Genomic DNA, 144,179 nt, shown 5'->3' with positions numbered 1-144,179 from the left:
GCTCCTAAATTTCTCTTCCGTCTCAGTCCATTTTTCATTGGGAGATTCATCAACGCCATCTATGATGATGTTGTTTTGTCTTGATTGATTCTCAATATAATCCATTGTGGTAGATATATTAAGAGCAGTCTCCTGCAGTGAAGTGAGGTCAGCCTTTAAGCAATGAAGATGTTCAGATGTTCGGACCTGTGCTTGTTTAAGCCCATCCACCTCATTCTATGTAAACTGTAGGCTTGTTTTTAAATCCTGCACTTCTCTTGTCAAACCATCCAGTCGCTTGTTTGACGAGTCCAGAATCATCTGGACAAAGTCTTTGAAGCGATTTTCTTGATGGCTAATCAAATCTTTGTAGAATGTCTTTTGTTGTTCCAAGAGTTCATGCACCACCGTAAGTGATACATTGTCTTCATCTGGTTGTTTTTTCGGAGGCATCCCCGTTCCCCAGATAGTTTAGCTCAGTGCTCGGTGTGTTACTGTTGCAGTGGTTCACTGTCAGCAAGAGAATAAAGTCCACTCAGCTCCAACTTGATGGGTAGTTTTGTTAAATACAACAAGTAATTTCCAAATCCTGGACCGATGAAACCGCCTCTTTGTGGGTTTAATGTGGTTAGTCTCCTGCTTAGCGTGGAAGTCCTCCGTCCCAGACAGACAGCAGGCTCGTATTGGCTTTACTGTGTCTAGCTGTACACTCAAAATGCTGCTGTTGATCTGTATGGAAATTGGTGTGCATGTTCCACATAAAGGTTGGAACATGAATGCCAAGTTTCATTGTGATTGGTGAAATTGTTTGAGTTATAAGCCAAAAAGTCATAGGCCAGGCCCACTTTCACTAATGACGACCAAACTTCAGATTTTGACTAGGACATGGTCCTAGAGCATGTGTAGCGAATTTCATGCAGTTTCACCTATTGGATTAGGAGATACAGTTTTCTGGCCTTTGTGGCGCCCCCTATTGGTCAATATTTGAATGGCTTTGCACACATGTTCATTATATGTGCAAATGTTGCAGTGTGCAAATGTTGCACATATAACACATCCAAGTTTCATGATGATTGGACCATGTATCACAAAGTTATAACAATTTAGCTTATAGGCCACGCCTCCTTTACAACTTTAAGAGTTAATATCTTCAAAACTACAGTAGATATCAACAATCTATGAACAAAACTTAAAGAGCGTAGGACCATAGATGCTACTGCCCGATTTTGGTGGCAATAGGAGTAGCCTACACAAACAGTGTAGGAGGAGATGTTAAAAATGTGTTTTTCAAAGAATTCAAAATATCTCAAACATTTTCCAGGCAAACCTTGAGGGTCCTTATGGCACATTTGTAGAGTACGGTTAGGTGGACATGTATACAACGTTTCATGTAAATCGGACAAACGGTGTGGGAGATACAGCCCTTTAAACGTTTTATTTTTGACCTTTAATTATAGCGCCACCATCAGGCTGATGGGGGTCATATTTCTTGTGGGTCTAATTGAAGCCATACTAGACCATGGTGCAAAGTTTCATGTCTCTAGCATGTACGATCTCACGGGAAATTGAGCCCAAAGAGAAAAACAATAATAATAAAAAAAAGTAACAGTACAAAAATTAATTGATTAATTTATTAATAATAATAATCACAGAAAGTGCAAATTTCATACAAATCTCCTGAACAATTCTCTTGACAAATTACAATACAATATAATGCACCGTTGGTGAGATATGGGTCCAAATAGTATGGAGATTAATTTAATCAGTTAATTAATAATAGTTATTATAATCATAAACACATCAAAATCAATTGAGTTCTTCCTCTAGGGGTCATCAATGTCCATACCAAATTTGAAAAGATTCTTATAAAAACTGGTCAAGTTATCGCGTTCACACGAAGGATCTGCGGCGGACGACACGGCGGACGCGGCAGCGGGTGGGGTCCATAATCCATAATCCATAATATCCCCGAAACTCATTTCGGGGATATAATAATGATATAGTAGAGACCGAGTATAATTTTTTCGGATTGGTAATTTGGATGTTTTTCTCGAAAAGAATGCAATTGAAATTGAAGGAATATGTGGTCCTCTAAGGGTTGAGCAAAATCACACACACACACACACACACACACACACACACACACACACACACACAGTCAAGCTATTAGTCTTCAAAAAGTTAAATTTCTCAACACTGGTGTTTATACAGGGGGGGTATTTTAATGTTTCACAGACTTTTTATTCCTTAATTTCGGGGCTTGATAAAAAAAAAGATCTCACAGTATGAGAAAAGACAGTACATCAGATAGAAAATTTACATTTCTATACATTGTATGGTTTAATAAAATATTGCTTGATAAATTACCATTGTATTTGCTTCCACTATATCTAATTTCAGTCATTTGGACTTCTGTAACTCACAAAGGTTCGCTCAGTATCATTTTTGTAAGAAATAATAGCCTAACGAAGTGTTTTTTTCAAAGCAGTTGAGCGGTTGATATTGTTTATTTACCGGAGAGCTTTCCCTACCTGTAGCTGCCGGGCTGTGGTGTCTCTTGTTTCACTCTTGAAACGTTTCTTTTTGGAATGCGCTTTTACGCACACACTAATCTCATAGCCTACCTAACAGTGTTATATAGTTTAAAATAATAGGAAATAACCAGTATTCATAACATTTTCTAAATGTCAAATATTTATACATATATAATGAGCTCTGTCCATTAAATCTGTTTGGGAAAGTGCTTTTCGCACGTCTTGTCTCTCTCCTCTCCTCTTATTCCTCCGACCCACAGTCAACACACTCACAGGATTTCACTGAATTGGTTCCTTGGAAGGGTTTGTCTGAAAAATGTGTTTCTGATGAGTAGCTGTCAATATACATGTTTGAATATTCCATGTAAATACAGAAGCTGGAGTTTTGATGGCAATCACTTGCTGGAAATGCTACACATGTCTCATCCTTCCATGACTATCCATATATTTGGGCTTTAAAGACCTGCGTTTTCAGAATTCTAAAAACGAGGATAGACAGGTGTGAAAGTCTTTCCCTCTCCTCCTTTTTTCCATTGACCAAGTCAGCGCAATCAAACCTCCATGTAAAATAATTTCACACATTAATCACATAGAACAACAGTGTGATGAGATCTTGGACATGAGCTCCTGGACATGAAATAGTCTACCGAACTCACCACCTGAAAATTCAGGTATTGACAACCGAATTTGAATGCAGATTCGTTTAGTCCGAGTAGTGTGTACCAGAACCGGACTGGACAACTGGTTGTTACGTGACGTAAGGCGCAACACTCGTTACGTTACATAACATTATGACCGTTATTTTGAAAGAAACGGAGGTAAGTATCGTGAGACATTCTCAAATTTTCCATCCAGTCTGTTTCCTCAACATTGTGGTCGTTCCTACCTGTGGTCGTTCTGCAGTCTTGGGTCCAAATGTTGCGGTTAAAAGTATCAAGTCTATGTGGTGGAAAAAGAGAATATGGCGCTGCTGTCAGTGGCGGTTTATTAACATCTTATGGATAAATTCATGCCTCTGGTTACTGGTGTTACTGGTGTCAAGTAAACTGAAAACACAGGCAATGGTAGCCACCATATTGGTCTGAAGTAAACGTTACTATGGTTACAGACATTCGTAACAACCATCGCGAGATCGAAGGAGTGGAGTGACTCCTGTTACCCGTACATGTACAGTCTGGTAATTTTACTTCGCTCTGCTCTAGTGTGTACCATACATATGCAAATTCACTCTCATGCATAAATTCGGTTGTCGCTACGGAATTCTGGCAGTGTGTACGTAGCCTATGCCTCCAAGGGATAGCCTGTCTGTACATAAACTGAAAGATTCATTACTATGGCTTTAGATAAAAACATTAACAGTTCACATCATTGCTTACAGTCCTGAAGAACACCCATACTAACACTAGTAGTTGGTGACCAACCAACATCTGTTACTGCCCCCCACCGGGCCAGGCTCAAGGTCCTTATAGATTGTACTTGGCGAATAAAAGTTTCTGATTCTGATTCTGATGTATCTGCCTGAGAGCGGAGCTCGCCGACAAGTTACCGCTGTGTGCTAGACAGCTAGCAAACATTAGCAGTTGGCTAGCTGTCTCCTTGAAGCCCCTCTCCACCGGTCAAGTGAGAGCAGCCCGGTCTCTCATAGCCTCCAGGTTGTTACCAGTCACTTAGCTACAATGCATCTATTGACCGGCTAGCAAAGAGCGGAGCTTGTCGAATAGTTGTTACCCTATGGTCATTGAAGATATGTTTGCAAATTGCTTCCCATATGAACGAAATATGAGAGCAACTCAAAGGACAATTGTGGTACGGTTGGTGTCTCTCTCTCTCTCTCCCGCTGTCTCTCTCTCTCTCTCTCTCTCTCTCTCCCTCACCTGATGGCCCTCATGAGCTACACCTGCTGTCAGAGGAGGGGATGGACTTAAGACCAGTGAGCGAAACTGGTGCAGCCAGATGGAGAACGAGAGGGACGACTGCAGCAATCCCCCAAGTTGCAGCTGGAGTGGAGGCCAAGCTGCGGATACGGAAAACGTTGGTTGCCACCACAGCCGGATCGCTGGGACCAGGGTTGGAGCAGATAAAAGTTCAACGCTCGCTAAACTCCTAACAAAGGGATGGGTGATATCCGCTCCCTCATTGCCTTTTAGAGCCATACCAGCACGTTTCTTTGATTGCTTACACTGCCCTTCGTTTGGTTTCTCCCATCTAGCCTGCTGCAGCGCATGTCGTGAGGAGGGCCCCTGGCGGCATCTACACGGACCTTCGGCCAGGACTGGTCTCCATTACAGCAGTTCCCGGGACTTAAGGACAGAGTGGCCGAAAGTAACATACATGAGCAAGTGACATTTTTATGTATTTTCTTCTTCTTTTTTTTGTCTCGGTCGGCTGGACTCCGACTGAGACCGATGACATTTCTTTCCCCTTTCCCCTTTCTTGTTGTTTGTATTATCGTCTGTTGGAATAGGAATCCGTGGGTGGGGTTGCCAGTGCGGGAAGTTAGACTGGGACTATTACTGATCGAAAGAGGGTTAGACCCTCATGAGACTCTTATCCTGTACCAGGCTCGTTTGGGTGTGCTGGGGAATTGCATGTAGAAGAGGGGGGGTTACTTTGCATTGTGGTTTGCATGTTATATGCCCTTGTGGGGATGCGGTGTTACTGCCATTCTATATGAAATGTGTGAACTGTGTTGAGCTTTATATCTGTCTGACCAGGAGGGGATTATGAGAAGTCTGACCCACTGTTAGTAGTATCAGCCTCTGTCTGTCATATATGCCCCCGAGGAACTTTTCTGGTAGTATTTCATTTCTTTGTTAAATAAAGGCTGTTTTTTTTGTGGAAAACTGGTGTTGTGCTGTGTGTTCGGGGACCTGTTGGAAGCGAGGTGTCACTGTGTGGAAAGAAAGTTGCTCTTTTTGGCATTTCTTGCATTTGTATAGTCACCACCGGTCAGGCTTGTTTCTTGGTCATGTTCCTCAAACACGAACTCTGGCATTCTTCTTCTCGTCAGTTTCCGGTAGCCAGAGTTCTTGCCAAAATATGCAAATTAGATGTAAATCATGCCCCTCCCCTCCCCTTCCCTCAACCCCAAAAGAGTGACAAGGAAACTGTCATTGGAAGAAAAAAACTTTGAGCCAAAAAAAAAAACGAACAAAAAAAAAACTGAACGAAAAAAAATAGATTGTGAGTGCAGGGTAAAAAAAATGAGCAAGTGTGTAGCATTACAATCCGTTCTCATTCCCAACTCGTCCTATGTTGACTCAAATCCCTTGGCGTCGCTATAACGACGCAAAAGGTACCCTTTCGCATCTGTATAGGATGCACCGGGTGTTCCATAGACTCCATGGTAAAACCTCTCACGGCAGTATTGGACGCCTACAACTTTCTCTCTTAGACCACAGAACACATAGTCTAGCCTACATTTTCTGCCCAAATAAGGGATTCCGGTTGCTGCATTTCTTTGTTAGAGATCTTTGGTACTAATATTGATTTTTTTTTTTATTGTCTCAAAGGGTCTCAGAAACTACGCCTAAAAGGGGCTGGAGCCGGACAGAGGTGAAAACTAAACTTTGCTGTAGGACAAAATTAAAGACATTTTTGGAAAGGCCTTGACCTGGAGAGTAACATATGTCAATATGAAGAACATGGGTGGTTCCTGCACTGCAATATTGCCCTTTGAACCCTGACCCTGGGCCACTTTTGAAGGCTAATTATGCAGGGCTAGAGACATGGGGTCATCTTTTTGAAATTCTCCTGCTTCCCATTAAGATGTCTCAAATCTGACAAAAGATTTGTTTTACTCCACCCTCAAATACCCCAGTAGCAATGTCAATTCCATGTTTACAACGTCAACTATGGGAGAAACAACAACAAAACTACAAAACCCACGCAGCAGGGCTTTTATTGTGTAGTGCTCGTAGGAAGTGCCAATCAGTGCAAACTGTAGTTTTTCCCGGGTGCAAGGTTACGGTTGTGAAAAGACAACTGCTCAATATTACAAAGATGCAATACAATCTGAACCAATAGGTTGATGTTATAAGAGGATATAATTCCGTAATAAAAAATTACAAAACTATGCTTTTGTTGGTGCTATTTTGCCGCGATTTCATCAGCTATGTTTCACGGGCAGAAAGAGATATGTTCAATGACGAAACAGATTATTTAATGTTTAGAAACAGAACTCCCGGCTCCGTTCTTCTATTTAAATTGTGCTTATTGTAAAGTAGAGGTAACAATACAGTCATTGTGAAGTGCTATCTTTGATGGAGTTGAAATGCCGCTGAAATAACTTGTTATATAGGTTATGAGCCAAATTTATTTATTTATCTAGCAGGTGACATCAAATGCTAAAATGCAAGCAATGTTTTATTTATTTTTTTCCATTTTTTTCCAGTCTTATATTGTCATTAGTGCTAGGCTATTTAAGTTCCCTTGCCTGTTTTGTCAGTGCTTCAGTGTTGGATATGCTTTGACCTATGTCAGTTTGTTACTACACTAGCTTCCAGGCATTTGTTCAGTTGAACGCTTGTCTTGAGTTTTTTGTACTTTGTACTATGCCTGAAGATCTCCAGTAAACCTCACTTGAGTTGTTCTGCCACTCCTGCCTCCTGTGTGTTTTCTGCGCTTGGGTCCTCTCTTCCTGCCCGTCATCACAGTACACTGAAGCCAGCCATGGACCCAGCAGAAGCAGATCATCTACGTATAGCCATCTCCCATCAAGGAGAGGAAATCAGACCATGACCATGAGCACATGCTACGAGATGTTATGTATCCAGAACCTAACTGCCGCAATCCAGTCAGCGTCTGGTCCTACCACCAGTTCATCTGGATCTCCGTCTCCTGCCTCCGCAGTCCCACCTCCTTCCAACTTGTCCATTGCCAGAGAACCCCACTTACCTCCACCTGAACGTTATCACGGTGATCTAGGCTCCTGTCGCGCCTTCCTCACCCAGTGTTCCCTGGTCTTCGAGCTCCAGCCATCAACCTTCCCGGCTGATCGTTCCCGCATCGCATACCTGATAACCCTCTCTCAGGGAAGGCTAAAGACTGGGCAGCAGCGGTCTGGGAACAACAGTCTGAGATATGCTCCAGTTACTCTCTGTTCACCCAAGAGATGAAGAAGGTCTTTGATCACCCTATTTCTGGGAAGGAGGCAGCCAAGAGACTTCTGAACCTTCGCCAGGGCTCTCGCAGTGTGGCTGACTTTGCCCGAGAGTTCCGGACACTTGCAGCTGAGAGTGGCTGGAATGATGAGGCTCTCATCTCCACTTTCCAACATGGGCTGACAGAGGCCATTAAAGATGAATTGGCCTCCCAGGAACTCATGGATGATCTCAACTCTCTCATCTCTTTGGCCATTCGGGTGGACAATCGCCTCCGTGGACGGAGGAGGGAGAAGGGATCCTTCCTTCCGAGGTCCAGTGTGGCAGCCCGCATTCCCCAGGCTCCGGGTCATCGTCTCCTCTCCTTACCATCTCCAGTGGGGCCTTCCAATAGCCAGAGTCCAGTCCTGTGGAACCTATGCAACTTGGTAACACCAGATTGACCCCTGCTGAGCGAGAGAGGAGAATGAAAGAGAGGCGCTGTATCTACTGTGGCCAGTCCGGACACTTCAGATCAACCTGTCCTGAACTTGCAGCAAAAGACGGGGCTAATCTGTAAGCAAAGGGGTACGGGTGAGCCATATCAATTCCCTTAATTCCTCTTCTCTTCGCACTCCGTTAACTGTTTGTTTGTCCTGGAACAGTCTCACTCTCTTCTAGCCCTCATTGATTCTAGTGCAGATGAATGTTTTATAGACTCTTCCCTGGTTCATCGCCTAGACATATCTGTGCTACCCCTTGGAATTCCCCTGGAGGCCAATGCTCTGGATGGACGTCTCATCAGCACGGTCAGTCACATCTCTGTTCCTCTGAGTCTGCGAGTATCCGGAAATCACCTGGAGATGATCCAGCTCCATGTTATTGAGTCTCCTATGGCCCCTATGGTCCTTGGTCATCCCTGGCTGGTAAAACATAATCCTCATGTGGATTGGTCAACCGGGTCCATTGTTGGTTGAAGCCAATTTTGCCATTCTCACTGCCTTAAGTCTGCTCTGTGTTCCCCCAGTTCAATTTCTGAGAGCCCCAGGGAATTTCCTGACTTATCCAATGTTCCTGCTGCCTATGCAGATTTGAAGGAGGCTTTCAGTAAGCGACGAGCAACTACCCTTCCTCCTCATCGGCCTTATGACTGCGCCATTGACCTCCTGCCGGGCACGTCTCCTCCTCAGGGCTGACTGTATTCACTCACTGGACAAGAGACAACTGCCATGGAGAAATACATCACAGAGTCTCTAGCCGCTGGTTTCATCTGTCCCTCAACATATTCCAGCTGGAGCCGTGTTCTTCTTTGTGGATAAGAAGGATGCAATGCTTAGGCCCTGCATCGACTTCGGGGGGTTAAACAAAATTACAGTGAAGAACCACCACCCACTACTACTGATGTCATCAGTTTTCGAGCTTCTGTAGGGGGCCACCATCTTTTCTAAACTCGACTTGCGCAACGCCTACCACCTGGTGCGCATTTGATAAAGTGATGAGTGGAAGACCGCTTTCAACACTCCTAGTGGTTACTATGAGTACCGGGTAATTCCTTTTGGTCTCACTAACGCTCCTGCTGTCTTCCAGGCTCTGGTGAATAATGTGCTGAGAGACATGTTGAACCGTTTTGTCTTTGTATATCTCGACGACATTCTCATCTTCTCCAGATCTCCTCAAGAAAACATCCACCATGTCCGCCAGGTGCTTCAATGACTGCTGGAGAATCAGCTGTATGTCAAAGCAGAGAAGTGCAAATTCCACATGTCCACCATCTTCTTCCTGGGGTATGTTCAGATGGATCCAGCCAAGTGACAGAATGGCCTCAACCGACTTCAGTCAAATACCTCCAGCGTTTCCTGGGTTTTGCCAACTTTTATCGCCGTTTCATCCATGATTTCAGTTCAGTGGCTGCTCCTCTAACCACCCTCACCTCCCGCACATCAGTGTTTTCCTGGACCCCTGACGCTGACCGGGCCTTCCGGGAGTTAAAGCAGCATTTTACTTCTGCTCCTGTCCTGGTGCATCCTGACCCCTCGCTTCCTCTTGTCGTGGAGGTCAATGCCTCAGATGTTGGTGTTGGAGCTGTCTTATCTCAGCGCTCTCCCAAGGACCGGAAGCTCCATCCCTGTGCCTTCTTCTCCCACCAACTTAAGGCAGCTGAGCGCAGTTATGATATTGGTAACAGAGAACTGCTCGCTGTGAAGTTGGCTCTGGAGAAGTGGAGGCATTGGCTGGAGGGAGCTGAGCACCCCTTCTTGGTTTGGACAGACCATAAAAACCTGGCATACATCCAGAGTCCAAGCGACTGAACTCGAGGCAAGCCAGGTGGGCCCTGTTTTTTAACCGTTTTGACTTTACCTTGTCTTATCGCTCTGGGTCTAAGAATGGTAAACCAGACGCTCTCTCCCACCAGTTCAGCCCAGCAGAGGAGAACCGTGATCCTGAGCCTGTCCTTCTTCCATCCCGTATTGTCGCTGCTGTCTCCTGGGAGATTGAGTCCATTGTGAGGCGGGCCCAGCTTCAAGAACCGGGTCCTGGCAATGGTCCTATTAACTGTCTGTTTGTTCCCAGTTCTGTCAGGTCTAAGGTGCTCCAGTGGGGGCACTCCTCCAACCTGACTTGCCATCCCGGAATAAGTCGCACCCTTGCCTTCCTGTGTAGACGCTTCTGGTGGCCAACCATGGAGAAGGACACACGTTCCTTTGTCACCGCTTGCTCTACCTGTCCCCAGAGTAAGACCCCCAGACATAGTCCATCGGGTCTTCTTCATCCACTGCCTGTTCCACATCGTCCTTGGTCTCATCTTTCAGTGGACTTTGTAACCGGCCTGCCTCCTTCTGATGGTAACACCGCCATTTTAACAGTTGTTGATTGGTTTTCCAAATCTGCTCATTTCATTGCTCTGCCTAAATTGCCTTCTGCCAAGGAGACTGCTGAACTTCTCATCCAGGATGTCTTCCGTATCCATGGACTTCCCCAGGACATTGTTTCTGACCATGGGCCCCAGTTCTCCTCACGATTCTGGAAGGCCTTCTGCTCCCTCCTGGGTTCCTTAGCCAGCCTCTCCTCTGGTTTCCACCCCCAGACCAACGGTCAGACCAGGGTTAACCAGGATTTGGAGACCACCCTGCGTTACCTTGCCTCCTCCAAACCCTCCACCTGGAGTCGGCAGTTGGTCTGGGTCGAGTATGCACATAATTCTCTTCCTTGTTCTGCCACAGGTCTTTCCCCGTTTGAGTGTACTCTGGGTTATCAACATCTGCTCTTCCCAGACCAGGAGGAGGAGGTTAGTGTTCCATCTGCCCAGGAGTTCCTGCTCCACGCTACCAACCTGGGCAGAGAGTTTGGCTGTCCACGAGAGATCTTCCGCTCCGAGTGGAATCTCACAAGTTGGCTCCCAAGTTCATTGGTCCGTTCAAGATCATCAGGATCATCAACCCTTCTTCGGTTCGCCTGCAGCTTCCACGCTCTGGAGTCCCCCCCTCTCGCCTATGGGCTAAATGCCACATTCAGTCTCATACACTGATAATGTCATATTGGATCTCACACAGAGCCACACTCTTCGCCATCAATTTACAGACATATACATCTTCTTCTGTCTGCAAACCTTAACGGTAGGTCATGTTATTACCTATGGTATGTGATGTTGGTGGAATAGACAATTTAACCAATAAACGTGTTAGCCGAGCATTGCTCCCGTCATCAGCATCGGGCTTTAGCCAGGAATGTTTTTTGACTAGCCCCGAGTCTCTTGACAGAGGAAACAAATCTAGGCTATATGGGGTCATTGGGCTGGAAAGCACCTGTACGCCGTTCAGGGAGTAAATTTGACAACGTAATGCACGTTCTGGTTCTGGTTCTGAAAAAATAAATACAGAGCAGTATCGGTGGTTGTACCTGTGTTAGGAGCTTAAACTACTGGCTCGGTTCGTTTTATGACCAAAGTTTTCCAGCTGGGCGGTGTTTGGACCTTCGGGGCAATCACAGTGCTTAAAACCGGAACACTCCACTCAACCGGGATGTCGCGCCACATTAAACAAACGCACAATCAAATGACAAGCACAGACAGTTTAATCTGAGCCATGGAGCTGACAGGTTGTGTTGTGAAAATGTTGAGAAAGAAGAAACTAGACATTCTTTCCTATTTTCAACCCAATGTGAGTGATAAAACAATGTGTTCAAGTGAATTTAACTTGTTTTATATGAAGTAGCCTCTCCCACCATGTTGACATTCCAAAACAGCCCAATGGACAGAAATCTATCCGTCAATAATTCTGTCCCTTTTCCGACGGATCAGTGTGGCTGCAGCTAGTGGAATTCAACACATGCGCCGTGGGCTTGTACAGGATCTGTACTTGTTTTCAATGCCAAGATAGTTTTTTTTCAATTCCAATAAATATTATTTTCAACATTTTTCAATGCAAATGTTTTTTTTTTTGTCAGTTCACGTTTTGTTTTCAATGAAAATGTCCTGTTTTTCAATTCCAAATACAATGCCAACTAATTTTTTTTCAATGCCAAATACTAAAGTCACTATTCTGGCGCCAAACGATTCCCGGCAGAGACACTTCCACAAAATTCAATGTCGCGGGGCTGTTAGACTCTTAGTCTTGTTTTCATATTGTATAATGTATTAAGTGATTATGTACTTGTGGTTCCTATCTATACCTTTATTTAGGTTACATTATCATTTTATTTAACTGTATTTGCCTGATATACAAACAGCTACATAAGAGCTACAGCTAGCTGTACATTTGACAAAATACAACCATGTTGTGGTTTAAGCAGACTGTCTGCGACTTGACTAAGACCTATGAGACTTGGCTGAGATTTGTTCCTCAAACATTTTTGACTTGAGTCATACTTGTCACTCAAAAACTTGGAATGGGGGAGTGGAAGTTGAAATGGGAAGGAGAGGAAAAGTTGATGAGTAGGAGGGCCTAGGAAAGAGGACAAGGAGAAGGGAGGGCAACAGAGAGCGTGATGTAAATGAAGACAAGAACGAGATAAATACACCGTCCTCTGAAGAAGTTAGTCAGAGGGCTGCCAGACCTCAACAGCTCTCCTTTTTGCTCTCTAGCTCACTTCCTTTGATGGTGATGGAGACACAGGAAGTAGCTGAGCTCTGCTTCCCTCTCAACACCTCCTGCAGGCCGATGCCTCTGACCTCCAAGGCTGCGCTCATCAACACGCTGCTGTCCGCCATCGCTCTGCTCACTGTGACTCTCAACTTGCAGGTTATCATCTCCATCTCCCACTTCAGGTACCAGTTCATTTATTCAAATATATTAAATAATAGTGTCAGGTTTTTTTTATTTATTCTGCTTTCTTTGGCCTCTGTTTTAAATGACCAATTTTAACTCTCAGTCCGCCCTCCATTCTAGCTCTTTGAATGTGTTTTTAAATATACTGGTAAGAGCTTCTCATGGGTTTCTCTTGTAAACCTCATTCTCAGTGAGGTTTTCCTGTATAAAGTGTCACATATTGTAATAATCATCATAATCTTCCACTTCACATCCCCACTAACCTTTCCCTTCTTGTGTCATTGCACATCTTAATTAGTTAAAAAATAGTGTTGAGCTGAAACATAGTGTGGAGCTATATTTGTGATATAGGCTACAGTTTATTGTTAATATTTCCATTTCTTTATAGTTATAATTATTTATACAGTTATAATTTCACTGTCCTGTATTCTCACAATATTTGCTGTGATCTAAACTCATTTACAGTGTGACATGGATTTCTCATCAGGAGCTGAATACGCAGCACAAGAACAAATTATCAATAATCACCGTAATCATAATCTCCCACTCCAGGCAGCTCCACACCCCCACCAATGTCGTCCTCCTCTCTCTGGCTGTATCGGACTTGCTTGTGGGCCTCCTGGTGATGCCAGTGGTAATCTCCTCCCTGCATTCCTGCTGGTATCTGGGTAACCTCATATGTGCTCTTTTTCAGTTTGTGAGCTTCATCCTCACCTCTGCCTCTGTTGGGAACATGGTACTCATATCAGTCGACCGCTACGCGGCTATTTGTTACCCTCTGCGTTATTCGTCCATGATAACAAACAGCAGAGTTAAAATCTGCGTGAGCTTGTGTTGGATGTGTTTTGTTTTCTTCAACTGTATAATTCTGAAAGATCACTTGTCACAGCCAGATGTGTTTCACTCCTGCTACGAAGAATGTGTGGTTTTCATGACCTATGTTTCAGCTACTGTTGACCTCATTTTAACCTTTATTGGCCCTGTTACTGTAATCGTATTTCTCTATATGAGAGTATTTGTGGTTGCTGTGTCGCAGGCACGCGTCATGCGGTCTCAAATTGCTGCTGTCAAACCTAGTACTGTGACTGGAATTGTTAAGAAATCGGAGATAAGGGCAGCTAGAACTCTTGGTATTGTCCTGCTTGTGTTTTTACTGTGTCTCCTTCCATATTACTGTCCCTCTATCACAGGACAGGACACCTCAACCGCCGCATCATCTGTTGCAATCTGGCTGTTCTATTTCAACTCCTGTGTGAATCCTCTGATCTATGCCTTTTTCTACCCCTGGTTTAGAAAAGCTATTAAACTCATTATCAACCTTCAGATACTGCAGCCAGGCTCCTGTGAGGCCAGGCTGATGTAGAGCAATGCGCTATATGAAATGCGACTTGTCTGTGCAGGACTGTAAAGGACTGCATATCAATGCAATATCATTTTCAAAATTCTAGTTTAAGAAGTTGCTCATGTGTGTACAAGCACTTTTTTATGAATTGAGATGCTGTGTGCCCCATGCAGAACACTCATTGTGTGACAGTTGTATGTCACATCTTCAATGGTAATAGCACATTGATCATTAAATCCTTCTATAGGACAGACAGGATTCTCTTGTGCAATATGTAGTGCTGCTGTTATACATGTAGTGACAGCTTTTGCAGTCTAACAGTCTCCAGACAAACAGCCTGGTTTTGTGTGAAAGAATAAACAGAGAACAGCATGGTGTCATTCAGATCTGATTGATTTAGTGTGATTAATCAGTGTGAAGCCCTTGAAATGAAACCCCTGCTGTATTCTCAGTGATCATAGTAAAGATGTTGCTTTATAGATTATTATTGGTGCTGTAATATAATGCTGTAAAATTGGTGCTGTAATGTCACGAATATGAAAGGAACAGTAAAAGTACATGCAAATAACACTAAGTAATGAAGACTTGTATGCAGTATTGAATTGTATGCAAATGTGTATGCCGAGCTAACTGCATCAGAATTGCTTCTGAATTCATTACAAAATGATAAACTAGAGAGCGAGTATAATTTTTTCGGGTTGGTAATTTTGATGTTTTACTCAAAAAGAATACAATTGAAATTGAAGGAATACGTGGTCCGCAAAATCACACACACACGCACACACACACACACACACACACACACACACACACACACACAGTCGAGCTATTAGTCTTCAAAAAGGTACATTTCTCAACACTGGTGTTTATACAGGGGGGGTATTTTAATGTTTCACAGACTTTTTATTCCTTAATTTCTGGGCCTGATAAAAAAAAAGATCTCTGTTAATTTTTTCACAATATGAGAAAAGACATAGTACATCAGATAGAAAATACACTGTATGGTTTAATAAAATATTGCTTGATAAATTACCAATGTATTTGCTTCCACTATATCTACTTTTAGTTTACTCTGTGCACATGATTTGATACAACAATCAGCTGGAGAATCTAAGATGCTCAGAAAATCTTATTTTTGCCCCTCTCAAAAACAGAACCACTTTCCATAAATACAATTTCAGCAATACTTTCTTAGAGAGCTATAACGCCACATGCTGCTATTTCACCAACCACAATTATGAGAATGAATATAAGCTATTGCTAAAAGTAACTCAAAGATTTGTAAGCATTCCAATCTATAGGTACTCCTCAGGTTTCATCTTAATTTATTTTGCATCATGTAAGAGATACCCCAAACATAAGAATTTTGTCTTTCAAGTCCACTGAAAAAATTATAGCATTGTAGTAGCTATATCATTTTTTTGACAAGGACACTTTTTTTCCTAAAGTTTTTGAACCAGCAACAACTCTCTGTTACGGACCCCTATTGAGTGAAGAAGATGAGATTATTGTCACTGGTTGCTCTCCTCAGTCCATTGTCTATTTAGGTGGATGGAGGGGGGGGGGCATTTCACAGGCAGCTGGTGGTTCTGCACACTGGCTTGGAGACGTTGCTTTGGTTTATGGGGTTTTGGGCGGAGAGGAAGACACAGTAGCTGGTGCAGGTCTTGAGCTCACACTCTGTGTAAAACTCTTCGTCCGTGGTTTTCATCATAGTGTGCCGCATGGCCTGTTCCTCTTTAATGATGATTGTGTACTGGGTTGCGTCCATCACTGGTCTCCACTCCAAATGCAGACAAACTCCTGTTACTGTTATGTTCAATCCCTGTGGAACACTTAGCTCTGAAAGAGAGAGAGAGGGAGAGAGAGATTGGGGAGAAATGAGCTGTTGTTGAAAGCAATTCTCATAGTCTAATCAGCTGAAAAGCCAGCATATTATTTTCCTCTAAAGACAATAAAGATAAAAAGAAGAAGATAAAAATAATGGATAAGATCTGGGTCTTGAATCAGCAAGTTTAGGGCACCATTTAGAGCCTCTGTTCACTTAAATTAGACTATGAGAACTGCACAGGTTTTTTCCTTGGCTGCACCTGTTCCTCGCCGTGAACTTGACTGCACTAAAGTGGGTGGAGAGGCTAGTAGGGTGTGTGTCATCTGCTTAGACCAGGCAGACGGTGTATGGTGCAAAGTGCAGTCTGTGCTATTTTCTTGGCTTTAGTTGGTGGAGGTGCACCCACATAGTATTGGATCCTATGGTGGATAGCTGAATAGTTTAAAGGTACATTGTGTCCTATCAATAATCATGCTGTAGTACCACTGGCAAAAAAAACAATAATTCCCAGCTTTTCATTTAAATTTTTTTTCGAAAAAATCGAGTCGTTCCCTAACTGCACATCACCAGCCGCTAATAAGAAGCGGCGAATCTGAAACCAACTTCAGCGTCGTCGGGAACGATACGCTCCCGCATGGCGTGTTCACACCTGTCAAAACTTAGCAAGAAGGTCCTAAAGTCCAGACCAAATGAAAGCCACCTTAGTAATTAAGGGAGTAATAAAGGAATACATACAGTATATGCTGACAGTTTGCTGTGTCACAGTAAATTTCAGTTTTACTTGTAACGTTACAGGAGCAACATCCACACCACAACAGTCTTTTTCAGGCGTCCCTCTTTTTATCTTTTTGGTTGTCATATATTTAGACATTATTAAGGCATAGCCAAATTTCCAATGGACTTCCATGATGGTTCCAGATGTGGCTGCTAGCAGATTTGTGATGCAACTGCAATGCCCCTATTGACCAAAGGGAGTGATCATTTCTATACCACGCCATCTTAAATCTTCAGTTGATATCCAAATTTGAGAGAATAAAATGAAACCAATGAAATGAGAAATGAAAACATACAGTATTCACACTTTGGTCATGTGGGGAAACACACAAAACTAGCCTGTAACCTATTTTGGATTCAAACCCATGGTTTACAACATTGTACAACAATAGGGATGATGTAGATAATGGAATAATACACTTACTCTTCTGTGCACTGGCAATCATTTCACTGCCCCGCATATCTCTTTTTCTGCGATTCCTCACTGGGCCTGAGGGAGATGAAAATAATCATTATGGATTCCAGTAACTGGATTTCCAAAAGAGTGAAGTAGAGAAATAATTGTTTGATTAAATTGAATTCAACAGCCCATTGTTTCTGAGAGGGCCAATGAAATTTTGATGCCATGATTAGCTGACCCCTCAGAGGACAGAACTGTGAGACTGAAATAGTCTACATTCCACTCCAGCTCTGTCCACAGTGACTCTCTTCCTAAATCTAACCTGTGATATCGCTGTTAGGGAGGCTCTCTCCCACAGCGCTGCTGGCCGTCACTTTGACGCCAGCGGGCTCAAAGTTGCTCAGCTCGCAGGAGAGCTCCGTGGTGCTGCACAGCTCGACGCGGCCCTCCCCTGATCCGTTGTAGACGGTGTACCTCGTGGCGAACACCGACGCCTCCCAGGACACTACGGCAGACTGGCTGTCACCGGTGTATGTCACGTTCTGTGGAGGGCAGGGGGCTGGGAACGAAACAGTGCAAACGCTATTAACGGCAAGGCTGGGGAGTGACGTTGGAAGCACGTCAGAAGCGCTTCTGATGATATCTATGTATGTAACGTGTTTGTGAATGTTAGTAAATAAAATGCACTATCATTATACATTGTCATTCATTCACTCAATCTCTAGAGCCTATCCCAGCATGTCCACATTGGGCAGAAGGCACCCTGGACAGATTGACAGTCTATCACAGCGCTAAGACAGATAGAGACACTCACATCCACACTATGGGCAGTTTGTCTCCAGTCAACCTGGTTTGCATGTCTTTGGACTATAGGAGGAAACCCAGGCGAACATGGGGAGGACATGCAAACTCCCTTGTAGGAAGTATATCAAAATGTTTTTTTTTGTGAATAAACAGCATACAGGCTTTTATATTTAAATGTAGGTTTTTGGTTGCATATGTACAATGGACCAATCAGCTCACAACCAGATCACTCACTTTCACTCAGCAACCACTCTGTCTGTGTATAATCTGCGGTATGGGCTACATGGCTACAATGTGGAGCGTGTGTACGGTGTGTTCTGCCGCTCCTGCATACCCTCTCTCCTCCTCTGTATGTAGGGTTTTTTATGCAGAAGCATAAATCAAACTTTAAAGTTACCTGTGGCCCCACTAACAACACGGGAAGGCTTGCTGGCCCCAGCTGAGTTCCTGGAGCGTATAGTAAAGCTGAAGGATGTGCTGCAAGGTATCGGGAACTCAAAGTATGGCCTTTCCCACCAATAAGAAGTGATATCAATCATGGCCTGTGCACTGCCTTCGATCTGACCGGTCATCTCCACCAGGTATTTTTCAGCACAGTCGACACGATCCCATGACAGCATGACCCACTGTCCCGCATCCTCTATCGGCTGTATCCGGACATTGATAGTGTCTGGAGGACATGGAACTGAGGAGGAAGGAGATGCCATTTTTAACTGCTATTTGTGGACAGTGCTTGTTGAAAGCCATTAGACTATTCTGCAGAGGTTAACTGTGTGTTTACATCTACAGATGAAAGTGTAGTGTACTAATATACTCATGAATGGAGTCAGTTAGCAATATAATTCATAAGTTAAAAATAGTATCCTCGTGAGCCTCTGTACTTCCTTGGATACTGATTCATCTTTTGAGCCCTAATAATTACCTGCTCCCGTCAGCAGAGGCGCACTTAACGAACTGTTGCAGATGCCGTTGGAGGCTTCGACGGAGAAGTTGTACATGTCACCGCATTCCAGGCCGTGGATGGTGCAGGAGGCGCCGGCGCTCTCGCAGTAGAGCATGTCTCCGTCCCCGGATTTTGCACAGCCAAAGTACTCCACGGTGCCCTCGCTGGCATCCCAGGACACGACGGCAGAGTTGCTCTCACACTGAAAATCTACCGCTAGGCCGGAGGGCTCACATGGCACTGGGAGGGAAAAGTGAGGAGGAGCCCAGGTCAGAGATGCAAGTCTACTATTCGCATTACCTCAGGATAAAGGGTCGCTCAACAGAACAGAAAGAGAAAATGTCTCGTTATTCTCTCTACCTGTTCTGAAGGACACGTTCCTGGGCGGGCTGGTGCAGTTGTCTGCGCCGGCGGTGACGCTGAAGGTGTACAGCTGGCCGCAGTGCAGATCGGCCAGGGTGCAGTTGCTCAGTGAGGTGTTGCAGGTCTTAACATCCCCATCCCTCCCTGTGGCTGTCAGCATGTAGGACGTGGCCACGATGGAGCGGGCCCAGGACACCACAGCCCCGTTGTCCTCGCACGATGCAACCGCCTTCACATCCACTGGGAGACAGGGCGCTGACATGGGAGATGGGTGAGAATGATGAGAACGCTGAAGGCCTACCGCCAAAGAGCTAATGCACATTTTCCATTTAATGACCATGTATTTTCAAATAAACAAAGGGTTGTTAATGGATTTCATGAGACCTAGGGGTACACAGTGAGTGCTTAGCATGATAAATGACTGAATTCCGATACAAATACGAAATACTTTCAAATTTTCACAAGTTTCACGGTTTTCGTTACCGTACATGTGGGAAAAGTGTGTACATATACAAGTAAATATATACATTTACCATTCGCAACTGACTTGTTGGAGAGAGAGTAGTAAAATTTCTCTGTGAACGTGTCCCTGTTGTTCATCTTTATCTGTGGAGTATTCAGATAACTAGCTAGACAAGCTAGCTAACTTTACTGTACCATGTTGTGGTGTTACATGAATGAATCTCCCGCGTTTACTACAGAAGCCAATCCTAAGAGGCAATTTGGTCATACTTACAACAAAATGTAGTGACGGGACTGTGAGAGAGCCTTATGCTACTGTGACTACTGTTTTCCAGTCACTTGCCAATCTCTGTACGGAGATATTGTCCAGTGTCAGTTACGCCACTGGATGAGCACTATACCGAGGCGACCAGAAGTCTACCTGTGTGAATCTTCTTCGGTGGGCTTCGGAGGCTGCTGCACTTGTCGGAGGAGGCTGACACAATGATGGAATACTGCATGCCACAGCGGGCGCCCTTGAGCGCACAGGAATCGGAGGAGCTGTTACAGGAAATGAGGCTCTGGTCCTGGCCCTCGGCAGTCACCAAGTAGAGGGGCGAGTCCTCCGTCATCTCCCAACCGACCAGGATTGTTTCGCTGTGGCATTCTGTCACTGCGGTGATGGATGTCAGGGCACAGGGACCTATAGGACAGGACACATGCATTCAAAAGCTCTGCGCTGGAAACCTCACCAACAAGTTGAAATGTTTCAAAAATGCCTTTCAAGAGAGTTCCCTGTTCTCCAGGGTAAAGTAGGAGCGTCGACTGATTTCTGACTTTAACAGAGAGAGCTTTGTGTCCCTGCTCTGATTCCTCTTCTACTCAACCTTTCAGACAGGTTGCCTTGCTATAGGGCTTCACAGATGGGCTATGGCATTGGTTCGACTTTCTAAACTTTTCCCAACCCAAAACCTAGATGAGAATTTATGATACAGCAGTAGTAGCCAGGCACTTCACAGACATGGTAACTAGAGTACAGGGAAACTTTTTGAATACCTGTCTCGAGCTGGAAGGTGGTGCTGGGAGGACTCCGGCAGTGTGTGTTGAAAGCAGTGATGTGGAAGGTGTAGAGTGTCCCGCACTTCAGATCTGGGACGTTGCAGGAGGTGGAGGTGGAAGAGCAGGTGGCGTTGTGACCGCCAACTCCTTGGGCCCACACCGTGTAGCTGAGGGCTCCATCTGAGCTGTCCCAGGACACCCAGGCTGAGTTTGTAACGCAGTCTAGACTGCCCTCAGGGTTCCTGGGCACGCATGGAGCTAGACAGTGAAATGCAAAAGAGTGAGCAGTGAGCGTGCAGCCTGAGACATGAGCATCAAGCATTTCAAAACTTTTCACATCATCCATATTTCCAAATTTGTTGTCAAGTATAAGCATGAATCGTATTTAAAGAGCTAAGGCAAGAAACATAGAAGTCTAATATTTTCCTGTTGGCAGTATAATATATCTAAGGGTCATGCAATTGTCTGAATTATGAGCAGATACATTTGTTTTCCTTTACTGTACACTAACATTTTATGTAAAAGTTAAAGTCGACAAGGGGAAGACATTTTGTAATTTGGCTACCAAGGGAATGCAATCCCCTGCAAAAAAAAAAAAACGAAGCAAAAACTTGCACCCTGTGTATGACCAATGATTGACATGTAAATTTTACATTTGGCTGATCGTAGTGTACCTGAAGAAGCCTCTACAGTGGCGCTCGGCTCGCTCCTGCAGCCATCTCTTATCGACACAACGGTGATGTTGTAGCTCTGTCCGCACGGTAGATCGTCTATGGAGCAGCGAGTGCTGCTGGAGTCGCAGGAGAGGTACGCCCCCCGGCTGCTAATTGCTTCCACATGGAAGGACTCGGCATCGGGGTTTGCGGCCCAGGACACGACCATGGCGCCCGCGTCACACTGCACATCCACAGCCACGTCCTGGGGCGTACAGGGGCCTGGGGGGAGAGAGAGAGTGTCGGGGGGCATAAGCTTGAAATCCCATTGTAAGAATTAATTATTTTGAAGCCTTGAGACCTCTCAAACCCATGTGATCCTTAAAAACTGATGCTGAGACCAAACTGCGATGCACAAGACTCTTTACGGACGCTTAATAATTGCCTCTCCCTACATACCTGACTGCACAAAGGCCGTGTTGCTCTCCACGCTGTTACAGGACTCGTCATGGCTGAACGTGGTCACGTTGTAGGTCTGTCCACAGACCAGGCTGCTCAGATCACAGTGGGTCACAGTGTTGTTACATTCAGTCTGGTGGCTCCCATCCGCTGTGACGCCCACCGCATGGTAGGAGTGCGCTCCACTGGCACGCTCCCATGTCACCGCAGCAGAGTTGGAGCGGCACTGTAGAGAAGCCCTGGTGTTGGTAGGGCCGCAAGGCACTGGGAGAGAAGACGAGGGAGAGACAGACAGCGAGATGACAGAGTGTTCATATTGCTTGATGATGTACGTGTACTGGCGATGGGTCAATTCACGTAACGATCATTCATTTCAACGATACCTTAAAGTGAGCAAGTTGAATCGATTCAGAAATGTAACTGAATCAAAATGTCAAACGGGGCAGTGTCTGTGGTTGGACTACACTCCTTAAGAGTTCTACCTCAGAACAAACCATTCAGCTGCATAGGCAGTGCCACCTTGTGGTCAAAAAGCACAGTACGAAATGTTCGTTCAATGACTTCACCAATTCTGTTTTGCGGCCAGTGAACGTTTAATCCCATTCTGGCTTTTACACGACACAACCAGAGAGACCAATGCCCAGACACTGTATTTTGGACTACTTCTATTCTGCCAGCGTGTTTTTTACAGCTGTAAATTAGCCAAATCCATGGCAGTAGACATGAAACAATGCACACACTCACTCACCTCGTGGAAAAACAATACACTCATCATATTGAAAAAGTTATATTGTTTATTTTTACCTGACTGCAGGGTGAGGTAGGCGTTGCTGTTATCACAGAGCCCATCCTGGGCTGTCACTGTCAGGTTGTAGCTCTGGCCGCAATGCATGCTGTGTAGCTGGCAACTGGTGGCGGTGCTGTTACACTGGGTCCTGTGACCATCGGGGCCAACAGCACGCACCAGGTAGGAAGCCACGCCCTCTCCTTGTTCCCATGACACCAGACCCGTGTCGTCGCTGCACATCATCTTTGCGTCCACCCCCTGGGGCACACAGGGTACTGCAGACAAACACAGACGGGTAAGAATTAAAATGCAAGAAACACTAATATAAAGTGGCCCTTATAGCTGCACTTGGCAATTTTGTACGTTAGCGGACCCAAATGGCATTGATGTGGTGGTGAATACAGTCTTAATATGGTATTTACATCTTGACTGTACCTGAGTTAAGATGCACAGTGCTGCTCCCAGCACTGGTACACTGATCATCTGAAGCATTAACAGTAATGGAGTAGGAGAGGCCGCACAGCAAGTCGCTGAACAGGCACGATGTCTCGCTGCTGTTACATGTTGATGCATAGCCACCGTTGCCCTGGGCGACTGTGGTGTAGGAGTTTGCCCCTTTGCTGGGTTCCCAAGTGACGGCCACGGCACCAGACTCACAGTCCACATTGGCCTGCACAAAGTTCGGTACACAGGGCGCTGAGACAGACAGAGAGAGGCTAATTAATCTCACATAATGATTTAGGATTCGTATTAGTCCAGTATTCAGTCATACATACTGCATCTCTATTATCATCTTAATGTCCCTTTGACCAGCCTTACCCGCGTTCAGCTGTGTGACGGCGCTCTCGGACATGTTGCACACGCTGTTAACGGCGATCACGCTGATGTTGTAGGTGAAGCCGCACATGAGGTCCGGGACGACGCAGGAGAGCGAGTCCGTCTCGCAGCCAGATAGGTCCGCTTCTACGCCGAAGGCTTGGACAATATACGAGTCTGCCCCGTTGCTGCCTAGCCACTCCACATGGGCCGTGTTGGAAGAGCAGTCCAGTGTAGTCATCACACCCTCAGGGGAACAGGGCACTGGGAGAGAGGGAGAGAGAGTGTGTCCTTTTTCTGTACAATACTTTATGTCAAACAGTGTGTTAAAGGCATGACAAGTAGGATTTTTATGCCCCATAGCACAAAATGGTCATAATATATCTTAGGAGGTTTGATAGAGTTGTTGATCAGTACCAGCGACTCAACAATTACTTGGCCTGGTACTTTCAAAACTCACTTTCAGCCCATACTCTGTTTTGAAAACAAAAACCCATTGGCATTTGCTGCAATTCCTACTGATCGCCAGTAGAGGTCATAAATTACTTGAGGCCCCTTTAAAAGCCCTCTGCAAATAAACTTGGCTTGACGTGGCTTTAAATGCCCAAAGCATAATGTATTCTTTGAACTGAAATGTACTATTCTGTGTGTGTGTGTGTGTGTGTGTGCGTGTGTGTGTGTGTGTGTGTGTGTGTGTGTGTGAGTGTGTGTGCGCATATGCCTGCGTGGATGTCAATAGGTTGTTGGTCCATTTGTAGTGGAGATGATAGGTTTTGCTCTGTGTTTTATTGTTTCTGTTCACCTGCCCAGGGACTACAGATGGAAATTAGCTAGCAGCTAAATCTGGTACAAAGCATCTTCTCTCTTTGTTTGAGTCCCTGATATAAATAAACTCAAGAAACTAAACTAAACTAAACCAAAAGTCCCACTTGGAGGAAAGGTGCTTCTTATTGAGTGCTTACCCGATGTCACCTGCACACTGGCGCTGCGAGGGCTGTCGCAGTGGCTGTCCGAGGCCACCAAAGTCACAGTATAGGTCTGGCCACACTGCAGCTCCAGCAGCTCGCAGTTGGTGAAGTTGGTGGTGCAGGTGGAAACGTGCCCGCTAGCAGATAGGGCTGTGGCAGTGTAGGACAAGGCCCCCTCGGCGTAGAACCAGTCCAACAGGGCTGAGTTGGTGTAGCAGTCCAGAACCACCGCCCCAATGTTAGGTGTGCAGGGAACTGGGGGAGAGAGGGGAGAAATGGAGGGCGTAACACTGAGTAACACTCATACAAGTTGGTGAAGGCAAATAATGGATATGTGGGGATTATGATCAAGAAAATTCACAGACGTAACATCTAGTGCTATTTCATAAGTCACAATAGTATTTTGATGGTGTCTTGCTTCTGTAATTCGACGTATTTGCAGTTGAAATAGAAATTTGGGGCAGGACATAATATGGAGATCTGTTCAAAAGTGGGCAGGTTGGATCATAACAAATATGGAAAATGGCTCAGAAGAACTGGATACTAGCCTGCATTCCTCCTCCAACACCTCCATAAACCCCCTGTAAAATCTTAGTTTTCCTACCTGTGTGGAACTGTGTAGCTTGGCTGGGCAAACTCGAGCAAATGTCATCTATTGCCACCACCTGGACCTGCAAGGACTGTCCGCAGGTCAGGTTTGTCAGGGTGCACCCAGGCTCTGTACTCTCACAGGAAGACACGGGTACTCCTTGTGAGCTCTCAGCAACCACTTTGTAGGACAGCGCCCCCTGGCTGGCGTTCCAGGACACAGCAGCCGCGTTGTCGTTGCAGTTCACCGTCACCTCCACGTCAGTAGGAACGCAAGGCACTGGAGAGAGGCAGGGGGAAAGCAAATTGTGGCGCTCTTTTAGTATTAGCTCACGCCGTAGCGACAGGTCAGTCTACCTGGGGTCCACAGAATACATAAATCACAACATTGTCTGTTGAATTCTCACCTGACTGCAGGGTGTCCACCTCACTGGGGTCGGAGCTGCACTGCTGGTCGGAGGCGGTGACAGTGACTGTGTAGTTGAGTCCACAGCGGAGGTTGGGCATGCCGCACTGCTCATTGGCCGACATGCAGCTCTGTGAGAGGCCGTTTTCATTCATCACCGTGGCGGTGTAGAACTCCGCCCCCGCCGAGTTGGTCCACGTTACCACGGCGATGTTGGTGAGGCAGTCCATGGAGCTGGAGACGCCGGTGGGAGGGCAAGGCACTGCGGGCGAGGACGGAGAAAACAGACTTTATGAAAAAAAAAAAAAGATTGTGATAGCATGTCTTAAAGTATATCGATTTGTTTTTCTGGGAAACGGATCCAGTCCATTCTCAGTGTTTTGAGGTATCTACCTGCCGTGAGCTGCTCTGGCTGGCTGGAGCCGCTTCTGCACACAGAGTCTATCGCCACAACAGACAGGAAGTACTCCTGGCCACACCAGAAGTCAGAAATAAGGGCCACGGTGTCGTTGGTGCTGAGCTCCAACTTGTGGCCACTGTTGGTCTCTGCTGTCACAAGGTAGGACTCTGCCGTTTCACTGGCGTCCCAGGTCAGCGTTCCAACCTTAGGAAGAGAATAGAATAGAATAGATTGTTTTTTCGATTTTTTTCAGGGGGAACTTCTGGAGAATCAAATGGAATAGTTTGAGAAAATTGATACAGAGAGCAAAAAATACCTCAGTCTTTTTCAAAAATGATACTAGAAAATGTAATCAGTAGACATATACCTTTGTGCTACAGTCCAGAGATGATTCCAAGTTCTGGGGCACACAGGGTGCTGAAAAAAGCAGACAAAATAGTCAGTCATGATGCTAATGCTTTTCACATGGTACCATTTCAGAGCAACGTTAACACCTGACTTTGGAGAGAACCCCTTCTCTAACCTCATGATTTTCCAAGACAAGCAAAAGTTTCCATGTCATTCTAAGGTAATGTCATTTCTCAAGGTGTACGGTAAAAAAAAAGGTGTGATCTGCGCACCCATTCGCGTCGGCGTGCTGTCGCTCTGCCCGCTGCTGCACTGGAAATCGTTGGCGGTGACGTGGATGAGGTACCTCTCGCCGCAGTGCAGGTCGTCCCAGCTGCACTTGGTGGTGTTGCTGGTGCATACGTGGGTGTGGCCATCCTGTCCCACCGCGACGGCCGTGTAGGAGTCTGCCCCGTCGCTCTGGGCCCAGCTGACTGCGCCCAGGTTGTTCTCGCAGTGTGTGTAACTCTCTACATGCTGGGGCACGCAGGGGGCTAAGGAGAGAGAGAGAAACCCAGACAGTTGTTGGCATCAATATACAACTCGTACACACCATGTAAGGCAAAAACACAAATGAGACACGTACCGGTCCTGAATTCTGCGGGCTGGCTGACGGGGCTGTTGCAGCGAGCGCTCTGGGCCATCACAGTGATGGTGAATGTCTGTCCGCAGAGCAGCAGCGCCTCTAACGACGTCTCGTCGGTCTGGAAAGCCGTGATGTATCCCAGGTCTCCCGTGGCTGAGACCACGTAGACGGATGCCCCCCTGGCCTCCGACCAATCCAACACCACCGTCTCATTGTCACATGACCCGCTAACGGTCAGGTTGTCCGGCTGGCAGGGTTCTGAGGAATGTCAGACACTGTCCTTGGCAAAATCTTCGACACTATGTACAGATGTACAGATCATTTGGAAAAGCATGTGTAGAACCCTACCCCAAATCTATGCAGTAATAATACATCTATCCTGCATTAGTACTGCACAGATTTGGGGAAGAGTGGGATGAAGGAGAGTGGCTTAAAAAGCAAAATGGGAAAGACCACAATGGAAATACAAGAACAATAAATAATGATGTAAATTGAGAATTTTAGGCACCAGCTAGGTGACATTATTTGTCTTTTATCTCAATACCATCCCCATTAGACCTCACCCAAATCAGCCTACCCACCAACTAACCACTCAATCAATCACCTATCCAGTCAATAAATCAATGACAATGCATCCTACCTGTCTGCATCTCCACAGTGCTGCTGACTTCGCTCTGGCACACGGTGCTGTGTGCGGTGACAGAGAACTGGTAGGTTTCCCCACACCGCAGGCTGGAGAACTGGCAGCTGAAGCCGGTGGAGTTGCAGTGCAGCGTCTCTCCCGTGCTGTCGGTGGCAGTAGTCGTGTAGAGCTCCACTCCTTCACTCTGCTCCCAGTACAGGTCGGCCGTGCTGGTTCCACACTTCAAGTCCACTTCCAAATTCAGAGGTGTACAGGGGCCTGGACAATATGTTTAGTTTAGTTCAGATATCAAGCCTAAAACACATTCCAGCGTACCTTGATTTAACTTTCACTCGACTCTAATTTAGGAGGTGACTTTGCTTGACTCACGTGTTCTAAAGCTGACGCCGGTGTTCGACACGGTCTGGCAGAAGTCGTTGATGGCCGTGAGGCTGATGTTGTACGTCTGACCGCACAGCAGCTCCACCAAGCTGCAGTGTTTCTCCACGGTCTCGCAGGAAGCCCGGTGGCCGTCGCTTCCCGTGGCAGTCACCTGGTAGGAATCGGCTCCGTTGGTATAGTTCCAGGAGACCCGGGCCGTGTCTTGGTCGCAGTTCAAATCCTCCACAACCGCTTCCGCCGCACAGGGAGCTAGAGACAGAAGACGGGGCGGGGAGGGAGGGAGAGACAGACAGATAGGAGATGGTGTGAGAGGTCTGTGTTTGGGAAATCTGAACTTTAACACCCAGAAGTCATGTAACGTTGGTGAGTCCAGCTTTCTCTGGACGGAGCGCTCACTCACTGACTGTTGAGCAGACACTTTGGATTTCACTCTTAAGTAAATTTTAATATACTGAAGCCGACGTTCGGACGTAAATACCTCCAATGAGCAGAACAGAGTTGGAGTCGCTGCTGTTGAGCGTCTCTCCCATGGCGATGACCCTGGTGTAGTAGATGGTTCCACAGTGGACCCCCTCTACAGTGCAGGAGGACTGCGTGCTCTGGCAGTACAGGGAGTGGCCGTCGCGCCCATCCAGGTGGGCCACGTACCTCACTGCGCCGAAACTCATCTCCCACGACACGGTGCCCACGGCGCTCTCACAGTGCAAGGAGGTCTCCACGTGGTTGGGCGGGCAAGGCTCTGAGGGCAGAGTAAGACGCGAAACAGGTTGAATGATGCAGAGTGGATGCCATAATTATTGTTTCATCTATGACGCATGAAACTAAAAAACACAGATATACAACAGACAATATTCCATATATACGTTGAAGCATAGAATTTACATCAAGAGATATTGACAACATGGCACAATTCACACATAAGGCCTAAGTGATATACTGTGTATTCATATTGTATGTGTATCAGTTAAAATTAGTTTTCACAGCTGTTGACATGTAGGCCTACTGTGATGAGATGAAATATGGTAAGTGGGATTCTGAAGGCAAACATATGAAATTGAAAAAAGTATGAAATCTTCATTATTTTTTACATGTTGTAAAGTGCCATTTCTTTTCAAGTTGTGCCTGCACACTCAACATAGTTTTACAGATTGAATCGGATGTAACGTTTGCACATTTTCTCTCTCTCAACATCAGCTGAGCGGTTGCCGAGGTAACCACTGTACACACTGCAGACACCGGGGGCTTGAACCACTGAACCACTCTGTGTTTACTCACCTGTCTGAATGTCGACTGACTCGGAGGCCACGCCGTGGCACACCTGGTTGTGTGCGGTGACGGTGACACTGTACAGTTTGCCGCACTCCATGTTGCGCAGGGGACAGTTGGTGTCCCTGGTGGAACAGGACACCGCGTCGCCCTCGCTAGTCACCGCCATAGCCGTGTAGGATTCAGCGCCGGTACTCATGTCCCACTGCACCTGGCCGATGGTCAGGCTGTACTGGGTGGTGATGTGTGTGGGGATGCACGGCTCTGGGAGAGAAGACGGAAAAACCGAAGTGTGTTAGAATGAAAATTAGACCTCTTGCTACCACATACCTATAAGATTTGTAAAAGTGTCTGGGTGGAAAATGGAAAATGTGGTCTTACTCAAATGCAAATAAATTATGCATTTGCATTTAAGATGAATACCTTTAAATGCGTACTATTCTTAAACTTAGCTAGAAATATGCTCTAGGAAGGAAAAAAATAAGCTGTTGATTTGTAATTTAGATTCTAGGAAGAAGGGAAAGTCTTCAAATACAATAAAATACAATATGTAGTGTAGAAGGACAGGATGAAATAGCAAGTCATTGTAGGATATTATTTTGTGGAGACTGCCATACTCTTGTATGAACTATAGGTCTGGACTACGAGCTATAGGAACTATAGGTATGCATGTTTTTTGTATCACTTTCTGTATGACCTCTAATCATACATTCAAGCATGTAAGCAGCTTTGTACTGAGCTCACCGGTGAGCAGCTCTCCTGTCATGTGAGCCATGCTGTTGCAGGACTCTCCCAGGGCCTTGACGTAGATGGAGTAGCTCTGGCCACACGCCAGTCCTCCCAGCTCACAGTGGGTGCTGTTGGTCGCGCAGGTGACGGCGTGGCCCGACGCGGTGGAGGCTGTGGCCGTGTACGACACAGCTCCCGCACCTGTGTACCAGGACACCACGGCGGAGCGCACCTCGCAGTCCATCGTTGCCCTGATGACGCTCGGTTCACAGGGGGCTAAGGTGCAAAGAGAAGGAGAAAAGTATGGCAGTTAGGATAGCCGTAACTTTGGCATAATGATAATATATTTCTGGCTTGTTCTGATGTCTAGAAGTGCAGTAAGACAGAAAGACACGGAAAGGGCGGGAAGCCTGTGAATGAGGACAAATGTATTTGTTGTTTATCCTAATGCATACTCTACAGGAACAACAAGGAAAGTAACATAAGTGACAATAAAAACATATATAAATGGCAACACTTTCTTTGATGAGGGTCGAAGATGAATATCATCACTGTCTGCATATCTCCAAAATGTCAACTTTTCAGGAACTAAGAAAAATAGCCTTGTTTTTAGTCAATTTCTGACACTATCCAATCAGTTTTGAAAGCCCAAGTGGTTATATAATTTTCTCAAACCTTAGAGGAACATGTAATCCTTCAAATGAAGTGAAAACACGAATGTCATCACGTTTGTGTTTGAAAGCTCTTGCTTGTGCCTGTGTGCGGCATCGCTGGGCCCATTTACTACTCATCCACCGCCACCAAAATCTGTTTCTACGTGATTTTCTCCCCTACCCGAATGTGTGTCCACCACGTCGGTGGGTGGGCTGTCGCAGTATCCGTCAGAGGAGACGACAGAGACGTGGTAGATCTGTCCACAGTTGAGTCCCGTCACGCTGCAGGTGCCCTCGGTCATGGACTGGCATGTCGTGGACTGGCCGTGGCTGTCCCGCACCGTGGCTGTGTAGAGGTCGGCTCCGGAGCTCTCGGACCAGGAAACAGTCAGGTGATTGGCCTCACAGTCCACCAGGGAGGAAACATTCGCTGGGATGCACGGCACTGCAAAAGAGACAGAGAGACTTGAGTGTAGTGTTTGATGTTTTTTGCTGTCTTAAATTGTGCATAATCAGTACTTAATTTGAATGAAATTGACCCCAGAGAGTGTGTCTGTTACCAAGCTAAAGTAAAAATTTCTTGTATGTTATGAACGCGGCAGACCCCTCAGGTCTTCAGGTGCTGGTTTGCTTACTGTTCCCAGGGTCAGAACAAAGCATGGAAAAGCAGCTTTTAGTTTTTATGCTCCTCATGCCTGGAACAAACTTCCAGAACATCTGAGGTCTGCCTCCACTTTAGAATCTTTTAAATCAGTGCTTAAAACTTTTCTGTTCACCAGGGCTTTTTAAGAAATTTAGGGCAACACTCATCTGCACTGGAATATCTATTCTTTTATCTTTTATATTTTCTTTTTAAATGTGATTTTAATACACCTTTGCTTTTCTTTATCTTTTTAATCTTCTTGCACTGTCTTTTTATCTATGTCTTTATTTTTATTTTATTTATGTAAAGCACTTTGAATTGCCGTTGTGTATGAAATGTGCTATATAAATACACTTGCCTTGCCTTGCCATCACTGATTGCTCTAACACAATAGTGATTCAACCTATAGCCAGTTCATAAAATCGCTAACATTTTCTGTCATAAAACTGTCAAAAAATTCTTCTCGCTTTAGGGCTTTTTCAGGGCATTTGTAGCATTCACATTTGAACATACTGTATGTCTAAAGGTTTGAAAATGGTTCGACTTAACTCTTAACTTCCTTCATAGAAACCTGTACATAAAACATGAACCGGTCGGGAACGTGCAAACATATGTGGGCTCGGTGTGCGCATACCAGTCCTGATGTCCACGCTGTCGCTCTGCCCGCTGGTGCAGTCGCTGTGCTCTGCCACCACGGTGGCTGTGTAGTGCTGCCCGCAGTGGAGGTCCGTCAGCTCGCAGGTGTTCTGATGGGAGCTGCACTGATGCATGTGGCCGTCGGCGCCCACGGCCTCCACCCGGTACTGCTGGCCTCCGAGGCTGAAATTCCACGACATAGATGCCACGTTGTTGCCACAGCTCAGACTGGCCTGGAGGTTCTGGGGAATGCATGGCTCTGTGGAGGAGAGGTTGCTTTAGAATATGTTTGTCTGCATTTCCTACATTCGTATTGCGTTTACTGTGTGTGTGTGTTTTGCTTATGTTCCATTTTGCTATCATTTTATCATATCATTTAATCTTTGTCCACTTTTGGACAGGATATCCCTCACTGCGAGGGACTTCCCAAGGTTTCTTCCATTTTATTTTTGCACTAATGAGGTTTTTGTGGGACTCTTTCCTTGTTTTCATTAAGGGTCTATGGTTGGGGGGGGGGGGGGGGGGGCGTTTCATTCATTCATTGTTTTCATTTATTGTTTCAAATTGTGGGGCATTGTGAAGAATTGTGTGCCCTTCGAGAATTGTAATTAAGGGCTATACAAATAAACTTGACATATAAACTAATAGAGAAATTACTGGATATGTGTATTGGAAAGATTTGTAATTTAAATTGTTAACCGTGTTTCTGAATGATGTGTGTTTGTATGTTTAATTACGCAAGCCTACATGGAGGTGTGTGGAAGGATGGACGTGTGTGTGTGTGTGTTTGAGCATGTGTGTGTGAATGTGTGTGTGCTTGCATGCGTAATACAGTATGTAGCCTTCTATATGTTTGCCTACATGTGTGTAACCGGTCTGACAAAAGCTCCCATGATCTGGCAGCTGTGGCGGGTTTGGCCCTCAGGAAAGTTTTTTTTTACATATGCGTGTATGTGTGCGTGTGTGTGTGACATGCATGTTCCATACCTGTCCTGACTATGGCCCCTGCTCCCTGGGAGCTGTTGCAGGTCCGGCCCTCTGCGGTGACCAGCAGGACGTACATTTCTCCGCACGGCAGGTCGGTGATGTCGCAGCTGGTGTCGGTGCTGGTGCAGCAGGCGGTCTCCCCGTCCGTGCGCTCCAGCATGGCCGTGTACAGCACCGCACCGTCGCTCGGCGACCAGGACACGCTCACCGTGCGGTTGTCACAGCCCGCTATCGTTTGTACGTTCTGCGGAGGACAGGGAGCTGGGGAAGGAGGTGCGGCGTTAGAGACAATTCACAGTGAGCTTCCTGAATATCGCCCTCATCCTGCAAAAAAAACCTTGAATCTCAAATGATTTCCTATTGGTTTTTTTTAGAAAGGCAAAATTGTTGCTACCTCACCTTACAGCCAGGTGTATGAACTAGAAAAAGGTAGAAAAAGGGCAAATTAAGCTACTCTTGGTGATGGATGTTCTAAAAAAAGAACCCAGCAAAGCAAAAACCATTGATAATGCTTAGTGGAAACTGACAATATAAATCTACAGGATATTGACAATATAAGCAAACAAAAACAAACAAAAAAAAAGATTGTGAGCTTAAACTGTGGGTTTATTTATGTAGTAGGGGAGAGCGGGGTAAGATGAGACAGTGGGTAAGTTGAGCCACCCCCTGTATCCTAGCAATGGCAAGCACTCAGCATCCTGAAATATGGGTGGAAGCATTTATTTTAGTTCCGTCTCATTTTTCCTTGCCAAGATAACATTTTGAGTAACAACTGGCTCATCTCTCGCTCATCTCCCGCTCTCCCCTAATTGTGTGCTTTTGACTTTGTAAAATATGTTTTTTTATTTGTATTGTATCTTTGTGTAATATTCACACACCTGTCTCGGTCACGATAGCGTTGCTGGGCGCACTGGAGCACTGCTGGTCGCGGGCCATGAGGGTGAAGGTCATGTTCTGACTGCATCTCATGTGCGGCACGGCACACGTGCCGTCTTGGGTGGAGTTACAAGCAAAATTGTGGACCACACCCTGACTGCTGGTCACCATGACGACGTAGTCTTCGGCTCCGGCAGAGTCCTCCCACGTCACCCAGGCTGAATCTGACAGGCAGTCCATCTCCACTTCGGTCAGGCGAGGCATGCAGGGAGCTGGAGGCAACCAGGGAAATGTTAGAAAAGTAGTGTTTGTGTTTCTATCTGTGGGTGTTAGCACTAAAATTCCCTCCATAAATCAACGACATGACAGAATATCAAGTCGTTTCTTGGCCAAACGAAATGTTTAAACTTAAATATTTGAGAAGGGAGTGTTTCGTTACATTCTCCAACCATTTGCAAAAGAAAGGTGCTCATTGGAGGTAAGAGAATGCTTGTAAAAGGAAGGAAGGCACACTTCGTCTTCTTCATTTTTATCGTTTGCACACAAAGAAGACTGCCTCGGCTTCCTTCCTTTTTTTTTTTCAGTAAAACGTAAATATTATTGACCCTCACCTGTCTTGACCAGCTGTAGGGGGCTGCTTCTGCCCACGCACCCGTCCCTGGACGGTGTGACGGTGATGACGTACCCCATCCCGCACTCCAGCGTGCTGAGGTCACAGCCACCGCCCGTCTCGCTGCAGCTGTGCCGGCCGCCGCTGATGTCGACCGCCGAGACCGTGTACAGGACCCCCGGCACGCTGTGGTCCCAGGTTAACGACACGATGTTGGTGGCACAGTCCACGGCCGGGACGAAGGTGTCCGGAGGGCAAGGAGCTGAGAGGGAGAAGGAGAAGGAGAAGAAAAAGATTTTAAAAAAAGAGTTTAAAAAAAAATAAAACCTACTGCACCAAAAAGTCTCTCATGTAAAACATGGATGGGATATTCTTCTCGAAAGACCATTTCAGGTAAAACAAAAACAACAAAAACTTCAAAACAACATTTAAACCAAATACCATTTACATTTTTTCTAACATCAATGCATACTCCTGGCCCATATATATTTTAAGTAATTACAATTGATACATAAATATATTGCTGCTGTCATGTGAAAATCTCCTAATTCAACTTTTGGTGATTTTCATGTTTTAACTTCAACTGAAGGATTGCATGGTTCTCTGTGGGTTGAGACATTGGGTTTATAAAACCCTTTCAAACCCCATTGGATCAAAGCTAAAACCACACTGTTCTTCTTAGTCCTGGAAACGCTGACATGATGGAGATACGTTTTCACACGACAGCAGCGATACCACCGCCATACCTTGATCATGTGATTCCAATTAGATGTAATCTGCTGTCCCTACCTGTAGTGACCTGCTGCGCGGGGCTCCTGGAGCCGTTGCAGGCCTCGTCGTGCGCCTCCACCTCAACGTCGTAGTTCAGCCCGCACCGCAAGCCGGGCACCACGCAGTGAGTCACGTTCGATTCGCACATGATCACCTGACCCTCGCCGCTCACCACCGTGGCGTGGTAGTGCTCGGCGTGACCGCTCTGTTGCCAGGTGATGTTCAGGTCGCCGGACAGGCAGTCCAGGTGGTTCTGTACGTCGTGCGGCACACAAGGAGCTGGGGGGAGGAGGCGAGGTAGAGTAGTGGTTAGAGAGGCCGTCCTGTCACTGCGGGGTCACAGGTTCGTTCACTGTTCACTTACTGTAAATTACTCTGGATTAGATGAGGGGAAACTTAAATACACACAAATAGAATATTAAAAATAAGCAATAAAACCAGTGAAAAATATTAATAAAGCAATACAAACATTGTAAACAATGATATAAATGTATGCCGGTGTCAATTTAAACATATTATGTAGACTGTATTGGTTCGAAATATAGTGTAGTATGAATTACTAACATGTGTGGATTGAGTTACAGTAGTTACTGTGTGCTTCAGTTACACACATATAGATGTCTCCAGCAGTCACAAACGGTTATTTAAATATGGGTTACTAAATTAGAAATATGTGCTATACGTATTAATGTAAGCATGTAGAAACGTAATGTAATATAAAAATGAGGGAGACCTGGCGAGGTGTGAATAAGATGAGAATATCAGCAAAATCTTTAAGTATTCATTCATTTCATTTGCTTTCACAGTGAAATACAGTTTAAAGTGACCGTAACACCGACCTGTATGAATCACACGAATGGGACTCTTGGCCCCAGTGCATTCATCATCGATGCCGGCGGCGTAGACCTGGTACTCCTCCCCGCACTGCAGACCGGATATCTGGCAGTCGGTGCCGTCGGTGGCGCAGGACAGCCGGTGGCCCTGCTCACTCTCAGCCACGGCCGTGTAGCGAAGCGAGCCTTGCGAGGCCCCCCACGCCACCGAGATGTCGTTGGAGTCACAGGACGACTCGACCTGCAGCCCGGTGGGGGGGCAGGGCGCTGGCGGAGAAACACAGAGGACGGTCGGATCGTTCAACACATACATGCTAAAATGAGATAGTCGCCATTTAAAAAACGTGAGGCCAGTTCTTACAAAATGATGGCTGGCATGAAAGTTCTATACATGATTCTATGGGTAATTAGCGATGATGTTTCTACTCTACTGCTGTCATTTTATACACAATGAGTTTACTGTATGCATATTTTAATTCATATATTTGACTTGACTTGATTTAGACTTGACTTGATGCATGAAGATTTGACACTTGACTTGTACTTTGATGACTTGAAAAGGTTTCTAAAGTCTTGACTTGAGATCTTGTGTTTGTGTAAATGACTTAGATTGAAAGTGATGAGATTTGTTCCAGCAGACGACTGAATTTAAATTCTGTTTTCTGAATTTGTATGGAATGATGAATTTATTGAAGTTGAAACTGATTATAGAAATCAAACTCATGATGCTCTTACCAAGTTTTTATCCTATTAAAACCATATTGCATGCAAGTCCTAGATATTTAGTTTTCTTTAAGATATTAAAGATTTATTTTTTAGGCTTTTATTGACAGAGAAATAGGAAGGTATGGTAGAGAGAGAGGGGAGAACATGCAGCAAATGACCGCAGGCCGGATTACCAGGGTCGCTGCGGGAAGGACTGAGCCTTATATGGTACGCGCTCTATCTGGTGAGCCCCAGTTTTCTTTAAGATATTAAATTGATACTGGACTCTTGATTTGTTCTGACTTGACTTTGTTCCTTTGTTTTTCTTTGATGTATCCTATTATCTGCTGCTGCAACGACACAATTTCCCCGCAGGGATCATTAAAGTTTAATCTAATGTAATCTAATGTAATCTAACCTAACCTAATGTAATGTAATGTAATCTTTCTATTACTAGCTTTTACTCTTATTAGCTATCTTAAGGCCTTAAGTGGTAAAGTTACTCTGGGTGCCACCCAAACTGTAGTTCTTTCTGTTACCTGTCACAATTATGACCCAGTTGACGGCAGGACTGGGGCAGGTCTGTCCCTCTCCTCTGACGCTCACCCTGTACCTCTCCCCACAGGGCAGAGAGCTGATATTGCAGGCAGGGCCGCTGGTGGAGCAGGTGAGGCGGTGTGTGCCGACTGTGGCCTCGGCCGTGGCGTTGTAGCGCAGGATGCCGCTGCCGGGCGTCCAGGACACGAGAGCCGTGTTGGTGCTGCAGTCCAGAAAGGCGTCCAGGTCAGTGTGGGGACAAGGGCCTGGGGAGAGAGAGAGGTGGAGAGGGAAAGAGACAGGTAGAAGACCAATTGAAAAACAGGGGGTCATGTCAGTATACTTTGTGTAGTTTACTGTAGTTGTGCAGTATATCGTGACTCTGTACTGTTACTGTTACCTGCGGTGACGATAATGGGATCGCTGGCCAAGCCATCACAGCTGTTGTGGTGTGCCACCACTGTAATGGTGTAGTCCTGCCCACATTCCAGATCAGAGAAAGCACAGGTGGTGTCAATGTTGGTGCAGGTGCCGTTGTGCCCGCGACTGCCCACCGCGTGGACAGTATAGTCTGCGGCGCCAAGCGCTGGGTCCCATTTAATCACGGTGATGCCGGATTGGCAGTCCACGTTCGCTTCCAGGTGGGTGGGAACACAGGGAGCTGATGGGGGGGGGGGGAGGTATGTGGCAAGGTCAGTTCACTTGGGTTCATTCTATTGTAAGTCTTGAATCACCCTGTCGGGGTTTATTTTGTGATATTGACCGCCTCGCTGTCTGTTATCCGTTACATATTCATTAGTACCTGTGAGGAGGCTGTTGGGGATGGAGCTGGGCTCGCTGCTGCAGCGCTCCGTGTAGCCGACCACACTCACACTATATTCCTCCCCGCAGCTCAGCTGGCTGAAGGTGCATTGGGAGGTGGTGGAGTTACAGGTGGTGGTCGCTCCACGGTTGATCACTGCCGACACCACGTGACCCTGGTCTGGGCCCGCGTTGTCCCAGCTCACCACCGCCATGTTACTGCTGCACTCCAAATTCACCCTCGGGCTCTCCGGTTTGCAGGGGGCTGATGATGGACAGGTGGATAAATAAGTGAAAAGTATGGAAGATTCATTACAGGTTGTGGTGCCTGATAAGAAAAGAGGTTTTATGTGGCTCAAATGTGGAACTTTTGATACCTGACTGCAGCTGGTAGTCGGAGCCGTCGATGGTGCCGCAGCCGACCGACGCAGTCGTGACGGCGATGCTGTAGGTGAGGCCGCAGCGCAGGTCCTGGATGGTGCAGCTGGTGGTCGAGGTATCGCAGGTGGCGCGGCTGCCGTCGCTGCCGATGGCGATGGCCGTGTAGGCGCTGACGTCCCCTTCGCTCTCGCTCCAGGTCACCGCAAAGGTGTTGTCCACGCAGTCCAGGTCCGCTACCACATTGTCAGGCAGACAGGGAGCTGTGGCAGGGGACAGGAGGGGAGGATGATGCATTGGATGATTGATTGATGGACCGACAGTTTGTTTGTTTGATTGATCGATTGATTGATTCGAAACAGAAATGTACAATTAAGTACAAACCAGAGGATAGCAGGAGATAGGGATGTACCATGATAGACTGATTGCAAATGAATGAAAACATATATCAAATATGTTTGGTTTATTGATTTCAGACATTTTAAACATTCATTAATTCATTCATCCATCCATCCACCAATTCATCATCCATTCATTTACCCATCCATCACAGTTTTTGTGATGCTCTCTTGATTCCCCAAAGGAGAAATTCAGGCTCAGCTACAGAACAGTGACCCTGGAGCTGCTAGGGATTCACTGTCTTGCCATCTATCAGAGAGATTCTATCCATCCACCATCCATCCAACCACCCACCCGTCCACTTTCCCATCATTTACCTGAGGCGAACTCTATTCTGTCTCCGATGATGCTGTTGCACTTCCCATTGGAAGCCACCACAAACGCCGAGTACTGGTGTCCGCAGTCCAGCTTCACGAAGCAGGAAGTCGCGTTGGAGGAACAGGAAGCGGTGTGGCCGTGGGTGCCGGTCACTGTGGCCGTGTAGTTGATGGCGCCGGCGCTCCGCCTCCAGCTCAGCGTGCCTCTGTTGGTGCCGCAGTCAGCCTTGGCGGTCAGGTTGGTGGGCGGGCATGGAGCTGGGAGGGAAAGAGAGTTACACTAAATCCACTTCATGCACACACCAAGCTGGGAGTGGAGCTAAATTTTGAGTCCGCTTTCGTAAATTTTGACAAGCTGAGACAGAAATAAGAACTTCATTTTCTTGCTATTATGTGGACATGGAGCTGAGAATTTATATATATTTAAAGTATAACTAAACCCCAAAACCAAATTTGTGGTGAAGCCTGACACCTAGTGGTGAAAAGTAGGGTACTACTGAACTGGTCATCTGCTATTGGCTGATCTTTGTGCCAGGTGATGTCACCACCTGTTGTACTCTATAGAGGGTGACATCACCTGGCACAAAGACCAGCCAATAGCAGATGAGCAGTGCAGCACCCTACTTTTCACCATTAGGTGTCAGTCTAATGCATAATGCCACGTATATGCATAAATACAGATGATACAAATGATTAAAATAAGTGTTCCTATACTGTATATCGCAGTACATTTACCACTTTTCCACTTTCACTGTAAAATATATACAGTATTGGTTGATAATTGACCAAAGTAGAACGAAAGGCCCAGAATAGATGAGAAGAAACTAAAAGTGGGTGTGGTATAGCCTAGATAATCACCTGTGTCTATCAGTATGGCGTCGCTGAGGGCGCTGGTGCACCCGGCGTCGTGGGCAGCAGACTTGATGGCGAACGTCTCTCCGCACTGCATCCCCGAGATCACGTAGGACGTGTCGTCTGTGGAGAAGGTGACTGGGTCCCCGCGCTCTTTCTGGGAGTGCAGGACGTAGGTGGCGCCGCTCTCCACGCTCGGGTCCCAGCTCACGGTGATGTCATTGGTTGGGCAAGTGGTCACTGCGCTCAAGCCGCTGGGCGGGCAGACGGCTGAGAGAGAGAGAGAGAGAGAGAGAGAGAGATAGACCGGAGAGAGAGGCTCATTATGGACGTTTTTTAAATTTTGTAAATAAAAATGCCCAAAAAGACTTACTTTATAATAACTGATCACTAATAATAATAATGGTGAATTCATCAGTATTTAATAGTTATTACTTAATATTGAATGGTTAAGCAACATTTAATCATTAATTAATGACATGTTGATACATCAGTTCTAAACATGTTGTAACACTGTAAACATCATTTACATGATGTATAATTGAAATTAAATCAATGATTTTTCATTACCTTAGTGAATAATTTGTTAGTCATTTGTTATTATCCAGATTAAACACTTGTTTCGAAATGATTAGTGGTTTGAAGTGGTTTGGAAAACAGAGATAAACATTACAGTTTTTAACTATGAGTCACAATGCACAGGTGATGTTTCCTGGCTCTCACCTGACTTGAGGAGGACAGGGGCGCTGGGATCACTCCGGCAGCCCCTCTCTACGGTGACCACCGTGACGGCGTTGGTCTCGTCGCAGTGCAGGTCTGTGAAGGTGCAGCCCGTGCCGCTGGAGCTGCAGGTGTGGCTGTGGGTGGCATCGAAGGCGGCCGTGGCCACGTAGAGATCTGCTGCCAGGGCGGGCACCCAGGACACAATGCCCAGATTACCGTCACACATCAGGGACGCCTGTACGTCGGTGGGAGGGCAGGGGCCTGGGAGAGAGAGGAGAGCAAGAGGAGGAAGAATAGAGAGGGTGAGCAATCAGAGGAGGTTTCAGTCAGACTCAATACTGCCTATCAGCCCCATAACAGGCTAAAGACATGGAAACAACATACTTGGAATTGGTGAATAAGCTGAGTACTGAGTATTAGTAGCTATTCAATGATGGGGAAATTATTTTAATCTGTAGTATATATTTATACAGGTGGATGCCATTTGATTAGATTTATATTTACAATGTCTATAAAAAAAAAAAAGAAATTTCATTGGAAATCGAAGGAAAAAGACTTCCTAATAAAAAATACTATGTTTCTCACGCTTAAGTAAGTAATCGATAATGAATAGTCTGTTTATCTGTCGCTGCTTAAATGTATACCTTCTAATTAAATATATTTACAATGAACAGATCTACTTTCAGAGATATGACAGTATCAAAACAGACTGAAAAATATTGAGGACAAAACTCCAACTCATATCAAAATCAACCCATTTTTCCACCCTCTGTCCTCCTCACCTGCGATGAAGGTTAAGGTGGTGCTGTGGAAGCCCCTGCAGGAGTCAGAGTAGGGGGTGATGGTGATCTCGTAGGTCTGGGCGCAGTGCAGGTGGGGTAGGTGACAGCTGGTGGTGGTTGTGGTGCAGCTCTTGATGTCGCTGTCCCTGCCCTGTGCCACCACGGTGTAGTTGACCGCGCCGGGACTGGCCAGCCAGCTCACCGCCGCCGTGTTGTTGTCGCACACCAGAGAGGCGCTGACGTTCTGCGGGGCACAGGGGGCTGATGGGAAAACAAAGGGAGCGGTATTTGTCAGGGGCAAAAAAAAGATAAAGGCTCATATTTTGAAGGTTTGATGAAGTTCTGTGTTTTTGTATGTTTGTTAGCCATGTGAGTTTCAGAGTGTATGCTACCTCTTATTCATTTGGACTGGATGAGAAAAAAATGCATGTACAAATAAATCATAATGGTAACAACCAGTTGGAGTCAATTCATTTTTAACTGAAGAAAAAAAAGGTTTTTCTTTCTTTCTGTTTTTTCAAAGGTAATCATAGACACTATGTATGCTCACTGGTTAGTAACCCTTCATCAGGGTTGCAGTGGTCGGTAAACCCACTTCTTCTTTGGGCTTCCTTTATGATAGGCTATTAATTCTAGTGTAGACTGTAACAAGTAGTATTAGTAAGTAAAAGTAAGTTATATGAAGATAGGGTCTTTTAAGGGAAAAAGGCATAAATTCATGTTTTATATTGGAGCTTGTTTGCCTTGATGATCACAGTTTACCTATCTTGTTTATTCCCCACTGCTCTTTAACTCTTGATTCAACCCTCCTCCACTCACACTAACACACGCCTCCCCTCCCCCTCACCTGTCTGTATTTGCATCGTAGCGGGCCGGCTGCTGTTGCAGTGTACCGCCACGGCGTCCACGCTCACATCGTACAGGCTGCCGCAGAGCAGCGAGGTGAGGGAGCAGTGCGTCTCGGTGGTGTCGCACGTGTCCGTGTGCTCTCCCGACTGAACCTGGATGTGGAAGCTGTCCCTGCCCAGGGTCTCGTCCCAGCTCAGCAAGGCGATGCTGGTTCCACAGGTGTATGTGGATATCACGTTGGTGGGGGTACAGGGGGCTGAGGGAGAGAGGAAGCGCACGCACACACACACGCACATACGTTTGTATTACTGAACTTTTGAGGACCTTCACTGACTACGCTCATTCCTGAACCCCTAACCTTCCTTTATCCTCTCCACTATATGCCTAACCATAACACAAACACATAAACAATGCATGCAGGCATGGACACAAACACACAGACACAGACACACACACACACACACACACACACACACACATGCATCCACCTATGTATATACACATTTTAATTATGTTTTTACTGTATGTCAACATCAATGCAAGAATACAGGTGCAAAATCATCAAGATACCTTCAGATAATTTGCAGCATCTTATCGCATGAACACACACACACACACACACACACACACACACACACACACACACTAAAAACAAAAGTAACACTACCAACTATACCTCATACAGAAAAAGATGAAATAATTACAGTACCACACTATAACATTAACAGTGGCAAAAAACCCTTCTCTTTTGGACAAAACAACCTCAACATAACGTAGTCTTATGCCATACTTGCGACAATCTGGAAGGTGCTGCTGGGCGCGCTGAAACACTGGTCTCCCCGCGCAACAGCCTGGGCGGTGTAGGTCTCTCCACAATGCAGATCATCAATGACACAGCTGCTGTTGGCGGTGGCGCGGCAGGAGACGGAGTGTCCCATGGTGGAGCTGGCGTTGACAGTGACGACCACAGCGTCCTCATCCTCTGTCCAGGAGACCAAGGCGTGGTTGGAGGAACAGTCCACAGAGTGGCTCTGGATCACCGGAGTGCAGGGGGCTGGGGGGGCGAGATGGTCTCACGTTGTACAGTTGTCTTTTGATTGTTTACGTAATACGTAATGTGGTACATAACATATACGCAGCACACAAGCTATTCCCCCCAACCCCCCAAAACCTCCCTGAATTTAACTAAGTGCCCCCCCCACCCCACTGTATCTTTACCTGTCTTTATAGTGGTTCTGGCGAACATGGTGCTGTTGCAGGTCCCATCCCCTGCCAGTACGGTCACATTGTACAACTCCCCACAGTGCAGCTGGGTCAGCTCACAGGAAGTGCCAGCGGACGTACAGGAGGTGACGTGGTTCCGCTGAGTGAGTCCATGGGCCTGAGCCAGGACGGTGTAACCTACAGCTCCGGCGCTGGCCTGCCAGCCCACCGTCACCACGCCAGAGTCGCAGTTCAGGGCAGCAGTCACATCTGCAGGGTCACAGGGTGCTGGAGCGCAGAGGGGAAAATGACAAAAATATATGGAAAATGACCAATGAGAAAATGAGAAAAAAACTAAGGAACATAAAGTGAGCATCTATCAAAGTACAGAATGCAAGGAGCCCAAAGTGAAATTATTGAGAAATTCATTTTGTAGAATGAGCTTCCTAACACTAATGTTGTGTAAAAAAACCCTCACACCACTAGTAATTGAAAAAAATATTGATTTACCGGTCACCACAGAGAACGCAGTGCTCACAGAACTGTTGCACTGGCCGTTGACGGCCACCACATCGAACGTATAGTCCTGAGCGCACTGCAGGCTGGGGAAGGAGCACTCGTTAACGTCTGAGGAGCACCATGTGAAGAAGCCTCCCGCTCCGCTCAGCACGGAGGTGTAGGACTGCGCTCCGGCCGCGCCGTCCCAGGACGCCTGCAGCGTGTTAGAGGAACACTCCACCACCCCCCGGGGATTTGTGGGAACGCAAGGAGCTGGAAGAGATGGTGGGAAGGAAAGAGAGGAAAAACTGTGAAGTGAGGTCATGTCCTGTGAAGGCAAAACCTTTGGCTAATTGGACATATCTAGCATCCTGACAAACCTACCTGTGAGAACAGCATGTGGGGTGCTGCTGGGTCCTTCGCACGTGCTGCTGACCGCTTTGACCATCACCGTGAACTGAAGCCCACACTGTGAACTAGCCATCACACAACTGGAACCCTCAGTGTTGCAGAAGAGTTCAGTGCCATCCCTGGTAAAGGCAGTGGCGCTGTAGTTTGCTGGGATGGATCCAGGCGCCCAGCTGACGGTCAGTGTGTTGGTCGTACAGTCCATGGTGTTGACCACATTCTGAGGGGCGCAGGGGGCTGGCAGGAAGGCAAAGGATTAGACTCAATGGAACTCAATGGAAAAGCATTGTAATGATCGCTGATCTTGAACGTTTTTTGTCCCGTTATTAGGAAGATGACAAAGAGTGGGGAGAAAAGGTTGAAGAAGGGAGAAAGGATGAGGAAGAGGCATATGAAGCAAAAGTCCTACTCCGTCTCACCTGTGGTAAGGGTGAACCCCGGGCTCTCAGGGGTGCCACAGATGCCGTCTGAGGCCGACACGGTGAAGACGTACTCCTGGCCACAGCGTAGACCGTCCAGCTGGCAGCCCAGGCCACCTGTATCACAGCTCTCACTGTGCCCATCGGCGCCCACTGCCTTGGCAGAGTAGGTCACTGCATTGGGGCTGGCGTCCCAGGTTAGCGAGGCGGAGTTGCTGGTACAGTCCAATTCGGCGATCAGCTGAGAGGGAGGGCAGGGCGCTGTAGGGGAAGGAGGACACAGCAGAGGTAGTTGCCATGATTTGGGCTTTTTTTCAGAGGTATAAAATACTTCAATACTACTTCTCGAATTCCCGCCCCATCCTTACCTGTCTGTAGCGTCACCGCAGCGCTCTTCATACTGGAGCAGTTGTCGTCCACAGCAGCCACGGTGACACTGTATACCTGGCCGCACATTAGCCCGTCCAGCCTGCACGCCGTCTGATCAGATGAGCAGTCCAAGCGACGGCCGTCGTTACCCACGGCAACCGCGGTGTAGTTTCTGGCGCCACGGCTGGCTTGCCACATCACTTCCACAAAGCTCTCACCACAGATTCTGTTTGCTTGTACATTGGTGGGCACGCACGGCACTGAGGGAGGACAAACCCCCAGATTAGGTCAGTGTAGTTTATACTGAATTAGAATTATCCAAAATATTCCAAAATATCTAGTTGTCACTTTCCCATGACTTGACACACACATAGCTTATATTGATAGCATCACTAGCAAATGTGAAGATATTGTAGCCCAGCCCTGTCTTCTGAATGGGACTGTGCACAAACAGATGACCAGTATGAATAGTGTTTAGAATTAGAGCCAATTCTGACCAAACACACACTTAACACCAATGACCATAACGCCACCCTGTTAGCAAAAGTCAGTTCCTTGAGCCTTCTGGAATGTGAAATAAATGCTGTGATCATCATCTTTTGTCTGTCATGCTGACCAATATAAAAGCTTAAAGTATCAAACCCAAGTAAATCAATTGTACATTCACAATTTCCAATAATTCCCCACATCTAAGCTAACAGCATCACGCAAATGACAAAAATCAAGAAGACCCAAGGCAACCTGCTTAGGCCGTTCCATGATTTTAGTCACAGGGGAGATAGTGCCATCTTCTGACCAGTAGAGGTAATTGCCACAGATAAGTGAATGAAACTGAATGAGCGTCTAAAATGAATGGAAGTCAATAAACATTGTCCCCCAAAAATGTCCTCCTCCTTACAGACAAACCAACATATGGAAGCGATTGGCACTGGGAAGAGCTGTTTTAGAATGCCTAGAACCCCAATTCTCCATTTTGAGATCAATTTCATACTGGTCACCTGCATGTTTCGTAAAGGAACAAACCAACACAACATATCAAATTGGTAGCAGCGCTCTCTCACCCTCCCTGATGGTTATGGTCTTGCTGGGGAGACTGCGGCAGGTTCCGTTGGTGGACAGCACCACCACCTTATACTCCTCTCCACATTCCAGTGTGCTGACGCTAAGCCGGGTCTCTGTGGTGTTAATGTTCAGGCTGTGACCATCGTTGTTTGAGATGATGGTGGTGTACTTCTCAGCGAGCCTGGACGCGTTCCAGCCGATGGTCAGTCCGCCCGATGCGCAGTCCACGTTAGTCTGCACGTTGGCTGGCCCGCATGGAACTGGATACAGAGAAGAAGGACGGGTGATAAAAGGTTGGTGTCACAGAAATGGATTGAGTCTGGTTCTCTATACCTGCTGGTTGGTCCACACCATGCTTAGGGAAAAGGAAAGGTGGAGATGAGGAATAGAAGGCCAGGGGGTGATTTACAGACATGGATTAAATCTATTAAAATGAAAAAAAAAACTTTCATCGGTAAGATCTATTCATAGTTAAGATTTATAGTTTGGTGCTGGATTAAGCTTAATGTACCCCCCTAAGTGTTTTATAAGGAGCTCCATATTCTATGGATGAACTATTGACACTGTTTGCAGGCCTCTATGAATTCCCTGATATACAGAGGAGATAAAGAGTGTAAGAGAAGGTTAAAAGAATCCTTCAACATGTTATACTGTGGTCTTTTATTGCACTTTACAAGGCTCTTGTGGCAGAACATATCCCTACCAGACTCCATGTAGATGGCCCTGGAGGGCATGCTGAGGCACATGCCATCATGGTAGAAGACGGACACGGTGTAGAGCTGGCTGCATTCCAGGCCGGGGATGTTGCAGTTGTGTTGAGTGGTGCTGCAGTTGAGGCGGCGGTCCTCTGCATCCTCAACGGTGGCAGTGAAGGTGGTCATGTGGGGCTCGCCCTGCCACGAAATCAGAGCCTGGTTGGCTGCACAGTCCAGCGAGGCAACGACTAGACCCGGAGGGCAGGCAGCTGAGGGGAGACAAAGGGACGGTCAACAGGCAGCAGGTAAAGAAACTGTTGCTTATTATACCAATACTACTACTACTACTGCTACTACTGCTACCACTACTGCTATTATTACTAACTTGCTAACTTAGCCTGAATCTGACTCATGATCAATACCATATGTCCATCCTCCTGCTGTCAGTCCCAAATAATCTCCAAGTGGCATTAAAGTAATCCAGAAAAGGAATAGCAGCGAGCAACCTCACAGTACCTGTCTCTACGATGACCCTCTCACTGTCAGAGCTGTTGCACATGAGGTTGGTGGCGATGACAAACGCCGTGTAGCTGGAGCTGCAACGCAGGCCTCCGATCGAACAGGCCAGACTCATGCTGTTACAGGTGTGAACGTTGCCATTGTTGTCTATTGCCGTGACGATGTAGAAGAGCGCGCCGGGGGTGATCTTCCAGTGCACCGTGACGGAGTCGGCACCACAGTCCATGTTCGCGGACACATTCTGGGGAATGCATGGGACTGCAGGAGAGGAGAGAGGACAAATCACATTAAGAATAACTTATATTCAGCAAACACATATAGTTGTAGTAACTATTGTGGAAGCCAGCCACCCTCCACCTTGCCTCTATCCTGTATTTATTCATCATTTTACAATTAATTCCTTTTGGGGGTGTATTTTGCCAGTATTTAATATCTAAATTTTATTCACTGTCTGGCCCAGAATTTTATTCTTAATTCTTTAATGGCAGGGAAGCTCTGGGATAGATTACTACCTTTAAAGGCACTCACTTAACAGCCAGTACCAGCAAAGCATTCCCTCACCTGTCTCAGCCACCTGCCCCAGCTTCCTCACGCTGGAACACTCATCGTCGAAAGCCGTGATGTAGATGCTCAGGTGCTCTCCGCAGTGGACGCCTTCCATGGCGCAGCTGTTGGTGAGCGAGCTGCAGTTGTAGCAGCTGTGGTTGCCCTTGTTGCCGCAGGCCTCCACGGTGTAGCGCAGCGCCCCCTCGGCCAGGTCCCACGTGCTGGTTAGGACGTCTGAGCGGCAGTCGGCCGAGGTCCGCACGTTCTGCGGTATACAGGGCGCTGGAAACAAGCAAGTGTTTTGTTTTTTAATTCTCAACATGTGAAAGTCAATAATTGAAATATGCAAGCCAAAAAGAGCTAAAATAATAGTGAGGGGGGGAAAGCAGAAATGATTAATTAATTAGTTTGGAATGGCAATACGGTAGTTTGTTGGAGATTATTATTCATCATACTGTAATAAGACATCCTTGTCCTTGTCATTTTTTATATAGAGCAGTTTGATCACATTTTACAGTTTGATTATATTTTAGCTTCATAGGCAGATGCTGCATAATTGGACGATGAAAAAAGTCCTCAGTCAAGATATTCATAAATTAACCACTAGAGGGGGGGTGTTTCACAACTCCATAACATCACTCATAACTCATATTACATAACTCATATTCCCTGCAGGCCCCTCTTTATGGGCGGATGGGAATAGATAGATAGACATAGAAATAGGTGTGTATATATATATCTATATATATGTATATGTATATAGATATAGATATAGATATAGATGCGGATAAAGATGTAGATATAGATATATAAATATAGATCTGGATATAGATGTAGATAATGATATGGATATAGATATAGATGTGATAGAGATGTAGACATACAGTAGATATAGATATAGTAACAGATGAGGATATAGATGTAGATATCTATACTGTAGGTGTAGATATGCTGTATATATAGAGAGAGATATAGGTATAGATACAAATACAAATAGTGCTAAAGATATAGATGTAGATATAGGTACAGATATATAGATATAGGTATAGATATAGTATATAGCTATAGATAAAGATGTAGAGACAGTATGTGGTCGTACCTGTGTGGGTGGAAACAGGTGGGCTAACCTGGCTCTCACACTCCCCGCTGACAGAGTAGACTGTGAAGGTGTAGTAGCGTCCACACACTGTGTGTGTGAAGAAGCAGGAGTTGTCGGTGGTTATGCAGTCCTTGACCACTCCCTGGGGACAGACACAGACGGACGGACCAGCTTGTATCTCTTCAGAACATGTGAACGTGTGACATGAAATTTGTGAAAAATGAAAATGCAGATACCTTGGAGTCCACTGCCCTGGCCATGTAGTGGCTGGTGAAGTTGGTGTGCTCCCAGGAGAAGACGATGACATTGCTGGCGCATTCGCGGAACAACTGCAGCTTCTTGGGAGGACAGGGGACTTGGAGGGATAAAGAAATAGACTGATTTAAAATGTATGAGTCAAGTCTCTACATTTGTAATTCACTGTCAATCCCATGTGCATCATCCTTACTGTGCTCAAAGAGGGACTTACGATAGATAGATAGATAGATAGATAGATAGATAGATAGATAGATAGATAGATAGATAGATAGATAGATAGATGGAGAAGGAAAATTAAATCGGGGTCAAACACCAACATCAAAGGCGAGCGTCACAAATCCCTTTTCAGGTTAGAATGCCCTGATATTGAAGATTACACCTTTTCACTGAAACCTGTATGAGGTTTCAGGTGTTACACAAACACAGGCTCATTCTTAGCAGGCTGAACACAACACAATATGATATAGACAGTGGAGCTCAATAGGAGACCCAGTTTTCAAAGAGACACCTAGAGATACACTCAAACGAACGTGTGAACTCAGATGTCAAACAAAACTAGAAAAAAAAGGGTTGTAAACAGCTATCCCCAGATGGCTAATGATGGTTATGACCTCAGGAATCTTTAACTTAATGAAAAACAAAAAGATTTAAGGTGGTTTATTGGAGCATGTGAGCTTGACAAAAGTTTGATTAACAGCTATTCCCATCTGGTTAGTAATGGTTCTAACCTCGGGCGTTTTTAACCTGACAAAAGCACTTAAAGATGTTTGTCTTCCTTTATATTGTATCTTAATGTCAGTAGTGTGTGATTCCCATGCCTTAGTTTCTGTGAATCAAATCCTGTATGAAACAAGCCTTTAGAAAATAGTTCTGAGCTGGAGCCCACAAAGCCCATTCAGAGCCCATCGTATTATCTCAAAACTTTATCAAAAGCAATCTGAAAATAAGGCTGTTTCTCCTCATTTCTTTTTTGGGCTTTTTGGAGAAACTAGGGTTTCATCTCCCTGCGGTGAGTTGTTCCAGGTTTTCCCTCAAGCCTTGAATGGCTTTAACCTTAACTAAGTCACAGCAGCTTAGCGGTGCGACACAATGTGGCCCCAGGGGGATGGAGAGAGAATCTCCACCAAGCTCACTGGCAGATTGCAGCGATACGTGAGATGAAAGGATTAACAGGTTGGAGAAGCAGGAGACAAACAAGATTACAGGGTTGGAGCGATAAAATTGCTGTTCAGCCAAAGTTTTAAGGGACCCGATGCCACTCTGTTGTCTGGTGTGGGCTCAAAGGTTATATTGGTCTTTGTCTTTGTGTCTTACTTCTTTACATCTGTTTTTCTGGATTGCAGGGAAGCAATTTTCAGCATGTGTTGCCCCATTGGGAATCAAAAAACTTAGCCAATGATGTAGGATGATTTTAAATGAAAATCAGTTTCGATATGGTCCGCATGGCACAAGAAAGTTCCCATTCACATGTGTTACAGCGTCTCACCAGTCTGGAAGGTGGTAGCGATGGTGCTGGCCGTGTCCTCACAGCTGTCTGACATGGCCGTGACGTACACCATGTAGCTCTGGCCGCAGTTCATCCCGGTGATGTGACACTCGGTGCCGTGGCTGGTGCAGGACAGCACCGTGCCGTTCTTGTCGTCCGCCATGGCCCGATAGGAGTCCGCCCCCGCCACGGCCAACCAGGACACCACGGCAGAGTGCATGGTGCAGCTGTAGTGCACCGACACGTTGGAGACGGGGCTCAGCGCTGCAGGGGAACAGGAGTTGAGAGAAGTTTCATTTAAAGGGCTAATGATAATATTTCACAAGCTACACTCACAGAAATGTAAAAGTGTAATATCTGCCACTGTTGTGCACTTCTGTCATAAAGAAACGACTGTAGATTCTAGATAGATTCCTTCCCTATTATCAGCATCTTCCCACCTGATTGCCTCAGAACAGTTGCTCGCACAACACATTTTCCAGTGTTAATACGTGTTGATTTTTTAGTGACAATTATGTTGTTGATTGGAGAGTTGTTTGTCCACTCATAGAGCCGATATGGCTCTGGGGCAGGTGTTCAAAACTATAAAAAGTGTTAAATTAACACCGATGGTGTGGGTAGTGTTGATTTTTACTCTATCACCTCAACACAGAGGATCAAGCGCACTCAAGAAGGCTTGAAGATGGGTAATAAAAATGAACATCCTTTATGCCCAGTATGAGCTGAAAGTTACTCCTACGTCAAAGCTGTACACAGTACGGAATCTGGTTTAGCTGTGAGGGCCAAAAAAATCGCCCTCTATTTATGCTTTTCTCAGATTTATGTTTCTGCCACAGCCCTGACTGCAAGTAGGTTGTCGGGGCATCCGAATCCTTTCCCCCTGGGGATTATATTCTGCATGTCTGAAAGGAACGCCCGAGACTGAATAGCTGACCTAGATCCTAATCACCAAGTTATTGATATTGGCCCGGCCCTGCCGACTCACGGTTGGTGGTGTACGTGTAGTCTGTGCTCTCGCCAGGCTCCAGGAAGGTGTTGATGGACGACACTGACACCAGATAGGTGGAACACGGCAGGATGTCCCGAATATCCAGCTGGGTGCTTGTGACGTTGGCCTCGAACGGCTCGCTGTTCGGTTCGTCGGCATCCCTGACGGTGACTCTGTACAGCAGGACCTTGTCCACCGGCGTCCAGCTCACCCTCGCCATTCGCTGGCCCGTCTGCTCCACCGTGATGTTCTCTGGTGGCTGCACCACTGCAGGCAGACATAGGGGTTTGGTTAGAGGGGAATAACATTCAGTTTAACAATTCACATGGCCGCATCATACAGTTTGATCAGAGGAGGCTAAAGGGACTTCGGTTAAAGAAGTCAATCAGTATTTGTGAACATGAATAACTTTCTTAAGTAAGAAACCAGGGACTCAAGACAAACTGGGATTTGTGTTAGGACCACTAATAAGGTCAAGGAACATACAGTTTCAGTCACAGTAAAACAGTTATGTCCATTTTAGGATGTTCTAACAGTGATGAAGAAGACCGGCCCCTGGAGACTATGAATCCATACTACACAATGTATACACCATGTTCCTTAGAGTCTACAGTTTGACAACCTCATTTTGAAAATCCAAAAAGTATTTATCGCACTTTCAGTTCACTATTTCAATGGGGATTCCGTGTCAAACAGTGAAGTATATTTTAGGTGTAGGCATTGACCTAGACAATAAACCAATATGAAACATAATGACCTGCCCTTCCTTGACTTGGTTACATTTTGGGTAGGATTATCTACCCAGAGTGCATTAGTCACCAATGGTAGTCTTCCTTTAGTTTCATTAATTGGTTAACATGAAACATTAGTCTTCCCTACCATGAAAATGAAGTTTCAAATACAAGTCTGGCTTCAACGCTGACATATAACATGAGCAGCAATTAGGAAGGGCAAGGTATACATGTGGAATTTGGAAGCCATATCTAAAAGCCAATGTTCCTTCTAAGCTGTGTGCGTTTGGTGAGCTTCTCAGTCATCAATTAGTCAATATAAGCGGGTTTTGGAGGTTTTGCTGTCAAATGCTATTTAGCTGCAGGACTTTGCATACCTTTAGGGTTTAGTCAACTGATTCCGATGTATAATACCTCCCCCCCTCCCTGCCAGCCTCAACAGTTTTTTGAGGTCCAAACGGAGAGAAACAGATCACTCACAGGTAGCGACGGTCCTCACTCTGCTGACCCTTCCCACGCCGGCCTGGTTCGCCGAGTAGATGCTGCAGTTATAGGTGGTGGTGGGCTGCAGGTTTTCCACCACGGTACTGTGTTCGGTGAAGGTCATATTGCGCTTTTCCCCGGTCTCCTTGGACTCCACTATCACGTAGTAGTGTTGCGCGGAGGCCACCGGAGCCCATTCCAGCATGATGGAAGTACTCGACAGAGCCCTGAAGCGGGTTATCTGAGATGCAGCGGGCACTGGGGAGGGAAGAGCAGGAAAGAAAGCGTCTTTAAGGATGCTGCAATGGCTGCCCTGTCTTGTCAAGAGCTTAGCGTGGCCGTGCGTAAAGGCGCATTTGTGTCAATTCCGTGCGTAAAGGAATCTCGATTGATAGGCTAAATCTAAGATCATGACTATTTAATTAACTTTAGTTTGTTGTTCAGTTAACTCTTTGTTTTGTTTTTTTAGCTTTTGGTAGAGATGCTTTTTGGCCCTACCAGGCTATTTCCCAGGCTTACAGTATATTATTCATAAACGTAAAATGTGACCATTCGGCACCTAAGGGCGATAATCTCAAGCAGCTCTGATGTCGATTTCACCGTATTTAATGCTCCCCACACGAAAAACAACCATAGTATTCCTATAATTAGGCTTAGTCACTATAGGAAAATTATAGGAATATTATAGTGACACCATAGGAAATAAAAGAAATACCATGAACTATGAGAAACTCGCTATTGAGTAGGCAACAGAAACACCATATTACTGGACATTACTGTGATTTTTCGTTAGGGTCGTGTTTACTGCCTTCTTTCTTTACCTGTGCGGGCCATTTTTTTATCCTCACACACCGAATAGTAGAAGTGGAAGACTTTGAGTGTCACTTCATACTTGATTCCCGGTCTCAGACCCTTGACCACTTTCTCTGTGCTGTATGCCGGCAAGGTCACCACAACAGGCGCAATGCGTGTCGAGTTTACCACCCGAAGGTCCAACAAATAGTTTGTTGCCCCTGGATATGTGTTCCATTTTACGAGAAGTGACTCGGGGCCCACTGGCGTTATTGACTGGATACTGCACTCTGAAAGAGATGGAGAACGTTGGATTAAAGACATGACATTGAAAATCGGGATTTGATGTGAAAAAACAAGTAAACAACATCAAAAATACACAAAAACATCATTTTTTATAGCCCATTTATGACTACATTTTCATCTGAACTACACAAAATATCTCACATCCAATGTAGCTGCCAAAGTTCCAGTTCACTATTCTGGTGCATTAATATTTATTTTATTTTATGTATTTAGATAAATGATTTGCCACAATTACATCTGACTCTTCACCACACATATGGGCTGTCATTCAAACTACTGGTTGACTTACCTTGTGCTTTAGTGTATGGTATCTGTAAATAAGGAAATAAAATAAAGAAAACAGTTTAATTATATGCTGTAAATGTTATAGACCATTGAATTATACCCTCCATCAGCTTTGCAGTGTTTTGCCTGGAAAAAAAAAACTTAATATTTACCTGAGTTAGAGATACCAATGCTAAAGAAAACCCTATTGCTCCCCACAATCCCATCTTTGACATTGACTGCGGGATTACAATTAGTTTAGTATACAAGGGAGTCAAATACAAAAGGTGTTCTGGATTCTTTTGAGCTATGGCGCAGGTACTCCTGTGGTGTGGGAACCAATCAGTAGGTCCCAAATGGGGACAGGCTCTCCCACCAACAGCCCCAGGCACTCAGAGCTGCCTGAGACCATAGCAGAGGGAGGGAAGAGGGGAGGGATAGAGGAGACACTTTGGTGGATTTACCTGAAATCATGGCTGGTAAGCTGAGTCTCTCTCTCTCTCTCTCTCTCTCTCTCTCTCTCTCTCTCTCTCTCTCTCTGTCTTTCTCACGCCATCCATGTCAGTTTGCATAACCTCCATTAACTAAATTTTGCTTCATCACTGCAGTATTAACATTGCAACTATAGCACCCTCGCACCCTCTGCACTTTAGCATGCTGTTAGTCCCTATGCCATTTTGAATGCAACTTTTCCCTGAAAAGGCCAGAAAGTTGTTCAATTATGGTGCCAGACTACATACACTGTATGTTTTTTTCTTTGTATTCATATTCTATATTCTTAGTATTCATAAAGTTATGATAACACTCAATGTCAAGCAGCACCAGTATTTTACTGTTACTCTTTACTCCTCAAAATGTTAACTTGGACACATTTTGTCTGTGTAGAAAGCTGTTTGAACACAGTTCCAGACTGAATATACAGCATGGTGTTCTGTTAAAACTCTTTATCATATATTTTCCTGTTTTATATGAGATTGCCGAAGGTCTTCCCATCACTCACCCTTCTCTGGTTTAATGTGTGCTTGTTTAATCACCAAAGGCGACTTGCATGTATTACCTTGATGAAGACTGAACCCATGAAAACAATTCAAGAGTGCGAGACTGGATTTTTAGGCATTATTCTGAATGGAATCCACCAGCTGTCAGCACCTCGCTGGGTGTGCATTCCCACATCTAACGATTGCTAAAGGTCTTACCAACAAGATATCATCTGATCCATCCATCTGATATCATGATGGATGTGATTTATTTAAGCGAAAAGGTGAGGTAGCCTTGTTAAGGTCCTTCATAACAGAACCTGGATGGGGTGTTGAGTGGTGAAGCAAGGCACCGACACTGCCAGGTTTCAGGCTTCCGTGCCTTATGTGGCTCAGTGGGTAGAGCAAGGCACTAACACTGCCTGTTAGGGGTTCAAGTCACTGTGTAGGTCAATGGGGAGTAAATGGCAGCAATATTTCCAGGGTCAGCAGTGTGATTCCTACTGTATTTATACATACAACTCTGTTAGGGTGCCTGAGATAAGTCAAGTCAAGTTCATTTGTATAGCTCTTAATCACAGTTACAGTCTCATCGGACTTCACATCGGCCACATTATGAAACAATGAATAAAAATGCTGAATGAAAATGAAAACCTTAGACCCTCAATGAGAACAAGGGAAATCTCCCACTTTACCAAATGACATATTTATGGCAACACATACAATTCCATTCGCCTCGATGAGCTTGACTGCTCAATTAATGTAAAACCACTAATGCTTTGGACACAAGGACCCAAGGGAAAATATCAGATGATCCACTTGAGGCATCAATGCTTCAGTTTAAACGTCCGCTGTCTGACCAACATTGATCTTATCACAGCAGTGCCATAATGTCTTTCACACTTGTGTATCCAGGGCTCACATTTTACATAAAGCCTGTACTCTCCTGACCTATAAACACAATCCATCCATCAGATATAGACTTTACATTAGACTTACAGTTGACCTAACCCAGAATCCAACATGCTGTGTAAAACTGTGAAGACATTATCGCACCTATTGCTCTCTCTCTCTCACTCTCTCTCTCTCTCTCTCTCTCTCTCTGCTCCCCTCCCCCCATCCTAGTTATAGGCTCCCACATATCAAAATGAGAAGGTATGCTATAAATTCACACTTGGCCCTGTTTCTGTGTTCGCCACTTTTTCCCCCTCTCAGTAACAATACATGGGAACACAGAGAATGACCTGAACCAAAGAGATAAAGGCGAGGGAGGGGCCGCCCGAGCAAAGGAGACAGGTGCCGCTGAAACCCAAGGCAAGTATGCAAACTTGGGAATGGGGACTCCATTTAAACAAGACATACTGACAATCTATGTCATACTTGGAACTGCTACGAAGTTGGGTCTCTCTTAGACCGCTAGCCTCTGTTACCATGTGAGTTTGAGCGCTTTTGAAAATGGGTGTTGATGCAAAGTATGAGTTAATTTCCTCTTAGAACACTGTAATCCCTCAGCTGGTTTTATGTAGGCTACATGCTGGGCTGAAAGGGATCTTTTATCACAGGAGAATAAAGGGCTATCACCTCCTAGTTCCTCACCGTGCATCAGAAAGAAGGAAGTCAACATGAAAGTGGATACGTCCCACAAACCCAGCCAGGAAACCTAAGCTGCCCCGCTTTAACAATAGGGCAATTTTGAAGCACGGTGAATAAGGACAAGTGATGTGAACGCCTTGATATTTCATTGTATTTTTATGCGGCTGTGATATTGTCCTGCCATAGACACTGTTACAGGTCACAGTTATTGAGCATCTTATGATGCAACATCTCATTGATTTTCCAAGTCATTGCTGTTATAAAGAGTCAAAAGGATAAATATTAGGACAATAAGATTAAGTTGGGGTTTTTTGTTGTTGACTCATCTGCAGTGTAATGTGGAATAGACACTAATGGTGTCTGGTTATAGCTTAAACAATTCAAGCTGATGCGTACGGAGACATGTACACTGCAGAAAAATACCCATCTTAGCAAGTCATTTAATCTTGTATTGAGAATTAAAATCGCATGAGAGGAAAAAATCTGCCAAGGGGGGTGACTTTATTTCACGTGTTTCGAATGCAAATTGGAAATTGATACTAATGGAGTGATGTGCCATATTCTGCCTTATTTCAAGACATTTGTCTCTAGAAAACACGTGTAACAAATGAAACTGCATTGGAAACAAGTGGAATCATCTTGATTTAAGAAATTGGAGATTGTAAGACTGAATATGAGACTAAATAACGTGTTAAGATGGACATTTTTGTCAGTTTACACAACAGTTACATCCAAGTAGCCTAATAGTTCGAAAGTTTAGTTTGTATTACTGAACACCAGGGCCGGACTAACCAGCCATGCGGCCCCTGGGCACACGTCCTATTGGGCCCCCCTCCCCCTGGTACGCACAATTGTACGCAAAATTGTTAAGTGTTAAAATGTGTTGAAAAGGTTTGATTATGTTTTGCACATAGACCCCCCTGCCCCACCAGTATATAATTACTGCTCTGTATCCTAGCTAATCCAACAAGTGCGTCACATTGCCAGAAACAAGAGAGGAGTTGTCTCATTTCCTAATCTGTGACATGCTGACCTATACCTCCACAGAGGTTTCATTGGGAAAGGTAGTAAAGGTCATTATGAATGCATCCAGTAGGATATTTTCTGGTCCACAATTGAGAACACTGCTATGGAGTACAGCTTATTGGAGCCTAAAAACTCCAACAAGCTACAAAGTCTGTATAGACTGTCCTGGACCATGGGGATAAGAAATTAATTGTTAAAGGTAATGTTTAAGATTTTGAATGGCCACTAACCAGGCACCCTTTCAGGCAAAAATAGAACTTAAAATACACCTTTGTCATCTTTAAAATTAATCTTTTCATTTCACAGTATACATCACACTAAGTAGAAATAAATGTAAGTCGGTGCTTTTCTGAAATTGCTTTGCAAATTATTGATTGTCGATGCAATGCAATTTCTGAGCAGTGCTGGGCCATTTCAAGCCAGAGGGTCAATATCACTATAGCCTATTGTTGCTGTGTTATCTAACATATGTGAGGATATGGTCTTTTACAGTTTTTTCTGATTGCTTAGGCACTATCTTTGAAACTATAGGCTATTTTTGCAAAACTCTACACACTAACCACAAAACCTTACACCAAACCAGCAAAACATTAGTATAACAACAGTATAAATGAAAAACACTTGTGGCTTTTGCTTTTTCTGTGTGCAGGGCATAGCAGTTTGCAATACTGTAAAGTTTTGTCATACATGTAGTGCCATAAACACACATACACACAGGTATCTAAATGTGTAAAGTATGGATGTGTATTCCGAACATAACACACTATTAATACAAATAAGGGGAAAAAGTTGTTTTTTTTTTTCTTACTGTAAGAAAAAAAAACCCAACTTTTTCCCCTTATTTGTGTATGTGTATGTGTGTTTACGGTACTACATGTATGACAAAACTTTACAGTATTGCAAACTGCTATGCCCTGCACACAGAAAAAACAAAAGCCACAAGTGTTTTTCATTTATACTATCAGTGCGTAGTTGGTGCTTTGTGTGCTTATTCAAATGATGGTTTGTGTGTACTGTATTGACGCAAAAACACAATTTTTTAAAAGAGTTTGAAGAGTTTTGCAAGAAATGTTTGCTTTTGCAAGAGATGTATAATGTTTTGCTGGTTTGGTGTAAGGTTTTGTGGTTAGTGTGTAGAGTTTTGCAAAAATAGCCTATAGTTTCAAAGATAATGCCTAAGCAATCAGAAAAAACTGTAATGGAAATCTGCTGGATCAGTATGGCGGGGTTAGGGGGTGCCAGAATTGACTCCTGAGACCTCTGGGCTCAGTTCAATCAAATATCTGCAATGGGAGGTCCCATCTGACAAACCCACTATCATCCATCCCCCTTCCCTGTAACACCCAAGCCCTGCCTCGAGCCATGATCCACTTGAACATGTAAGAAACAAAACTCCAAAACTTCAACTGCCTTTAAAGTCATTTAGATCACATGTAGAGAGAGGCCTATATCAACATTTTCACACCACTTATACTTTGAAGGAGAGGCATAAAATAAAATGCGAGACGCATCCGCTCGGATTACTCGTTATCCTGTGACAAAGCATCTTTATACAGCTCACCATGATGGGATGAGATCAGATCAGATGAGATACACTTGATAAACCCTCAGGGGAGATTCATTTGTTAACAGCAGGTAAAAAATGGGGCACTCTGTGGATCGGCGGACTAAGGCGCCGAGACCGCGTGCTCTCAACTTTGTTTCGGGCAGAGTTGTGTCATTCCCCTGTCCGATACCATTCTCTCTTTCTCCTGCATTTTCAGTCACTCTTTAATGTATAGTGTCTGGCGAAGAAGAAGCGGCCCGTAATAAAAAGGAAAAACAAAAAAGGATAAAGGTGTGGCACCTGTCTGGGTACCTGTCTGTGTGCATGTCACGTCAGGGAACTATATGAAATGACGGCAGCTGGTGGAGGATTTCAGAAATGTTATGTAAACAATCTCACATCACTGGGCGGGACGTTACATAAGCTCCTAACGGACATCCACATTTGGGTGGGGAGGTTTGTCAGATCTCTCTGTCACAAAGAAATACCACTTCGGTCGCGGTCATGTTCCATGTTATGGCATCCATTCCCAGTGGAGAATCACCACAGTATCATTATTATATTATTATTATAACATATACTGTTAACAGTGCATTTGGGGATAATACCAGAACCGTCCCTTTTGTATGAGGAGGGAATTTAGCCAACTGAAACTTGTGCTGTGAAAAAGGGGCAGGGCTGCACATGTTTCTGGCATGGGTGCCCCGTGTAGTTGATTGTGTGTGTTGGATGGATGCTTTTTTTTTAAAGGACAAATGCACTCTAAAAAAATGCACTCATATTTTCGTTGCCGGTAGAGCAATTACCCCATGGTAGAGGCCAGTGATTTGGTGTTGTCACACTGGTGGTTCACCTCAGTGGCAATTGTTGAGGGAAGCATTAGGGGGCGATCACACTGAGAAGCGTCACTACAGGTGCGGCTGCTTCAAAAACCTTGCGCATAAAAGTTGGAAATACTTTAACTTTTTATGCACGCCTAAAAACCGCCAGAAAAATGTGACATGTGTCCCAAGAGAGGAACGCACGCCAGGCGCGCCGCACCATAGGAGAACAATGGTTTTGCTGGTGACACGTTTCTAGCGACGCTTCTCGGTGTGATTGCCCCCTTACTCTTTCATCTTCCTCAGACTCCGTCGGTTTTTCCCCAGAAAAAACACATCATGGTTTATTTCTATAGCCCTTCATCAATGAAGCATGTCTCAAAGGACTTTACAAAGACAAGCCTGGCCTAGATCAAACTAATTAACAATCAATCACAGAGCAAAATAATGCAATACAGTGTACAAACAAAATAAAACACAGACACAAGACACAAGATAGCATATTGGAAGACATAACAGGCCGACCTAACCTACCTAGCCTAGCTTTGTCTACCCGGCACCACCAACCTTAGACCCTCAATGAAGACAAGGAAAAACTCCCAAGAAAACTTTATAAGGAACAAATGGAAGAAACCTTGGCCGGGTCTATTCATAAAAGAAACCCCCACCAGGATGGCTGAGCATGTACAAGGTGCCAGGACAAAACAATAAAATGGACAATTATGATGAGATAACAAAACAAGACAGAGAGAAACACGATGAGGCAGGAACATGGGAGTTTGGCAGCTAGGGCAGTGCTGGCATCCACAAAAGTTAAGCCGGCACCATGTCCACTGCCAAGTAGAATCACTGGAAGATGGAACTTCAGTCTGCTATGGGACAGCACTCCTGTCCACTGCGGTGGTGGAATCACTGTGTGAAGTACCTAAAAGAGGGGAAAGTCAAAAAGACAGCCGTACACACACACGCTCGAAGGAGACATATTCAGCTTCATACACATTCATAAAGACAGTCAGTAAAATGATGCAGACAGACCAAGAGGCAACTCTAGACTGGGTTCCCAACAGCCTGTTGCTATGTTGATGCTACCGTAACTAAGGTAAGAGAAGAGACGGTGTTGGTCCTGAGCTAGATAGGCTACTGTTGGTCGAATGAAATTCAGAATAGGCAGCTTTTGAGTCTCAATTTGAAGATTTTCAGAGAATTAGCTTCCCTGATCGCAAGAAGAAGTTGAATCCAAAGATGGGGAGCTTGGTAGGAAAACGCTCTGCTGCCTGACGATTTTATCTTGAGTTTTGGGACGGTAGGAAAACCAGTGTCCTGTGATCGGAGGCCACATACAGGTACATAAGGGACGGTGAGGTCTCATAAATATGACGGCGCAAGCCTGTGTAACAACTGATATGTTAGGAGAATGACTTTATAGTCAACTCTGGCTTGAATTGGGAGCCAATGAAGAGAAGTCAGAATGGGATGAAATTTTCTAGTTTGAGTTAATATTCTAGCAGAGTTTTTAATACTGGAGTTTGGTAGGCCAGAAAACAGGACATTACTGTAATCGAGTCCTGACGAGACAAATGCATGAATGAGGGATTCAGCATCGGTAATATTTAACCTCCTCAGACCCCTACTATTATTTTGTGTGCAATTTTATTTTCTCCTTGCTATTTGGAACTAGTAGCACCTGATAACTATGGATTCTAAGCAACATCTTTGAAGAGTAAATATTTTTTTTTTAAAAAATGATGTCCTCATATGAGAACAATGGGTTTACATTGTAACATTAAATGTAACATTTTAACATTACCTTCTATTGCAAAGTACAAGAAAGTCATCAGTATTTATCAAATTCTTTATTTCAATGCAATAAGCTTGCAATCTACAATGTAGATTAATTTTATCGTATGCAAAACTGCTGTTCTATCTATATTTACAAACAAAACACTTGCAAAGTGTTATTTTCGGCCCAGACTTCTTCTCATGGGAATGTAGTTCCACTGTCCTCACACGAGTAGGCTACTGCGTGATTAACGGTGTCCTGGCTCAAAACTATCACTAAAAAATGCCAAATTAGGATGCCACACCAAACTACAGATTCTATTAATTGTAAATAAACAAATTTCAACATCAAAATGTTTGCAGTGTTTTTTATCTTGTCTACTTTTGGTTGCGCTGCGCCAGTAAAATGAATTTCCAGTGATCGACGGCATTTTGTTTACAACCTCTTCTACAGATGGTGCCATTAATACCACTAGATGGCAGCAAAAACTGTCCTCATTTGAGTACAACAGGTCTCAGTCAACAGAAATGATGTAGGCTATAGGGCACAGCAAAGCCAAAATCTAATGTCCTCATATGAGGACGCGGGGTCTCAGGAGGGAAAGGACACATTTTTGCAATATTGCGATGGTGGAGTAATGCTATCTTATTGACAGCGATGTGTGAGCTGAACGAGAGAGTTGGATCAAATGTCACACCAAGATTTTTAACTGTGGGACTGGGTAATTAGACAGTCCCCAAAATTTAAAGTGACATCTGCGACATGAGGCCTTTGTGCTTATGGGCCAACAACTAATAGCCTATGTCTGTTTTGTTGGCATTTTGAAGCAAGATATTTAATGACATCCATTTTTGACTGGGTAAGCACACTTCTAGTTGTGCAAGTTGTGATTAAGCCTTTAGGCTTAATCGGTATGTAGATTTGAGTATCGTCGGCATAGCAGTGAAAATGTACGTCATAATTACGGATCATTTTGCCAAGAGGTAGCATGTAAACAGAGAATAGCACTGGGCCTAGCAATGACAGCAACCTTGAGGCACGCCAACGTTAATTTTGGAGCGTTTAGAGATGATGTTGTGAGAAACACTCTGCTGTATCAGACAGATGAGATAAACAATGAGAGTGCAGGCAGGAGCGATGAATGCCAACTGGATGAACATGGATGAACTGCCATTGTGTATGAAATATGCTATATAAATAAACTTGCCTTGCCTTGCCAATGTAGTTTGGACAGTGTTTTAGAAGTATATTGTGGACGATTGTATTACAGTTTTTTCTGATTGCTTAGGCACTATCTTTGAAACTATAGGCTATTTTTGCAAAACTCTACACACTAACCACAAAACCTTACACCAAACCAGCAAAACATTATACATCTCTTGCAAAAGCAAACAATTCTTGCAAAACTCTTCAAACTCTTTTAAAAAATTGTGTTTTTGCGTCAATACAGTACACACAAACCATCATTTGAATAAGCACACGAAGCACCAACTACGCACTGATAGTATAAATGAAAAACACTTGTGGCTTTTGCTTTTTCTGTGTGCAGGGCATAGCAGTTTGCAATACTGTAAAGTTTTGTCATACATGTAGTACCGTAAACACACATACACATACACAAATAAGGGGAAAAAGTTGTTTTTTTTTTCTTACAGTAAGAAAAAAAACAAAAAACTTTTTCCCCTTATTTGTATTAATAGTGTGTTATGTTCGGAATACACATCCATACTTTACACATTTAGATACCTGTGTGTATGTGTGTTTATGGTACTACATGTATGACAAAACTTTACAGTATTGCAAACTGCTATGCCCTGCACACAGAAAAAGCAAAAGCCACAAGTGTTTTTCATTTATACTATCGAAGCACCAACTATCGCGTAGTTGGTGCTTCGTGTGCTTATTCAAATGATGGTTTGTGTGTACTGTATTGACGCAAAAACACAATTTTTTAAAAGAGTTTGAAGAGTTTTGCAAGAATTGTTTGCTTTTGCAAGAGATGTATAATGTTTTGCTGGTTTGGTGTAAGGTTTTGTGGTTAGTGTGTAGAGTTTTGCAAAAATAGCCTATAGTTTCAAAGATAGTGCCTAAGCAATCAGAAAAAACTGTAAAGGCAGCACTCAAATGGTGTAGAACTAAAACTGAGAGTGGGAATCTGAGGTAAGCAGTAGCTCATTTACCACCTTTATGAATGCAGTCTCAGTGCTGTGAAATGACCTGAAGCCAGACTGAAACAGTTCAAATAGACCATTGATGGAGATACGTGGTCAATTGGGTAGCTACTATTCTTTCCAGGACTTTAGAAAGAGTGCAGTGACTTTCCAGCCGCTTCACTAACTTTTAAGCTACTCCCATATTAATCGCCTCTTTGTCTTGCATATAAAATATAACACCTCTTCCTCTGGGTATATACAGTATAACACCTCTTTCTCTGGACAGGTAAAGTTTACCACCACTTGCTCTGGGTATATAGAGCATATTGGGGGTTTGGTGCGAATGGGAAGTCAGTGACATTTTGGCTGAAAATTAGTATTATATATCATTAGAAAGCTCTTATTGAGCTCTATCTGATGGTCAAAATAATAATAATAATAATAATCTTTATTTGTATAGCGCTTTTCAAAACAAAGTTACAAAGTGCTTTACAAAACATGATAAAAGAGTACAACATACTCAGGAGTCCAACATTGTCATAAATAAGATAAAAATAAATAAAACATGAAGCATAGACACCAAATAAAACAAAGTTTATAATAAAAGCAATAAAATAAAAGTGATAAAAATGAATGAAAACAGACAGAAATACTATAAATACTATGAAAAAGCCTTCCTGTAAAAGTGGGTTTTAAGAAGCGATTTAAAAGAATGCACTGAATTTGCTAGCCTAAGATCCTCAGGGAGGGAGTTCCACAGCTGCGGGGCTCTAACAGCAAATGCCCGATCTCCTTTTGTGACAAGGCGGGCTTTTGGAACATTCAGGAGGGTCAAACCTGAGGAACGCAGGCAGCGGCTAGGCTCATATGGAGCTAATAAATCTAAAATGTAAGTAGGAGCAAGGCCATGTAGGGCTTTAAACGTAATCAGTAAAATCTTAAAATCACATCTATACCTAACAGGTAACCTGTGAAGAGAGGCGAGGATGGGTGTGATATGGTCTTGTGTCTTGGAACTTGTTAAAAATCTGGCTGCTGCATTTTGTACAAGCTGGAGACGGGAGATGGCCTTTAGGCTGAGCCCTGAATACAGGGAATTACAATAATCCAGTCGTGATGAAATGAATGCATGGATGACAAGGTCCGTTTGAGACAGGAAAGTTCTAATTTTTGCAATGTTTCTAAGTTGGAGAAAGCATGATTGAACTACCTTAGTGATTTGTTTGTCAAAGCAGAGCTCAGAGTCAAAGATTACTCCCAAATTGCGGGCGGACTGTTTAACATTGGAGGATAGGATCCCTAGGTTCTTTTGCCAGTCACAAATCGAGTTAGGAGAGCCAAATAGAATGACCTCAGATTTGGACTCATTAAGTCAGAGGAAGTTTTGTGACATCCAGCACTTGATATCCGAGAGACAAGCCATAACATGTGAGAGGTTATCAGTTGCACCGCTTTTAAGCGGGACATATAGCTGGGTGTCGTCCGCATAGCAGTGGAAATTAATATTATAATTGCGGAGAATCTGCCCCAAGGGAAGCATATAAATAGAAAATAATAAAGGACCAAGAATTGAACCTTGGGGAACACCACATGAGAGCATAAAAGAGCATATTTGTAATCACAAACAAAATTAAAATACAGGGGAAAATCAAAAAGACTCTAGATTAAATCTGTTGCTAAAAGGGCGAAAGTGTAAAGGTTAAAGTATCAATTTTCTGAATTTTAATCTCTGTAAAAGTATGAATGGTTCCTATGCTATGTGTGTAATAAAAAAAAAGGTACAATCATTTAAAGTTTGATTTTTGGTCTGCTATAATGTAATTGCTTTACATTCGATGGTGGTCACAGTACACTCACCTCATCAGAAACACTCATAACAGTTTTTTTATTTTTCTTGTGTTTTTGGTGTGTGTACTGCATATTTTGTTGCAGTGTGTATACTGTGCTGTCTTCCTTTCTCTTTTATTGTTTAAATTAGATATCCAGAGGCGAAACAAACAGCACAACACAAAAACAATGCTGGGAATGTTTTATTAACAGAAATATGCATCAGGTTTACACAACCAAACCAATACATATTCCAAACAGTTGTCATACATCCTGAGAACAAGCAACCACACACTGAAGAAATCATACAGGTGAAACATGACAAGGTGACAAACACACATCAGTGTCTGCCACTCATCCTCAAGAGGCTTTATACTTGGGGCAGGCACTACTTCATTTATTTTAATTTGGTGAAATGTCCAATTAAGAATTGTTAAAACAAAAGGGCAAAATGTTTCATAATGTATATTGTTTAGAATGTCTATGTCAGGTACTGCTTACACTTACATTCCTTTATATAATTTCAAATTCTTGTTAATTGAATAAAATCATTATTTTTGTATCCAATAGAAGTGCTAAGCTCAGTCATATCTGTGCTGGCGTCATGTTGACTTTTTACATTTTTAAAGCACAAATTAATGTGTATATCCAAATTTAAGGTTCTCAATTCATAGAAATTTAGATCTTGTTGAGTGTGGTGCAGATGGTTTTTCATAAAAAGGCGTTTACATTTGCTGAATCCATACCAAGATGATCTCTTTTCATAATAAATATTTTGAACAGCATACTGTATGTACTCATTTGTTTGCCATAAACCGGTCCTTGTCTTGTCACATGTAAGTGCTTGATCATAATCGTTGAGGGCACAGTCACGGTTTTGGCCATGATACATGGGTATTATTTTGAGGCAATTTTTTCAACATTTCACTGATTTTCAAGCATTTATTTCTCATGCCACACTATGTTATCACATTAATATTCATTTGTCATTTGGTAAAATGCCGCCCATGTATCATGGCCGTTAGCAGCGTTGGCAGCTTTGTTCCTTCTTACTATTTGTTCATCTATTTAGTTATCAGACTGGCCTCCTTCTAGAGGGACTGGGATCATGTAGGAGGAAGAGGAGGGTGAAGAAAATGGAAATGACTTGCATCTGTTGTGAGGTTCTACAGAGTGGAGGCTGTGAAGACAAACCATGACAGATTACATCCAAGTTTTAAAAAACAACATTTAATTTTGAGACACCCATGAATTAATCTTGGAATTTTGATGCAGAACAATGAAGCTTTTTTACAGGAAAGATGATGTATGAGAAGTTTAAAGTGCAAGCAATGTCTCATTGTGGCCAGCAGAGGGAGACATGGATCTAAAGTTAGAGGGGGCTGTTGTAAGCTGTTGGTATGACAACAACTACATGGTCAACAACAGTCAATTGCTACAATTGTCATACACTGCTACACTGCCAGCTTCCATTACTGATCAGATACAACTGCTGCAATATCTGTACTTACCATGTGCTAGTCCACACTTCTCTTTCCTCTGTAAATCACTGCAGGAAAACAGAGTTGAGGTGATATAAGAAAAGCCTACATCTGTTATCGGTTTTATGAATTTAAAAGTTCACTGAACATTCTGTGATTTCAACTGCATGCAACCGTATATTTACACAAGTTCAAAGTTCAAAATGCCAATATACTCACCCATGCCAACATTGCTCCCTGAGCAAGAGACTGAAAAAAAACAGAAACAAAAGAATACCAAGTTAAGCAATTCATTATGCAGTATGTTTTTCACTAGCCATACATTGTGTTTCTATTCTGTATTTCCTTGTCATTGACAGTGTTAAAATCCACTTTATGGTTTGCTCTCCCTGGTGTTTGTTTCATTCCCAATTACAATTACCAAATAGAATTCTTTCACAGATGGACATAAAATGAAGTGAAAATATCCAAGTTGTCGCATACAGTACCGACATTATGAAATATTATGAAAAATCTGTTGACGCATGAAAACAGCCTGTAACCACAGGTAGGCCGGATAGCTATGGAATGAATCCCAGACCCTCAGAATAAACTTTCTTCTACTTGAGGAGAACTGCTGCAGTACCTGAGTACAGCCTCTCGGGGCAGAACTGGACCTTGTCGCCCCCTCGCGTGAGTGGAGCCACCACCACATGGTAGACATCCCCGCACTGGATGTTGGCCACGTCACAGCTGTTTTCCCCGGGCGGCGGGGTGCAGGTGTAGTTGGCGCTGCTGCCCACCACGTCTGCTGTGTAGTCGTGGCTGCTGCCAGAGGAGCGCCAGTACACCCGCAAGGAGTTGTTGGCCATCCGGTACAGCTTGACGCCCGATGGACAGCAGGCACCTGTAAGGGAGAGAGGCACGGATGGGAAAAGATGTACGTCTCAAAGTATATCTTGAGTGTTTCTGCCCAGCTAAGAAGTTAAAGTCACAATGAAACCGCATTTTGAGAGCATCTTGGTTCCTTAATATGATGCATTTCCTGTTGAAATAGGATTGAGGCGGGATCATTCAAACGTGTAAACCAATGGGATACCAGTTAGGGAGAGAAAGGCTGGGAAGGGCAGAGGGGCAGGATTGTTCAAATATCTGTGATGTGTAGCGATACCAGGGAGACATGTGCAGAAAGCCCACAACCTTTCTGTTGCTTTCTTGAATCAACACCAAATGGCCTATCACAACAAGTGGCCATAAAGGTGTCGAATGGACACAGTCCATGGCTCAAGGAGTTGAGTCTATGCCAGCCAGAGATGTCTCCACAGGACAGCTCAGGAAATTAACGACAGGATACCAACCCGGCGAAGAGGTTTGAAACGCCACCACACATTCCACAATTAACGACCTTTATCTTTCAGCCATCAGGAGGAGAAGGACTCAAGAACTCAGGAATACTAATGAACTATACAATCACACATCCATACTTCTCACACATCTGAATATAGGGAATCACCCTCCTTTCTTCATTTGGAGTACCAGACTGTTCTGGTTAATCAGAAGGGACAGTCACCATTGGGTGAGAACGGGAATACACACTGTCAATACGAAGGAACCAATGACTGCTGTTGACACTATCCAGAGTCTCATCACTACCCCCTCTCTAAATCAGGACAGTCATAAATCTCTTCCCTTTTCACATTCCTTTAAAACCTACTTTCAACTATATTTTCTCAATGTCTTTAATGAAACTATTTTGTAGTTGAAGTATACTAGATGTGTTAACTATAGGCCCATATATATGTTGAAGATGTTCAATAGCTAAAGTTACATGCATAGACCATGATGTGTTAAATGATTGAATTGTTTCAGATATTCATCCAGAGACACTCTCCTATTTTCATGGTCCTACACTGCCACCTTGTGGTCATTTATAGCGACGACATGTCAGTATAAAATGTCAGTGCGTCCAAATGTCTTAAATGATTAAATTGTTTTTCTCATATTGATCACGCAGTTAGAGACACAAGTCACATATACGAGTTAACTTGATGAAGACTTTATAGCCACAGATTGTACCAGGAAGGTTTATTTGATGTCCTTATATTGATGTGCTAGCTATATAAGTTTGAATGTAAGTTGACAGGTTTTTATTATTTCGATCAATTGACAACAGTAATTGGTGGAGATGTAAAATACCGACATATTATTTTAAAAGGAATCTTTATTAAGATCACTTAGTAATAGATCCCAAAATAAAATAGACTAGAGGAATGATTCCTCTTGCATTCCTTTCCCCCCTCCCTCTCGGTTCGGGGTGAAATCTTCTCAAACAAAGAAATTAATTAGTAAACAGAAAAAGAGCGCGAAGCGTGATTTGCATGGCAAACCACGCCTGAGAATTCAAAGAGCTATAAAATGTTCTTATCTGGGTTTTCAGACAGTTCAACATTCCGCCCTCGCCAAGAAACCTGCTGAAGCCAAGACCAACAATTTAGCTACAATTCGACCTTAGCTGAAACTTAGAGTTTGAACCTGGAGTTAGAGATGTCTTCTCCAGATGAACTTAAGAATCGCGTACAAGAAGTTTGAACCTCGCGTCTAATAGTTAAGAAGTTATCAACGCTCGGCCAAGCGAAGATCATTTTCGAAGCTATTTAGGAACGAAATCATTTAGTTTTTATAACAGTTAGAAGAGCTAGAAACGTCAACTCTTCCAAGACCAGCAGTCAAACACTGGTTCAACATCGCCAGTGTTCCACATCCAGAGAGGCCTGTTGTCTACAGCTGTGAAAAGCCGGTAGCGCTGCTTGCCTCGACGTGACGATAATACATCAGAGACCAGCTGTTCCAGCGTCTGCCGTTGCCAGGTAACCGGCCACGCCGAGCCCGTCTCTCCGAGCTCAGCGGGACCAGACAACCCGACCGGCAGGACTTCCCAACTGAACAAAGTAGGCTCTGATTATCCACGTCTTTACTGCTGAGAGTTGATGCAAAAGTTTAGATTCAAATTACTTAAATAGATCAGGAAAAGTTAGGCTTTTATAGTCTAGTTGCCCCGTAGCTTTCCGCCTCGTTTCTCTGGTTGATTGATCCATACATACCTCCATTTACTGCTGCCAATTCTTATTCCCATATTTCATTATCATTTCCCTTTCATTCTCAATTAGTTTCATTGCATTTCATGTCTATTTTTAGTCTATAGTTTCCGTGCTTCATTCTGGTGATCAATATACGTGCCTTATATCGCTTATCTCATTGAATTTGTTATGCTTGTATAGTTAAATAAATATTCCCATTTATTACAGAGAAGTTGTTATGTGTTTCCTTACTTGCAGAGTAAAGTAATCCCTGTATTGAAAAGATTTCACGATCTTTAGACTGATGACTGATTAGTATAAGTAAAGGTCCTTCATCTACGAAGGTGGTGCCCCTTACGAGTGTAAATTGATATCTTTATCAAAGTTTCATATTTTCATACCTTTACTAAATTCTAGATTTGATAATTTCGACTCTACACGCTACAGATGTTTCATTGGTTCAAATTTTGATGTCGCCTCCTGGTACACGATGATGTCACCACTAAAGATGTTTTTCAGAAAGTAAAAGTAATGAGATTTTGATATAAATATACAAGATTTTCGGGGGGTTTTTTTGGGCATAAATTGACAAATGGTATGATATGATAATATGGTATGATAATTTGAATGAGCTAAATTTTATTTCAGTGTGACTTTAAAATTTGGAATATTTAACCCCAAAAACTTCTTACATAGGATATATACTGTATATACAAATGTTTATCTGTTCCATCCATGGATAGTCAGTCTTTGAGCTATTAATGCTTAAAGCAGCATCACTCACTGGATGAGAAGCCCTGATAGCTGCAGTTGGACTTGTGCCCGCTGCGGCTGAACGCCTCCATGCTGACGGTGTAGTTGGTGCCGCAGGTGATGCATCCCATGAGGCAGTGGGAGTCCTGGGTGTGGCAGCGGGCGTGGCCGCGTGGTGACGTCAGGGAGGTGACGAATGACTCCGCCCCTCTGGCGTGAGACCACGTGACGTTGGTCATTGCCTGAGTCACCTGATCCACCGTCAGGCTCAGCGGGCAACAGGGCGCTGTAGAGGAAGACGATGGATGGATGGATGGATGGATATGGCACCAAACAAGACAGTAGCATATGACTTTTCTACTCTATAAATCAGACCCAGATAAAAACACACAGTATCTGGATATGGGTTCAATAAATTCACATAAAAAATACCAGCAAGATAAGACCTTGCATGTGTTTTTGTGTTCAAAACATATTTAATATGTCTGCCGACTGCTCACCTGTTTCCAGGGAAACGGAGAAGCTGGGTAAGCTGTTGCCGAACATGCCGGCTGCTATGGCGCTGACCTCGTAGGCGGAGCCACAGGGAAGGTCGGTGATGTCACAGCTGTTTTGGTCGGTGGTGCAGGTGCGCGTGCTGCCCTCTCCCGCCACGCTCACAGTGTAGGAGGCGTTGGTGTTGTCTGCTGTCCAGCTCACAGTGATGCAGGTGGCGTTTTTCTGACTCACCGTCAGATCCGTTGGCATGCAGGGAGCTGGTAGGGAGGAAAGAGTCAGAAGATGTCTTTCACTGAATATGTCCCTACCTCCGAGCATCCTATCTTGGATGTTTACTCTTTGAATATTTGCCAATTTAGGTGAGGAACCACAGGTGAAAATGATGATTTTGGTTGTACTGGTCAATTATGAGATATTCTAATATTTACTTCTAAATTTGCTTTTATGACTACTGTAGTTTCATAAAATATACAAAACAATCATACAAAACAACTACAAAAAGTAAATTTATACATTTTCATGCCAGCTGCATCAAGTAGGCTACACAAGAAGAAATTAGTAAAAAAAAAAAAAACCACAAAACTTGTAGATTTGACATGCTGCTTCTTAACAAACATTTTCGTTTTGATATCTTTTGTCATTTCTATTTTATGAGGTATTTTACATTAAAAAAACCTTGCAAAAAATCTGAGATTTTTGCCATATGCATAGTTTTTTCTAAATAATTCAACAAAAAAGCAAAACTTTTACAAATCCCTCTGTAAATCAGCAGCTACTTCATCAAAATGAAACAAGAAATACTTTATCCACTGAGAGGAAAAAGTATCATAACTCGTATGCAAATGTGTGCATTTTTACGGAAATATTAGCTCATTTGAATATGCTAATAATAAAATAAATAAAAGCACTAATACAAAAAGTGTTTGTATTTTTGTCCATATTCAACATATCAAATTTCAATCCGACAGAATGATCCTATTCACCTGTTCACCTGTTTTCTTTTCATCATCTTCATATGAATGGAAGATTCTAGGATTTAGATCCCAATGTGGTGCATTGCATCCTCAGTCCTCAGTGTGTGTGTGTGTGTGTGTGTGTGCGTGCGCGTGCGTTATCCACCTGTGTAGTTTTTATGAGCGGGGCAGGCGCGGTTGCAGCCTCTGATGTCATTGCAGGGCGTCACCACCACGCTGTACCTGCTGTCACAGCTGAGGTCAGAGAGGACGCACACCGGAGCCGTGTCGTTGCACAGGATGATCCTCGAATCGTCGGTGGCCCGGGTCTCGTACAGCTCCGCCCCGCGCCCCCCCGCCCACGTGATCTCCAGCGTGTCGATGCTCACCAGGGAGATGGACACGTTCACCGGGCAGCAGGGCACTGGGGGACACGGGGTGTAAACGCACACAATGAGGGGTGAATAGGTTTTCTCATAGATATGATAGAGAGGCAGGCTTACAGGCTGATTACACTGGAACATAATAGGGATGGGACGATACGCTTATCTTATCGATACGCGATATGTGGTTCACATTTCGATACAACCATGATACGATGTAATAAATAAAAGTTCAGTGACAGCAAAGTCTGACTGTGCAGAATTATGTTTATTTCTGAGCCACAAATCTTTCTAGCGATGGCATTGGCTTGCTAGAATGTAAACAACAATTTAAAAATGTCATTACAAAGTGCAAATAATATAATTTGGATGGAGAGCTTGAGAAACTGTGATGGTCAAGCCGTCTCATTTGTAATTAGTACAGCAGAATAAAATGGAGCAATATATATTGAATTTCGATATATCGTCCCATCCCTAGAACATAATGATCGTAATGCTCCTACAACTCATAATGACAGAACCCACATTGCAACATGTCTGGCTGTGACTTACAGGTGGTGTAGTTGAGGACCGGCCCCGGGGGGCTGGAGCCGGCCTGGTTGAAGGCGAACACAGACATCAGGTAGGTGTAGCCGCACTGGCAGTGGTAGTTGCAGCTGCTGCCGGTGGTGTTGCATGTCTCCTCGCTGCCGTCGTCTCTCTTAATGAAGGCCATGTACTTGTCGGCGTGGGGCACGGCGTTCCACGTCAGGGTGCAGTTCTCTACGTCTGACTCCGCCACGGCCAACGACTCCGGTGGGCAGGGGACTGAAAATACCAGACAGCAGGTCACAATGATGCAATTTGATTAGACAGCAGGCTGTTGCTCACAAATGTGCACAGATACACCATTACTTAAAAAGTAACTAAACCCCACCTAAATCTGTGGTGAAGCCTGACACCTAATGGTGAAAAGTAAGGTACCTAACTGGCCTTCTCCTATTGGCTGGTCTTTGTGTCAGGTGATGTCACCACCTGTTGTACTCTATAGAGGGTGACATCACAGGGCACAGAGACCAGCCAATAGCAGATGACCAGTTCAGTGCCCTACTTTTCACCATTAGGTGTCAGGCTTCACCACAGATTTAGGTGGGGTTTAGTTACTCTTTAAATTTCTTCTTCTACTACTTCTTTTATGGCTATCCTGCCTTTTTTAAATGAAGATGATGATAAGCTACTCTTTATCTTTATCCACAAATACACCAGTGGATACGTTCTCAAAGGTCACTGTGTGTTACAGCACAAAAGGGTGAGTGTCTGTGCATGTGCCAGGCATTTCATCATTTACAGTCATAACACCGTGGTGTCTAATTCTCTGTTAGTGTTTGCGCTTAACCAAAACAGTCTGCAGACTATGCTGGACTTGAACTATTCCTGATTTAACACAGACAGCCTGATGTTATTGGTCTGATCTGATCTGACCCAAGACTCCGTGACTCACAGGTGGTGAACACCACAGGGCTGGACGGGTAGCCGGGCCCGGCCTCGTTTGTGGCGGTGACCTGGATGGTGTGGGTCTCTCCGCAGCCCACCGGAGACAAGGTGCAAGGGCTGGAGGTAGAGTTACACCGCAGGTTCTGGTCACTGGTCACCAGGTACTGCAGCACTCCGTGGACGTCCTGACCGAGGTCCCAGGACACAGACAGTCCTGCCACCTCGTTATCCAGCACCACAGACACATTGACAGAAGCTGGTGTGGGAGGGCCTGTGGGAAAGACATAAGGGCAGAAATTCATGGAAGTAAATTCAGTTATGATGATATGGTTCTTAAAGGGGGAAAAAGCATAAATTAATTCATCTGACTCATCTAATTAATCTAATGTATCTGTGTCATTTGACACACACATTACTTTGGCTTACACATAATGATACCCAGAGGTGGAAAGTAATGAAGTACATTTACTCAAGTACTGTACTATTTTTTTTTTTCTTTCATTTCTGTTATTTTGTGAGACTTTCTACTATAAATATTGTGCTTTTTCCTCCACTGCATGTATCTGACAGCTGTAGTTACCAGTTACTTTGCAGAATAAGGTTTTACATGCAAAACATATGATAAACTCCTAAAATAACAATGTTGCATTGTTAGAGTTCAAACTAGCCAACACTTTTACTTAAGTACACTTTTGAATGAAGAACCTTTACTTTTAATTAAGTATTTTTCCATTATGGTGTTGCTACTCTTATTTAAGTAAAGGATTTGAAGACTTTTTGCACTACTGATGATACCATACAAACTGTAAGCCTAATTATAGGTTTTCTATATCTTTTCATGTATGTTCAAGCTCACATACCGTATAATTATAAAGACGAATGGACATGGGACATATGTGCAAGTCTATATCAGCTATTGTTTTTCTGTCTCTCCTTATATGTGATCTAACACACACAACACTTATAAAGGCGTAAAAACACATAGACAGAAGTGTCCTCGTCCCTCCTTACGTGTCGTCTGGTTGATGTACGGGCTGGCCTCTCCCTCCCGGCCCTCCGCGTCCCAGGCGTAGCCGTTGATGATGTAGAGCGAGCCGGCATCGAGGTCCGGGAGGGTCAGGCTGGTGCCCGTGGTGTTCAGCATGTCCTTGCCAGAGGAGCCGAGCTTGTGGAAGGCCACGGAGTAGCGGACGGCGTTGTCCACGGGGGCCCAGGACACAACGATGCTGTCGTTGCTGGGAGACGAGGCGGTGAGCTGAATAGGAGGCAACACTGTGGGGGGGGGGGAGCAAATTTGATGTAACATAAGAGGTGTTTAAATACTGTATATCTATAAATTGTTATGTATGTTCCACAAATTTGCTATTTTATTCAAAGTGCCACACAGTAGTTTCATTGTTTCATTATGATTTCAGCATCTTTACATTGGCTACCTGTTGTTTTCAGAATTGGTTTTAATATTTTACTGATTCCTTTTAAGTCATAGATGGGTGTAGAACCAATACACATCACTGAGCTTTTAACCCCATATAAGACGGAGCAGAGGCTCCTATTGGCTGTTTCAAAGTCTAGATTAAAAGAAAGAGGTTCCTATTGGCTGTTCCAAAATCTAGATTAAAAGAAAGAGGTTCCTATTGGCTGTTCCAAAGTCTAGATTAACAACAAGAGGTTCCTATTGGCTGTTCCAAAATCTAGATTAACAACAAGAGGTTCCTATTGGCTGTTCCAAAGTATAGATTAACAACAAGAGGTTCCTATTGGCTGTTCCAAAATATAGGTAGATTAACAACAAGAGGTTCCTATTGGCTGTTCCAAAATATAGGTAGATTAACAACTAGAGGTTCCTATTGGCTGTTCCAAAATATAGGTAGATTAACAACAAGCGGTTCCTATTGGCTGTTCCAAAATCTAGATTATCAACAAGAGGTTCCTATTGGCTGTTCCAAAGTATAGATTAACAACAAGAGGTTCCTATTGGCTGTTCCAAAATATACGTAGATTAACAACAAGAGGTTCCTATTGGCTGTTCCAAAATATACGTAGATTAACAACAAGAGGTTCCTATTGGCTGTTCCAAAATCTAGATTATCAACAAGAGGTTCCTATTGGCTGTTCCAAAATATATGTAGATTAACAACAAGAGGTTCCTATTGGCTGTTCCAAAATCTAGATTATCAACAAGAGGTTCCTATTGGCTGTTCCAAAATAAACGTAGATTAACAAGAAGAGGTTCCTATTGGCTGTTCCAAAATCTAGATTAAAAGCAAGTGGTGTTCTTACTTTTGCCATTAGGGCTCATTGACTGTGAAACAAGCTGCTTGGCTAAATCTGTATCATCCTTTGAATCACTTCTTAAAATTCACTTTTCTAGACTAGCTTTTATGTAAGGATTTGTATTAATTGTCTTTGACTTGGGTTTTATGGTTTACTTTTATGTTCTTGCCTTTTTTACACCTTTGTAAAGTTCTTTGTAACTGTTTTGAACAGTGCTAGACAAAATAAAGATGATAAAATGGTCCAAACAATGAGGAAGTAATGAATGAATATCTCTCTAGCGATGAATAACAGCATAACAGTAAACAAAAAAATTGTGAAACTGCTTGTGTATCAGATTTTCCCTGTGGGGTGGGGGGGTGGGAGGGGCAGTTATGTTGTCAGGATGAGGTGGCCTCTTTGTGTTTTCTATAGAGGGGTCAGGTAGAGTTACCGCTGATACCGGAGAGGCCCCTGGGGGGCTCGGAGTGCACATCTTAGGTGGACAAACCTGGATTTGCACAGGCACAGAAACCGGGTTTCACCTAAGAAGTGTGTGTTTACCTTCACTTATCTGCAGTGGCTCCCCCATGGGACAATAAGGGAGATCGAGTGACTTCTGCAGGGGATAGGGAGCAATGAGAAAGGTGCTCAGTATTCCCCAGTGAATGAGTGACTCATTTCTATATAAAGACCAGCCCTCCGGCGTTTTTTTGTGTTTTTTTCCAGTGAATTCATTTTGATTTTACCCCATCTGTGAATGCCTCTTCATCAGGATCTCTTTTACCCTATAGTCAGACCAAAAGTGAAAATCTAGCCTCCTGCATTCATACCTTAATAACATGAGGATGTGTACCTGTCTTTGCCGCCACAGGAACGGATGGCTGGCTGCGGCCTGCGTCGCTAGCAGCTATGATGTTGATGGAGTAGTCGGTGTAAGGCGTGAGGGACTCGATCAGAGCAGGGGAGGAGGGCACCGTCTTCTCGGCGAAGAAGCCGTCGGCGTTCTGGATGCGGATGATGTAGTTGGTGGCCCCGGTCGTCTGGCCGAACTCCACGATCAGGGTCCTGCTATCCCTCGGCTTCACCCTCTCAATTTGACCCATCAGCTCGGGGGCTGAAACGTGAAAAGAAGAAGAAAAAGGTTGTTACTGCAGAAATCAGACTGCAATGACATCCACAGAGTTACGGGGAAACAGCATTTTCTCTCCTGTCCATCTCCACATCACTCATTGAATATTACTACAGAAAATGCCCCATTCAAGATACTTGCCTGACAACTGAAGAGATTTTACCTTGTATACCAAAATGCTTCTTAAGGAGCATGAGTGTAAAAACATGAGCAGAGTTGTTGAACAGAATTGTATTTCATCCTCAAGCAATAGCATTGCCAGGCGTCCCTCGGTGATTCTCAACCTTTTTCATATCAAGGACCCTTATTTAGTTCACATTAGGGCCATGGACCCCCATTTGATGAGATTTTGTCTCTTGGACCCAAAGCTGAGATTTTTTTTTTTTTTAGATATGATTTTGTCCAGAATTCCATGACTATCTGTATTGTAGGTAGAGAGATAACGGTGAAACTCTGACCAAAATAATTGTGTTAAATAATGGTGAAGTTTAACACTTCATCAATTTGCTGGGGACCCCCTGGAACCCCCTCAAGGACCCCTGGTGGTCCCCGGACCCCACTTTGAGAACCACTACTCTGAGTAACATTTAGGTGTTTAAAGTTACATTTTAATGGTAATTATATGAGATTTGCTATAGGTTTTGACAGACTTCCCTCTACGTTCCCCTCTAATCAAAACCAATCCATTTGCAACATCAAAACATAAAGTTAACAATAGTTTAATAGTTTAATAGTTGAAATGGACCATTTTTTCTGCATTTTAAACATCAAAGTATTTCTGAGCTATAACTAAAAATACCTACTAGGTAATATGAGCTGGCAGACATGTCTGTAACTCACCTGTCGTCGCCTCAGTAATTGCATTGCTTAGTACTAGGTCATTGTCCAGAGCTTCAACCTTAAAGATGTACTGGGTGTTCGGGGAGAGGGAGTTGACGGAGCCCAACACGGTGTTGGGGCCAAAGACGGCGAAAGCAGTCAGGGTGTTCGGTGTGGATTTTGGGGAGACGGTGATCTTGTATGAGCTGGCCGCGCTGAACCTGGTCCATCTGAGGGTCATGGTCCTGGATGTTGCTGAAAACACGGATACTGTGATATCTGATGAGAGAGATGAAAGAGGCGGTGAGGAGGACAGAAAGACTTTTTTCATCTACAAATGAAGATTTGTTCATGACAATGTCAACCACACAGAAAGATATGATCATCAAGGTGTTGTGCAATTTCATCCTCATATTTGGCAGTGATACAAACAGCTACAGTAGTATTTATGCAAAAGGAGAGCATACCTGATTGAGCTGCAGTCTGAAAATGTAAATGAATTGGAAAAATAGTTAAACAAATGTCATTTAAAATTATATCATCATAGTATTAAGCTATATATCTCTTGCATCTCAACTGTTAATGTGATGTTAATTACATATAGTCTAAGGATAAGGATTTTCATCAGTGAAATTCTTGTGCCTGTATTTGCAGCAGGCCTATTTATCATAACAAATTGCATTGCATTACTGTACCTGTGAGCCTATGCCCATCAGGGCAAACATCATCAGCCACTTCATGGTGCCCATTCTCCACGCCTGTGTCTTGAAATTATCCTCTTGCTGTTTCTCACTCTTGGCAGCTTCTGTTAGATTTTAAAAAAATGCTTTGCTCCAACTTTTTTTTTTTTTACCTTTCCTTCCACAGATTTGGGGTCTGTGCTGGTTGAAATACCTGCACCTGGCCCCACCCACTGGAGGCAAATGTCCAATCATAGCCAGGCAGAGAGATGCACCTTGATGCATGTGCAGGGTAACAGGGGGAGTAGATAATAGCTTTCTAGCTATCGGCTAGATATTGCATATTCAGGGTGGTGATCAAGGCAACACAAAATGCAGGAGATGTTGGGATTGTGTGTGTTGGGTGGAGGGTGTGTGTCTGTGTGTGTGTGTGTGTGTGTGTGTGTGTGTGTGTGTGTAGAGGGGGGGGGGGCGGGGTCTACCTGGAAACAGAATGGAACTGTAAACATAGGTTGCCATGTAACGTGAAGCTGTAACAGGTTGGCTATGACCTTCATATCAAAACATATATCATAACCGATTGTAGCCAAATCAACAAATAAGCAAAGAGGTCATACGTCAGTTGAGTAGATCATCTGCGCATCTTTGATTAAACTACAGCGGTGCTCCGTCGCACTCTTGTTGACACTGATGACGTAGAAGGCAGAGGACACGGGACAGGAAGAGGCGCAGAGCAAAAAGAAACAAGATGGCTGGTTCGGATCACGGGCTGAAAAGGCTCGTTTGGCAAAGTAAGTTGGTTCTGCTGGTGGTATAATTGTTTTCCCGTTTAAAACAGCGTGTTTCAGTGCGTCGCTCAGAGTTTTGTAGCTCTTCGTCGTGTATTCAGACCTGTTTTCCTGCTTTGTGTGCTTTGAATCACGGGATGACAGAAGTTTCACTCCACTATTTTCTGCGGCGGAAGTTTGCAAACTAAAACCTCCTTGACGCAGACTGGGGAAATGCTAGCTAGCTACAGAGGAACCAGGCGGCACTTGGGCTAGCAGCTAGTTAGCGCTATTATTTATTCTAACTGACACCAGCACAACCTGCTACTTGTTGTACTGTTGGCAGGAGCAGCTGGAGTGAAGTCACTTTCCATCGCCTGAAGCCCCACCTCATTGTCTGCTAGCTAACACAAGCACACCACAAGCCTAACGTTAACTACTAGATAGAAAACTAACCATTAGACGCCTGTCAACCCTGCCTTGACTTACACGCTCCTATTGGAGTTCATAGTGAAGCAGAAAAGTTTAGCCAGAGCGTGAGTTAAGTGTAGTTAAGTGTCTTAACTACTGAGCTAGTACACACAGTACTGTACACAGCAGCTAATCAGCCACAGCTACACCTCTGGATATGGCTGGGATGGCATGCAAGTACTTCCATTCTGCACACTGTTGTGAACCAAGCTGCCCAATGTCATCTGTAATTGAATGATTTTGCTCTGGGTTGATTAATGCTTTTCATGACATTTTCTCTCTTTCGTAGAACTAAAAGAAACGATCATTGCTGATTGCAGAAAATCTGAAGTATGGAAGGTAGGACTCAATACTAACTCCTACGATTGCAATTGAAAATATGGACATTCTCCTCATTCACGTCTCCTTATCTGATTGATTCCACTTATGTATCAGGTTAGAAGGGTAATTTCCCACCCTGGGATCCAAAGTGATGAAAATACAACCCTACACTTGTCACGTCCCCAGAAGTAGACCTGCAACCTATTAAGTGAAAGGCACCTCTGTGTGATATATCAAGTGACCACTATCCACTTGTCTTCTTCACAGATCTTGATTCTGGACCCCTTCACCACCAAGCTCCTCTCATCATGCTGCAAAATGTCCGATCTGATGTCAGAGGGAATAACAAGTAGGCAGCAGCGTTGTTTGATAATGACATTAGCCGCCTTTCCACAGCAGAGCAAGAATCATGCTTACAAAGCAGGATCAAGAGTACTGTTTGAAACAAAATCACTATTGTTGGTGACAGTGTACGAAGAGGATTGCAGACATGTTGGTTTTGGGCAAATAGAGTGGTATGAGTAATGAATCTCAGATGACAAAGCATTTTGAAAACAGTGTATAGCAGTTGTGTTGAAATGAACATCTTTTCTTTAAGTTGTGGAGGACCTGTTCAGAAGCAGAGAGCCTGTTCCAGAAATGAAGGCCATCTACTTCATGTCACCTAATGCAAAGGTATGATATATATTAGAGTTTTCATTTTTCTGTGAATTCAAAAGTTATTTTGTCAAACAGCGCTTTGATATCTTACATTTTCTTATAGTGTGTGGATGCCTTCATTGCTGACTTCAAGCTGAAACCCAAGTATAAAGCAGCATATATTTATTTCACCGACTGTAAGTAAATTCTAAATCGCCATTTGAATTTACGAAGATAACACAGTAACTTAGTAATTCAGCAAGGATGGACTAGAAAGTAAATTATTTTTTGTGTCAATGGTCTGGGGGAGCTAGCATGATAGAAAGAGCTATTAATTGGCATGACAGAATTATTGTTGTGATGATTTTTTTTGTTTGACAGTTTATATGCAAACTAAGACCTTTTTGTTCCCACAGACTGCTCTGATGATCTGTTCAACAATATGAAGCTGTACTGTGCCAAGCACATACGCGTCTGTAAGGAAATAAGCATGTCCTTTTTGCCACAAGAGGCACAAGTAAGTGTATGTTCTGTAGTAATGATCCATTTCCCCTTTTATCCCGGCTGTGTGATTACTTGCTAAGTGAGGAATCATTCACTTTTGCCAAATGTTTTCATAGACCATCGTTATTGTTTAACCAAACAGTTTTATTAAATACATATTTATTAGGTGTATCTGCCAAGGTCTTGTTTCTAACAGTGAAGTAGCGTAGACTGAGATTCTTGGATGGAGAGATCTGCAGTGTTCTGACAGCGCCTCTGAAGGGCGTTGGCCGCTTTAAACTGTATGTTATGTAATAGTGCTACAAGCCATATGTTCTGACTTCCTAACTGAAACTCTGGATAACCTAACACTGGATACTCCGTATTTTGAAAAAGAAAAAAGCCTGAGGATTCCCTCTATTTTGAGGTTTTATAACACTCAGAATAAAATGAAATTGACGTTGATCGATTGAATTCTAGAGAGGAAAAACATGTATGAGGGAATAAAAACAGAAATAATAATATATAGGTAAAATAACCTAGGATTTCAGTAGGCAAGTAGACAATGACTTGAGCGCACACAAGGAAAAAAAAAAGAAATAGAATAGAAATGATCATAGTAGAATAAGTTGTTTACATTGTGACTATGCTCATCTTGTTAACATGACTTCTGTGGTATTGTCTTGACATGCATGAGTCACTTCAAAACGAAGCACTATCCCTTTATCCCTTTCCTTCTGACTACTGTATTGTTTTCCCATTCCCATGAGCTGTTTTATTATTTGGCTACATGTAATCACAGTGATTCATAAAAGATGATTTATTCTGTTGTTTGCTGGAGAAGAATATCAGCTAAATCCCTTAAAATGTTAATATGTAGATATGTCGTTGAGTCCAAATAGTTCTTTAACGCCAGTGGCTTGAATCCACTCCTTTTCAGGTGTTCACATGTGATAATCCGGGGGCTTTCCAGAGCATCTACAGTCCCCACAGTCAGGACAAAAGGAAGACACTGGAGACTCTTGCAGACCAGCTTGTCACGCTCTGTGCCACGCTGGATGAGTACCCAGGGGTCAGATACAAGAAGTAAGCCGGAGACGATTTGCTTTCTCAGCTTACAGCACTCCTTAGCCCCCAAGCAGACGGAGACCTTTTTATGAGAAGAGCTTTTTGCGGAGACCATAAGAGGTGTTATCTAACTGTGATGGAAAATGGAGGCTCAGTGTCTTTATTTCTCATGGCTGACGAGTACAGTTTCACATCATAATTCCCTTACTCGGCCCTTCCAAACATTGAAAATCTATACTTTAGCCAAATACATTAGACTGGGTTGATTTTACAAAAATCAAGATGTAAGGCATGTTTCTCAATTTGAGTGTTGCAAAACACCATGAAAGTCACTTTGATTTCTGACATGTTACGTGTTCTATGCAAGTGTTCTAATTCCAAATACCCTATTTCTGTCTAGCATCTGCCTAATATCCTATACCAATATTTGTGTCAGTGCACCCCTACTATGAATTACCTTTACTCTCTGATAACTCGTGGCTAACCCTGTATCATTATTAGGGAAAGCAACATGGAGAATGCCAAGTCCCTGGCAGAGATGGTGGACAACAAGCTGGCCAGACACTACGAGCTAGATGACAGTGGCAAGAAAAAGGTGAGGCACCTGTCTCTCGAAGAAAGTTGACGGAACAAACAAGGTTGCAGCGCTTGAAGCATATCCATTGATCTACCACAGCCAAAGTTTTAAATTCTGCCAATGTCACTGTATGCTGGTGACCACTGGTTTTATGTAATATGCAGTTTTCTTATATTTTTCTTTTCTCTTCTCATCTGTTATATTTTACCCACCACACACACACACACACACCAGGGAAAGACTCAGGCCCAGCTGCTGATAGTGGAGAGAGGCTTCGACCCCGTCAGCCCCATCCTGCATGAGCTGACCTACCAGGCCATGGCCTACGACCTCATCGCTATCCAGAACGACACCTACAAGTAATACAAGCTATCTGTACTGTATCTCTTGCTGTTTGTCCATGCTCATATGGCAGACAAGCTGTTATTGATTGAAATTCAAACAATGCCATTCTAGCTGAAACCAACCATCGGTTTGCTTTTGTGGTCAGGTACAAGTCTAAAGACGGCTCGGAGAAGGAGGCCTTGCTGAACGAGGAAGACATGCTCTGGGTTAAACTGAGGCACATGCACATCGCTGAGGTCACAGAGTAAGTGTCACAGATCTGAGGTGGGGGTTTATTTTTAGTTCTGGCTCAGTTCTACATTAAGGTTGAGAATGTTCTGAGAATTGTTTGATGCATCTAAACAGAAAGCATACCATTCAGCAAATATTAGCATATGCACCTAATTTAGTTGAGCTTGCCTCTATCCCTTCTTTGAAAAAATACTTTCTACTTCTACGTGTTTAGTTGCTACATACTAAAACATGAATAAAATGTTCTACAACTATCATGTATGTATCAAAGATGTGACTTTTCATGATTTTTCAGAATTTTAGCATCTTGGACAGCTCCATTTCTTGTCTTCTTCATTCTTACCCTAACCCCTAATTCTTTTTTCCATGTTTTTTTTTAAAACAATAGACAATTCCCCAAGCTGGTGAAGGAAATAGCTGCTAACAAGAAACAGTCAGATGGAAAGGTACAGTACAAAGCTTTTTTCTTATATACTTTCCTGACCTCTTGAGCTTGAATTTCATCCCTTATTGCTATATGGAACCAACATTTTGAGGCAGTATAGATAAGCAATTTTGCCAACAATAATGACTTTATTGATTTCCTAATCCATATTTGTTTTCATTAGTTAACATTCATTTCTACAATATACCGTCTGACTAGAACAGGTGGTATTTTTTGCGTTGTGGTGTGCTTTTATGAATCGCATTCACAATATGTAAATAATCAAAAGGGGTGGAAGTATGGGGAAAACGGTAACGCTACGATATTTCACGTTTATGAATGAGAAAACACCCTGCCGTGACGGTATCTTCCCCTAATGTCACGCTAACCTGCCGGTAAGTTTTAAGAATGAGCCCCTAGGTGCTTCAGTCAACTCTTGATTGCTTGCATTCCTTCATTATTTGAATGATTTAATGATCATTTCATTTTTTCCAGATCACGATTAGCGGTTTATCACAACTGATGAAGATGATGCCCTCAGTCCGTAAACATGTGACTCAGGTACGCAGTACCAGGTGATCATTAAAATCATGATGAGTGTGGTTTCTCAGAGGCCTTGTAATAACACAGGATCAAATGTGCTCTTGGTTTAAGGACTAATATAACACTAATATTACTTACTACTATAATAATAATAGTGAAAGTGATCATTATGGTGATTGTTATGTTGTGGTTGGGTGCGGTGCCTCCAAGGCCTAGTATCAGGTGGAGCAGCCATAGAGCATCATCTCTATGGCAGCAAGACAGAATGGAAAATCACCATCTCTGGCCTCTATTACAACTAGCTTAGTCATTCTTCAGGGAAATCATTTTAAATCTCCATTAACAAATATACCAACTTAGTTAGATTAGTATATTAAACACTATTAGCCAATTGAGTTCAGAAATTGAGGTTTTTCTAGCCCATTGCTGGTACAATTTTTTTCCTAATCCACTAGTTGCTTGGTTCTTTTTCTGTCCCAAGCACTTTCTTATCAGGCTACTTGTTTTATTGAAGATAGGTGAATATTCTGCAGACACAGGAATGATTTCTGAGTGTCTTGCCAATGTTACTTTTGCCCTTTCAGTTGTGCTATATTGTCTGATTGTCATGTTGATTCAGAAATTTTAGCTTGTTCTGCTGTTGCAGCTATTGTACAGTAAGTGCTGTAAGGCTTTGCTGAATCTTCAAAATGTAAACAGCCTTCTCGGCCTCAGCAAATGCCAGATTGTCTTCCCCAGCCAGAATTTGACTAGTTGTCTGATGGAGCTGGTGTGGAGATGGCAGCTAAATGACCCCACCGGGCTCATGGCCAAAATCCTTATCTGCCATCCCTGGAGTGGAATCCATGTCTGTGGGTTTACCATGATTTGTTGAGTTAATCCCTCTCTTCTGTCGAGGTTTGATATTACTAACACGTTGCTCTATTCAGATTGTTCTGCTGAGCTCTGTCTCTCTGTCTGAACCCTAGAAAACAGTTCATCTGAATTTGACTGAGGACTGCATGAACCATTTCCAGAAGAATGTGGAGAAACTCTGCAAAGCTGAACAGGTCTGTCTACACTTTATGATCTATTACAGTGGAACAAGTGCCAAACCCATGTACCACTTACCCCTGCACGAGCAAGTCAATGGGCAGCAGGGAGGGTGTAGTAATGTCTTTCTTTTGGAAGGGTCGAGTTGTCCCCTGGGAAGTCCCCATGATGTGCTGAAGTGTTGAGCAAGACATTGAATCCCTACGAGCTCTAGGGCTGCTGTTTTGTAGCTGAGCTTGACCTCTGACCTCTCTGTGGAGGGGGGCTCTTGCTGCTTATTTATAAGGCATCATCCAAACTGGCCCCATAGAGGCTCTGTTAGAAGTAACGGCAAAGGTTCAAGCCTATGACGTATGCTGCTGTGCAGGACCTGGCGGTGGGCTTGGACGTGGACGGGGTGAAGGTGAAGGACCCCATGAGGACGCTGCTGCCTGTGCTGCTCCACCCGTACAGCACCCACGACAAGATCAGGGCCGTGCTGCTCTACATCTTCAGCCTCAATGGTAGGCCTCTTCCCATCTTCAGCATGCTGGTCTGCTTTGACTGTCCATTCACTGGCATTCTGTAAAGTAGGCCACAGCTTTTCAGCCCCTTTCCTCTGGGATGTTTTCAGAGTACAGCCTATCAGACTTTTTCTTAAAGTCGAGATGAAACGGCATTTCGAGAGTATCTAACTTCCGTATCGTGACGTATTTCCGAGTGAAACAGGAAAGACAGGCGGGACATAACGTTGGGAGGAATTTGATTTGAACGTTGAAAAGTGGGTGTGCTGTTGCTAGCTAGCTAACTAATGAATCTTAGCCTCTTAGCTCTGTGCGCTAAAAGTTGAAGATTGATTGATGGGTGGATGTCATGATATTATTGGTTGAAATTAGTTACGGGCATGCTTACGTAAGCACACGGCATATTTTGTTTTACAGGAAGAAAACATGATTGAATTTTGATATAAGAATACAATGAAATTGATTTTTGGTATTTTTTTTGGCATATATTGTTAAATAGGTGCACAGTATGACCGGGGATGTGATCTAAAAGGGTTAAAAAGGCATTTTTCATTTCATCTCGTCTTTAAGGGAACAGCCAACATTTGAATTACACTTGCTTGGTGGAATTCAATGAGGTGACCATTGCATAGGATTTAAACTGTTCAAAGAAACAACCACAAACAACAAATTTTCACATTATTGTTTGTGTTTGGGTGTCTGCATGTGTTGTGAATAGGAACCACAGAGGAGAACTTAAGCAAACTCATCCAGCATGTAAAGATCGAGGATGAGCGGGAGTTTATCCTGAACTGGAAAGACCTGGGGGTCCCTATCATATCAACGGTACTGGGGGAAAACATGATTGTTTTGATATTTATAATGTTCATAGTCAGTCAGTTGTCATTTCAGCTATAGGCACGACTTTGATCTTGGTCACCGCTTTCTCGTACTTCTATTCCTAGGCCAGTTTGTTCTCCCGCAAGCCGAGCAGACGGGATCGCTCCCATGAGGAGACGTACAACCTCTCCAGGTGGACTCCTGTCATCAAAGACGTGATGGAGGTCAGTGGGAGGAGGCTACCAATTCATTATCCTGTATTATGCAGGCTAACACTCTGAGAGGAAGCCTTGTTTGGAAGTCTTTGTTACCCCAAGTGCCTATCGCTCACATCTCTAGGTCACAGAAAGATGAAACTGTCAGTCAGCCGGCGACAGCTTTACCAGATTGTACTTTGGGGGCCATTTTGCATTTTGTGTTAGGAGTTGTTATATAGTCCACCATTACATCGCACAACACCTAACACTAAGGATCAGCTGTAGAATTACATTACTTGGCGTGGAACAGGATTGTTGAGTTCATGTGGTTGCCACAGAAAACTGCAGTGACTAAAATTAACCAATGAGTCTGGATAGAGTAAAAGTCTATATTTGGGGTAACAGACAACCCATGATTGGGAGCGATGACAGAAATAGGGAGGCAGGGTGGCTGGCAGGAGAGGTGTAGCTATAGCCTTCTATATAAAAATAAACATTACTTCCTGGAAATAAATGTCGCTAAAGAATGATCAGTCAAAACTCTGGATTTGTATTTTATGCCTTTGTACCATAACAGGAGGCTCTGGGAACTACGGAAGCGTTGATGGATTAAGTGCCATAACTCCAGATGAAAGGATTTGGGTGCAGCTAGGAAGCAACGGTGTTAAGTGGGTTTAGATTAGGATGTAGGATAGAGTTGAGAAAGAAAAGAGGTTCCGGCGATGACGAGGATTCATTCAAATCTCAACGCATAGCTCGATCTAGGTCACTATGCTATCCTGACCTTCTGAATGGCGTCCGTGAGAAAAAATGATGAATGAGGCTGAAAACGCCACAAAGGGAGGTTATCAGATTCAGGTCATCTGATAGCTAGTATCAGATATGTGTGTGTTATTCTGTGCTGTGCTGCGTTATCCCATGGTACAAGGCCGCGTTACAGCTTCTATAAGGTGTGATGTTGCAACACTTGAACCTTGTGTGTGTTGATCCGTGGGGCTAAGCCATTAACATCATGTCTAACTTGTTTGAAGGCTTTGGAAGTAGTGTTTCAACAAGGTCCCTCTACACTACTCCTCAGATGTATTTTTTATTGTATGACGTTATGTATTCCACATGATAGGTTTATAAGAGTAAGCTGAGATTAAGCTCTGTGTTTAAAACACAGATAGTATGCCTTTTCGAGGCCTGGGCAGTAAAACAAGGCATATTACGCACACAGCGTCCTGATTTACCTTCTCACCTTTTCTTTTGACAAAGTTCGCTTATGGCTATTTCTTTTGAGTCATGTAAGTTTATAGGGGACATAAAATATCAGTTCTGAGAGGATATTTTATTTAAACCTCTGCTGTTGAGTCCACTTCTCAGAAAACGATTAGGAACCGAGAGAGACAGAGTTACCCAGATGCCCTTTGGCTGTGAAAGTTCAAATTCTAGTCGGTTCAATTCAGGTACTCTCCAATTCACTGTGTCTCAGCTTTCTAAAACCATGGCACACCTGCTCGCAAAGTATCAGTAAATTTCATGTTAAGTCTGGTATGGTCACATAGGCTGGTGACAATTGGTGATTTCACTACATTTGGAAGAAGCCGATGCAATATTTATTTATTGCGAAGTACTGGACAGCAGGTTGTTTTCACATCCCCTGCTGCATCTTGTAGTCACTAGAAGTATCCTTGTGGTCAGCCAATCATGGGTTCTGCTTTCTCCGTAGTTAAGCAATATAAGTTTCCCAACTTTCCCAACCGAATCCACATATATTATTGCTGCAGCAGTCTAGACTTGTGTGCAAGTAGTCTACTTCCCAAAGCTTAAAAGAGCAAAGACTCAAATCTCAGACATTATCAAGCAGCATTTTGTGGGTCACCTTGGTTAATGACAAATAAGAGATTGGCCTGATTTTGCCCTGAGTGATTGTGTTTTTTCCAGAGAAATTTTGATTTAAAATGTTTGTTTTGTGACAATGAAATACATCTCATTTGGGTATAAAAGGTCAAACGTGATGACTCCTCAAACTCTGCTTCAAATCCAGTTGACAGTGAAGAACCTCCAGAAAGTGTCTCTTGATGACATTTCAGCCAATGAATTGGGGCAAAGTCAAATAACCGTATCGCTAGGAAAAACAGGAAACGTCAAGAGAAGCATATGAATTCAAACGTTCCATGTGATTTGTTTTGTCCAGGATGCCGTGGAGAACAAGCTGGACCCCAGGGAATGGCCGCACCAGTCTGAATGTCCCGCAGCCTGGAATGGCTCCGGGGCCGTCAGGTGGGTTTTAACACGCCAGAACTGGATCAAGTGATATTTTGCAGATAATAACATCACATTTCCTTTTACCAGCAGGATAGAGATTACAGTATCAGGACACGTTTGATACTGTTCGTAAGGTGCCAGTACTGAACTGACTCTCACATACTGTCCTGTTGATTCTCTGAACTTTCTGGCGCTCTTTGCGTCGTCTCATGTGGCAAACCCCATCCATCTGGCACCTAACGAGGCTAAAACCACTGAAAGTATCTGCAAATTCTTTTCTCTTCTTTTCATGTCTTCCAAAGAAACTGCAAGACAAAATCTACCCATGTCCGTATCGAACATACAAGCTCCCACTCACAAAAACACACACACACCCACACCATAACAATGAGTGATCTCCCTCCAGCGCTGAATTTGAGCTACTACGTCCACATCCAGACCCATTAATCCAGTGTGTGTGTTGGTGTCAAGTGTGGTGATTTCGAAGTTTGTTGAACATGTTTTTGAGTTTCCTTGCTTCTGGCTCTTTGACGATACAATCTCCTGCAAGCAAAATAACACCATGACATACTTTGGGGTTTCTGTTGATTCCAAGCAAATGCTAAAATATGCCAAACAGAAAGCAACTCACAGGAGTTACAGGACAGCCATCAAAATAAACACTGGCCCACTACTGACTTTGTTTACATAGTGATTTATCTGACTAAAGGCATTTTGTTCATGCTGGCATTCATTGTCTGAGCTTCTGATTCAAAGGCTGATACAAAGGAGATTATGTGACAGCTAAACATGAATTTGACATGTCATTGAGTATGTTTCCATGGGTAATAGTTACACATTGGAGTAAAATAGCTCTTCAAGTACATATATAACAGTACCCCAAATTGAGTGCTCTTAAATTGTGTAATTTACTCTGGGTATTGAGGTCAGGAGACTCCATCACAGTTCGCCTTCCAGCCACACTCACACTGGCTTCCACTAACCACTGGGTGTGTTAGTGTGCATGTGTAAGCTGACAATAACTGTCCCATATTATTTTATTGAGTCAGGCACACAAGCTGACCGCTCAGCTAGTCACTGATGTGAAAGCCCAGAAACAATGTGTTCGTTTTGAACAGTTTGTTTTCATCCATTACAGGTGATGATGAGTCACCTCTGTGGCTGCCTTGTTTTTCTGTCGAGTCCCAACGTCAGAACACCATCCGGCTACAATGAGTCATTTTTAAAATATTTCCTGGTGCTCCCTTTCAAATAAGCTCAAAAGGGTGCCCCCCCCCCACCTCTCCAAACATTAGATAGTAGTTGAATCATCCAAAAACTATATCTCACCCCCATTGCCTGATTCATTTTCCTCATAATTAGTCATCGTCCTCTGACACTAAGCTATCTTAGATGAAAAATGATAGAAACGTTTATTTTTTCTTGGTGGAGTAAGCCCAACACTGCTATAGACAGTGGAGACAACGAAATACTCAAAAGTTGATATGACTAATATCATGATAAGCTAATAAAAATTCAGTACATTTTAAGATATGCTTCACCATCAGAGGGTCAAATCAATTGTTGTGACTGTGGGATTATTGTTGTGGTTTGGATGGGAATATAGTGCTGTGGACGAGTGTCTACCCCACAGCCTCTCAATGGGATCGTGACTTTGCAGTTTCTTTCCAGGAATTCAGTTTTTTCAGACACGCGGTTCCTGCTTTTTCCTTTCTTTCCATTTTGTCTGTCTCATCGTTCTTCTGTTTTTCCATCCCTCTGCTCTGCTCCGCAGTGCACGTCAGAAGCACAAGGCCAGCGCTCAGGACGAACGCCGGAGCGGCTCGCGCCTCATCATCTTCGTCATCGGCGGGCTCAGCCACTCTGAGATGCGCTGCGCGTACCAGGTCACCCAGGCAGTCAAGTCCTGCGAAGTCATCATAGGTGGGCATTAGTAGAGTATACGCAGATATAAGGCTTACATCCGCCTTGGCAACAGAGATGAGTTCTGGAATCTAATAGTGGCTTTGAGGCAGTGTTACAGACATGAATCCAGTTGGTCGACCCACTGAACTGTCGGCTAACAAATCACTGCCCATTTTCCTTCCTGGTGCTTTACTCCCCCTGCTGGAGCTAAACGGTAATGTAAAAGGGGTTTGATTACTAGGGCTTAATGATACAGTGGATTGAGCGATTGCTTTTGCTTTGATTCCAGGGTCATCCCACATCGTGACCCCCACCAGCCTCCTGGACGACATCAAGGCCCTGAGCAAAGGCCCCATGGAGACTTTTACTATAGAGGAGAGGAGCAACGCCTGACGAGCCCGACCCTCCCCAAACACCCCACCCCCCCCACCCCCCACGCCTGCCTCCATCTCATATCACTCAGTGCACTCAACTTCCAGGATGGAATGGAAGACCGAAGGGAATTAAACTTATACTCATCTCTTTTTGTCTTGATACTCTTTTTCAACCCTGGCGCACATTTTTGCAGCAGGGCTGAGGACAGTTCACTTTCAACTCAAGTCAGTTCAGGAAGCTGATTTTCTTCTTCATGGTCATACCCACCTTATTAAGACATAAATGGAAGTGAATGTCTTTGCATTAGCAGGTTAATCGCAGTTTCTATGCATATTCATATATTACAAGTTAATTGACCCCACCCTGCGGATCATTTTCTGCCCTACGAGGAGCATTTCTTTTTATCATTCTGTCTAACCTGCCTATCGGTGTTCGTTTTAGTCCTCACAAATATGATGTTACATGTTGGAAGACCTCTGAGAAATGCTCAGAGACAGAATGGGAGGGGGAAAGTAGCGCTAAGCTAATGTATATACTGTATGTAAGCACTGAATCCCCGCTACGCCATCTTCACTTTCCTCTGTCGCCACTGTTTATATACTATTCACATATAATTCTGAAGAGTGTTTTTAACATAGAGTATTTACTGTTTTTCTTGCATTGAACAACTGATGAATAAATGGATGAAGTGGTTCAATTTTGTCACTTGTAAAACTGAATGTTGCTGTGCTTTGCAGGTGTTTGTTAGATAGCTGCAACATCAGATACACTTCAGTATCTGTGCTTTTTTTATTTGCAGTAAGACGTTTAACTTCAACCAAAACCAGAATCCAGTCAATCAGAACTCTGTATTCGCACCATGAGCAGCTACACACTAAGAATTCCGGGCCTGTGGTTGGACGATACGCATGCCTGTCCGGGTGTATGCATGTGTGTGAGGATGAATAGTTTGCTGAAAGAATTATGGTAAAAAACACTTAATCAGATTGTCCCATCGGAACAACAGCAACTCGATATTCTCCACTAGCACAGAGTCAACCAGGCCCCTCCGTGAATAGAGGAGGAGGCTGAGCGCTCAATAGACAAAGCAACAGGAGCAGCCAGTGTGAGGACAGAGAATATTATGATCGCTCCATGGGATAGAGGTGTCCAATGAACAAGCTGCGCTCATACCTGCTGGACAGACAATGGGGGAGCCTCCTCTCACTGAGGATATTGTGAGGCTTCTGTAATGTTATATATCAAATCTGCCCTACTTTTCGCACTCTCAAGGTAATAGTTCCACAGCATTTTTTTTTATACAGCTGGTGGAGTGTTAGCTGCATTTTCAAAAGACTGTACACACAGTATAGGGGCATTGTGTTTTTTAAGTGTCGGGCGGTATATGTAGGTTAATGGAATGTTTGTCAAGCTTATGTAAGAAACCACTCAGGTCTCTGGTTAGTTCACATATGAGTTCCTATTTCTCTTAAACTGTTCTAACTCCAATTAGTGCAGTGATTCCATGGGAATAGAAGAACAGGATGGGGAAGGTCTAAAGCATAATTCATGACAGATTACTGATCACTGGTTTATAATAGCGTTGACCGAGACTCATTGCACAGATGTGTTAAAATCTATTGTAATCTATTGGAATGATTGTCATTCTGTGTTATTTCAGATGCCTGGAAAATCTGTTTATGACCATCTTTAGGTTCAGGCCCGACTCCTGATCCGGTGGAAAAGTTTAATAGGAATAACTCAAAATCATCTAAGGGAAATTCTCCCTTACTTATTAACAGATATTAGGCCACAGTGTCTCTGTTTGATTGGTGCCATTACCTGCATTCTCACCCAGCAGTGGATAACCAGCAGTATCTAGTGGTGAGAGTGTAAAACTACTAGCCCATCAAAATGTCAGAGAGAACCAGGCATTAGAACATTTCACTGATTTTACCGACTTCAACCACAGCATTGGTGTATTTACATCCACTGAATTCAATTATATTTACACAGTATTCGCATGTTCCTGAGACTGAATCTCAATGATTAATACGGTAATAATTTTATTTGTGTGTGTATTCATTTTATAGGATGTAAACTCAATCAAGGTGTCTCAACCAATGTTTATTGTGATTAAAATGTGCATTAATCAAATTATTATTGTGTTCACTTCCACAGAGCAGGGCCAAGATATGTTAAGTGCAGCAGTGTCACTTACAGGGAAAGTGTCAGGTGACATATGAACACACACACACACACACACACACACACACACACACACACACACACACACACACACACAGGTCGTCCTGCTCCATTGGTCCTACAGAGGTGCACTTACACTCAACAAGGATAATCTTGCTCTCTAACAATGACCTACTCTCCATTTCCAGTCCTATTTATATTTCATTCTAGCCTTCAAGCTGCACTCTAGGCTGCACTCATGTCACAGACCTCCCAAACAGAGGGTTTTGTCCCATGCACCCATATGCAACATTTTTTTGTTGATTTAGAGTTTGATGTTATGTCCACACTGTACATGGGGAGATAATGTTGTTGAGATTGAAACCTATGGTAAGAATAGTCATTCTTGTACACTCTGCAATTGGGATGATTTCCCAGAGAATTAAATTATGGTGAAATTAAACTCCTCGTTTTGCTGGGGACCCTCTGGAGCCTCCTCAAGGACCCCTGGAGCCCCTAAAGGACCCCTAGGCTGCCATAGACTGTAACTACTGTACAGCTGTCTGCCTCTGAGGGAATGTCTGTGTGATTTGTGATTGGACAACCAAAGCAGGACTCTCTCTCTCTCGCTCTCTTTCTCTCTCTCTTTCTCTGTGTGTGTGTGTGTGCCTCTCTCGTTGCCTAGGAGTGAATGAAACTTTCCTCTGAGAGATTCATGTTGTTTAAATAGATCTAGGGAGTCCAATCTTGCTTTGATTGGTCGAGAGAAAGTACCAGAACGATAGGTCAACGGGGTTAAAAACAACAAAATCATGTGACAAGTAAGTTTTAATGCTCAATGTTCACGTTGTCTCTGAACTACTCTTTCCTTTCTGCGCATGCGTGACCGTTCTCTTTCGCTCCGCGCGGACTTGATTCTACCCGTTGTCATAGCAACCAGCACTGCCAAGAAAGTAAAAACTAAAAGCTGACCTCTGACAGCTCGAGTTTCCCCCTCCAGAAACCTTTGTCATTCTTGCACTTGTTCTTACACTCACATTTATTCAGGTGAGCTTAGTCGTATGTGGGATACGCCCCGGATAAAATGCTGTCGACCTGCCAAGGTGCTGCAGGTGGGCGGCCGGGGGCAGGGACTCAACACATCGGCTACAGAGGAGCTCAAACCGGGGAGGAGAGAAGACGACGACTCGGCTCTCAGGAGTGGCCCGACGGAGCTAGATATGAGGGAGAATTTCTGGACGGTTTGAAACACGGCAGAGGAAAATACACCTGGGAAAACGGAGAGGTAACGTGAAATTAACAAGTCAGAAAACCCAATGTCATGAGTCTGGTAGCTTTACATTCTTTTCTTTGTTCCAATTCAGTCGAGTTCAGTTCAGTTCACTTAAGCTAGTAACTTTTATTTGCAAAGAGAGACATGCTACACACTGAGAGCGAGGTTGTCATATTCTGCTGTGCCTTGTGTGAAAGGCAAAAGCATTTAAATTAACGAACTAACTAATGACTTTTTGTCTTCTTATCCTATGCGAGAGCCACTGACTGCTCTCCCTCTGTGTTTGTCCTATGTGTAGCACTATGAGGGCTCCTTCTACAAAGACTACAGGCATGGGGAAGGACTGTACTGCTGGCCCACAGGCCAGAAGTTCATTGGCAAGCTCTACCTCAACAGGAAGGAGGGGTACGGACTGCAGCTGTCCCCTGATGGAACCACCTTTCAGGTAAACGAGATGATGGATGGCAGGCAGTCTGATAGGCTTGTTAGGTGTTGGATGACAGTGAAGATCCAGTTGATGAACTCCTCCTCCCCTCTCCCCTCCTCTCCTCTCCTCTCCTCTCCTCTCCCTTCCCCTCCCCTCCTCTCCCCTCCTCTCCTCGCCTCTCCTCTCCTGTCCCCTCCCCCCCCCCACCCTCCCGTCCCCTCCTCTCCCCTCCCCTTCTCTCCTCTCCTCCTCCCCTCCCCTCTCCTCTCTGCTGCTCTCTTCTCCTCTCCTCCCCCCCTCTCCTCTCCTCTCCTCTCCTCTCCTCTCCTCCTCTCCTCTCCTCTCCTTTCCTCTCCTCTCCTCTCCTCCTCTCCTTTCTCCTCCAGGGTCTGTACCATGTTGACCAGAGGTTTGGTCCAGGTGTGGTTAGTTATCCGGACGGTGGTCAGGATGTGGGTCTTTGGCACAGGGAGCGCCTGCTTAGGCTCTGCACCTCCATAGAGGGGGGCTTCAGCCTGAACAACTTCCCTGAATACGCTGCCTATATGGACCCGACTGCCACCATAGACTCCCTGACTCAGGTACATGCTGATCAGTGTCTCACCTACTACTGAATAGATAGGGCGGGCTCTGTAGCAGTGTTTCCTCTGAGCGAGTGACATGAAATGACATGAAATATATAGCAAAAACTGTAATTTAATATCAAAGAGTGTGTGTTGGTTGGATATGGCCAAGGGTGTCTAGAGTTGGTTCACCAGTACATTACATTTGTCATATTTGTCAAGGATTCTTAATCTTTTTCCTCTCCTCTCCTCTCCTCTCCTCTCCTCTCCTCTTTAGACCCCTACACTTTCCAGTGGTCTCCAGATAGAAGCCAGTCCAGAATGTGAGGTGAGCTACTTCTGTCATAATCAATTACATTATCTCCTCGAATTTACTCAGCATCATCAAGACATCACCAAATACAGCTTCATAGTAATGTATTGCATGTATGATCCTTTTACACATTTTCTGTGTTTTTACAATCAGTCCATCATGCCATCAACCAGTCAATCACTTGCTCATTCAATCAATCAATCAGTCAGTCAGAAAAGCAATCAATTAGTAAATGTGCCAATTATCAACCAATCACCCCATTCCCCATCCCGCTCAGGTGGAAGCGGACCCCCTGCTGAGCCCCTACAGAGATCTGCTGTCAGATGAGCGTTTCATCCTCCCCCCCGACATGGAGAGTTACTCCACGGATGGCGACCACCTGCCGCTGCCTCCGGGCCGTAGGAGAGAGTTGGATCAACACTTCCACGGCGAGCTGTGGGAACCAGACCCCCGCCAGTACAGAGGCCATGACCGAGACCCACTCTGCACCCTGCCCCTGTTGCCCCGCATGCAGTCTCTCATACACACTCACAGGTGAGACAGATACATAGAACCACAAATACAGCTTGGTCATACAGACTTCAGAGTTCCTATGGACATGGAAAATCTGGAAAGGTCATGGAATTGTGTTGTCCAGGCCTGGAAAATTTGTGAAAATGATTAAGTAATTGCATATCATGATTTTAGTTTCTAATAAGGAATTTGAATAATCGTAGAATATTGGTATATCAGCAATGTTGAAACATGTAATTTCATTTATAATGGCCGCTGTTGTTGAAAATTGTCAAGATGTTGATAGAAGATGCCAAATATGCAGGATTTTATCTCCAAGACTAATAGTTGTGATCACAACGTCTAGCAGAATAAAAATCAGGATTATTATTGTGCATTATATAGTTGTGAAACAGTTGCAGAAACGTTATGGCAGAAACGTTATGGCATTCAATTTGCAAAAATGTGGCAGGGATGCAGACCAACAAGACACAAGTCAGACAGTAAAAAATAGACCTTCTTGCTTGCTTGCATAATGTGTGCTAATGTGTATTTGTGTGTATGTGATTTATGCATATGACTGTATATCTGCATGCATACCTGCTGTCTGTGTGTGTGTGTCTCCTCTCCCAGACTGCAGGCAGCGAGTGTGGGCTGGGACGTGGCAGCAGTTCTGTCTCTGAGCAGGGAGCGGTTTGGTCCTAAAGGCCCGTTAGAAGTCAGCTCGGAGCAGTTGATCCGGCAGGCCTCTCTGGGGGAGCGGCAGGCTGTTTCCCAGAGCCTCCACAGCGGCTTGGTCCACCCCGACGTAGCAGATGCACGGGGTCACACTGCACTCATCGCTGCCACAGTAACACATTTTATTCATTCATTTTTCCGTCCATTTGTTTGTTGATTGATTGATTCATTCATTTATTCATTCACTGTCCTTTTGAGACCACACTATGGGTAAAAATTCAAGTTCTTTTTTTGATTGTGCCATTACTTTAACATAACATGGAAGCCTAAAACCCATCAACAGTTGACCATCAGTTCTTGTCCCTCATATACAACTTGATGTGAAATCCATTTAGAAACTCAACAGCAAAAGATACCCATAGCTGCAGTATTGAGTGTATGTGCCTTTTACAAGAGAGGATGGACTATGGACTGTCAACAAATTCTATAATGAATTGAGATACTTTTGTTTGACCCTGAAGGATTGTGTGTATAGTTGTAAAGATGAGCCTACTGTATGCATTGACAGGAATACTTTGGTACTTGGTAGGAATACTTTGGTACTTACAACAGTGTAACACACCATTCGAATGGCTTCATCAAAACGGTGTTGTTACACTGTTGTAAGTACATTATGTATTAGGGAGATTTTCATCAAGTATCTACACAGTAATAAGATAAGATAAGATATCACTTTATTAATCCCCTTGGGGAAATTCGGGTGCCACAGCAGCAACTGGCAGAACAGTACCAGGGAAAAAATAAGTACAGAAGATAATTAAGAGAAGAGGTAATAAGATAAAAAATAAAGGTAATGTACATAATATAAAACTATAGAGACAGTGCAAAAATGCAAATGAATGCAAACAATAATAATAAATGCATATCCATATATATATATGTACTGTATATATACATAATCAGTGGTAATATTGTGTACTTACAATACATTTCCACTGGTTAATACACAGGTTAATACACAGGCCATTGTAAAGTAAAGTGTTACCTAAACTTCAAAGGTCAAGGTATCCCTTTATCTTCCAGCATTTATTCAGATGTCTTATTTCTTGGATGGGTAGTGACATTTATCTGTCCATCTGCCTCTGTCTTTCTGCCTTTCTGTCTGTCTGCCTTTCCATTTGTCTATCTGGTGTATCTCTACCTCTATTTGTCTGTCTGTTTGCCCCGACTGTCTCTGTTTGTCTGTCTTCCTGACTGTTTTTTTTCTGTCTGTCAGGTGAACTGCCATAATGATGTGATCCACCCGTTGCTGGATATGGGTGCCGACATTGACAAGTTGAATTGCGAAGGCATGTCTGCGCTGGCTGTGTGTCATGTCCTCTACTACCCCATCCAGTCTCTGCACACCACTCTTGCCGAGAAGATGCCCCATAAACCACTCTCCAAAACACAAGTAAGATTTCTAATTAACAGTCTGCATCATTGACAAATCAGATGAACTGCTTGACTGAAACTTCTCCTTGTGTAATATCAACACCAGATTTAGTCATGGCTTGTCTGTCTTTCTCTTTGTAATGTGTCATCAGGCGGCGAAGTCTCAGTCAACATGGGGCAACAGTTCCCAGATCAGCCCAGTGGACTTCACTACAGACATACCCAGTGCTAACAGCAGACCTCAGACCAGTAACACAGCCCTGGGCAGCCAGAGCAGCCAGACTCACCTCTCTGACCAGTAGGCATGCAGCTAATATTACCTCTGTCACAGTGTCCTGCAGAAGCAGGAATATCCAGCTGGTGTCTCCCACATGTAGAAACTGATGACCTGAGATAAAGCCAAATAATTGATAATGCTTTATAAAATGCCAAAAATGTATGGGTTCCAATAGAAAAACCAGCTGCTTTTTTCCCATGCGTGATGCAAAGGTTTTGTAGGATACTAGCCATTTGCTGTTGTTTGGTTCATCTATTATTAAGGTAGTCATGTTTATTAAATTGATGTATTAACTCAAGTTCCATATCTGTGGTGTCGTATCAGGACAACAGAGGAGCTGACAGAGCAGATCCCAGGTCACGGCAGCAACGCGTCCGATGACAGCGACCGTAGCTTCTTCACTGACCTCCACAATGACCTGCTGGATAAACCTGAGACCAATGGAGACACTGAACACTTTGAGGAGGAGCAGAGAGAGGAGAAAGAGGGTCAAGGGGGGGGAGGGGAGAGCGAGGAGACAGACAAGGAGAGAGAGGGAGTGGAAAAAGAAGGCAGCGATAGGGAGGGCGAGGAAACAGAGAGAGAGGGACAGGAAAGAGAGGTAGAGGGAGAAATAGAAGGGAAACAGGAGAGAGCCATGGGAAAGGGACAAGAGGAGGAGAGAAATGTGGTGGAAGAGAGACAAGTGAATGGAGAGAGGGAGGAAATAGAGGAGGAAAGAGAAGTAAAAGTGGAGGCAGACATTGAGCTTGGTGCGGGGAGAGAAATTGAGGCAGCAGAGGAGGATGAGGAGGAGAGAGAGAAGAATCAGGAGGATGTAGGAGAGAGAGAGGAGCGAAGAGGCCAGGAGGTGGCGGGCGAGGAGCGCTCCATCCAGGTTCTGGACGGTCACATCCCACTGGGCAGCGTGCGGTGGCAGGAGGGTGGAGCTCGGACAGCAGGAACACTTCAGGTAGAGAGCACAGAAGTCCCGTCCCATACTTGGTTTGACTGACTTGCGGCTCTTTGGAGGCACTCTTGTCCGCTCACCTGTCTGTCTGTCAGTACCAGGAACCTGGCATCACCCCAACCTTCGACTCCGCCCGCTCCGTGGAAAGCTACCACATCCTGGTCACAGAGGAAGTGATGCAGCGCTCGGCGGAAGCGCTGGGTCGCACGGGGATTCCCCAGCGCGCCGACACGCAGGAGACCGTCCGCAAAATGGCTGCCATGAAAACTGAGTGAGTGTCCTGAGTGTCCTGTTCTTTTCTGTTCTTTTCTGTTCTGTCCTGCCCATTACTGTGAATATGTGTCCATCTGTGTGTGTGTGTGTGTGTGTGTGTGTGTGTGTGTGTGTGCAGGTGCAGGCACCGTGCTCGTTGGAACACTCTGAAGCTGTTGCTGGAACGTGGAGCAGACCCAAACGCATCCAGAGTCCCCATGCCCGTCCTGTTCCTGGCCATCAAGGCCGCTGACACTGAGGCTGTCAGGAGACTGCTGCTGTGTGGAGCTCGCACTGACATCCCCCTCCCACCTGAGGTAATCCCAAAGCCTTCTGTCTACATACGTTAGCACAATGAGGGATTTGGAGCTATTTTAATTCTAATATTCAGTTGTTACTTCCTGGGATGCCAAAAGTCAGCTCACTAGTTGGAATTTAAAGGTCCCATATCATGTAAAACGGGATTTCCCTTGCCTCTGTGATTATAAAGGAGTTGGATGTGCTATCTAAACATGGTGAAAGTATCAAAACGCACGGTCGGCAACTAAATCCACACAATCCATATTAGAAAAGCGAGCCTCTAAACGAGCCGTTTGGACTTCCGTAACTTTGTGGCGTCACAAAGGTTCGCTCATTATCATTTTTGTAAGAAATAATAGACTAACAAAGTGTTTTTTTCAAAGCGGTTGAGCGGTTGTCATTGTTTATTACCGGAGAGTTTTCCCTACCTGTAGCTGCCGGGCCGCGGTGTCTCACGTTTCACTCTTGAAACGGTTAGCCAATCAGAACAGAGGGTCGTTAATATTAATGAGCCTTAAAGACACAGCGACAGAAACAGCCTGTTCTTGGTAAGGCTCAGAGAGATGCTGGAAAATGAAGGTGTAAAAATGGATTGAGAGTGTTTTTGGTACATGACACCACACACACAGCTTTGAATGGACCTCAATACAGAAAATAAAACACTGGAAAGTGGAGAATATGAAACGTTTAATTTGTCGCCATGGGGCGATTCATTTTTTCTAGTTACCAAAAGAAAATGTTGAAATCTGTTTTACTTTTTCATGTAAAATGCTTCTGAAAGAGGTTTCTTCCTCGCTCAGGGTTCCTGAATAGATTTTAGTAGCCTCAAGTTTGCTACTCACAGTTGTTACACAGCAATGCATATCTCTTGTTTTGTGTGTGTTTTATAGAGGAATGGCCTGTATCCCCTGCACATAGCTGCAGCGCTGCCCGGTCCAGCAGGTCCCAGAATCACAGAGCTGCTGCTGCATGCTGTCACCGACCCGGACCCACAGGCAAACGACCAGGACGACATCTATGAACTGGATAAGGTGTGTGTGTACTTTTAGCTTTGTTAGGGTCCTTGTTAGCATTTGGTATTGTAATATTTGGGCTGGTAGGGAAAGATTTTGGTATTGGTGACAACAGCCCTGCTTTACTCCCCTACAGACTTCAGTGGGATCCCAAGCAGCAGTTGGCAACAAGACAGCGGCTGCCACATCCAGGGGCCCCAATGCTGAGTACAGCTCCGCTCCCAGAGAGGCTCCTGTGGAGGGGGGCAGGACGGCCCTGCATGTGGCCTGCCAGAGAGACAGCGACTACAGCGTCAGTGCACACACACACACACACACACACGCACACACCCAAACACACCATCATTCATATGAAACATGTCTACTCAGATAATATGTTGCACAGAGGGTTAGGGTCTATTTAAATGAATGTTCCTGCTTGTGTGTTGTGATTGCAGCATGCCAGGGAGGTGGTAACCCTCCTGCTCTCCCACAGAGCCAGCACACACCTCCTCTGGAGTGGGCACTCCCCTCTTTCCCTGGCTATAGCTAGCGGCAACGACCTGGTAACACACGCACACATACACACACACACACACACACACACACACAACGTCATTCTGTCCTGGATTTGCCCTCTCCCCTGCCCAGGCGGTGGAGGAGCTGCTGAAAGGAGGTGCAGATCCCAACCTCCCCCTGGGCCGCGAGGTAGGCAGTGCTCTCTGCGCCCTCGCTAACATCAACTACCACTCAGGTGGACACCCATGCAACAAAGCTAAGCTGGTACAGACACACACACACACACAAAGACAAACAGCCATATATGTGAATGAAAATGTTTCAGGGCCAGTTTAACATTCTGGATCCCAGATGAAAAATACAAGCCCTTGTATTGGATGAGTCAAGTCACAAAACCTATCTTTCTGTGTGTGTGTGTGTGTGTGTGTGTGTGTGTGTCTTTGGTGCAGTTGGACATGTTAGTTAAGGCTGGTGCCAACATGTTGATGCCAGTTATGGTGGGTGAGGTTCTGGGCACCGCAGTCGACTACGCACACTACGCCTTCAACCAGGTAGGTAACCACACATATATACATACACACTTACATAGTACATACACCTGCACATATCATCATTCATACAGTACTCATACCCATACATATACATATACACATACACATACACACATACACATACATGAGCATACACATGCACACAGAAAGAGAGAAAAAGCTTCAAATCAGTTCTATCTGTCTGTCTAGCTGTCTGTCTGTTTTATCTTTCTGTCTGTCCAGGATTTGCGTATTGCCAACACTCCCTTCCACGCGCTGAACATGCGGGAGAGGGAAACGTTCAACGTGCGGCGCCAGCTGCTGAACATGATGGGAGATCTGCAGAGGCAGGCTGCTGTCCATATGGAGAGAGAGCGGCTGGAGAGAGAGCAACGCCTCAGACTGCACAGTCAGTAATGTCTGAGAGAGCATGTCAGGAGTGTGAGTGTGTGTGTGTGAGAGAGATTGAGAGAATATGACTATTATTGTGTCTTTGTGAATTGTGTCTTTGTGAGTATGGATGTAAAACATGAAGAGTGACATATCATGAGTGTGATTCTTTGTTTGTGTATGTGTGTGTGTGTGTGTGTGTGTGTGTGTGTGTGTGTGTGAGTGTGTGTAACAGGTACCAGCAGCACAGAGAGGTTTGTGTATACGGGGGCAGGAGCCATTCCTCCAAAGGGGCGGATCCCCAGCTGTGAAACCCAACTGCCCATCAGGTACACAAACACACACATACACACACATACTGTATGTATATGCTCACACATACACACACAGACAAACATACACACATGGATGTATCTGCACAGTGTCTCTTTCTATTCCTTGTTTTGTTGTTTCCTGCACTTGTACTTGAACTGGTGTACTTGTGAGTATAGGACAAAATGTAATGGGTGGGTGAAATGCCCCTTTAATAACTAACCAGTTACTGTGTGTGTGTGTGTGTGTGTGTGTGTGTATGTGTGAGAAACTCCCCAGGAAGCCACTGTTGAAGTTCTGCTACCAGTGCGGTCGCTCTGTGTCTGTGGCGCTGACGGCCTGTAGCCGCTGCCACCAGGTCTTCTACTGCTCCAGGACCTGCAAACTGAAGGCGTGGGATGAAAGACACAAGGACGAGTGCATCCGGGTGTCAGGTGGGAAACATGGCCTCCCCAACCAGCACTAACAATAATAATAATAATAATAATAACTTTATTTGTATACCACTTTTCTAAAAGCAAAGTTTACAAAGTGCTTTACATACAATAAAAACCTCAAAAAACAATGATGCAGAATCAAATAAATAAAACAGTTGAATAATAAACATAAATAAATAAAAAATAACAAAAAAAGGAATAAAAGGTAATACAGGGGATAAATGGATACAACTAGAAAACGAACAGACATGCAACTAAACACAGATGTAAACAGATAAAAGTGAACGTGAAGAAGAAACACAATTACAAAATAAATGATAAAAAGGAGATACACTGCCATTCAAAAGTTCAAAAGCTTAAAAGTTTAAAAGTTTGGAGCCCCTGAGAAAACTCCATACCCCCGAGAGAAACCAATGACTCCACCCGCCAAGGCAGCACCAACCAATCAAAAAAGGCACAGCCAAGACACCAACAATGCCACAAACCACTGCCTCCACTCCAAACAACTGCTCCACTCCCCTGTCATTGCTGGGCGTGGGGTATTCTTGATGGGCGGGGGGCCCATCAAGAATACCCCTATAGGCACTCCAGCCGCCAAGCCCCCGAGACATCCAAGGGAAGCCCCACCCCATGTCCCCCGCAGCACCCGACACAGGTGCAACCGGCCCGCAGGGCACCCCCCACGGGCCCCACGATCAAGCCGCCCCCACAAAAGCCCGACAGGACCCAGACCAGGCAACCGCGCCGGCCAATCCACCAGAGACAGCACCCGCCCCCGCAAAACCCGCCAGTCAACTGCCGCCCCGAGAGACGAAGGCCACCCCCCGCACAACACCACCAAGAAGCCGAAGACCCCACACAAAGACAGCAGCGCACACCGGCGCAAGAAAACCCCAGCCTCCTGCCAAATCCACGCACGGAACAGCCCCCGTCCCCAAAGACAACAACCGACCGACGAGTCCGCAGAGACGAGCACTGCCTCCGACGGACCAGCCAGCCCAACCGCCCGATCCAAACCCCATCGAGCACCTGCAGGAACAGCCCGACCGCAAGGCCCGCGAGAAGCACCCCACAAGCCAACCGCACCCACGGCAAGTGCCACAGGAGGCACGGGGCAAAGCCCCACCCGAACATCCCAAGAACCCGACAGCCAGAACGCCCCAGGTCCGCAAAGCCACCACCGCTGCACACGGAGGATTCCCCGATGAACAGAAAGTCCGAAGAACAGAACAGCCACCCGAAACAGAGACAGCAGTCCGCAACACCATCAATGCCCCAGCTGCACCTCCCGACCAATTCAATGCCGCCCCAGCGGACAAAAGCACAAAAAATAAAAAATAAATAAAATAAAATGATAAAAACAAGATATAAAATAGTAAAAAGAAGGGATAACAGCCTCACTGAGAAAAAACTTTTACATAAAAGTAGGTTTTAAGGAGAGATTTAAAAGATGATACTGACTTTGCTAGCCTGAGATCCTCAGGCAGAGAATTCCACAATCGAGGGGCCCTGACAGCAAAAGCTCGGTCACCTTTTGTAATGAGGCGGGACTTTGGAACACTGAGGAGGGCCATACCTGAGGATCGCAGGCTGCGTTCGGGCACATAGGGGGATAACAAGTCAGAGATGTAGCTTGGAGCCAGGCCCCGTAATGCTTTAAAAGTTATCCAAGGATGGGAGTAATATGGTCTCGTCCAGGGGCGTAGCCATAATTTCAGAAGTGAGGGGGACAGATTGTTCAGGAGTAAGACGATTTTTATTGAATTATTTATTGAAAGATCCTCTCCCATTCGATTTTCACAAACATAAATCAACAGATTTCAAATAACTCACAGTATTATAGGCCTATTCATCATAACATAGTATATACACAAACTAAAGTCTACAGCCCGTCTTATTTGTTGAGCATAATATTCATGGCCATGATCTAGCCTCAGTGAAGCACCCAAACGTGTTTCTGCGCCTCTCCTTAGTGTCAGAAAAGAGAAAGTTGCAACTTTTCTTTTTTTTATATTTAGGTAGGCCTAATAGTCTGAATATTGAGTGCGTATTCTGCTACTCTGCCAATGAGGCTTAAATTGTACATTTTTAAGTCGTTTAAACCCTGCGATCTAATGACTGCATGTTATGCTGTGTAGATGACTGTCACTTTGATCTTAGACCGGTTCCAGAGACAGTTCCAGAAGAGCTATCCTATGCGCAAAATGATAAGACATGCTTTGCCATGCGCAATCAGCAGGTGTTAACGGCCATCGCCTCTTGATAAATCATGCCCACTACCAATTTCCATAAATCCTTCCCTTTATTTTGCGCCTCAGCCTTGGTACACCCACAAATGCATATGCAATTAGACCACACCGCAAAAACTGCCGTCTTAGTAGATCAGAAAACAAGGTTTTAGCACCCGCAATGCGATTTGCGGTGGCGCAAACCTAAAGCAGTTATAGGACTGACTGAGTTATTAAAGAAATACTGTAAGCGCACTTATTATTGGAAATGACTTAATGATATTAGAAACGGCAGCAGAATGCGATTTGTAAAGAAAACAGAGGGGGAAAGGAGGAATGAAATTGACAAATACAAGTGCAAACCACTATCATACAAGTATTATTGTTTCCCTTAAGAAAAGAGAGAGAGAGAGAGAGAATTCTGAGTAGGAGAATGCCGTGGGAATGTGCCTACCGCCACCGTGTTGTCACAAAATTAGCGCTGAATTTTGGAATAAAGTGCGAGGGACAGAGGGGACAGATACGGGAACTGCGTGGGACGTGTCCCCCGCGTACCCCGTGTCCGCTACGCCCTTGGTCTCGTCTTTTGGAATTGGTTAAAAGTCTTGCAGCTGCATTCTGTATTAGCTGGAGGCGAGAGATGGCTTTCTGGGTAATCCCGGAGTAAAGGGCATTACAGTAGTCAAGCCGAGAAGAAATAAAAGCGTGGATGACCTTTTCAAGGTCTGAGTATGATAAAAATGATCTAATTTTAGGGATGTTTCTCAGCTGAAGGAAACATGATTGCACAACTGTCGTCACTTGACCATCAAAGGAAAGGTCAGAATCCAAAAGCACTCCCAAATTACTGGCGGTATGTTTAATGTTGGCAGATAAGCTTCCAAGATGACTCTGAGAAAAACTGATTGATTAAAATGATCTCAGATTTAGCATCATTTAGCTGGAGGAAATTCTGTGTCATCCAGCATTTAATGTCATTGAGACAAGCCATAATTTGGGGTAAATTACCTGCTTCACCCGGTTTAAGTGGTACATAGAGCTGGGTATCATCTGCATAGCAATGGAACTGGATATTATGATGACAAATAATTTTACCAAGAGGGAGCATGTACATAGAAAACAGTAGAGGACCTAAGATTGACCCTTAAGGAACACCACAAGTGAAAGGGGCAACAGAGGAAGAGGCCTCTCCAACTACAACCGAGAAAGTTCTGTCAGAAAGGTATGAGCGAAGCCAATCCAGAGCCAAGTTCCTAATGCCAACCCATTTTTCTAAATGGTTGAGTAAGATGTTATGGTCAACCGTATAAAAAGCCGAGCTCAAATCAAGGAGGATTAAAACTGAACAGGCACCTGAATCAGCAGCAAGCAATAGGTCATTAGTGACCTTTACAAGAGCTGTTTCTGTGCTGTGCAGGGCCCGGAAGCCTGATTGAAATTCCTCAAAAATGTAATTTCTATTCATAAAAGTAATCAATTGTGAGGAAACAATCTTTTCAATAATTTTTGATAGAAAGGGTAACTTAGAAATTGGTCTAAAAAATTTTAAAACAAGAGGGTCCAAAGATGATTTCTTTAGTAAGGGTCTTTAGTATTGCATGTTTCAGGCTAGGGAAGGACCCAGTGGACAGTGAGCTGTTGACAATCGAAAGAATATTAGGGCCGACAGTCTGGAAAACTTCTTTCAAGAACCTAGTAGGGATAATGTCAAGTGAGCAGGAAGAGGATTTCATGCACACAATGGTTTCCTCTAAGGTCAGCAGAGAGATTTGATTAAAATGGGTCAACAAGGCAGGCAGAGGACTCTAGTAATAGGGGAAATCTGGAGCCGGAAACTCTTCACATTTTTCCGGAGTGGCCTCAATCGGTTGAGAAGGAGGGGGGCTGATCACTGAATTAATGATCTGAAATAGGACCCTGGGATTGTGCCCGTTGCTCACTATAAGGTTGGAGAAATAAGAAGTTCTTGCTTCCTTTACTGCACTTTGATAAGCGGACAATGCACCTTTAAGAGCGTCAAAAGACACCTTAAGGTTATCTTTTTTCCATTTGCGTTCTGCTTTCCTGCACTGCCGTTTGATGTCTCTGGTATGGTCATTAAGCCAGGGCAAGGCATTGGGTTTGACAAGTTTTTCTTTAAAAGGGGCAATGTCATCCAGAATATTCAGACAAATTCTGTTAAAATCAGAGACTAAGGCGTCAGCAGTAGACTGATGCTGCTCAGAGGTATGGGGAGAGGACGCAGTTAAAAATGCCCTACAGAATTGGTTGGCAGAGTTGGAATTAAGGAAGCGAGAGCGGATGCAAGTAAGAGGCTTGGGAGCAGGAGGAGGGAGCAAGGTATTAAAAATGACAGCTGATAAAAGAGGTGATAAAAGAGGTAGCAGGACAGCACACATGGATGTTAAAATCACCAAGAATAAGAACTCTATCATGTCGGGGCATAATAATAGATAGGAGTTTGAATTCTTGAATAAAACCAGTATTAAAATTTGGAGCTCTGTACAGTAAAACACATAGTAAAGGGGATTTGCCAGTTAGCATAAAACTCAGAATCTCAAAAGTAGAGAAACTGCCATGGGAGATCGTGGAGCATTTAAAGTTGTCCCTATAAATGACTGCAAGGCCACCTCCACGACCTGACAGTCTAGCCTGCTGAAAGCACAAGAAGTTCGGGGGGCAGGCCTCTGTTAATGGGACACAATCACCAGGACTCAGTCCTGATTCAGTGATCAAGAAAAAGTCAACATTATTTGAGCTTATGAATTCTTGGCATATAAACGTCTTGTTTGCAAGTGATCTCACATTGAGCAGGCTAAACACAACTGGGCTAATGGGAGAGGGACCCTGGGAAGGATTACATTTTGACTGCAGTGGTGAAACATCCTTTTCGATGCAAGCAAGGCTATCAGTAACAGGTATTGCAGATAAAACAGAGATGGAGGGCTGGAGGCGAACAGAAGACAATTGAGAGGCCACAGCAGAACGTTTAGAATACCAATTACTGGGTCTGGTAGTAATTCTGACCGGGATGTTAGATAATTTAACAGGGCTAGCTATATGAACACGTTGGTTAGAGGACTCCAATACCTTGAATACATCAATTTCATCTATTTCATGACTATTTCATGACTCCATGATGGAGCCATGCTGAGGTGCCTGTCAGAGTGAGTTGAAGGCTATATGCCTTCAACATCGCGAGACTACCCTGTACTAGGCGAGATGCAAAATATGGGGCGGATCACAGTGTATTGCGGAGTTTGCAGAGACTTCCATCCTCAGCTCTGTCTCCTGCCACCATGGAACTTCTTAATACACAATCCCTCACTAATAAATCCCTCCTCATACATGACCACATCTTGGACAAGGGGCTTGATTTCATGTGCCTAACTGAAACCTGGCATAAACCAGGGGACTACTCTGTGCTTAATGAGGCCTGCCCTCCTGGCTATAGGTACATGGAAAAAGCCCGCAGCTCTGGCCGTGGTGGTGGTTTAGCAATCATACACCGGGCTGAACTGAAACTGTCTCCCCTGCCGATGCCTGATCTTTCTTCCATTGAATGCCTTGCTCTAAAATGTAAACCTCCATACTCCATGACAGTGCTTCTCATCTACCGCCCCCCCAAACCAAACTCATCCTTCCTCCCTGAGATACACGACCTACTTACCTCACTCTGCTCCATGTCAACCAACATTGTCATTGTTGGTGATTTGAATATTCATGTCGACAACCCCTCCTGTCATTTTGCAGTGGAGTTCCTGAGTCTGATTGAGTGTCTTGGCCTGAAGCAGCATGTTGATGTTCCTACTCACACCAGGGGGCACACACTTGACCTGGTCATCACTGACTCCGCCCCCATCAATAACCTACAGGTCTATAAGGTGGTCTCAATGGCCTTGACATTCCTGTCGCCCCCTACTAAACCTAAGCGTCAAATGTTTTTCCGGAACTGGAAAAGCATTGACCCAGCCATCATGACTATGGACCTCCAGCACATCACCTGCCCAGCCTCTGCATCAGTGGATGAAGTAGTGGAACTCTATAATACATCTTTGAGCAGCGTCTTTGATCTCCATGCCCCTGTCAAGACACGTGAGGTCAATTTTTCACGCTCTGCCCCCTGGTTCACACATGAACTGCGGAAAATAAAACCTCTCCCTTCAAACCGGTAGTGTTCCATCTGCTCTCAAGGTTGCTGTCATCCGCCCCCTCCTCAAGAAGCCCACCCTGGACCCGGAAGTTCTAGCCAACTACAGGCCTATCTCCAACCTCGCTTTCCTGTCCAAGGTGTTGGAGAAGGTGGTTGTTTCTCAGCTCCAGGACCACCTTAAACACAACAACCTATTTGAGAAATTTCAGTCAGGTTTTCGTTCAGCCCACAGCACTGAAACAGCTCTGCTCAGGGTTACGAATGACCTGCTGATGGCAGCTGATGCAGGGTCCCCTTCTCTTCTGATTCTCCTTGACCTGAGTGCTGCGTTTGACACTGTGGATCACATTATCCTCCTAGAGCGCCTCCACACCACCATTGGACTGTCAGACTCTGCACTTAAGTGGTTTCAGTCCTACCTTTCTGGCAGGACTGAGTATGTCTCATTGGGAGGATGCAGGTCTAGATTGCTCCCTGTCACCTGTGGTGTTCCGCAAGGGTCAGTTCTCGGCCCCATCCTGTTTACCCTCTACATTCTCCCCCTTGGTCGTGTCATCAGCAGACATGGGATGTCTTTCCATTGCTATGCTGATGATACCCAGCTGTACATAAAAACTGCCCCAAGCCCTTCTGCAGCCATGTCATGCCTCAGCACCTGCCTTGAGGAGATAAAGGCCTGGATGAGCAGCAATTTCCTCCAGTTAAACAGCAGCAAAACTGAAGCTCTCCTTGTTGGCACTCCACACCAGGTTCAGTCATCCCCCATACCTCATCTCACCTTTGACAACCAGGACATCCCCCTCTCCTCCTCAGTCACTAATCTGGGTGTTAGGTTTGACCCTCACCTGACTTTTCATGACCATATAAAACATCTGTGCAAGACCTCTTTCTACCATCTCAAAAACATTTCCAAACTCCGCCCCACTCTAACCCTGTCAGATGCAGAGAAGCTTGTCCATGCTTTTATCTCCTCAAGACTGGACTACTGCAATGCACTCTTCACTGGGATCCCTGGCAGGAGCATCCAGAAGCTCCAGTATATTCAGAACAGCGCTGCCAGGATCCTGATGAGAGTGCGAAAACACGAACACATAACACCAACTCTGCTTTCATTGCACTGGCTCCCTGTCTCCTTCAGGGTCGACTACAAAGTCCTGCTACTCACCTACAAATGCATTAACAGACATGCGCCTCCCTACCTACAAGAACTGATCACCCCACAAACCTCCACCCGCACTCTCAGATCTACCAACAGCTTGCTCCTCCGGGCCCCCAGTACCAAGCTCCGCACCATGGGGGATCGGGCCTTCTGCTCAGCTGCACCGCGCTTGTGGAACAGCCTTCCTAACCATCTAAGGGCAGCGCAGACCCTGGACTCTTTTAAGACAGGCCTAAAAACCTTTTTATTCAGGAAGGCTTTTTCGTGTTAATTTTTGTTAGCGATCTCTTTTTTTTTTTTTCTTTGTTTTCATTTTTTTTATGTTTTTAACTCTGTAGCACTTCGAGATTCACTATGAATGAAAAGTGCTATACAAATAAAATGCATTATTATTATTATTATTATTATGCCTTACTAGGTTTAAAATTAGTAGATTAGTCCCTTTGTTGTTCAGATGCAGACCATCCTTAAGGAACAGGTCAACTTCAGTCCAGAAGGAGTCAAAGTGATTGATAAAACCATATCCAGTGGCCGTGCATAAATTATTTAGCCACACATTTAAACTAAAAAGGCGACTGAAACGTTCAGAGCTTTTTAGCAGAGTCGGAATGGGGCCAGACAGCAGACAATTTTTAACCAGGCTCTCAATAGTGTAAGCGAGAGACTCAAGCTCGTACTGGAGTTTAATTGATTGTCTGTACATTACGTCATTGGTTCCCATGTGTGCAATTATTATTATTACCTTTATTTAAACTCGAGAAAATCATTGAGGGCTGGCCCTCATTTACAATGATGTTGAGTATAAAAGATATAAAATAATAATAAAAATACAATAAAAGAAAACAATCAATTCAAACAAGAATATAAGTACAGTTAATAAAAGATACAAGATACAAAAAACAATCAATTAAACAAGTATGTATGTACAGATAATAAAAGATACAGGATACAAGATATAAAACAAATCAATTAAAACAGGTGCAAACAGAAGTTAAGTGGTTAGTGATCATACATTTAAATTGTCCAAGGGTTACTAAAGTATCAATTTTTAGGGTGCTCTGCAAAGAGTTCCAGGCGGTCGGAGCATAAAAACAAAAAGCAGATCTCCCAAGCTCAGTACAAACTCTAGGGACTTGCAGTGAAAGCCAGTCATTAGACCGAGTATGATGTGGTCCAAAGGACCAGTCTAGCATAGATGTGATATAAGATGGCAGCTTCCCAATAAGGGCCTTCTAGATAAATAAATACATATGCTTATCACGTCTCTCAGACAGAGAAGACCACCCAACTTTTTCATACAGGATGCAATGATGAGTGCTATAAACATCACCATTAATAAACCTAAAAGCAGAATGGTAAACAGCATCCAAGGGCTTAAGAGTAGAGGCAGAGGCATGCCTATAAGTTACATCACCATAATCCATAACAGAGAGAAAAACAGCTTCAACAATCCTTTTCCTACAAAACATAGGAAAGTTAGTTCTGTTTCTATACAAAAAAACAATTTTCTGTTGTAATTTGTTGACAAGATTGTCTATATGAAATTTGAATGTGAATTTGTCATCTATCCAAATACCAAGGTATTTATATTCTGTAACTCTCTCAATAATGGATCCTTGTACAGTGGAAATATGAAAGTTTTTGCTACCATTATCGCTAATTCTAGTGAATAACATAAACTTAGTTTTATGTGCATTCAGTACAAGTTTAAGATCATTAAGTGTAGCTTGGAGAACGTCAAAGGAATGTACAGGTTCTCCACAGCTAGCTGAGCAGAGTCTGCAATACAATACAATATTGTATCATCTGTGTATAAATGTGCATGGCAATTAGTTAAAGATGAAAAAATATTATTAATATAAATTGTAAAAAGAACTGGACCCAGAATTGAACCTTGTGGAACACCCTTAGTTATCGGTAAAAACAAGTTCACTAACTGCTGCCGATCAGATAGGTAATTCAGGAACCATGCATAAGCACTTGAACTAAAACCAACATTATTTAAAATATATAAAAACAAGGAATGATCAACAGTGTCAAATGCCTTGGAGAGGTCCACAAAGATGGCCGCACAATGTTTTTTCTCATCCAAGGCATTGACAATGTCATTCACAACCAAAGTGGTGGCAGAAACAGTGCTGTGCAAAGGCCTGAACCCGGATTGATGTGGACTCAGAACAGAGTATGCGGTGAGAAATTCCTTAAGTTGACAATTTACCAGGGACTCCACCCTTATGCAGGGGGGCCACATGAGCAGTTTTCCAGACTCTGGGAACTACACCAGTAGAAATAGAAAGGTTAAAAATGTGAGTTATTTGCTCAGCAATTAGTGGAGCAGAAAGATGAAGGAAAAAAGGATCCAAATTGTCTTCACCAGTAGATTTCTTAGGATCAATGGTTTGAAGAGCCTCAATAACTACGCTGAGAGAGACAGGATCTAGAATAAACTGAGAGGCATAATTTGTAGTAGGTACATAATCGTGATTGATGAAAAGATGGTCAATATTAGTAGAAGGGGATTCCCTATTCTCATCCTCAAAAATGTGGCCAGCTGCTGCAAAGTGTCTATTAAAGGCAGAACAGATCTCGCTATGATCATGTACTAAGCAATCATCAAACTTGACATGAGTAGGTAGAGAGGCAGCAGAATTGCTATTATTAGATTTTACCACTTTCCAAAATTTTGCAGGGTTTGAATAAGAGCTAGAGACCAAGTTCAAATAATAATCAGATTTAGCCTTTCTCACAAGGGACGTGCATTTATTTCTAATCTTTCTATATGAAGCCCAATGGGATGCCTCTTTAGTGTGTCTTGCGAGAGACCAAGCTTTGTTTCTTGCCATGAATAAGGTTGATAGTTCAGGGGAAAACCATGGACTAGATCTATTTTTCACTCTAATCTTTTTAAAAGGTGCATGCTTATTTACGATAGAGAGGAACGTATTTGTAAAAAAAATCTAAAGCTAATTCAACATCAGGAATTCCAGATGTAAGATTAATGTCGCTTTCATAGAGATCATTTAGAAAAGCTTGTTCATTAAAATTTCTTACATTTCTCTTAACTATAATTCGTGATGAAGTTCTCTTCAAGTGTGTGTTCCTAATACATGCAATATGACAATGATCACTAATTCCTAAGTCGAAAACACCACTTGCAATGATATTGTTACTCCTGAAAAAATTAAATCAATTAGTGTAGATCTTAAAGTGTTCTTTAGATTAGGCCTGGTGGGTTCATTGATCAATTGAGATAAATTGAGGCTAGAAGAAACCTCCTTTAAATAATCAGAAGCAACAATCAAGCAATCAATGTTAAAATCTCCCAAGACTATCATTTCCGAGTTGGTATGGAGAGCAACTCTGCCAGATAATCAATAGACCCAGCATCAGCTGAAGGAGGTCTATAAATCCCAATTACAACAATGGAGTTATTAGACCCAATATTTATCTTTAAGGCAATAAATTCAAAACATTTGGGCACGGTAATGGCGTGTAATATAGAAACAGAAAAGCAAGATTTGACATAGATGGCCACCCCACCGCCCCTTCCAATTCTGTCAATTCTAAAAAGATTATAGATGCTATAGAATTAATACAGTCTGAAGTCAGTTGCTTTACCCCCAGTCCATTTGGATGAATACCATCCTTTTTGTACAGGTCCTCCCTGGGCCAGAACGAATCAAAATTGCTTATGAATCTATATCCAGTAGCAGTACAGAAGTTCTGTAACCAGCAATGCAGGCTAAAAAGGCGACTAAAACGTTCCAAACCCTTTCCTGAGGATGGGATGGGGCCAGACAGAATACAGTTTTTCCCAAGGCTCTCTATAGTTGTTATCAGAGACTCAAAGTCAGACTGAAGTTTGATCGATTGTCTAGACATTACATCATTAGCTCCAATGTGCACAATAACAGTGTGGACAGAGGGGTAAAGATCAAGGATAGCAGGAACTTGTTCAATGACATCAGTTACTTTAAACCCAGAGAAACAGTAGGTAATGCCACCAGGAAGTTTAATAAACCTGATGATAGAATCGCTGATCACAAGAATCTCAGCTTGACCATTGAGACATCCCCCATCGTAGATAGCTAGGTTGCTAGGATGATTTACAGGAACTATCACCGCATTAGCAGCGGTAGCAGGTCCCTCACCGCAGAGGTTAATAGGGCAGATGCAGGCCGAGAGGACAGAGGTGCAGGAGAGCGCCGCTGAGATGTTGTGCTGGGCTTAGGGACAGAATGATCTACCCGGGGATGGATTGGATGTCTGCTAATTTGGAGCACAGCTGAGCCTGACGTTGTAGGATCTCATCAATCAAAGTTTCTATTGATTGCAACTCAGTTTTGATATGGTTGAGCTCAGTGGCCGACACCATTATGCTGACCATCGTGTTCGTCTTCAGTGTTGAATAAACAACAACTCACTGGCTGCTAACTGTTAGCTCGCTGTTAGCCTGTTAGCACAGCTCTGGTAACCACAGACAGCAGTTAGCCTCCGTGCTAACTAAATCACCAGTACTGGAACTTGAGCACGGGCCCGGTGTACTTGGAGGCCTTGGCGGGTTTCCCGGGCTCTGTGTCCGGCAGGGTGTCCGGAGAGAGGCCGGGGCTGTCGGCCGGCTGGTGTCCGTGCTGCGCCTTGGCGGGTTAGCCTTCGGCAATACCTTCGGCAGCAGCGGTGGTCTCAGTGGCTCAGTGCGGGAAGGCAGCGGTCCCAGCCAGCAGGGGCAAACCGCACCGGGACGGGTGGAAGCCTGTCCGGGTGGAAGCCTGTCCGGGGAATACCTTCGGCAGCAGCAGTGGTCTCAGTGGCTCAGTGTGGGAAGGCAGCGGTCCCAGCCAGCAGCTGAGGAGTCCAGCACTCCAGTGGTTCATAGGTCACAGCACTTAGCGGCCAAAGACGCACTCACAGTGTGCACCGTGGGATGGAGATCAACGAGAGCGGGGATGAGTTCGATAAGTTCCAAAACTTTGCCACCAGATAAACAGTAATTGATAGTCCCGGGGAGCTCTACAAGTCTAACAATTGAGTCGCCAGCAACCAGAATCTCCGGTTGGCCGCTGTTGCAGCCGCCGCTGTACACGGCGAGACGATGAGGAAACAGCTGGCTGGCGGTGGCCCTGCTGGCTAAGCTAGCAGGCCTCTTACCAGCCAGGAGAGTAATGGAATTAGCCGGCAACTTTTCACCTGTGGAAGTGGTGGGCGGACTCGCTGCTGGTGAAAACGAGATGGATGCGGCTGAAGTGACCACCAGATGGCCCGAAGTGCTGGACACTGTCTCGGAAGTCCATTGAGGTTGAGGATTAGAGTCGGGAGCCGAGGAAGGACCGGAAACCGGGACTGCTTCTTCACTGGGGAGCCCATCGGAGAGCTGGATCTGCTGGACGGAGGAGTTATAACTGCCTGTTTCCTGGTTGATGCTATTTGACGATCGGCTACATCCACGGTCTGCCATGGTGGAAAGTCATCATCGGCCAGGTCGGCGAGAGGGGCAAAGTGGTTTGACAGCTGCAGAACCATATCTTCCTGTGGGTCAAAATATGGGAGAGAGACCCTTCGGCCCTTCACTACCTCAGCCCAAGAGGCTGAACAGCCGGGACTAGTAAGATCAAGTCTTGTCGCGTTCTTATCAGACACGACTGCTGAAGATAGCCGGTTGCTAGGCTGCTCAAAACAGGCTAGAATGGAGTTCTGCCTGCCGCTGAAGAAGGTCCCCGATGAGAAATTCAATGGATTGCAGATCGGACTTAATGCCGGAAATCTCAGTTGCAGTGACCATCATTTACGACGAACGCTCAGTCTCTCAAGTGGAGAACCACGTCTGAGGTAAGTCTTCAAATTTGTACAGCAACCCGGTGTTGTATCGAACTCTGTTTCCCCGTCGAGATCTGTTTCCCCCTAGCCCCGCCCCCGTCCAAACAGCGAAGGAAGCGCGCGTTCACAAAAAGCTTGCCCCCGAGATGCTGTGCTCGTACCACTGAGGTACTATGGAGAGCGCTAAGGCTCACAACTAACTTCTTTAGCAAGTTTTATCTGTAGAATGTTGTATTGTAGAAGTGAAAGGCAAATTTCATTAGCCTGGTAAGACCATCCTGATCACGTGACCTCACATTCTGTTTCGCTCCACAGATCAGTCTGGACTTCTAGCCGCCCACATCGATTTCAATGGGCGGGAGTACTTGCCTTGACAGACAAACTCCTTCAGCCAATCAGCAAATCCAAATTCAAATCCAGTTGGAAGAACGGCGAAAACGTCTTTTCCGCTGAGAAACTCCGCCAGTGCATACTCTTGTTCTTGTTTAATTGTTGTTATTGAGTCTATTTCTGCAATAACTGCAATTATGGCTGTGTTTACTCTACTAACGTTAACGTTACCGCTCGTTGCTTCGGGAGACGCCATTACTGTTTTGCCAGCGGTGGCCTGTATTTCACGTCATCAACTACGACGCTGTCCCTGATTGGCCCGGTTACATTGTAATTTCAGAAAAACGATGTGGGCGGCTAGAAGTCCAGACTGATCCGTGGAGCGAAACAGAATGTGAGGTCACGTGATCAGGATGGTCTTACCAGGCTAAAATTTCATGACTGTCTAGTTATATTTTGAAAATGGGGTAACAGAACACCTGTTTGTTGCATTTTTTATGTCTTTATTAACACAACCAACTACTGTTATTTCTATCAATAAGTAATATTATATTTGTGAGAGTTATCATTTTGAATATTGTAGACTTTTGGAAGAAATGTGTGCTCATTCACATAACTGTGATTTTATAGGCTAAATATGCGATCATTCTCAAAAGGCACAATACCTGGACGTATTGATCATATTTCTCTTTTTGTTTTGTTTTTTTCCCTTAACCTTAGTAGTCGTTTTTTTTAGAAATGCAATTGCGTGATTTGGCCACAAAAGAGCTCTGTTGTCCACTTTAGTTCAGGTGTTTAGAGTAAACTATATCTGATGGTTTTCTGTCCCAACAAGTACACTTTCACCGCAATTTACTGAGAAAAGGTCAAAAGAAATTGTAGATAAAAATCTAATTCAAATTTTATCTTTGTCTTAAAACCACCTCCATTATAGCAGGGGGAATGCATCCTGACAGCTGAGAAAGTAACTGTCAGATACTGTTCCCCCTGTGTTCAATATGAAAGGAAGCTCGCACATCTGTCAAATTCATACTGCTGACTTGTTTCCCCACAACAGGTAAGTCCTGTGATTTTCAGCCTGCGATCCCTAAATTTGTCCATCATAACAGGGGGAACGCATCCTGACAGCTGAGAATGTTACTGTCAGATACAAACAAACATAGGTGTTCTGTTACCCCATTTTCAAAATATAACTAGACAGTCATGACATTTGCCTTTCACTTCTAGAATACAACATTCTACAGATAAAACTCGCTAAAAAAGTTAGTTTTAGCCTTAGTTAGTTTTAGAGCCTTAGTGCTCTCCATAGTACCTCAGTGGTACGAGCACAGCATCTTGGGGGCGAGCTTTTTGTGAACACGCGCTTCCTTCGCTGTTTGGACGGGGGCGGGGCTAGGGGGAAACAGAGTTCGATCCAACACCGGCACTGTAGTTTTGTGTCGGTAGTGTCTCTGGTTAGCCTTCTGCTGGATTAGAGCTCCGAGTTGGGAGAAAGCAGTAAATCCGTCCCTGGGTATCTTTGAACTCGTTGGTAGGGTAAAACCAGCTAAAAAACTTGTAAAACCCGGACGACTGGTAACAAAAATAAAAGGATAAAATCATAAAATGCTAAAATAGTGCAGAGGATTTCGGTAACCAACTCAGGCGGTCGCCATCTTGCGCATGGCAAATAGGTCACTAACCGCCCAGCAAACCCAAACTACACCCCAAACTACACCGGTCCCCAACTCCCGCCACAGGAGCACTGAAGATTAGGCCAGAAACATCAACCCATAAGCTGTTATTAAAGGGAAAATGTGTAATAACATTTTGATAGTGTTTTTAATCTATGATATCTATAAAGTCTTCTGATGTTCTCCAAGAATGTTCTGGAGCACCACTGCTGATGTATAATATTATTATGTCCCACCATCATGGTACATGGTAATGCGGGACGCAGAGGGGATCTGTGTGTGTGTGTGTGCCATAATAAAGAACAATACATGATAGAAACTTCATACTCACACCACAGGTTCCCCCTGTAGAGTAGATTGTATTAGATTTTGGAGCTCCTTGCTGCATACATTTGCATATTAATGAGGAAAATTACAGGACATTAGGCAGCTCAAGTGTATCAATTGGAAAACGTTTCTATGAGGTCAGTACGGTTCTTACCATAACCCATAAACAATGGACACTTTGTTTTATCTTTTGATCATTAAAACACTTTCTCTGTCTGTTTCTCTCCAGCAAGGGGAGCTGGTAGCCAGCAGAGTGTCGGGTTGAAATCCCAAAGAAGCCCCAGGCCCTTGAGCATGGCACAGCAGATTTCGGAGAGCCATCTCAACCTGAAGGAGAACTACAGCTCCAACTGAGCCATACTATTAGACTGCAGCTTCACATGGCTAGTAACAGCTGACCTGCAACTTCATCGAACAAGTACAGTGAAGAAAACGATATCTATCTGTCAAACTGCATGGGAGAGAAGTTAATTTGTACAAATGTATTTGCACATTGTTTTTGTTAAAGCAGTTCTATTACATCCGTTCTCTTGAGTCTTGTAACTTAAATGTTTTGTTTCATGGTGAAGACACATTGACAATATTTTCAATATTGTTGGCCAAACATTTGGCCAACAATAATGTTTTTTCTTGGCATATTTGTGGTTGTATAACCCATCATATTTTCCATAGTGATTTTGTCATACGTTTGCAGACAGGATCTGTAGTACATTGCCTTCAAATTATGTGCCATGGCTTTAAAGGGGCATTTCACAGAAAATGTACCTCAATATTGATTTCAACAGTGAAAACAATGTGATTCAACATTGATATTGGATGATTGTAAACTTTTGTTTTGATTTGAATACCTTTGAAAACCTATACAGTTGCGTGAACTCTTCCAATATACTAGATACAGCATGGTCCACTAATTCAGCAGAAAAAAAATGAATGTCTGTCCCTCTCTGTGGGATTGCAAGGAAAATCTAGCAACCATTGAATGTCCACAGTTACATATTGAGACAGTGAATTCAGTGGAGACCACCAGTGTCAGATTGTTGATGTCTGACTTCTTTAAAAATGTATTCCTATTACTGTTATTACTTTTCATTTCCAAAATTTCGATCATACCAGCATCCCTCTTTACTCGTTCTGTTAGTACTCTGGTTGTGTACTGGTGCAATTCCTGATCTGGTGAGCGGGACTTTAATGAAGCCAATAGAACAAGTGTAAGAAAAGAGCTACACAAATGTAGTTATTATTGTGTCACCCAAGGTCAAAGTGCCTTGTAGCTTTTTTTCTATGGGATTTCTCCTACTCACTGTGTTTCATATTCATATTTCATGTTTCCATATTCATATTCACTTTTCTGTGTGCTTGAGTGAGGAGGCAGAGGGATGGGTTGGGGGTTAATCATTGTGTCACATTTTTTTTAGATTTTTGTATTACTGACAATAAACACGTCTTTCATATCCAATATATTTTGTTAGGAATGGTTTGTCTTCTTGGACCCAAATGCAGACACGGACAAGGTGTAAAAGGTAAAGGGGTTTATTGAAGGTAGGATTTAGAGGTGAAGAGATGAAGGCAGGCAGCCGGAGTTGGGAAGATGATCGGGGCTGGGCTGGCCGGCGAGCTGACGAGCTGGCGGGTTAGCCGGCGAGCGAAACGGCTGGCTGGAGCTCGGGTTGGTATATAGCGAGCTGGCAGACAGGCAGGAAAGCTGGGTGGCTGGCAGATGTGGCGCGGGCAGGTGGAGAGACTCATGGAGGAAATCCTGGGCACAGGAGAGACACGATCAACATGAGCAGAACTAGGTACACAAGGTTAGTCCAAACATGAAAGTGTAGAGCGACCGAGAGTGTGTCTACCACGGAGTTGGTGGAACAATCTGGCGACCACTGGTAGGAACGCCGGGGTTGATATACAGGAGGTGATGAGTGATGAGGTTCAGGTGTGTCGGCAACTCAGGAACCCAGAAGCTGGGAAGGAGAGGGAGCCACGCCCACGCCACACACGACATGCACAGACAACACAGAAAGACAGACCAGGGAGGCGGAGACACACAGGGGGCAGGGAACAACGAGAAACACAAGGAAAACTAGAGTCACGGCAAGAGCCATGACATATTTCTTTGATTTATTTCAATCAAATGTATTTTTTTGGGGCAAAATAAAAACTCAAACACAATACAATACTTTTCTCTCTTTATTGGTCATACACAACCTACATGGCCGATTGGTTAGCAGCAGGCTCTCCATCTCTATCTCTCTCTTCCTCTCTGAAAGAGACGCAGGAATACAAAGAGTAGAAGGAGTTATCCATGCTGCTGGAGCAGAACTGACCAAGCAGCTGTCTCTGTCTCTGTCTAGAGTTTTAGTTTAGTTTAGGGAAACTGTATTTCTTGGATTTCTGTGTTTGATTGTCAAAGTAAAAGGGCAATGTTCTCGGTTCTCTTAAAACTGCAGTTTCATTGTTTTTCTTTACACAATATTGTTGAATTGGCCATTACGTGATGATCTGAACAGTTTATATTTTCCTTAGCACTAGTGTAATTCCTATTGTTTAGATACATGTGCAGACACAGTTTTTTCAATCCTATTATGGTCAGTTGAGCAGATATGGAGAACAATCCCTTCTCTGCAGAAAGAAAAATTAGTACCATTTTTGCAATGACTCCAATTCTGAAAATGTTCAGGCCGTCAAACCGTGCATAGGTACCAATTTTCTAGTGTTTTTACACAAATCTGAAAGTAGAAGTAGAGGAGGCAGGTTGAGGGGAAAATGGGTGCACCAAAAAAATAAATTGCAACATCACAAATTGGAGAAATCTAATAGTGTATAAGTATCCAAAGGTGGATTTTTCCTTTAATGTTCTATTGTGCATCTTTTTTGCAAACATTCTGTTTCTACTAAATACATCACATCAAATCAAATCAAATTACCCTTTTCAAATTACAACTTACAAAGTAAGTTCATGTTGAAGTGTTGTTGCAATGCAACAAGAGGATGCAAACAATTAAATTGTAAACAAGGGCAGAAATGTAATTTATGAAAATGGAGTCTGTAACTTTACATAGATACATCTATACATATACTAAACTGCAAACTACTGCATATTAATTAATATTTGGATAACACTAGAATAATGAACATTTGTAAGCCTTAAACTATGATTTAATGATGAATGAAATAACAATAATAGGTTACTTGTGTTGATGAATATTTGAGGAGAAACATTATTAGTAATGTGAGTAGTGAAAAAGTGAAGAGTACATCATTTGTACATGATTAACCAATGTTATATAAAAAAAAAATGTCATAATAAATGTCATAAGAATGTATAGTTAGACCTACATAGGAGCCATTTGGTTTTAATGATGATGTATATTTGATGATGTGTATTTGTATCTTGATCATAATGCTTCAATGCTTCATAAATTATTTACAACTATTAAAATGTTCCGCTGCACTTATATTATTATATATTATATTATAAATGATTTGTTGGTGCATTTCTCAGACTTGTTGAACAGTTGTTGAATAAGTTTTTGCAGCCGCTAATCTTAGGTTGAAATTGTTCATATTGTACAAGCATGTATAAGGGTTTTTAAGCTATTTGTGAGTTATTATTATTGATTTAATCACATAGGAAATATAATGAATAAATAGATTTTTGGTCTTGTGTTTTCACCTTGTTGTTTGGAGTCTCTGTTGGATGTTGACTCGACTTTTTCCGCCTCTCCAAACATTGTCTAACACATTTTTCTCCACTTTTATTTATTTTCTCCCCAGCACCACAAAGAATTTAAGGGATTTTACCTGTCTATATTATGTAATGGTGCTAAAAAAAAAATCTATGCAATAATTAAGTGGATGTTGAAGGGTTTAGTACAGAGCTCCAGATAGATATACATCTCTGTTCATCCTTAAGAAACTCCTTCATTACTTGAACATTTGGAAAGACATGCACAGTTTATTGCTTCTTGGTCTTAAATAGAACTCAATTTGCTCTGTTGTTGGCCTTGACTTATTAGTCTTGACCCCCTTTGAACCTGGTTTTGACTCAAACTCTGAGGAACCTGGTCTTAGAATTGACTTTTCAACTTCTAGCAAGCAAGTGCAGCAGATCTTCTCTCCATGGTTTCTTCATCTATCCAGTGGGATGTGACTCAGTGTAACTTCTCTACTGAGCTTGTTGATTTGAGCAGCAGCTTCCTATATTCTGCTCTGCAGAGTGACTGCTTCTGGAAATGACCTTGTGTTGAGGATGAGCATGACCTTGCTGTTGACGGACTGAAGATCCTGACAACAGCAGTGTTCATACTGAGGCTGGTGACAGATAGAAAGCACCTAGGCTGTCACCCGAGACCAAGACCAGTGGTGAAGTGGCTTGGTTGCTGTGGGCAGTTAATGCTGAGTGTGTAGCACTAACATAAAATGCAGCTTTAAGACAGAACTAGGATGCTGTCGGGGCGCAGCAAAGGGATATCCCCAAAATTCCCCAATCCTCGAAGGCCCCATTAAGTCAAATGTAATAAAAAGCCATTCAATAATCACACAATGAGACTCCAGGGTTAATCTTCCCAATTATATTGGTTGTATGTCCCAACTGTTTTTATTTCGCCAAATAATAAACTTTTTACTTCTTGGGCTAATCTAAAGTTAATTATATTATTATTACTCCTAAACACTCCAAAATGAATGGATATAATCCTCTAGGGATTGTCGCCCCAATAATAAAAGGTATGTACCTTAACTATTTTTTTAACACTCAATAATACATTTAAGTAATTAAATATAGCCGCTAGCGGCGATGGCTGGGTTCATGCCAGTACAGCAGCCAGAGCTGAAACATGGAAGTTTGCATTAAGATTACTGTCAGTTTTGTCATATTAGGCTGTTGAGCCATCAGGCCCCAAGCTGGAGTTTGGGGCCATGATTACCAAGATGATTACCAAGTTTCATAGCGATTGGTGAAATTCTGTTTGAGTTATAAGCCAAAAAGTCATAGGCCACGCCCACTTTCACTAATGACGACCAAACTTCAGATTTTGACTAGGACATGGTCCTAGAGCATGTGTAGTGAATTTCATGCAATTTCACCTATTGGATTAGGAGATACAGTTTTCTGGCCTTTGTGGCGCCCCCTATTGGTCAATATTTGAATGGCTTTGCACACATGTTCATTCATTGTGAACATGTTGACCAAGTTTCATGATGATTGGACCATCTATCACAAAGTTATAACAACGCCTCCTTCACAAATTTAAGAGTTAATATCTTCAAAACTACAGTAGATATCAACAATCTATAAACAAAATTTAGAGTTTGGACCATAGATGCTACTGACCGATTTTGGTGGTAATCGGTCTACTGTGTAGGAGGAGATGTTAAAAGTGTTTTTCAAAGAATTCAAAATATCTCAAAAATTTTCCAGCCGCACCTTGAGGGTCCTTATGGCAAATGTGTAGAGTACAGTTAGGTGGACATGTGTACCAAGTTTCATGTAAATCGGACAAACGGTGTGGGATGTACAGCCCTTTAAACTTTTTAGTTTTTGACCTTTAATTATAGCGCCACCATCAGGCCGATGGGGGTCATGTTTCTTGTGGGTCTAATTGAAGCCATACTAGACCATGGTGCAGTTTCATGGCTCTAGCAATTACCATCTCACAGGAAATTGAGCCCAAATATGTAGAAAAACAATAATAATAAAAAAAGTACCAGTACAAAAATCACAGAAAGTGCAAACTTCATACAAATCTCCATAATTGCCTGAACAATTCTCTTGACAAATTTCAATTCAATATAATGCACCGTTGGTGAGATATGGGTCCAAATAGCATGGAAATGAATTTAATCAGTTACTTAATGAGTTATAATAATCATAAACACATCAAAATCAATAGAGTTCTTCCTCTAGGGGTCATCAATGTCCATACCAAATTTGAAAAGATTCTTATAAAAACTGTTCAAGTTATCGCGTTCACATGAAGGATCTGTGGTGGACGACACGGCGGTGGACGAGACGGCGGGTGGGGTGAATCCATAATATCCCCGAAACTCAGGGGATATAAATATAGCTGCATGCGGCAATGAACAGGTTCCAAGCACAATATGCTAATTTGTCCAAAGATGAGAAATCAAAGACATCATGATTAGTTGTCCATACTAGTGATATTGTGAACAGAATAGTGCCCTCATGTGACCAAGTGACTCCAGACTTGGCAGATCTCCTATCCTTGGCAATAAGGCTGACTTGGACTCAGTGACGTTCATGTTATGGGAATATAGGAAACTTTTCATGCTCATTAGCACTACAATGACATAGAACTCATTTGGATGTAAAATCTCAAACACTGTGTACCAAGTGTACCAAATTTGGTTGAGAGAGCACAATGTGTTCCTGAGTTATGGTAATTTTTCTAAAATAGACCCCGTCACAACATTTGACCAAACTTTGGAAGCCAATTATATCAAAACGGTGATAACTTGGTGTGATAACTTTTGTACAGGACAGTCCAGATATGCTGTGTACCAAATTTGGTGAAGATTGAACAAAATTTGTAGCGAAAAAAAAAAATAGTTTTGGACAAAATTCAAAATGGCAGTAAATCTAGTCAGACGGAAATGGGTGTGGCCTATATGGATAGATGACTTGCGGTTCAGAAGTTATAGGCCAAAACGTAAAGTTGCTTGTTACAGCGCCACCATGCTGCCAATTGACGTGGATTTTGTTGCCTGAGTAGTGGCTGAGGCTTTGGGCCTATCTGCTACGTTTGGTTGCTGTAGCTCTCATGGTTCCTGAGATCCAGATTTTATTTAGGGCAGAAGAAGAATCCAGAAGAATAATAACCGGAACAAATACAATAGGGCTCCAGCACCTGTGGTGCTTGGACCCCTAACAAGCCTGTCCCCCTCACTTCTGAAATGATGGCTCCGCCCCTGGAAAGTTGTGAAACTATAAATGGGCAGGATAAGAGAAAGGGCAACAGGAAATTAATCGTTACGGGACATTAAACCTGCAATAAGTGATTTCAGACCCTGTAACCAATCCTGAAACTAACGTGTGCTACGTGGAGATTTCCGTGAGACGCAATGATATAAACAAACAGCCACACACGTGGGCCAGCTGTGTTTTCACCTCTTTTCTAAAGCTTGTTGTCAGGTTCGGCCCGAGTAATGGTGAATCGATGAAGTGAGCGAGTAAACATTTTCAACTAGTAAACTTGCTACCTGCCTCTTCACTTGTCATTGTGGGACATGTGACCTTCAGCAGGAGAAAAATCTGGCAAAGCAAGACTGGTAACCGGCGATATTTCTCTGTAGGTACGTTTATTTTAGCCATTAGCCTTTATGCACTTGTCCTTAAGGGCTTCCGTAGCCAGTAGCTTTGCTATGTGTTTACAAAATGTGTTGCGGTTTCTGTCGCCATCTAGTGGTCAGAAAAAACGCTTAGTGTAGCTTTAAGTCCAACTGTGTTGTCTATATTGTACTTCTAACACTGTTCTGGATTAATCTGAGAGTGGACAAGCAGTGCAAAGAAATAGGAGCAGAACATGGAAAGATCTGGCACTGGATAAAAGCTGGGTGCACTGTGTTTAAGTAGGTTTATCCTCAACCGAAAATGGTGGTGGGTAATAGCCCAAATTCTACAAACTGTTATGTGTGTGGGTTGATCCTACACAGTACGGATGAAGGACTTCCACTGATGGCTCCACCTAAAACGCTGTGACACCTGGTACCTATTCCACCTTAATTCCACCTATGAACATTGTACCTGCCCCAGTGTGTGTGTGTGTGTGTGTGTGTTGCATGTGCACACGTGTTTGAGAGAGATAAAGTCTGTATCTCTATCTGTGTGCTGTTTGAATGAAACATCACACCTCTATAAGTAAAACTAGCAGTGTAGAAGTGAATATATTCCTGTGAAAACATATAATACTGACAACATTTGTTTTTTAAGTGAATGGGTTTATTTTTGAAGGGAGAACTCATTCATTCATTAATTTTCTTTGACATTTATTCCTTTTCAGGGTTAAAGGACTAGCAAGGAGTAGCCTGGTTCCAGAGTCCAGATTTTGACGAGCGATTCAGAGAGTCTGGTGTTGCTCTAGGCAACGGTGATTTTCGGAGAAACGATCGAGCCAATCAGCGCCTTTGTGGGCGGGACTAAAGTTTTTCATCTGCGTTTCGGCAGAATAATATTTGTTGAAATCACCCCCTTAACCATATTGTCTTTGCAAAGACGATATTTTTGTCAAAAACGACCAACATTCTTGGTGAAGTCAGAATATCAGGCTAGGACTATTCACAGTATTCCCATGATGCCACATGCATTTCCTACCAATATGGCGCTTTACAATACACACAGCTCATTGGCTGTGGCTGTCATTTGATTGTAATGACCTGTTTATTACATTATTTATTAATTTATTACAATCACCTGTTATTTTCCTACCAAGATGGTCGTGTGGTGATGTAACAGAATACTATGAATACTGATTTTTTAGGAGTTTGGTCCATTGGTCACCTTACCCAATATGTGACCAGAGGATTGGTTGTAAAATCATCTCTGTGTCTCCGCTAGGCCTATCCCAGCATTTAGATGTATGGGCAATTTAGAGTCTCCAATCCACCTGACCTGCATGTCTTTGGACTGTGGGAGGAAACCGGAGTACCCGGAGGAAACCCACGCAAACATGGGGAGAACATGCAAACTCCACACAGAAAGGACCGGGTATGGGAATGGAACTCGTGTCTTTGCTGTGTGGCGACAGTGCTAACCACTGAGCCTCCATGCTGCCCAGAGATCTATGAAGGTTTTTATTCTCCTGAGAACTTGCATGATGGATTTTACACTCAGAAAATATTCACCCACCTGTGTTCTTAATCTGAAGTCACAGAAAAGATTGATTTTTTGTCCAGTTTTCAAAATATGGCGGCCTCACAAGTATATTGCTATCGAGCTTTTTACATCAAGTGAGTTAAAGTCTAATAAGGGAACTTACCACTGGTGACAGAATGGAGAGAAATGAATAAGCCTAACATGCGTATTAAGCACATTCCACATTTCTAATTAAGACCGTCGTCCACGGCAGTTAGCTAACATTACCATAAAATGCAACATTTCTTGCAGCGTAGCAAAGCTCAGCAAGTGTCAAATAGAACGGCATAGCTTCACAGTTGCAAAACTAAACATGTAAGAAATGTGGAATGTGCTTAATATGCAAGTTAGGCTTGTTTTTTTCTCCTGTCTGTGCGACACCAGTGGTAAGTTCACTTGAGTGGTAAATTCAGTTGATGTAAATGGTTTAAGTATCATTGTGCCATTTTTTGGGGGGCATTTTTGCCTTCATTCGATAGTCTATAGTGAAGAGAGATGCCCCGTGTGAATATTCTCTAAGTGTAAAATCCGTCATGCAAGTTCTCAGGTGTGTAGTTAAAAAAACCTTCATAGAAAACTTCACTCCACATGTTGGTCCTTGGGCACACAGCAGCAGCGAAGTGCCTTCATCATCCTGGAGAAGAAGCGTCGGATTCCCTTCTTCTTCTTCTTCTTCTCCTTGGGCTCGCTGACCTCTGAAAATCAAAAGAGCGCAGTCAATGCCTCAGCCTACCTTCATGAATTAACTTCAGTGTGGAAGGACTGGACAAATCAGACACAAGTTGAGGTGGATATCTCCTACCAGATGTGGTGTGAGAGGACTCTGTGTTGACCAGGTAGCTGCTCAAGGCAACCGATGTGGTGTCCACAGCAGCAGAGTCCACAGCTGGAATAGCTGCAGCTCCGACCTGAGAGGAAGTTGTTATTATTAACAATAATCACATTCATTATTGGTTGAATCCATTTTTCTACTGTACAATATTGCTAATATATAAATCATGCTCAGCAAGCTGTGATTCCTACCTCTGTGGCGTTCAGTGAGGGAGTCGCCTCAGTTATGGCAGAAGCCATGGCAGTTTCACTGAGAGACTCCAACGTGAGACCGCTATCATCCACAACTACCTCTGTGGCGTTCAGTGAGGGAGTCGCCTCAGTTATAGCAGAAGCCATAGCAGTTTCACCGATAGACTCCAACGTGAGACCGCTATCATCCACAATCTCTGGACAGCTGGAGGTCTTGTTTAGAACTGCCTGGGGGCTAAACACGCACACACACACACACACACACACACACAAACACACACACACACACTACCGTCACTGTTGGAAGTTTTAAAGAGCAGCACTATACCAGAAGTGGAGTGACCAGAGGAAATAATCTTACCTAATTTGGTGATTATCACTCTGCTGTTCCGTAGCCCCATCCTCCTGCATGCTGGTCATGGAGGACATAGGGCGAACCAACATGACACCTGGCTGTGGTGTTGTGGAAGTTGCCCTAGTGCTGATGAATGAAGACATAGTTAACATATACTGCTCCCTCAAATTTGTTGTTCAGGTACGTTCAGCAATTCAGCATTCGATTCAGCAACATCAAAAGGTTTGAATCTGATAATAAAGCAGCTGTGGCCTCTACCACACAATCCTCTAGCACCAGCAGGAAAATGGAAAGATGGACCAACACCTACCAATCATCAGCCTTGGTCTTCTTCCCGGTTTCTTGGGATCTGGTCTGGGCCTGGCTGCTGCTGGGTTGCAGTGCTGCAGGCTGAGACTGCTTTTCATCCACATTCTCACTGTCTCTCTGCATGGTGGTGGCAGGAGGCAGAGCTTCACTGCTACCAAACAACAAACTCACACCGTTATACTCAGGAAACAGGGCTTACCACAGAACAAAGTATGTCAATCAATGAACCAATTGATCAATCATCACGTACGCCACACACATAGAAACACACACACACTTACTGAGAGCTGTGGCAGGAGCCGTTGAGGTGGCTCCTCGTAATAAATGGATGGGCGAGGACTTCACTGGGGGTAATCCTCTTCCTGGCATCCATTTGAAGCATTTCCTTCAATAAATCCACAAACTCTCTGCTATCATCAGCCTCAGTCCTGTTCTCTTCACCCAGGCTCTCCTATTTTTGGAAACAATAAGCAAATTCCAACCGAAAATCAGACAAATCATCTCGTCAGTGAAAGTCCTGAATTCAGCCAATGCTATGTCTTCACTCTTCAGCAGCTACCACCTACTTGACCACCTACCTCCTTCAGTTCATCCAGAGAGCGGAATGTGTAGTTCCTTTTGTTGCTGGGCAGTGTGCCTGTTCTTTTGGTAAACTCCTGTGGAGTCTAAAAGAACATAAAGTCTATTTGAGATACCTCTTCCCAACAAATAATCTTCAACAGAGAAGAAAATGTTCAAGAGAAAATGACAGCCAAAGAAGGGGTGTTGTGGTACCAGGAGCCTCCAGCGTTGGCGCCAAACGTAGAAAGGAGTTTTTTTGAAAAACATCTTTGTTTTTAGCCCAGCGTCCAGAAGATGGTCTGCGGGCTGACCCAGGATGTCGACGATGAATCGCATCTGGAAACAAAACATAGCATCATCTTTCTAGACTATCAAGACTCCATCCACTGTTGGTGATTTGTCTGCTGTGAACATTATCTGCTGCTCTTATAATAGCTACTGTAATCAATAATGAACATCTAGACCCTGTCATTCTTTACACAGTGAACTGAGCCTGGCCTTTCAGGAAGAGTATATGTGGATGCAGCAGTACTAGATGTATTAGGAATAGTGTCCAGCTGTAGTAAGGTACTGACCACATCATATTCACACAGCCCAGGGAAGGGTCCAATGGCAAGATACAACATGAACATCACACAGCCCAGCGCCCACATGTCAATGGCCTCAGAAAATGGCAGACCCAAAAGGATTTCTGGAGACCTGAGTGTGGAAGAACAGCAACACACAAAATGAGAAACATTGTCATGTTCTGAGGAAAAAGAATACAACATGGGACATGGCAGAAATCTCTCACAAACAAGAATGCACAGCATCAGTACACGGTTGTCACAGCAGCTGAGAATTATGGAGCCCTGAATTCATCATTTGTCCTAACAAGTATGGAGAGGAAACACACACACTGCTATTTATTTACAGTACAACTGAGAAACTGCAAGCACAGTCCAGTAGAGTAGAGATCCATGTTTCTATAGACCTCACCTCCAGCCACGGGCCTGAAGCTGAATGCCTTGGAGAGTCTTGGCTTCACGTGTCCGAATGGCCAAGCCGAAGTCAATCACCTTCACCTTGAAGGGCTTTGTTAGATGATCCACCAGCATGATGTTGTCGAGTTTCAGATCTGTGTGGATCACTCCGATGCTCTTCAGGGCGTCGAGTGCTATGGCCAGCTGCAAGTACAAAGTCGCTCATAAAATATAGAGCAAGTGCCACAGCTGAAAATTTGAATTTGGCTCTCTATCTGATAGTATCTGTACCTGTTGGATGATGGGTCTTATGTGATTTAAAGGCAGAGGGCAACATTGTCTGAGCTTCAAGTAGTCAAGCAGGCTGATGTCCAAGACCTCGAACACCAGACTAGAGCCACTGCTCGTCTGGAAGGACTCATGAAACTTCACGATGTTGCACTTGTCTGGGTCCAAACCTCTGAGTTTTTTTAGCATGGCCAACTGGGAACACATGACAAGTTTGACATGCTTACAATATGTTATCAAAAGATAGTTCATGTGTTACATAGCAAACCTTTTAAACGGCAAAATCAAAAAGGCAAATTCAGACCAACTAATCAAATGCGACACAATCTTTTGCAAGTGCAAACATCAAAATCAATAAAGTAGCCCACCTCTCTGGCGATGATGTGTTCCTGGCTGCTTTTTATGGTCTTTACAGCCACAATCTCTGTGGTGTCCCATTTAACACATCGGTCCACTCTTCCAAAGACCCCCTCTCCCAGATGGTCCAGTACCATATAGTTCCTGGACCTGCAGTGGGCACTGGTGACCAGGGGGGGAGGTGAACTGTCCTCCTCGTCTTCCATTGAAGTATTCATATTACGGAAACTGAGGAAAATGGGGAGAAAAGAGAGAAAACAAGTTGCTATTTTCAATCCCTACTACTTCCAGTCCCTTTAATTAGACTATCATCCATTTATCATGTCATTTCACATTCAGATTAAATATTGTATTTGCCTGTCACTGCCCTAAAACCGTCATTTAATATGATTGTAGGCATTGACTGTAAATCCCATTGGCCTACTGTAAGAATTTAACTAAATGAAACAAATGAAATACTGGTGTCAATAGACTATGGAACACTTTAAGTCAAGGTTGTATTAATGTTAACATACTACATTACATTTTTATTATTTATTAGTGGAGCCAACACCATGTCTGTATTTCCCAAATGATTTTGGACACTTGTAAACCTCATTATCTATCTATCTATCTATCTATTCCTTTTAATTATAAGTTAACAGTCCATAGTTCAAATACAATAACAGTTTTAAGTAGGCTAATAAGTTTAATTGCATGTTGGGGGCTGATGTTAGCCAAGTAGAGCAACGTTTTGTTTTTTGTTATGTGTTTTTCCTGGTGTAACATGTTCCAAGCCCTAATGAACGCTTTAGTTTGTGTTTTTTCCCCCTTTTAGATTGTTTTCACTGTGTTTTAGAGGCATTTACAATGAGTATCTAAGGCGTCTGGAGTGTAGTTTTGAGTTTAGGAACCACTTGTCTAAACATAGCCTATTTGGCTACATTTTCATTATTTAGTAATGAAGATTACACCACTAAAGGCTATCTGTATTTTCTGCAGTTAGTCTCCAAAGGGTTAGGGTTAGACTTTGGTCACTCCTAAAACTCATTATCTCTGTCTCTCTCTCTCTCTCTCTCTCTCTCTCTCTCTATCTATCTATCTATCTATCTATCTATCTATCTGCACCTATCTACCTACCTACCAAGTTCAGGTCGGTACGGTTTTAGTTTAACTTGTACATTAAACATTTCTAGACAAGTAGCTTTATTCTCTCTCTGACTTCTGACTTGAGGAAAGTTTAGAAAAAAATAACAACAGGCAGCTACTGAGTCAATAATTCGTCCTTTCTTCAAGTCGGAGGTTGGAGTTAAAATATACTTGTCTAGAAAATTGCTCAAGTCAATTAAAATCGTACCTGACTGAAAATGTGAACATTGTATATTTCACCCCTCTTTCCACCTCTGTTTCTGAGTTACAGCATCACTGGACCTTAGATACTTTGCTACATTAAAGAAGAAAACCATTGACTTACCTTAATCAGTTGCAACAGTAAACTGAGAAAAATACACATCTTTGACACATCTTTGCATTAGTTCCACAACAGCTTTATGATGCAATAATCTACAAATTCTGCTTTGATTGGGCAATGAAAATTGGTTCCAACCAGCAGGCTAAAACAGTATCCTCACACCAAAATCACACTTAGTCCAATAATAATGTAGTAAATCATGTACTGTCAGATAAATTGAACAGAAATAACTTTTCATTCTAATAGAATTGAGAAAAAATGCAGAAAGTGGGTGGGGTGGGGCAGGGTGTGAAGACTTTTTCTTGCCATTATACTTGATGGATGGGATGATGGATGTGCTGCAAAACATCAAACTCCTTAAAGGTCCATATTCTCCACTTTCCAGTGTTTTATTTTGTGTCTTGAGGTCCATTAAAAAAAGTTTGTGTGGTGTCATGTACTAAACATGAGTGTAGGAAGCATTTGGCCATTGGGGGGGCCATTGGGGGGGACAGATTTGGGCTCTGGGGGCATGCTCCCCCGGGAGGAAATTTTTTCAAAAAACAGCTCTGCAAAACTCATTTCTAGTTCTAGTTCTATCTGAAAATAAAGAAAGAATGACTCAGGTGCTAAACAAGTGACAGATCCGACGTGACATGTTACAGCAGGCTTTCAGCCAATCTATCTAGTTTGATAGGCGTCTGTGGCTAAGAGATGCAGTGTTTCCCATACAGAAGCACATATCTCATCTCAAACTCATTTCGGGGATATAATAACAAAGATAAAGAGGTCAGGTGAAATTATGGGATGGAAATGGCTGGTTATGCACCGTACCATGAAGCATGAATCTCTCATCCCACAACTGCCTCATCAACTTAGACAATTGTTTTCTCTATAAATACACCATTGATTCCAGACTGTTTTCTGTAGCTGTGGTCAGGAAGGAACCTCCATCATATTAGAGCTGGACGACACCGACTGGCCGATATTTGATATTTAATAAAAGGCCAATATCGGCCTGATATATTTGCAAACCAATACATTGGTATAACCCAGGTATTGTCTACCTGATGGAAGGAGTTGGGTATTTGCTGTCCAGGATGTCAGTGGGGACTGCTATGATATACACTCACTGGCCACTTTATTAGGTACACTGCTCGTTAATGCAAATAGCCTGCTCCTCCATACAGTGAATGAATGTGGCTGCAACTCAATATATTAAGCATGCAAACATGGTGAAGTGCTTTATTTTTTTGTTCGACCAAAGATTAGAATGGGCAAGATGAGTGATGTAAGCATCTTTGACCGTGGTCTGGTTGTTGGTGCCAGATGTGCTGGTTCCAGCATCTCAGAAAAGCAATACAGTCTCTAGAGTTTACAGAGAATGGTGCGATAAACAAAAAACATCCAGTGAGCAGCAGTTCTGCGGCCGAACACACCTTGTTAATGAGAGAGAATGGGCAGACTGGTTCAAGACTGAACAGACTGGCTCCAATAACAGTCTTTACAACAGTGGTGTGCAGAAGAGCATCTCACAACACAAGTTGTTGGCCCTTATGATAAATGGGCTATAGCAACAGATGACCAGCCGCTACTAGATAGGTGTACCTAATAAAGTGGCTGGTGACTGTATATACGTGATAAAACTGGGTTAACCTGTACTGTATTTTGTCAGAACTTGTGTCATGAATACCAAAAACCTGTAAAAGAGGGAAGAATTGTGCTGGAGAAACAAACAGGGAAATCATCTTTGAGATTCAGGTAAGGAAGTATTTATTCTTTGATTTGTGTGGAACTGGGTTGAAGCAGGGTTGAAGCCGAGATGAAACGGCATTTCGAGAGTATCTAACTTCCGTATCGTGACGTATTTCCGAGTGAAACAGGAAAGACAGGCGGGACATAACGTTGGGAGGAATTTGATTTGAACGTTGAAAAGTGGGCGTGTCATAACACCCGAAGACACACCGAAGTACCATGCTGTTGCTAGCTAGCTAACTAATGAATCTTAGCTCTGTGCGCTAAAAGTTGAAGATTGATTGATGGGTGGATGTCATGATATTATTGGTTGAAATTAGTTACGGGCATGCTTACGTAAGTACACGGCATATTTTGTTTTACAGGAAGAAAACATGATTGAATTTTGATATAAGAATACAAAGAAATTGATTTTTTTTTTTTTTGGCATATATCGTTAAATAGGTGCACAATATGACCGGGGATGTGATCTAAAAGGGTTAAAAAGGCATTTTTCATTTCATCTCGACTTTAATCATGAAATCATGGGTTGATCGCACTCACAAATACACACATACAAACACACAGTCTAGGGTGCTAGCCTGGCTGACAGACCAACAGGTAAACAACGAGTCAGTGCATCAACCAGCTGTTAGGGCCCTATGGTAGAAAGAACAAGTTTCCTTGTGACCTTACGGCAAAAATGAAGTGTCCCATTAGAATGTCCCTTTGGATGAAAAAAGTGAGGGTCTCATGTTTTACTAGGGTGCCTCCACAGTAGAAAAAAAACAGAATTCATTTTCATTTTTCAGACATTTTTGCCCTAATGCCACCAGATGGGTATTTGAGCAGCTCCAGTGCCCCTCTGGTGTGACATTAGAGCAAAAATGAAGCATGGAAGGGGCCGGAGCCCCAGTGGTTCAACAGGTGGAGCGCGTACCATTAAGGCAGCGACATGTCATCCCCTCTCTCTGCCCTGTCTGTCCTGTCAATCTCTACTGCCCTGTCAATTAAGGTGAAAATGCTCAAAAAAACTAACAAAGTATTAGAAGTGGCCATTAGGGCCTGGACCTACCCTGGTTAAATAAATGTTTCTAGAATCTTTTCGGCACTCACAGGCAGTCCCCCCCCCCCCCATTAGTTATCTTAGGGCTGGAGAGTCTCCTTATGTGTTATGCTTATCCTGGTCCTTGTATTTGACACAGTAATGCCAGCATTTGTTGAGTCTAAGACATTTGGCCTTGTTTTGCTCTAGCTTTCAGCCTTTATGTTAAGGTTGCGGTTTGGTCATGGCTTCTGTTGTGGATGCATTTCTTGATTCTCCTCATGAGCGCTTACTGGATCAATGTACTAAAGAACAGCTTTTGAAAATAGCTGAGTACTATAAGGTTGAAGTAGGTGATAAACGGTTGAAAGATAAAATTAAAGCCATTTTGAGAGCAAATTTAGTGGATGCTGGAGTCCTTAAGATGGAGGAAAAGGATCAGCCTCTTTGTAGTCCAGTGGGTTAAATTTTGAACAGCAGAAGTTGTTGATGATGCAACTGGAGCATGAGAAATTTAAACAGCAAAAGGAACTTGAACTCCAGTTGGAACTGGAAAAGATAAAATACCAGACTGAGCAGGCAACATTAGAATTGGAACAGTGTAAACTGAATCTGATCAAAGAAGGTAAGTTGTCTGATATCTTGTGTCAAGGAAGTGGTGGTTCCACAAATCCTAATAGTTTTGACATCATCAGTAATTTAAGGTTGTTGCCAAAATTTAATGAAAAGGATCTGGACAAATTTTTATTTTGTAACTGGCCTGGATGTAGAGCGCACCTTGATGCTTCAGTGTGTTTTACAGGTAAAGCGCAGGAAGCATATTCCTCTCTAAGTCCTTCTGAGGGTAGTGATTACATTAAAGTTAAAACCGCCGTTTTGAAGGCGTACGAGTTGATTCCGGAGGCGTTTAGCGTTTAGCCAGCAGTTTAGAGCCTGAAGGAAAACCAATCGTCAAACTTATACACGAGATGCACAAGATTTTGTATCTCACTTTAACCGTTGGTGTTCTTCTTCAGGTGTGGACACATTTGAGGATCTTTGTGATCTTGTGATTCTGGAACAGTTGAAAAATTCCTTGCCTGACACAGTTCATTTCAGTGTTCAGTGTTTTACATCTCGGTTGTTTGCTCAAGTTCTGAAACAGCTTCACATCAAGCACAACCAGGCATTGGCGTACCATGCGCAAAGCCAGGGTGCGCCAGGGTGCGCTTGAATGATTTCATCAAAGACTTGGAAGTCTTTGATGCGCGCATACTGTACAGAGTTGGGTGGTGACTGGGAAGAAGGGTTGCCATGGCTACTCTTGTCTGCTAGAGAGGTGGTACAGGAGAGTACAGGCTTTAGCCCAAATGACTTGGTCTTTGGGTATACGGTGCGTGGTCCGTTAGCTGTACTGTTTGATGGTTGGAAATCACCACAACCCCCACAAAACGTATTAAGTTATGTCAGTGGGTTTAGACATAGGCTGTTTATAGCGCTGGAATTGGCAAAATTGAAGTTGGACGCTGCACACGAAAAAATGAAGCGGCTTTATGATCGCCATGCAGAACCTAGGCAATTCAGTGCAGGAGACCAAGTTCTGGCTCTGTTGCCTATTGCTGGGTCACCATTCCAGGCAAAATACACTGGTCCTTTTAATGTGATACGGCAAATCTCTGAACAAAATTATTTGATAGAGATGCCAAAACGGAGGAAGTCCACTTGGCTGTGTCACATTAATCTTCTGAAACCTTACTATGTTTCTTCAGTAGAGGATCCTGAAGTAACAACAGAGGAGCCTAAGGGTGTTCGACCTGTTCTTTTAACATCTACAGATACTGTAACCTCATCTCATATGGTGGCAGCTTATGAGGGGGATGGAGAGGTGACACCTGAGGGCACGCTGGGGGGCACGCTTAACCATTAACCTGGCAAAATGTGAATTTGTGAAGGCCACTGTAACTTATCTGGGTAAAGTGGTGGGCCAAGGGGAAGTGTGTCCGGTACAAGCCAAAGTGGAAGCCATCCAGCAGTTTCCACCACCCACTACACTCAAAAAAATATTTAGGCCTAATATTTAAGATTTATGTATTTTAATTGCATATAAAATTTCCATCCATTTGGATTACAGTTTTAACATAAACAAACTAATAAACTTAATGTGATGCATATTTGTCAGTCAAACATAAATGAAACAAGAATGAGATTTATGTAATAGTACGAATAAACCCAATGTGTTTTAAATACACAATAACCAGGTTTATATATTTATCATCAATAAATCCAATTTGTTTCAAATTCATAAGAACCAGGTTTATATATTCAATATTAATAAAGCCTATTTGTTTGAAATTCATAATAACCAGGTTTATGCAATAAACCCAATTTACTCAAAATGCATTCAATTTATGTACTTTTTATTAATATACCCAATGTATTTTAAATTTATAACCAGATATTTCCAATTTTTAAATCTTTTTTCCATTCACCCCACACCTACAACAATATGTAACTACAATACATGAAAAAAGAACAGTCAGACCATCTTGTTTCACATTTAACAATTTATTAATGCTTCTCAAGGCATGTGGCAAGTTTGGGCATGGCAAAGTCTCAAAGGCAGCAACACCACAGCATGGTACACTGACATAACAGCACACACACACAAAAAGAGGAGCTAGCAAGACATACTTGTACACAGCACCAGTGCTCATACAAACATGTTGTGTTGTGTGCAAAATGTATTATTATTACAAATTATAAAAAAGAAAATGCCCTCTGGGAAAATCCCAATAAAAATATTATTAAAAAAAAGAAAAAGAAAGAAAATGCCCTCTTAAGGTTAAGAAAGTGCTCTATTTTCAAACATTTACTTGTTGCAAACATTTTAAAAGCTAATTTAAGGGAACTCTGGGCTTCTGAACTCTGTTCTACATAACTATCAATGTAAATATATCCATAACACATTTATAATATAAAGAGTGTAGGTTGACGTACACTTACACTTACATATTCTTTGACGAGTGTCTCCATGTCTTCATTGAGGTAGACACTTAGGCTCCTCAGGACACAGTCGCGCTTGATGTTTATGTTTTCATTCTGAAACAAGCATACCAACAAGATCCCAAAGAAAATTACATTAGTCAATGCATTGATTTACAGTTGAAGTAATGCTGAATTTTAAGTTTAATATATTAAGTAATATTTTAAGACTAGAGCAGCCAGGGCTGCAAGGGCGGATATTTCATTTCACTGTTGGGGGGGACAATAAACAGAAAAATTTCTCAAGAGCAATTCCTGAAGGGGACACCAAAGGTGCCGCCAAAAGTACTGTTGTATTAAATGTATATAGAGGTCCATTATGAAACATTTCCATAAGCACTTCATTCCTTTCTTATGAAGATTTTATCAAATTGCCTTTGATATTACAGGGGTCTTTCTACTTGGCGTTTCGGTGCACTGAAAAATGATCGGATGTCTGTTTTTCTTTTCTCTGCCATTTTAACTGACCTGGCTGGCTGACAAATAGACGCACACACACACACACACACACACACACACACACACACACACACACACACACACACACACACACACACACAGCATGCAGGTTATTTACAGTAGTAGGTGAGATGCAACACCCATTAACTGAACTAAAGCTAATATATGCCTAATTAGATTTTGTTTTCCCGAAAAAGCAGATCTCTAATGTTTTGCTGTCAATGTGTAAAAGTCCAGAACGCTATGAAGCCTGCCAGAAACGTACTTATATTTAACATAATGTTTGTTGTAATTATGTCTTTTTTATTAATTAAGTCTTCATTTATTTCCAAAATTATGAACAAAATAACATAGTGCCAGCCATTTTACATGCAGTAAGAAAAAAATAATATACTTAGAACCTAATTACATAGGGTAAGTTAATCTTAAATATTATATTATAGAAATATTACTGTTACCATCTACAAAAGATAAAGTATTTTGGTATGAAATCCCGCATTTTAATTTAACCAACTATCCTGTATCATAAATACATGTCTGGCATTTGTAACAAACCAAACCGCTTGAAAATCGGTCGAAAATTCAGTGAGTTATGAGGATTTTAATTGTGGACAGACCTCCTGCCTCCATACACATACATGCATTAGGAGACGCGGCTCCGTACCAACACGCTGACGCACAAGATTCAACCGCGAGGTAACGGAACAAAATGTAGTCTGATTACAATTGTGAATGTGTTTTATTCTATTGAGTGGTAGAAGTAAAGAAAAATGTCTGACACATCCTTTGTTTTAAGTTAACCTCAGCTACTTACTGGAGGTCTGCCACCACTGACACACTTCCAGAGATCCTCCACACACACTCGTACCGAGGGCTAATGTGTGTGTGTGGGGGTTCGGGGAGGCAGGTAGGCAGTGGACCAAACCACTGTGAGGCATATGAGAGAGGGACTCAATCTTTCGAAACTTAAAAACGCATTGTTTTGCGTCTATAATTAGCACAAGTGCTTTCAATGCATATTATTATATTATTTAAAATTATATAGTTATGTTTACAATGATATATTGAGGGGGACAACTCTCTGTTAGTCCCAGGAAGGGGGGGTCCGGACCCCCCTGTCCCCCCCGTAATTTCCGCCCCTGCAGGGCTGTACTTGCTGGACCCCCTCCTTAGACATGTTTCGTTGTCACCACATTATCATGATGACTTTGATATAGTCACTGATATAAGCTCAAATATAATGTATAATATAATGTACATTTTCCAATTGTACGATAAATATTTTGCATGAGAGAAATTGTTTGTCGTTTGTGTGTGTTAAGCTGCTTTAATACAAAGATCACTAAAGGTCTCTAAGAATCAGAAGGTGGTGAATGTTTGGTAATATGAATTCACAAACCCATATTTGCTACATGAAATCACTGTTGGCCTGCAAATCTGTTTAGCTTTTAGAAAAGAAAGGAGAGGAGAAGGAATGAGGAGGAGGAGGGGGAGGAGGAGAAAGAGAAAAATCCTAAGAATTCCAGCAGCTTGTTGCTTGACACCTCAAAAAAAATAATACATAAAAACACACTTACATTAGCTGTCAATGCCATTATGGTGCGGATTTTCTTTCCTACAGATCCTCCTTTGGCACGGAAAACCTTCATCAGGTCATCAGTGTATCTGTCCAGTTGTCCAATGAATTTTGATATCAGAGGAACAGTTGTTATACGCATGAACTCCAAGTTGACCTGAAAGAGAGGAGAAAAGACAGGATATACTTGACTTTAAACAAGATGTATAACACTTAATGCAATTTGCATCTACATTTCAAACAAATGGGTTACTACACTTACTTCACCAACTTCAAACAGTGCTGGCCATCTGTTTTGGACCTCTGTAATCATTGGCTCCTGAAGAACTTCTTGTCGTCTGTACGAGAAGGTTTATGCTTTTTATGCTGATTCATTGAACTTCAAAATGAGTTTCATTGTTCGTCATCTGATGTATTGAATTTTCTGTGTATTATAAATCAATGTCTTTGTAGCCTACATACTTACAAGATCTAAGAGGTTGCCCCGGCATACAGTTTGGTGTGAGAAAAGATGCTTCAAAGAATTAGGTATCTGTAAATGACAAATGGTTCTAGTTAGAAAGAAAATGCATTTAACATCTAATTCTATAATTGTGTGACGTTCTTTTGCTTATGAAATCACAAATATCATTTTTTACAGAATTTTTTGAATAGTACTCAGTCATCCTTTAGACCAAAATTGTGTCCATTATATACTGACTGCAGTAGCTTATGCTTTTGATCAAGTAAAATATTTATAGTTAGACAGAAATACTATCAACCTTGGAATAGAAAAAGTCTGCACCACTCTTTTAGTGTAGTTAACATTTGCAAACTGTCGACATTTTGTTTTTCAACTAAGGTTGCCCATATATATATTTTTTTGCATAATTCAAAACATATCATGCCTAATTAAACTGTAGGCCTGTTCTAAATTGTGAGCCAGTGATCTCCACGCAATATATTTCACAATCAATGAGAAACTTCCAAATACCATACGCACACAGTTTTTGAGATCACTTTGATATGATACTACAGACTATGAATCTCAAGATTAACCTCAATTTCTCACTATAATCCGTTCCCTTAATCGAGGAAAAGTGCGGGAAGCAGCATTTTACCCCCTCCCCAACCCCATGAACAGTTTTCAATCTGTCCTCCGTGCTCTGCCTTCTCTGCTCTGCCAAAAAGCAGCTCTGCTGTGTGCGCACATGCATACATGCTACAAAAGGCCGGTTAATGCCATCATCAGTTCTTCAAACTGCAACTAATGAACCTACAAGCGCTTGAAATGAAGTTGTCACTGCAATAAAATGGGCTAAGCATATTTTTAATAATGGTTACTGTAGGAAAATGTAAATAGTAGTTACCTGGATGTAACTTAAGTCCTAAGAGTATGTGTATAGCCCTCTAACGGGCTCGCGATTAGCACCAACTCACATTATGACGCGTGGTGCTAGCGAGTGGAGCTACACACAGTAACTAAGTTAAAGGCTCTGGCACACGAAGCGGGTGGTCAAGCCCCCGGTCTTACCTTAGCCTGGTAGGACCTCCTGATCACGTGACCTCACATTCTGTTTCGCTCCACGGATCAGTCTGGACTTCCAGCCGCCTACATCGATTTCTTGAAATTGCAATGTAACCGGGCCAATCAGGGACAGCGTCGTAGTTGATGACGTGAAATACAGGCCGCCGCTGGCAAAACAGT

The 144,179-nt window shown here is 43.6% G+C and overlaps 4 protein-coding genes and 2 long non-coding RNA genes across 7 annotated transcripts; 3 read left to right on the top strand and 3 right to left on the bottom strand.

The window, feature by feature from the left end:
• Positions 1-12,687: 12,687 nt before the first annotated feature.
• Positions 12,688-14,221, top strand: LOC144539817 (trace amine-associated receptor 13c-like). The gene is made up of 2 exons (XM_078285844.1): positions 12,688-12,857; positions 13,411-14,221. The coding sequence occupies exons 1-2, from the start codon at positions 12,688-12,690 to the stop codon at positions 14,219-14,221; spliced, it is 981 nt and encodes a 326-aa protein (XP_078141970.1).
• A 53,381-nt stretch (positions 14,222-67,602) lies between these two features.
• LOC139915400 (fibronectin type III domain-containing protein 7-like) lies at positions 67,603-79,626 on the bottom strand. The gene is made up of 12 exons (XM_071904026.1): positions 79,582-79,626; positions 78,908-79,181; positions 77,792-78,052; positions 75,694-75,954; positions 74,690-74,953; positions 73,762-74,016; positions 72,993-73,250; positions 71,876-72,130; positions 71,407-71,661; positions 68,192-68,452; positions 67,786-67,815; positions 67,603-67,634 (listed from the first exon to the last, which is right to left on the bottom strand). Exons 1-12 carry the CDS (start codon positions 79,624-79,626, stop codon positions 67,603-67,605), a joined length of 2,451 nt encoding a protein of 816 aa, XP_071760127.1.
• Positions 79,627-80,284: 658 nt separating this feature from the next.
• On the top strand, positions 80,285-93,213 carry stxbp3 (syntaxin binding protein 3). 2 transcript variants are annotated; one of them, XM_071904039.2, is made up of 19 exons: positions 80,285-80,357; positions 81,094-81,143; positions 81,393-81,474; positions 81,724-81,800; positions 81,889-81,961; positions 82,181-82,281; positions 83,188-83,333; positions 83,817-83,910; positions 84,127-84,251; positions 84,383-84,481; positions 84,857-84,914; positions 85,388-85,453; positions 86,404-86,484; positions 86,835-86,970; positions 87,689-87,795; positions 87,915-88,013; positions 90,166-90,251; positions 92,011-92,159; positions 92,431-93,213. In XM_071904039.2, the coding sequence occupies exons 1-19, from the start codon at positions 80,315-80,317 to the stop codon at positions 92,532-92,534; spliced, it is 1,776 nt and encodes a 591-aa protein (XP_071760140.1). In that variant the 5' UTR covers positions 80,285-80,314; the 3' UTR covers positions 92,535-93,213. The 2 variants fall into 2 exon arrangements, 1 of the variants encoding a protein (XP_071760140.1); XR_011784809.2 differs by lacking the exons at positions 92,011-92,159; positions 92,431-93,213 and adding an exon at positions 90,378-90,878 and having other exon boundaries at positions 90,166-90,339.
• A 2,553-nt stretch (positions 93,214-95,766) lies between these two features.
• Positions 95,767-121,025, top strand: ankmy1 (ankyrin repeat and MYND domain containing 1). Its single transcript, XM_071904073.2, has 20 exons — positions 95,767-95,967; positions 96,254-96,400; positions 96,769-96,977; positions 97,568-97,792; positions 98,384-98,600; positions 99,705-99,881; positions 100,015-100,160; positions 100,464-100,607; positions 100,902-101,091; positions 101,184-101,359; positions 101,486-101,657; positions 102,531-102,679; positions 102,846-102,945; positions 103,091-103,198; positions 103,284-103,415; positions 103,601-103,702; positions 103,925-104,090; positions 104,307-104,400; positions 104,663-104,817; positions 120,734-121,025. The coding sequence occupies exons 1-20, from the start codon at positions 95,767-95,769 to the stop codon at positions 120,856-120,858; spliced, it is 3,135 nt and encodes a 1,044-aa protein (XP_071760174.2). The 3' UTR covers positions 120,859-121,025.
• A 993-nt stretch (positions 121,026-122,018) lies between these two features.
• On the bottom strand, positions 122,019-122,538 carry LOC144539819 (uncharacterized). The gene is made up of 2 exons (XR_013505111.1): positions 122,355-122,538; positions 122,019-122,260 (listed from the first exon to the last, which is right to left on the bottom strand). It is a non-coding gene; the product is annotated as an uncharacterized LOC144539819 (long non-coding RNA).
• A 17,933-nt stretch (positions 122,539-140,471) lies between these two features.
• LOC139913620 (uncharacterized) lies at positions 140,472-143,022 on the bottom strand. Its single transcript, XR_011784720.2, has 3 exons — positions 142,755-143,022; positions 142,494-142,649; positions 140,472-140,514 (listed from the first exon to the last, which is right to left on the bottom strand). It is a non-coding gene; the product is annotated as an uncharacterized LOC139913620 (long non-coding RNA).
• Positions 143,023-144,179: the final 1,157 nt, after the last annotated feature.

The sequence above is a fragment of the Centroberyx gerrardi genome, chromosome 9 (assembly GCF_048128805.1).
Source record: "Centroberyx gerrardi isolate f3 chromosome 9, fCenGer3.hap1.cur.20231027, whole genome shotgun sequence".
Taxonomy (NCBI): Eukaryota; Metazoa; Chordata; class Actinopteri; order Beryciformes; family Berycidae; genus Centroberyx; species Centroberyx gerrardi.
Note: the sequence above shows the minus strand (reverse complement) of the source record. Positions and strands in the feature narration are given on the sequence as shown.

Bases quoted from the DNA above. Each gene is read 5' to 3' on its own strand.
- LOC144539817 (XM_078285844.1), top strand. From the start codon at position 12,688: ATGGTGATGGAGACACAGGAAGTAGCTGAGCTCTGCTTCCCTCTCAAC. The intron at 12,858-13,410 runs GTACCAGTTCAT...CTCCCACTCCAG, and splicing joins ATCTCCATCTCCCACTTCAG to GCAGCTCCACACCCCCACCA.
- LOC139915400 (XM_071904026.1), bottom strand. From the start codon at position 79,626: ATGAAGTGGCTGATGATGTTTGCCCTGATGGGCATAGGCTCACAG. The intron at 78,053-78,907 runs GTGAGTTACAGA...TTCACGTTTCAG, and splicing joins AATTACTGAGGCGACGACAG to CCCCCGAGCTGATGGGTCAA. The intron at 75,955-77,791 runs GTACACATCCTC...CCCCCCCCACAG, and splicing joins TCCTGTGGCGGCAAAGACAG to TGTTGCCTCCTATTCAGCTC.
- stxbp3 (XM_071904039.2), top strand. From the start codon at position 80,315: ATGGCTGGTTCGGATCACGGGCTGAAAAGGCTCGTTTGGCAAA. The intron at 81,144-81,392 runs GTAGGACTCAAT...TCTTCTTCACAG, and splicing joins GAAAATCTGAAGTATGGAAG to ATCTTGATTCTGGACCCCTT. The intron at 86,971-87,688 runs GTAGGCCTCTTC...TGTTGTGAATAG, and splicing joins CTACATCTTCAGCCTCAATG to GAACCACAGAGGAGAACTTA.
- ankmy1 (XM_071904073.2), top strand. From the start codon at position 95,767: ATGCTGTCGACCTGCCAAGGTGCTGCAGGTGGGCGGCCGGGGGCAGGG. The intron at 95,968-96,253 runs GTAACGTGAAAT...TCCTATGTGTAG, and splicing joins ACACCTGGGAAAACGGAGAG to CACTATGAGGGCTCCTTCTA. The intron at 101,658-102,530 runs GTAATCCCAAAG...TGTGTTTTATAG, and splicing joins ACATCCCCCTCCCACCTGAG to AGGAATGGCCTGTATCCCCT.